Genomic DNA, 144,179 nt, shown 5'->3' with positions numbered 1-144,179 from the left:
GGTGGTACAGTGGATAGAGCACCAGGCTTAGAGTCAAGAAGACCTGAGTTCAAACCCAGCCTCAGATACTTACTAGCTACTAGATACACACTAGGTCACTAGTATGACCCTAAGCAAGTCACTTAACCCTGTTTGCCTCACCTGTAAAATGAGTTGAAAAAGGAAATGGCAAACCACTCCAGTGTCTTTGCCAAGAAAACCCCAAATGGGACCAAGAAGAGTCAGAAATGACTGAAAAACAATAACATCTATGTATATCTTCAAAATATTTATTAAATTCTTATTATGTGTCAAGCACTGCTACAGACTAGGGATACAAATATAAATGAAAATATGGGCCCTGCCCTTGAGGAGCTTACACTCTATTGCATGTGTATGTGTGTGTGTATTTTGGTATACATACATGAACATGCATGTATATCCTGAGTGCCTGAAGTATGGAGCCACTGTACCAAATCTCTTACCAGTCCACTCCAAAGCCACCATCCAGTCCGCGTTCTGGCTCTGTCCCCTTTCTCTGCACCCCAAGTCAGGGATTCCCTATAAGCCCTCCTCCAGAGGGCAGTGGAGCCTATGCCCAGGGGCTTGCTGATATAAAACCTGTAGTTTGCATTTTTCTAAGGCAGGGGAGGTACTTTGGTGTCCTGCTATTAGGAGCATGACCCAATGGCCTGGCCACCCAGAGATGACATAGAGCCTGCCTGATGGGACTTGTTCCGCTTTGGTCCCTGCTTCCCTGCTTAACAGTAAAACCATCCTCACCTGGCTCATCTCCAGCATGTCACAGTGGAGGCAAGTGTGCCTTCTGCTTGGGCCATTAAGAATCAGATGTGAGGTGTTCCAGAGAGCATCAGGCCCTCTGTGGGCCTGGAGTAGACGGGAGTGAGGCCAGAAGGATAGAGACGATATTTCTCTCTCACTTCACAGGCCTGACCCAGATAAAGGAAGTGTCCTCATGCTCTGGGCATCTTGGACACCAGATAGTTTGACTATTAAGCCTCTGTGTCTCAAGAGGAAGGAAGTGATGGGTAATGGGTCTGAATAGTCCTGGGGCTGCAGAGACAGAGAACTGAGTGAGAATGGGAGGCTGAGCAAGACAGCCGGACAAGCATCATTGAAGATTTGTATTTTTCCCTCTAGAAAACTGACCCTGCCCATCTCTCCTGCCTCATTTGTACACAGCACAGCCCAATGAGAGGTAGCATGGCGGAGAGCCTACTGGGCTGGCTCTAGCTGTGTGACCATTGGTAAGTTAGTTTATCCCTCAGTGTCCCAGGCAACTGCCAAGGCTAGAATTTCTATTCTAGTCCAGTTGCATATCTGCATTTCTGGTCACCATATTGATGAAATTTCAAGTCCGGACCAAGTGGGGAAAAAGAGAGAAATATCTTATTAATTATGATCAAACCTTAATTGCAATTGACTAGATCACTTAGGCTCTTTGGGACTCAAAACCTTGGTCAGAAGACCTGGGTTTTGTTGAGGGCCAGCACTGACAAGTCAGAGGATTCAGGCCATGCCAGGTTTTACCTGTTGCATGTCCTCTATCCGATGGCTGCCTAAGTCAGATACATGGGCTCTCCAACCCCCCCTGCTCTGTCTCTCTTGACAACAGAAGGACCTTGAAGATTACAGGAGATGAGGAAACTGTTCAGGGGGGACTCCCCCTGGTTACTGTTCCCACGAGAAAAATAACTGTTGATACTTTGCCTTTGCTACTCTGGGTTCTGTTCTCAAGAATGAAGTATAAAACCCTAACCATCAGATTAATAAACGGAGCTGGTTCTTTACTTACATCCCAATTGGCCCGCGTTATCTTTCTCTCTCTCATAGTAGACCAGAAAACAAACACTGCCGTGGACGCAGGTGTCTGCGGCAAGTGGCTCCCGACATGGAGCCCGGGAGCCTGAAAGAGTGGTTTCCCCTGGCGAGTAGCCCTGGAACAAGGTGGGCTGTCTGGCCATCAGCCCTAACAAGGAGTGCTCCACCTGTCCGAAACAAGATGGTAAATGGGTTGCCGAAAAGAAGACGACTACCCCCATTTGAAAGAATATGGCAAACAAGGTAAGGGCGATAATTTCTTCTTATGTAGTTTTAGTTCACCAGGTTTAGCAGGAAGGGACTGCCATTTTTCGGCATCTCCAACTTAAAGTAAAAATAAAACTGCACAGGCAGAGCAGTGTTCTACAAAATAGGTAAACAATAATAAGAACAAGAATAAATAAAATATAATCAGTTGAGATGGGGCAGAGTTCATCAGCAGAAAAAAGAGAGACAGAATATTATTTAAAAGTGTTAAAATCATAAACAAAAGACAGGGGATTGTTGATTACTTCTGGACAGTTGTTTGTCCCTGTAGAACTGCAGATTGTTTTGCCTGTCCAACAAAGTGTCAGCAGCTCTGAGGCAGCTTCCATTCTGTTACAAAGACTAGCTAAAGAGAATGCCAATACTGACTGTAAAAGGTGCTTAGCTGGAACAAGGGATGACATACCCACAGCAGAAATGAGAAAAAGATGTCAGAAGGTGGGAACAACAGCCTTCTTAGCAGAATCCTTTGCTGCGGCATTAACATCAACTCGAGGCAACAAAGATTGCTACTGTTATAATTTTGGAAAACAGGGTCACCTGAAAAAAGATTGTAAAGCCCCCATGTGTCATCCTCAATTACAGAAATCTCAGCCACTTTCACTGGTCTGTCCTAGATGTCGCAGGGGCAAACACTGGGCTAATGAGTATTACTCTACTATAGACAGAAATGGCAATCCACTTTCGGGAAATGCCTCCCGGAGTCTGCTCCAGCCCCAACAAACAATGGGAGCAGCAGTAGCCATAATTCCTCCAGTTCAAAGGCCAACCCAGCCACAATAAAAGAATTGTGTCACGTTACTAAAGGTAGTGCAGATCTTGATCTCCCTACTGCATGTTCCTACTCTATAACTACCTCCAGAAAGCTCAGTTGTTAAAACCTTAAGGAAATTTTTGCCTGGTCTCCCTAAAATCTGGAGAACCATGAAAAAACAAATTGTGTGATTTGTGCAGGGGATTTCTGACAAATCTCTCTGAGCTTTTGGACTCTCCCTGTCATTTTGTTTTGTGTTTTGTCTGTGTGGGGATGAATGATTGTCTGTGTATAATGTGTGTAATCTGAAACCTTTTGCAGCTAGCTAGCTTTATCTCCTTCTCCCTCCCTAATACCTATACCAGCCGCCTCCTCGGAGCGGTGGATGGGGGAGAGAAGGGGAGAAAAAATATTTTATTATTTAGGTTATATGATTGGTAAAAAGCAAGTTGAAAAGGATCCTTGAAGTGTCAGGTCAGAATTAGAAAGAAATAAGATATGTGCAATTTTAAAGGGACCTTAATTAAAGTCCATCAGAAGGAAGGCAAAAAAGTTTAAGCATGTAGGAGAGAGGAGTATGTGTAGAAAGCTTAAGGAAGGTATAATTTATTTGCACAATGTGATTAGAGGTTTTGATAGTAAAAAGATTTTGAAACTGTTGGAGAATTGTTAGGAAGAAATTCTCTTTCTTTTTGCATTCTAAGCTCTGGCCAAAGTTTTGAATGTAAAAGTGAAAGATTATGAAAGATAAGTTGTTGGAAAATATTCTCTTCCTTTCTCTCTCATTCCAACCCTGGCCAAGTTGGGGTGTGGGAGAGAGAATGAGAAAAAAGGAAAGGAGGGTGAATTTTTTTCCCCTCAGATCAAAAAGAAAAGTTTGTATGTATTAGAACACAACCAAAAAATAATTTAGTTCATTTGAATTAGTAATGTGTTTGTTTCAAGTTTTTAAAATATAGTATTGCTTCCAACTGGTAAACTTTTGTCTCAGTTATGTTAATCAAATTTTCAAAATTTGGGTGTTACTAAAATGTGAATTAAAAGAAACTAAAAGAAGGTGGAAGAATTGTGTAAAACCATTTAAATTATTTTATCAAGCCCTGTTAATCTTGTCTTATAATGTTTTATAACTGTCAATTAGAAAATCAGGTATTTCTATCTTTACCTGTAATTAAAGAATAGCTTATAGTTAAAACAATTTGACTATTACTCATAAAAATTACCAGATTGCTAATTAAATTATTTGAAGTTACTGTTTTAATGTTAAAACCTAGAATTTTTAATTACTTATGAGTGAAAAGGAGGGGTACAAGGCAATTCCCTTTACTTTGTAAACTTGCCAAGGCTCCTAGAAATCATCTGTGGGGGCAAAGTCATCTGCCCTGAGAAAAGAACTTGTTAGGATTATTTAGTTTCTAAACAATTAGCTTGCTGAGAAGTTGCAAGTTTATGAACAATAGATAGAAATGATTTCTAATAATTGGCTTTTACACCAGAACAAGTTTAAATTTGAGAAAAAATTGATGCTAAGTAAAATCTTTTATGTATGTGAGTCCTGGTAAATCTTTATTGCTTATTACAACTCTATGAGAATAAAATTAACTGTATCTGGCTTTAAGCTGTGATTAGTGAAAATTGCATTTGAGGTAAAAGACTCTTAGGACTATAACTAATTTTGTTTTGAGTTTGAATTTGGGTATAGTTGTCTCCATTAAATCAGTATTTGAAGTTTTCTCCATTATGTTCCTTTAAGATGGAATGTTTCTCACCATGTGTCGAAATTTTGTTCATAACACTATTAAACCTGTTAGAAATATTCCCAGATGAAAATAATTTACTATATGGATGATAAACTTTGCAGTTTTTTTACTACTAGTGAACTCTCCTTATTAATGCCTGAGCTTTAACAAGCCCTTTAGTTTCATAGATTTATAATTGCCCCTGAAAAGGTACAAAAGAAATCACCCTTTGCTTACTTTAGGCATATTGTTTCACAGTCTACAATTAGACCCCAAAATATTACAAATTAGTCAAGATTCCTTAAAAACTTTTAATAATTTTCAAAAGACCTTTTAAAGATATTAATTAGCTTTAGCCTGCCTAATAGATCACCACTAATCAATTATTTTAAGATGAATTTAAACTAGTAGAATAAAAGATAGTTGAAACCCAATTAATTCCCCTTAATTTGTGGGGCGCAATATTTTCCATCTAATAGGAGATATTATTTTCTCCCACCCACTGTTTATGCTTCTTCTATCCATAAAGCTGATAAAATACAATGGAAATCTGATAAACCTGTTTGGGTTCCTTAAAGTTCACCTGTTTTTATCATTAAAAAGAAGTCAGGAAAATTGATGATGCTTTATGACCTCCTAGCCTTTGATAGTTATGGATTTAAAGATTGCTTTTTTACTATTCCATTACAAGAAACTAAAAATGATACATTATATAGTGACATCTTTTGTAGCTGTTCCACTAAAAGTGAATTCATACATTTACTACCTCACCTTTAATTAGCTTTACAGGAATAGAGGTTTATTATCACCTCAGAGAAAGTTTAATAAAAATCTCCATTTTCCTACCTAGGTCATACTGTCACCGAAACAACAGTGAGGCCACAAAAAGTACACTTACACCTTAATTCTTAAAAAACATTTAATGATTTTCAAAAACTCTTAGGGGATATTAATTGGCTTTGACCAGCACTCCAAATTACTACAGAACAATGAGCTAATTTCTTTTTTACACTTAGAAGAGATCCTAATCTAAATTCTCCTAGGACGTTAACTCCTGAGGCAAAAAAGGAGTTTTAATTACTCGAACATAAAAAATTCCTAAAGCTCAACTCACCCGTATTTCTTTAAATGAAGAGGTACAAGGTGCTATTCTTAGTACTCCAGTGTCCCCTACAATCTTCAACTTACAGGAAATTTACTTTCTGTTATTTAACAGCCTTAGAATAAAAAAACAAACAGACACTCTTTGTTTCCTCTTCAGAGCACTGACAAATTCCTATTACTATTTTTTCTAACCATATTCATAATCACTTACCATCTCTTAAGATATTAACCTTTTTTACTAATTATTCATGGGTGTTTCCAAAAAGTTTTAGATCTAACCCCATTCCTTCAGCGCCCACTGTGTTCACTGACGTGTTAAGTACAGGTATGGCAGGATATTATGAGTCTATTAATATTGTTTCGGATAGCAAGTAATCTGTTTATGTCTCTCAAAATATATAGAGACTGCAAAGTTAAAAAATATTCCTAATACACAATTATATACTCTTTTTCAACAACTTCAAATCTCACTTCGTTCCTACTATTACCTTATCTATATTACCCCCATACGAGTACATTTTAATTTGTCCAGACTTCTTACTAAAGTAATGCCATTGTTGATTCTTAACTACAATTCTATCTAACACTTTTAACCCCTACCATACAACAAACTATTAATTCTCAATCCCACTTTCACCAAAATGCTAATACTTAACTTTTTATTAAGCTTTTATTGAGCCTTTTATTAACTATATTCTGCCAATACAACCACCTTAACTGTAGAGAAGAAAACACTTTTTGACTGTTTTTAAATAAATAAACTCCTACAGTATTAGAAACAAAGTATAAAGAATAATGATTTTTTTTTTTAAATCAACAGCCTGTTTCAAATGTATCAAGAGGCCTTTCTCCCAACATATTTGGCAACTGGATGTAACATATGCCTTATTTTGAAAAGCTTTCTTATATTCATGTTATAATTGATACTTTTCTTCTTTCATTTTTGCTACTTTACAAACAAGTGGAACAATTAAACATGTGATTGATCACATTTTACAAGCCTTCACAGTTATGAGTGTACTTAAACAAATTAAAACAGATAATGCTCCTGAGGAGCTTACATTAGCAAAACATTTTCTTCCTTTTCTGCTTTTTATAACATTTCTCTGATTACAAGCATTTTATGTAATTAATAACAAAGATATTAAACCTATTCTTCTTAAACAAAAAAGGGAGAATCTGGGCTATTACCCCTCATCAACAATTGGCTATTAATTTTTACAACTGGCTATTAATTTTTTTAATATATTAATAAAGATGGGTACACTCCAGGCAAGAAAAATAAACATCCAGAGGCCTGGATCTATTACCGGATCCTTTACTAATGAGGGGACGAGGGTATGCTTGTATTTTTTCATAAAACTTTAATAGACCTGTCTGGATACCGGAGAAAAGATGTCACAGCATACACCACAACTCAAAGCTCAAATGCAAAATATGAGGATTCGGGGAAAGCGCAGAAGGAGCCAATCTACAGTGACGAGTCGCTTTCCCACATGGGGTCAAGTGAAAGCTCCCTCTCATCAAGCGATAGAAGACTCCTGAACTTGGATTTTTAGCAATAGTAGCTTTTCTTTCTGCTCAAGTGTGTAATGTATAGAGCACTAAGAACTGGACTTATTTTCCTTTTACACCCTGATTGCAACCCCTCACATATATGGACAAATTGGGAACTATATATACTAATAACATCCTTATATTCGAAAGACACGAATATCCCTATCTCCAGGACAAAGCCAATGTTACAAGTACCCTCAGATCTCTAGCATCCAGGACACCTATATGTTTTTCAAAATTTAGCAACAATATTGAACCTTGTCTTTTTCTTGTTACATCACTTGTTAATAGCAGTTTGTCTAATGGATATGTAAATTTTATTCAATCTAATACTACTTTTGAATAGAATATTACTTGTGTCAATTATACTCTCAAATAATGTGTTGATAATAATGACTATATTGTACTTTTGGTAGAATAATCATCATTTGCTATTTTCCCTACTAACATCTCACATGATTAGTTCCAGAACTCTGGTGAACATGCTCCTAAAATTATTACTTCCTCCCTAAGTCAATCAAAACAATGTATTGGTCTCCTTATTACTGGTTTAATCATTGTTGCTTCTTCTTTTATTGTATCTACTACTGTTTCATCTATTGTGCTACAGTTTGAAATTTAAACTGCATAATTTGTAAATGACTTAGCAAAAAATATATGTTTAGTACTTAAAGCATAAGAAGCTATTGATATATTGTATAAAGTTAACTTATTAGAGCAATCAGTATTGTATTTAGGAGATGAGCTAGAAACTTTGAAAACAAGGTTGCTATTGCAATGTGATTATAGATATTCATATATTTATATTACCCCGCTACCCTATGATGCTTCAGATCCTAATATCTCAGGAGACAACATAAGTGCCTGCCTATTGGGGCATGGCATGATTCTAATGTGACCCTAAATATTAATAACTTTCATGATATTACTGCCAATTTTGAACTGCTCAGTATGCTAACAATTGGTCTGCAGTTTTATAACATCCAATTAAAATAGATGCTATGATGCAACAAGAATTGGATGTTTTGGAGCAGTCAGTGATAGCTTTAGGAAGACAGATAGAACAATTAATGCACTTCAATTTAAAATGTGATTATTGCTGTTCTTTTATTTATGTAACTCCATATGTATATTCAAATTTCACTAATGTTAATGTAACCATTGAACAAATATTTAAAAAGCTCCAGGGTGAATGCACTCTGAAAATATTACATGGAAAATTAGCCAATTATCCAAAATACAACATGAAATTGCTGATTCTTATATTGATGGTATTGACCCCTCAAGATATTGTAAACAAATTGCTAAATTGGATAGATTAACTTAATCCTTTTAATAATGTATTAGGTTTGCTATTGCATTTTCTACCTTGGCTATGTCTTGCATTAGTTTTGTGATTCCTCCTTCCCTATTTTTTAAAGATATGCTCACCACATCTTAGGTGAGAATCATGCATCCCTTCATCCTCTCAAATTAGCACAAAAAAGAAAGGAGGAGATTGTTGAGGGCCAGCACTAACAAGTCAGAGGATTCAGGCCAGGCCAGGTTTTACCTATTGACTGTCTTCTGTCCGATGGCTGCCTAAGTCAGATACATGGGTTAGCCAACTCCCCCCCCCCCCCCCCGCTCTGTCTCTCTTGAGAACAGAAGGACCTTGATGATTACAGGAGACGAGGAAACTGTTCAGGGGGTCCTCCCTCTAGTTACTGTTCCCATGAGAAGAATAATTGTTGATACTTTGCCTCTGCTACTCTGGGTTCTGTTCCCACGAATGAAGTATAAAAACCCTAACCCTCAGATTAATAAATGGAGCTGGTTCTTTACTTGCATCCCACTTGGCCTGCATGTCTTTCTCTCTCTTATATTCAACCAGAAAACAAACACTGCCATGGACGCAGGCGTCTGCGGCAGGGTTTGAATTCTGCTCCTCACTATCCATGGGACCTCATGGCCTTTTTGGGACTTTCTTTCCTCATCTATAAAATGAAGAGAACAGATTCCATGGCTTGCCCAGGGTCACACAGCTAGGAAGTGTCTGAGGCTGGATCTAACCTCAGGAAGATGAATCTTTCTGACTCCAGGCCAGCACTCTACCCCTCTGAAAGATAAGTCTAATTCTTTACCCCATGTGAAGGCAAGGGTCTGGACCCAATGGACCCAACCATGCTTACTATATCATCTTAGTAAATCCCTGTTTTTTACATAATTAAGTCCAGACAGCTAATTGATATCAAGTGATATCCTTGGTCCAGGGAACCCTGGTGGGGGCTTATGATTAATGGCCTCATAAAGATAACTGCAAGCCGTCAGTGTCACCCCCAGAACTCTGAGGGCAGAAGGGGCCAGCTGCCCTCTAGGGACCCAGGGAGCCCAGAACAGGAGCTACAATGGGGAGCGTCTTTCATCCAAGACAAACAGAGGATTTGATCCTGGAGGCCACAGAGAGCCACTGAAGTTCACTGAAGAGTGCAAGGACTCTGTCTTGGCAGTCAGAGATGAATTTTTGCCGGGAGATCACCCACATATGGAGGCGACCCTGGCCAGGGGATCCCTCGGCCTACCTGCCCATTGTAGCTGTCTGTGAACGAGAGGCCAGGACGTCTGGGTCCCAGTCCCAAGGTTGGCTACTTCCTAGCTGTGGGACCTTGGGTTCTCTTGGGGTGCTCCAGTTTTCCTACTCAATGAACTTAGAGAGCTGGGCCCTTCCTGCTGTCTCTCTGTGACTGCATGACCTCTGGCATTCTCAAGATCTATGGTTCCACACATCCCAGGAGGCCCACTAGGCAAATCCAGGGCCTGCTCTCCTTCCTGTCCACTCCCTCCCTGACACTTCCTGACCTGTCAGCTTATCGTTACTATAAGACTCTTCCAGGACCTCATGGAAATAACCACTGCCTCTTTCTGTGGCCTGGAATACTTAGAAAGCAGTGGCAAAGGGGTTTGGAAATTCCCCCTTCCTCCAGGTCCCTGAGATCTGCAGAAAGTGCCTACCATTTCCTTCTAGATAGGAACCAATGAGGAGCAAAGTTATTGCATTTTCTCCAAAACCATAAGTTGCTTCTTTTTTTAAAGCAGAAACTTCATTCATTCTCAGACTAAACTACCCCCGGCCCCCTACAGAGCAGAGCTGAGGTCATAGGATCACCAAGAAAGGCTGTCTAATCTCTTCACTTTACAGATGAAGAAACTAAGACTCATGGAGATCAATTGATTGCCCAGGTTCTCATAGGTAGTTGGGGGTTGGAGAGAGGAGAAGGTTAACTCAACTTTCAAAGACTGAGGTCTTGAAAATAGAAAAACGGAGAATTCTGAATCTTCCCAAATCATTAGTTATTAATAATCATTTCTGTCATATCACACTGCTTCTTGCAGAGCATGGGGTTTCTGCTGGACATGCAGCCCTGTTAGATCTGCTTCTCACTGGCCAGGGGGGTTCTGCCTTGCCCAGCCTTCAGTCTGCTAGGATGTGTTGGCTTAGAAGAAATCCTCCTAAGAACCAGCTGATAGCAGTCTGGTAACCTCAGCGGACAAAAGCCAGGCAGTGCCTTTTGCCTAAGACCAGATCTATCCCTTTTGACCCCTTTGTCTAGGCTGGAGATCAAAGCCTTTTGCTATAAATAACTATGCAGCTTATCATTAGCATTCAGCTGTAACTGAATTTGAACCTGGAGGAAAGGTAACTTAAAGAAGAAATTCAGTCATTGTTTCCCACACACCTTGCTTACCTTCCTGTCTTTATTAGCCATATCTGTCAAGCTCTACAGCTTATTTTGGCAAGTGATAAGTTTCCTTTCTCTATGTTTAATTACCTTTTCTTTGTTATTAATGTGGAAATATGGTGTTATAAATTTGCCCCTAAAACCACTTTCCAGTAACCATTAGATGTTGATCATTGATAATAATTATCTTTTAAATTTTTTTTATTTTTTAATTTCTTCTTTAACACAGTTATTGTTTAGTCTCCACGTAACCTAATACCACTTGTATCCTAAACTGACTTAATATTTTCTATTTTTTTTGTATTGTGATCTAAAAATATGTAAAATGTTTACCTTTCAAAATTTATCCAGGACCTCATTCTTTAGTCTCAGTTCAGCCTTGACACTAACTAGTAGAGTATTTTGCAAAAACAAAAAAGAACCCCCAACAACAACAACAACAATAACAACCACAACCACCACTTCCTCTCTCCTGGCTGTAATTTCCTCAGATATAAAACAAGGCAGTTGAACTCATATCAGGTAGGCAAACTACATGGAGGGCCAAAACCTGCTGCTGCTTGAAACTCCTTTCTTCAAAGTTATCCATAATATCTTGTCAAATCAATGGGTTTTTTTTCTCAAATATCCTCCTTCTTGACCTCTCTGCAGCCTTTGATACTGTCGGATCGCTCTTCTCTCTAGGTTTTCATGACATCCTTAGCTCTACTCCCACATATCTGACAGCTCCTCAGTCTCCTTTGCTGCATTTTTTTTTCATCTTTTCACACTCATTTTTAAATTCTGAACTCCAGATTTCCTCCCTACTTCAGTCCCTTCCCCACCCATTGAGAAGACAAACAAAACAATATTCCTTATACATACCATCCTTTGCTGATCTTCATCCAGGTTGGGTGGCCATCTGTGAGCATGTCCCAGGACTCTGTCCCCAGCCCTCTTCTCTTTTCTATAAACTTTTTCATTTAGTGATATCAGCTCCCATAGATTCAATTCTTATCTCCATGCCGATGCTTCTCTAATCTATTTATCCAGTCCTAACCTCTCTGCTGACCTCTGATCTCCCATCTCCACTTACCTACTGGCCAACTGAAATAGGGTACCCCATAGATATCTTAAACTTAGTATGTCTAAAACTACACTCATTATCTTTTCCCCCAAACCGAGACTAACTTAACTGCAAAGCTGAGTGGAACCCTAATGGGGGAAGGATCTCTCATTGAATAGGGGACTTTCAAGCATTTCAGATGAAAAGATCAGCCATGAGTAGGAACTTTGAAATACAAACACAAGGTAAGGGCAGCTAGGTGGTGCAGTGAATAGAGCACTGGCCCTGGAGTCAGGAGGACCTGAGTTCAAATCTGGCCTCAGACACATAACACTCATTAGCTGTGTGACTCTGGGCAAGTCACTTACCCCCAATTGCCTCACCAAAAACAAACAAATAAAAAAAAATAAACAAACACAAGAGTCCAGAGAAACTTGGAAAAGTAAATTTGTCTGAGCCATCAAAAAGAGGCTATGTGATTGTATAGGGCTAACGTCCTCATAGGAAGAGAAACAAGAGTCCATCTCAGAACCTTTCTGCATTCGAAGGTGACTGAGGGGATTAAGTAAAGAAGAAGTCTGAGGTGCTGGGTGCCAATCGGTTGTGCACTTGAATGGTCAGAGAAGGGAGTTTCAGAGGGATGCACGAGGGTAGAAAGGGCTCCCTTTGGCTGTTTTTCACAACTGGGGTGAGAGCGGGCTGGTCTCTGAAGTGGAGTTAAGGAGGGCTCACACACGTGTACACACACACACCACAGCTCAGGGCCCTCTTCTGTCTGGTACTTTAAGGGGAAGGGGGGGAGGGGAGGAATCGTTTCCTGAGTGGAAGGTGCTTCTAGAAGGCGTCCCCGCAGCCTCCTCCTCACGCAAGCCTGTCGCTTAGCTTCCTCCCTTCAATGTGGCCTGTTGCGCTTCCCCATTCGCGGGGTTTCCCTCCCTTTCCTCCCGTGCCCCCACTTCTACGCCGGGAGGGACCCACGCCCCGCCTTTTCCTCCACTTTCCCGCCTCCTCAACGGTCTGTCGGGCGCACATGCGCAGAACACGCGGTGGGGGCGGGGCGCGTAGCCCGAGGGGCCTCGTTCTCGGCTCGCCCCTCCCCTCCCCCCATCTCGGTCGGGTCCCCGCAGTGGGCAGCGCGGCTGGCTGCTGCTGGATCCTCGGGCTCCCCAACCGACTGAGGCTGCGGCTCTTGGGCGCCAGCTGCCGGCATGGGCGCCGCGACCCCCGGCGGCTCTCTCCTGCTGCTGTGCCTGGGGAGCCTCATGCCAGGGTGGGGCTGCCTGGCGCAGGACTTCGTCTTCAACCCCGACTCGAGCTTCAGCTCCTACGAAGTGGTCATCCCTAGGCAGCTGGTGAGCCGCGGGGGCGGCCCCGAGGTGGCCGGCCGAACGTCCTACGTCCTGCGCATCGAGGGCAAGAAGAACATCATCCACCTGCGGCCCAAGAAGCTCCTGCTGTCTCGACAGCTCCAGGTTTTCACCTTCGCGAAAGACGGGAGCCTAGTGCAGGACCAGCCTTACATCCCGACGAACTGCAACTTCAGGGGCTTCGTGGAGGGGTCCCCCGGGTCGGACGCGACGCTGAGCACATGCTTCGGGGCCTTCGAGGGATGCTGAAGATCGAGGACAGCATCTACCAGATCGAGCCCATCCAGCCTTCCTTCAGCTTTGAGCACGTTGTCTATCGCTTGAAGGACGATCTGATTCTCAACTTCACCTGTGGCCTAACTGATGAAGAAATAAACAGGCAGCTGAGCGAGCTACGGAGCGTGCCTGCCCCCAGAACTGATTCTTGGAGGAGCTCCTACATTCACCAGAAGTATTTGGAGGTGTTGATCGTAGTTGACCATACTCGGTATGTCTATGTGAGTTATAATTTAACAAGAGCCATCAGTGACGCTATTGTCATGGTAGGTATCATGGACTCATACTTTCAGGCTTTGAATGCCAAAATACACTTAGAAGCCGTTGAGGTCTGGACAGACAAGAGCAAAGTAGATGTTGACGTGGATCAGTTGCTACAAGTTCTTAGATCCTTTGCCAAGTACAGAAAAAATATTAGCTATCCAGAATTGAGAATAGATATGACACACTTATATGTGCATAGGATGTATCCTGGTGCATTGGGATGGGCCTACGTTGGAGGTGCCTGTACTAGGAATTTTGCAGTATCAACAAGCGTTTTGAAATATGAAGACTTGGTCACTCCTTCTGGATGGTCTGCTCATGAGTTGGGCCATGGTGTTGGCATAAACCATGATGCAGGCAACTGTGTTTGTCAAGGGAAAAGACAGTGTATCATGTTCACTGGTGGAAGGTATGGTTTCAGTAATTGCAGCTTTGTAGAATATTTCAACAATGTGAATATAGGAGGTGTGTGTCTAGATAACATTCCAGGACTTCCATATATATTGAAGAAATGTGGAAACAAAGTAGTAGAGACAGGAGAGGAGTGTGACTGCGGTACAGTAGAGCAATGTAAAAAGGATAAGTGTTGTCAGCCTGATTGTAAATTGAAACCTGGTGCACAGTGTGATACTGGTCTGTGCTGTACCGATTGTCATTTCAGTCCCTCTGGACATGTATGTAGAGACACAGAAAATGAATGTGACCTTGCAGAATTCTGCAATGGAACTTCGAATCTATGCCCAAAGGACTTTTATAAGCAAGATGGAACCCCATGCAGTAACGAAGCCCTCTGTTACCAGAAGAGATGTCGTGATCGCTCTTTGCAGTGCAAAGAAACTTTTGGATCTGGCGCCAGAGACGCTCCTCTTGTATGTTATGAAGAAGTGCACAGAAGAGCTGATCGATTTGGTAACTGTGGCTTGTCAGGCCGAACCTATGAAAAATGTTCAACGAGTAATGTGTTGTGTGGAAGATTGCAGTGTGTCAATGTGAGGAGCGTCCCTAAAATGCCTGATCACACAGCAGTCATTTTTACTCATGTGAAGGAGTATAATATTCGGTGCTGGGGGTTAGACTTTCATCCCTCAATGATAGCAATGGGGTTACGTGATGAAGGAGTGGTGAGAGATGGCACTGGGTGTGGTACGGACTTGATATGTATTAACCGCGCATGTCGCAATATTTCAGTCCTCCAGTATGACTGTAAACCAGACAAGTGCAACAAACGAGGTGTTTGCAACAATTTGAAAAATTGCCACTGTAACTATGGGTGGGCCCCTCCCTTCTGTGAGAGTCCTGGTTTTGGAGGAAGCATTGACAGTGGACCTGCAGGAGAAGTGGAAGAAGTTTCCAAGCCAGTTAAAGTTGTGCCTGCTATGTTTATTCGACTTGGTTTAGTAGTTACCTTATTGGTTCTGGTAATCTTGAAAGAAGTGATAGGAAGATTCTTTAAACAAAAGGCGAAAGTGATAGCTGATTTAGCAAAAAAACCTCTGCCAAAGAACCAAAGGAAGGGAAAAGTTCCCAGAGGAACAACCCCAATCTCCTAAATGAGATTATTCTTAAATTAGCTATTATAAAAAACACAAAAGCGACTTCTTCTGAGTATCTTCTATGGAGGCAAGGATGGCTCCTAACTATTAATTTTATGGCTTGTCATTAAACTTCTCTTTGCCATCTTGGGTTTTTCCTCAGGTTCTGGTTATCAAATAAAAACTGACTGCATATTTGAACCAACCAAGGTTATTAATTCTATTTTTGGAGCATTCAGTTTGTCCTAGAGTTTATATTGAAGATTTTGGGATTGAATTTGTTCTTGGGAAGCTTACCTAACCCTCTAAAACTGCTAGGTGAAAACCTCCTGGGCTTCAGCTTTAGGTTCTACTTTTCCAACCTGGGTCACATCACATCCCTCAAACCTGGCAGTTATGTTTGATTTTGTGAGAATCCTTTCTGTGACTACTCTGAACAAATAGAAGTTTTCACTGTTCTTTATTTTTAGCACTCGCTTCCTTGCCTACATGAAACAGAAACAGAAAAAAGATGATAGACCAACAGAGAGCCTCCCATGTTGCAGGCTTAAGTGCTGCTCTCAGAATCCTAACATGTAGGGAAAATAACAGAATATCCACATCAATTCATATAAGATGTTTTCATCTGTTTTATTTTTCATTTTGAAGTATTTTTGAGACCTCCACCCCACTTCCTGTAATCCCCCCGCCCCCGAATGACTGGTATGTGCCCAACTTAGCAGCTGGAAAAGATATAAAATACAAAGTGAACCCTGTCTGTAAGCATTTGGCTGTGATATCAGCACAACACTTGGTCTACCTGCAGACCTCCAAACTGCACCCATTTAGAAAGATGACCTTGCATGATAAAAGAATCCTGTCATGTTCTGATGTTAGGATGATGTTGTCACTTGACAACAGCAACAATTTTTATAGCATTTTAAGGTTTGCAAAGCCTTTTATGTGTATTATCTCATTTTAGCCTTTCAATAGCCCTGTGAGGAGGTGCTCTAGGGGGCCAGTCATAGTCAAGAGGTCCTGGGTCAGGTCCTATTTATCAGATATCAGATTAGCATGTGCAACTCACTTAACTTTCACAATGCCCCAGACAATGCCCTAAGACTCTATGTTATAGACACGTTGCTAGTATGCATTAGTGGAGAGTTTCCTATCCAGAGGAAATCACTGGTTTAGACCAAAAAGAAAAGATGAGGAAACCCTGCATTTAGATAATGGTACAGGCAAGGGTGGGTGGGTTGTTGGGTACAGAATTCTATTTTATTTTTTGTGAGGCAGTTGGGATTAAATGACTTGCCTGGAGTCACACAGCTAGCGAGTGTTATGTGTCTGAGGCTGGATTTGAACTCAGGTCCTCCTGACTTCAGGGCCACTGCTCTATCCTCTGTGCCACCTAGCTGCCCCTGGGTTCAGAATTTTAAAACAGGTGTTTCCAATATTATCCTGTATCACACAGGTTCCTAATTCATCAAGGACAAATCATATTTTAAAAATAAAACTCACATAGTGCTTTATAGTTAAACCTCTAAGAAAGTCTTACTCTGCTGCCACATTATAGCATAGAGGAAAATTCCAGTTTCTTGAAGGCTACCTCAAACAAGTTCTGCCATCTTCTACCCCCCCCCCACTAGAAAGTCTTTGTGTATAGTCACAAAATAGACTGTCTGCCATCCAAGGAACAGACTGGCTCAGGACAGTGAGGCCCATCACCAGAAGGTTGTTTCCTGGGTGAAGAAATCTCTGCCTATAAGTAGTTCATTACACATATGAAAATATGCAAAACCTCCTGGCCCTCTGTTGCTGCAACAGTGACAATGTGGGAGTAGCAGAAAAGAATCATACAATACTTAAACCATCTGCAAAAATTACCTGTTAATATTCAATTCAATTCAACAACTTTAGTTCAAAGACTAAATAAAAGCTAGTCCTTGCCCTCAAGGAACTCACATTCTACTTGGAGGATTACAAAATGTGAAGAGAGAAAATATATGTAATTTGAAGAGAAAGAGAACACTAAAACCCCAGGCCATCAGGACAAGCTTCTAGTAGCAGGTAAGCCTTAGAAGAAGGATTCTAAGAGGTGGAGATGAGAATAGGAGAGCATTCTAGAAATGGAGGGCAGTAGATAGTGAATCAGTTTGGGTGGAATTGTGAATGAAGGTGTAAGAAAGATTTTAGGGGGTCAGGCTTTCACAGCAGGATGAGAAATTCCAAGATCTTATGGATAGTCCCTCAACCAATCAGAAAGGGCTCCAAAAACAACTAGTTCTTTAGAAAGAGCCCTAGAGGCTAAACTAGTTGCAACCAGCCAGGTTCAAGGACGGGCTTCAACCTGGCAAAGGCTTTTCTCCACTGTGCTTGCTTAATAAGCTTATTAAATATGAACTGACACACCCCAAGGGCAGAGATAGCAGCCATTTGTGAACATGGGACCCGTGAAGTGGGCGGAGTTAATAGAACATGGACAAACATGCGATGGGCTGTCCAGGAAGGGTGTAACTCGGGATGAACTAGACCAATAGGAGCCCTGAGGGGTGGAGTATGGATCTTTCTAATGGTTTAAAAGTTGATTCTACCATTGAACCAGTGCCCACGTGCTACTAAAGTGCATTGTGCCCACATCTCTCTTGAGAAGTGTAAATAAATGATTCTTCACTCACTCCAAGCTTAGTTTCGTTTTTAACTAGAAGGCTTTCTTTCTATAAGGCCTTATTTCTAACAATTTGGGAGCTCATCTTGGGATCCAAAGAGCCCTGACCCTGACCCAAGTGAGTGAACTCAAAGAAGAGTGCTCCTGCCCTTAATTTGGCGGTCCCTGATTTATTCCTTGGGCTAAGTCAGTTGCATGTCACCTGGACCTTGAGGTTTCAGTTTTTAAGGCTGTAAACGATGAGTGAAAAATCAGGGGTGGGGGAAAATATCCTCGGTGGCCAGGGGACTATGAAAGTCGAGATATCTTGAGCAAGGTAAGGACCAGTCCCTGGAAGGAAAGGGACCCTTGGAGAAGAAAACCTAGTGATGGGAGGCCAGGGAATGCTAGCTAGCAAACTGAGGAGGACTACCCAAGAAAAACTTTTCCTACTGAAGGAGTCCTGGATTTGGATTTGGAGCGTGCTGCCCAAGATGGCTAGGGCCCAGAGAAAAAGGAAAAAAAAAGGCTGAGAAGAATTTCAATTCAGGTTTAATAGGATCCTAAGGCTAGGAGCTTGAGTTGTCTTTGTATCCCTCCCACCAATATATTTGGTATGGGGCAATTGTTTAGAGTTGAAAAAGAAAACAAGGGTTTTTCTGTCTTTTAATGTGATAAGATTTCAGTGATTTGTTTAAAATGCATAATAAAGTTGTGAAGGCTATTTGGGGAGAGAGAGAGAGACAGAGAGAGACAGAGAGAGAGAGAGAGAGAGAGAGAGAGAGAGAGAGAGAGCATGGGCGTGAGCATTCTTATCTCCCTTCAGATTTCAGAACTGCAAAGGAAAAGCTTAGTTTTGTTTTTAACTAGAGGGCTTTATTTCTCTAAGGCCTTATTTCTAACAAAGACAAAGTGCAATCTGGCTAGGAATTAGCACCAAAGTAAAGGGATTTTAAGGAGCTATAAAAGGAAAACTTGGCTCAGCCCAGAGATCACAAATTCTGAACCATAATAACTCACATTTATATAGGTTTCTTCATAAGAGTTGGATGAGGTAGGTCTACAGGATCTGAGGCTAAGAGCTTGGAGGGACCTTATAGCTAATCTGTCTAGTTCAACCTTTGTTTATTTAGATTTTTTAAAAATTACATTTTAATTTTTTTTCAGCCAATAAAAGTCTTCCTTCTCTCCCTGCCACTGCCTCCCTAGGTAGCTAGGGGCTGCCAAGGTTGCAGAGTGCTGTGTCTGCAGTAAGGAAGACCAGAGTTCAAATCTGACATTCACTAGTTGTGTGACCTTGGGCAAGTCACTTAATGTCTGTCTGCCTCAGTTTCCTCAGCTGTAGTCTTCAGTTTCTTTATATGTGAAGTGAAGACCTTTGAGGTGCCTTCTAGCTCTAGAGCTATAATCACTTAGTCTTTTTGTGCCTCAGTTTCCTCCTCTGTCAAATGAAGGAGTTGAGCTAGACAGCCCCTTAAGATCCCTTCCAGCTCTAAATCAATGATCCTGTTATATATTAAGAGCCTACTTTCTCTGAGGTACCACACTAGAGCTACAAAGACAAAAAAGGAAACAGTTTTGCCTTCAGGTAGTTTACTGTCTACTAAAGGAGACAACATGGCACAGTGAGTAGTGTCCTGGACTTTTGGAGTCAGGAAGACCTGGATTCAGATCCTATCCCAGATACTTCGTAAGCGGGGTAACCCTTAACCTTTTTGGGCCTCAGTTTCTCCATCCGTAAAATGGGAGGGTTGGACCTGGCCTCCCAAGTTGTTTCCAGCTCTACATCTTAGGTACCCAGGGACTCAATACAAACTAATTCTGGGTGTGATATTACAACTAGATGGACCAGGAAAAGCCTTCCCACAGGAAGTGGCTGCCAAGATGAATACTAGAGGTGGCTAAACCTCCAGCCTAATCCTGCTGGCTCCCCACTGCCACCCTGACCCTGAATTAGTGGTGCCCAAACAGGTGAGGTTTTACTCTCGGGTTGGTGGGTGAAAATCTATTTTCAGAGAGGCGCCACTCTAATGTTTTTGGATGTCTTCCCTCTCTCCTGAGTGGCCTCTGATCTCACCAGCGAACTAGGACACACACTTGACCCCATTTCTCCTGTGGGTCCTGCCAAAGTGGCAAGGAGATCCAGATGTTCCCTAACTAGGCTTCCAGAGCCACCCAGAGAACAGCTGGAAGCTCTGGCCTGGACCACTCCCTTGGCAGAGGCAGTCCTTGGTGGTGAGGCCCTGGGCTTCATGACACCCCCTCCCCGCCTTGGGCCTTCTTGCCCTCCTGCCATTTCTGAGCTGGCATAGTCATTATGTCAGTGCCTTCTGGCGTTTGCCTCTGCTCTGACTCATTTGACCAAAAGACAAGACTGGGGCTTTTGTAGGGCGCTTCCCCCCTTTCTTCCGTAGCTTTGGCACCAGCCCACACTGGCAGAATTCCCATCTTGGCAGGACTCGCCCCTGTGCCCATGCATGGACCAGAAAGATGGAGGTCCAGTGCTTCTGAAGCAAGAGCATCCTCTGGTGGCCATGTTGCACCCCGGCACTCATCCAGGAGCAGTGATGGGAGACCCAGGGTGGGGAATCCTCCTCCCAGCAAGCTGTGATCCTAGGATCCTTGATTTAAGGCTGGACGGGACATTAGATGTCATTGAGTCCAACCACCTGATTTTACAGATGAGGAAACTAAGGAAAAGTGACTTACCCAAGGTCACACAGCTAGTAAGTGGTGAAAACTAGATTTGAAAGGTCTTCCATGATCCTGACTTGAAATCCCAAATGCTTCCAACTATACTGAATTGCCCAGGTCCCTCTCCATTCTTCTCATATTTACCTCTATACAAGTATATTTTCACTTTGGAAGAAGTTAATATTGATTGCAGAGAAAGCAGTTGGTGGGGACCCTGCTCTTTAAGGACTACAGTTGTAAAGGGCCTTCACTGCCACATTGAGAAGTTTATTTTTTGCCTTAGAGGCAAAAGACAGACATAGAAGGGTTGGTTTTTTTTTAGTAGATCAATCAATAAACATTTATTAAGCACCTACCATGTGCCAGGCCCTGTGCTAAGTCCTCGGGGTACAAATATGAAAAAAGAAAGACAGTCCCTCACCTTCAAGGAACTTACAATTTAATGGGGGAAGATAAAACACAAAAGGAAACTGAAAAGGGAGGGATAGGGGATGTGTAAAATCAATCAGAGACCACTCTGAGGGAGGAATTGGAGGTCTGAGCTGAGCTCTCTCCTCAAATGGAGGTCTGGGATTCATGGCCCCACCCTCTAATGTGAGAGGCTTAGGGTAGTGATGAAGTGGAGTCCCAAGGCTGACGAGGGAAGATGTTATCCCAGGAAGAAATTTAAGAGACATGAGAGACTTTTACTTCAGAAAGATGTTTGGGTATCTGCCTTAAGGATGCTCTGGAAAGGGGAGAGAGGAAGCTGGGGAGCGATTATGAGGCTGTTTAAGAGATTCATTGATTGATTTCTTTATTTTAGGGTAGGGGACCCTCAGCATGTTGGTTCCTCAAACCAATAGACATTTCTCATTCTCTAGCTTCTCCTCTGAGCTCCATGGGAGCCACCATCACTGTCTCATTATTATTATTATTTTTTAATCCTGGAAAAAGTACTAGATGAAGAGGCAGAAGACCTGAGTTAAAGTCTTTGATCTGTCATTTACCATCCTTGGGACACTGGACAAAGCACTTTCCTTCTCTAATTTTCAATGTCCTCCTTTATAAAAATGAAAGGATTGGATTAATGGTCTCTAAGTTTCCCTTCGGCTCTCAATTCAACAATCCTAAACAGAGCTCTAACCAGGAACTTTAGTGGCACAGTGGATAGAGTGCCAGGTCTGAAGTTAGGAAGCTGAGTTTAAATCTGGCCTCAGCTACTTAGCTGTGTGACTGTAGGCAAGTCACGTTCTTCTGGTTTGCCTCAGTTTCCTCATCTGCAAAATGGGCACATTTAGAGACAGCTGTACTCCAGATGTTCATATGGACTATCTGTGCCCAGTGGAGCCTTCCCAGTTCATATTAGTCTGATCAGCCACTGCAGGACCCACTGGAGCTTGAGCCCAACATAGTGATGTCATTTTGGGCCTCTTCAAGAATGAAAGACAACCACCAACCTCCCGAGGTTGTTATGAAGATCAAATAAGATAATAACTGTTAAGTGCTTAGCACAATGTCTGGCTTATAGTAAGCACTATGTGAATGTTAGCAATAATTATTTTTACTAATGGTCAAGAGCAAACTTGAGTGGAGTAGGGGGCAACGGTTTTGGCTGTGACACTGGAGTGGTTTGCCACTGCCTTCTGTAGCTCATTCTACAGATAAGGAAACATGCTCTTTCTGCCATCAGGGATCCAGCTGAACTGGACTTTTTGCTATTTCTCCCCAGGTACAAAAACACAGATAAACTATGGAAGCATGAATAAGGAATTAAGGCATATATCTGCTAAAAAGAATGTCTGCTAAACAGAATCATCCAAAGAAAGCAGAATCTATTTAGATTGAAAACTTGCTGTTGAAATCAGTGACAATTCAGTTTAGCCTATTGTTCCTAAATTCTGTATGGGGAATGTCTATACTTCAAGAATCAGGAATCCTCCTGAAAAAACTGTTGTGCTCATTGACTGATAGGATCTGGTAATTCATTGTGTCTCTTCCAATTAAAAAGTCATCTAGAAAGGGACATTAACTTTCTTGGCTAGCTACATGGATCAGAATAACTTAACAAGCAACAATTATTGCTTACATGTCTGTCCTGTCTTCAGGGATTTAGAAGTGATAATAAAACATATTCAATTACATTACTCTTCATTGAAAATATTATTATGAATACTATTTTTAAAGAGAACAAAAAAGATATTTTTTCTGCTGTTAATAAATCAAATACAGATGGGAATGTGGCTTGTTATATCTTTATATCATCTTTTAAAAATCTCTTTATTATGTTTTAACATTGTTTTTGGCAATGTTTTCTAATGTAGCTAATACAATAACAAAGTGGTAGATGTATATGATTTATAAACAACCACACATACATTGGAGTTACATACTGAAAACATTTTTTGCTGAGAGAGGTGGACAATAAAAAATTTTGAATCTTGTTCTAGCCTGCTTCTCAGGGTTTGGATCTCTGCCTACCTTCTACTGCTAACTGTTCTCATCCCAAAATAATATTCTCCAAATACAGGGGACCAATTTATTTAAGTAAATTAATCCACCTTGGAGCTGGCTTAGCATTGAAGGCAAACCCTATGGATCAGCAAGGCCAATGCCAGGGAAACATGTCCTATAAGTCGGCTTTATGAAAATGTTTTTCTTGGCAATTCCCCCTTCCCATGAGGCCCAGAGCCCTGCCTTTCTCCCCAAACCCTTGCATTCACAAGATGGTGACATAAAGTAATATGAAGTACAACTCTGGATTTTTAGAGCTAGACTCCTGGAAAGCCCATCAGTGCAATGCAATCAGGTCTCCTGGGGCGGGAGCTATTCCACATATGGGAATTTTCTAGGTAAATGGAGTTTACTTTTTTAATTCTTGCAGATTTTTTAGCTTAACTGTTTTTGATGAAAATTTTCTAAAATGTATCACACATGTGCTTGGGTCTCTCTCTCTATTACCCCCACACATGTGTATGTATAGCTGTGTGCACATTTGATATACATATACATATGTATACTTGGATGTGCATAAATACATACAGACATGCATATATGTCCATATACCAAATTTGTGGTTTCATACAAGTAGGCAGTTCTTAGAAAACTTCCTCTATCGATATGGATTGGCACTTCCTCAGCAGAACAGCACCTGGCATCTAATACAACATGTGGTTACAAAATGGGCGGCTAGGTGGCGCTATAGTGCATAGAGCGCCATGCCTAGAATCAGAAAACTCATTTTCCTGTGTTCAAATCTGGCCTCGGACACTTACTAGATTAGTGACCCAGGGAAAGCCACTGAAACCTGTTTGCCTCAGTTTCCTCATCTGTAAAATGATCTGGAGAAGGCAATGCAAACCATTCCTTTTTTTAATGTTTTAACATTCTTTGCCAAGAAAACCTCAAATGGGGTCACAGAGGCGGATACAACTGAACACCACACAATTACAAAACACTTTCCTCACAGCAATCCAGAGATGCACAAAGCACAGTTTTATTAATCCCACTTTATAGTTGGGGAAACTGAGGGTGAAAAAGATGAAATGACTTGCTGATCTTACACATCTACCAAGTGTCCCAGGTAGAATTTGAATCTAGACCAATTCCAATACATCTTCCACAGTTCTATCCTACCTTGTCCATTTTTCATTTTCTATAGTCTTAGAAAACATACAAGCAAGATGGACTCAGGGTGCAAATGAGACAACTATTTTTTGGATATGGTCAAAGCAGGAATTTGTTACGAGAGTTTTGTTTTTGTTTTTCTTTTCTTCATAGAGAAGAGAGAAAATTGAGGTGTGGAAGGAAGAGAAAATAGATTTTTGTTCAATGAAAAAATTGAATATAATTTAATTAAAATGCTCTTGTTGGACTGAAGAAAGAAAATGTACAAGCAAGCCCATTAGAACTACATATAAAATAAGAACAAATAGGCTCTGAAGACCCAAAATGATCTCATGTGGAGAAAGCTCACGAGTTTTAGTGTTTGGCTTCTCAGTGGCCTAAATTCACTGCTTTTTCCTGTCAGCTAACTAGTTGGAGTTGCCAGATTAGTGATCTCTGGTTAAATGAATTGTGACTTATTGTATCATTTTCATAACATCTTTTTGGGGAGTGCTATAAAATTATTTGTCTCTTTTCTGATACTGTATGGAAAACGGGACCTAGACAGATGATGAGAGTTGTTTGAGGTTACAGGGCAATGGGCCAGAGAGCAGAACTGAAATTCTCAGGTTACATAGATTCTCTCCTACTGGGGTGGGCTGAGAACACAATCAGTGACCTTCTTTATCTGTAGCCTGTGTTCCTTTTCGGGGGAGCAGAAATGCTTCCTATTGAATTCCCTGACTCCAGTCTTTCCTCTCGAATCCATCCTTTACTCAGCTGTAAGGCACAGGCCTGACCATGTTACTCCTTTGCTCAAAAAACTTCACTGGCTCCCTACTGCCTCTAAGATCAGCTACAAACTCTTTTGCTTGGCATTTCAGCCCTCCCCAATCTGAGTGTAACCTACCTTGTCAGCCTGATTTCGTATTAATTTTCCTTCATGAATTCTATATGGCAGCCAAATTGTACCACAAAATATTCCTTCAATTTGGCATGTTATCTGCCATCCATATTTCATTCCTGAAATCCAGCCTCTTCTTTGATGTTGTTCAGTCTTGTTTGACTCTTCATTGACTCTATGTGGGGTTTGAACTCTGGTCTTCTTGACTCCAGCCTTAGACCTACATCCACTGCCCTAACTTAGCTGTCAGTCCCTGAATATTTTTTGCCCACTCCCTTCAATTTCTTGCAAGCAAAAAATGAGTGAGACAGATAGAAGGTTGATTACCAACTGTGTTGGGCTGGAAAGCCTAGTTGTTGGGAGGAGAACTTTAAAAATCATGCCAAAATCAATATGGATTCGGAAGGGAATTCCTCTAAGAGGACCTGGTACATATTAGGTACTTAAAAATTGTTTGTTGATTAATTTCTCTGGGCCTTAGTTTCTTCCTCCATAAAATTAGATTTGATAAGTCTTTTAGGTCCCTTTTAGGCAACGGTATGCTGGTAAATGTTTAACTACCAGTTCTCCTTAAAAAACATGCACAGGACACATTTTAAATTTTAATGTGTATTATTAACATTTTCTCCATCATTTTCTTAAGTCTACGCAATCAATAAAACAATAAATCAAGCCATGATTTGTAGCATTCACAGATTTCTGAGGTGTAAATGTTCACCCTGAAAATTTAACAATTGGCTCTCGACAGCTCAAGCTGGCACAGCCTTGCCTCCGTGTCTAATGTCCTAAGATTCTCTGGGCCTACATTTCTTTTCTTTCTTTCTTTTTGTTTTTTTTGCTAGGCAATGGGGTTAACTGACTTGTCCAGGGTCACACAGCTAGTAAGTGCTATTTGTCTGAGGCCTGATTTGAACTCAGGTCCTCCTGAATCCAGGGCTGGTGCTCTATCCACTGAGCCACCTAGCTGCACCCCCTTCCCCCATGTTTCTTCTGTAAAAGACGGAGGTACAACTTGACAGTCCCTGAGATCCCAGGCATCTCTCATGTTCTAAGATTCTCTGGTCCTCAGTTTCCTCCTCTGTAAAATGGAGACCATAACATTTATCTTCCATATTATTATGAGGTTTAAATTAGATAATAGATTTGAAAATTGCTTTTAAGGGTTGTACAAATGTAACATGTGTTTTATTATGTGATTAGAAAGCTGTTGCTTTTTAATTGAGTCTCTAGTGAGCTGGAGGATTCAGGATTAAGGGGATAATTGCAACTGGGTTGTGTAGTAGGTATGACCACCTGAAGATCTGAGTCTGGGGACTACCTTTTGTTCTTTTCTTTTCTTTTTTTTTTTTTAAGGCAATTGAATTGGGGTTAAGTTACTTGCCCTGGGTCACACAGCTAAGTGTCAAGTGTCTGGTCTCAGGCCGTATTTGAACTAGGGTCCTCCTGACTTCAGGGCTGGTGCTGTATTAACGCCACCTAGCTGCCCCTAGGGGACTACCTTTTGGAAAGGGGTACTTGCTGATTATACCACATAGGAGAGCATCCTTTGGGATCCCTCTGCTCTGACAGAAGGCATTTTGAGATCTGTATCTGGGAAGTGACTGCAGAACTGGGAACCCGGTTCCATCTTTAACTAGCTGAGTGCTTCCCTCTTCCTCAGTTTCCCCCTCTGTAGAATTAGGACTTGGGATTAGATGATCACTAAGGTCCTTTCCAGTTGAGTCTCTCACTAGTTTCTGTCTCTACTCTCTCTCAAAGTTCAGCTCATGTTTCCTATCTATAATCCCAATTACTCAATGATAAAGAGGTCCATTGTGAGGATCAAATGAGTTAACATATGTAAAGCACTTAGCAAACCTTAGAGCCTTATGTAAAAGCTAGCTATTATTATAATAGCTACATTTTATATGGCACTGTAAGGCCTGTGGAGTACTTTACACAGATACTATTATTATCCCCATTTTACAGATGGGGAAACCAAGGTTCAAAGAGGGATGAGATGACTTGGGCACAGCCACACAACCATTAAGGTCCAGGGCCAGGCTTCCAGCCCAGGTCCTCTGGGTCCTGACTCTGCCTCCCCAGGGCACTGGCCCTCGCGGCCTCCTGGCCCCGGGAGCTGTCCAAGGGACAATTTGTTTCCTGCAGGAGGGAGGTGTTAGCAACTAGCCATTTCCCGCCTGCTCCAGTTCTTTTCATTTCCCGCCATTGTCTCGGCTTCCTGCTGCCTGGGCTCCCCCTCCTCGTCCCGAAGCCTCCCAGGGAGCGGTGACTCATTTCCTTTGTCCCTAGTGACCTCATCCCGGCTCCTGCACGCTTCGGCCTCAGCCAGCCCCTTCCAGATGCCCAGCCAAGCCTGGGAGCCTAGTGCATTCTTCCTTCGCGGCCTGCAGGGGGCGCCAGAGGCACAGGCAGAGAACCTTGGCGCAGGGCGCAGTTCTTTGGCCTGGGTTTGGAGCCCAGCGCAAAGGGGAGATGGAATTCCCTAGGATGAGATTGGCCCTCTAGTCTAATCCCCTCGTTTTTACAGAGGAGGAAACTGAGGCCCAGACAAGGCAAGTGATTTGCCCCAGGTCACACAGAGAAGTGACAGTGTGGATTGGAACCCTGGTCCTATGGCTTCATTTCCAGCCCTCTGCCCTCCCCCTTCGCCCTGAATTTCCCCAGTGAAAAAGAAAGGTTAGAACCCAGGATCGCAGCTGGGTGCAGGCCGGACTCTGACACCTATTAACTGTGTGACCTTGGGAGAGTGGATCTCCCTCTCTGGGCCTCCATCCCATCACCTTCAAATGAAGGGTTCAGACAAGGTGATCTCCCACATTCTTGGTGAAATGAAACCAGCCCGACCTACTCTAAGGCAGAGGATCTGAACCTGGACCCCTTTGGCAGTGTCTGGTGAAGCTTATAGACCCCTTCTAACAACAGTGTTTTTGAAAGTGTAAAATAAAAGACAAATAAATCCAATCAGTTTGAAAAACTATTAGCAATACATATGTATGTGCATACACACACACACACACACACACACATATATTAATGGCCCCAAAGTTAAGAAACTCCGTTCTAAGGGGTGGATGACTTTGGGGAGAGAAGAGAAGAAAGAAAAAGAGAGGAGAGGGGAGGAAAGGAGAGGAGAGAAAGGGAGGGGAGGGGATGAGAAGGGAGGGAACGGAGGAAGAGAGATGGAGAAGAAGAGGGGAGGGGAGAGGAAGGGAGAAGAAAGGAGAGGGGAAGGGGAAAAGGAGGGAGAGATTGGTAAGTGGAGATGATGTAAATAACAGAACGTGTTAATAAAAATTAATTTAAAAAAAAATGGAAACAGGAGCCAAGAAAGAACTGAGTACTGTCCCAGGGCCCCTCCTCATTCCATCTCCCCCCAAGGGAAAAGGGAGAGGAAGAGGAAGAGGATGCAGGGGAAATAGCTCTAATATTTCTGCCTATTGCATAGCTTGTTTTTTCTGGGCTGATACAGGCTACAACAGGAGGCAGTGTGGGGCAGTAGATGCCCACTCTGGCTGATTATTGGCTGTGAGATCTTGGACAAGTCACTTGCTTTCTCTGGGCCCCAGTTTCCTCACCTATAAAATGAAGGAGTTGGAACAGATCACCTCTGAGATCCCTTCCAGCCTTAGGGCTTTGATCCTAGAGACTGTGGAGCAGAGAGTGCATTGAATCTAGAGTCAGAGGATATAGGTTCAAATACTCCCTGGAACATGTTACCTGGGTGACTTTGGCCCATTCATTTCACACTTCCTTCTGGGGAATGAGGGGTTGAACTCCACAATAGTGCTCCTCTATGTAGAGCTTTAAGGTTTGGAACGTCATTTATATACCTCAGCTCATTGGATTCTCACACCAAACTCATAGGTGGAGAGGTAGGTGTTATCTTTGCTTTGCAGAAGAAGAAACTGAGGCTTAGGAGGGTTAAGTGATGTACCCAGGGCCATACTGCTAGTAAGTGAATGGGGCAGGATTTGAACTCAGGTCTTCCTCAATAGTTATCAGTCAAAAAAGATTTATGAAGCACCCTACTATGTGCCAGGCACCAGGTTAAGGCCAGGGATTACAAAAAAAAAGCAAGACAGTTCCTGCCCTCAGGAAGCTCACAGTCTGATGGAGGAGTCAACAAAAAGGACTCCATCCAAACCAGCTTCCTCATCTTGGTGTCCTCATCTTGGGGTCCTACTGCCCTGCCATCCTGCCTTGATGACTTCTGAAGTCCCTCCAACTCTTCAGTTCTCTCCTGGGTCTTTGCCCTACCCATGGTTTGCTTATTCAGTCAATGTTCCTCCTGTCCAGTTCTCCCAAAAGTTCTCACACAGTGTGCAGCCCACGGTGTTCATTATTTGTCTCAGGAGTGGCACTGAGGGCAGTGGGAGTCCTTGAGGCAGAGACAGGACTGTATACGGGGGCAGTCCAGGAAGCACCCAGGAAGACTGCCAGGTGCACCATCTCCAGTGTGTGTCTCCCTCTTTTGCCCTTTTTTGAGCTTGTAAGCTGATGACTAGAACACTTGGATTCGGCTGTCTGGCTGCCTGGGGGGAGGGGAGGTGTCATCAGGTCCTGTGTCTCTGGGGGGTCACAGGACCGTAAATTTAGATCTGGGCAGCACTTTAGGGGGCTGTCCAGTCCAACTCCCCCATTTTACAGTTGAGGAAACTGAGGCTCAGCAAGGTGAAGGGAACTTATCCAGGGTCACACAGATAGTAAGAGTCAGAGGAGGAATTGGAACCCAGGTCTTTCTGCTTCCACGTTCAACACTAACAACTACTCCAAGCTGCCTCCATGTGGACATTTCCATGGGGGCAGGGGAGCAAGTGAGGTGCTCAAGAACTAGAATTTTCAGTCCAATTAATCAATAAGTGTTTATTCATCTGAGCTCTGGGGGTGGAGAATGTGGGCAAGTGAAGTATTAGGCTCTGTGTGTGTGTGTGTGTGTGTGTGTGTGTTGCTTCCAAACAGCACAAAGCAGTTGTCTGGGCCAGCAAGAATTGAGGTCAGGGCTCTACAATCCAGTGATTTGGACAGCGACCCCAGTGTGCCCGGAGCCAACCAGCCCTTAGGCTTCCACACCTGGCATCCAAGCTGAGCTTTCTTCAAGGTCACAAAAGCCCTGGGGCCCAGAGCCAAAGAACACACTCACCAACTTCCAGACCTGTCTCTCCATTCCCACCCCCGCTCCCCAGCCTGGTGAGGAAGGCTGTGCTCACAGCTTCCAACAGCCCAGAATTCTGGGTGGGGAGAGGGAAGCTTCATCAACCAAGTGTGCCCCTCTCCCCTCCTCCCCAGGCTTCCACCCAGGTTCAAGCGAAGCCAGGAGCGTTTGTCCAGCTGGGCTATTTCACAAGACACGGGAGGATGAGCTCACCTAAGAGACACAGAGCTACTTCTGGACAGAATAAGACTTTGTTTCATTTGAATTTTGGAAGAGGGTCAGGGAAATAGAAAAAAGGGCAGGAAGGGGTGAACTGGGGAAAGAGGTGGAGGACACACTCTGCTCTTGACACTAACTTTTTTTGGTCCAAGCCTGTGATTTCTTTGCTATAGGGAACTTCTGCTGAGAAAACTCCCTCTATTAATGCAAACCATCACATGTGGTTTTCTACAGCACAGTGCTGACTCATTCCCCTCCTCAGTAAACTCCAGTGGCTGTCTATCATTTCTCCCATCAAATCTAGACCCTTCTATTTGGCTTCTTCTAAAGCTCTTCTGGTCCTACTATCTCTATCGTTATGCCCCTTCACTCACACTTTCTTCATGCTAATTTAGCTCTCTGGCTGCTCCCCAGACACAACTAGAGCTTCCTACCTCCTTACTTGGCTGTAAGGTACAACTCAAGTCAAGGATTTTCGTGATTGTCTGCCCCAGCTGCTAGAGTCCTTCCTCCCCTCCCCATCCTACCTCACCCCTATCACCTTGTATTTATTTTGTACATACAGATTTATATGGTTGTCTCTCCCTAATAAACTATAAGCTCCTAGAGGTCCAGGACTGTTTTCACTTTTCTCTTTGGATCCCAAAGATAAGATACTAGGACACAGTAGGTGCTAAATGTATGCTAATTGATTGATTGATAGCTTCTTGGGACCCTGAGAAATTCAGTTCAGTAACTTGCCTGGGGTTATAGAGACAGTACATGTCAGAAGTAGGATTTGAACACAGATCTTTGTTGCTTGTGGGTCAGCTCACTCTCCACTGTACCATTTTAATACAGTATTTTTATCCCTATTTTACAGATGAGGAAATTGAGGCTTAGTTATTGCCCCACAGCTGGTGACTATCTGATCAGGGAATCCCCATTTCCTGATTCTAAGACCATAGTTGGTGGTACAAAGGATAGAGAGCCAGTCTGAATCAAGGAGAGCTGAATTCATAATGGGGTCTCAGACACCAGTTGTGTGCCCTTGGGGAAGTCATTTAATCCTGTTTGCCTCAGTTTCCTTGTCTGTCAAATGGGTTGGAGAAGGAAATGGCAAACCATTCAAGTATCTTTGCCAGGAAAACCCCAAATAAGGTCATGAAAAAAACCAACCACCTTTTTTCTTGCTGAATCAAAATGGTTCCCCTTGAGTCAATCCAATGAAAACCAAGGAGCAGAATTGTGTAGGGGAAAGTTAGTACTGGATCTGGGGTCAGGAGTCACCTGATTTTGCAAAGTGTTTTATGCACATCATGTCACCTGAGATACAGGTGTGTTATTATCCCCATTTTACAGATGAGGAAACTGAGGTTCAGAAAGGTAGTTGCCCTGGCATGTATCAAGTGGAATTGAATTCAAGTCTTCCTGATTCCAAACCTAGCCTTCTATTCCCTATATTACTCCATGCTACCTCTCATGCCAGATTATGACCCCAGGCCAATCACTGCAGCATTCTGGGCCTCAGTTTCCTCATCTGTAAAATGAGGGAGTGGAAAGAGGTTATGTCTAAGGTCTCTTCCAGCTCTGGATCCTATGCTCTTACAACTCTGGAAGTTACCATAACCACACTGTGGGGTCAGGGGTGTGGAAATTTATTGAGTCCTAGGAGGTCCTTGGAGATGGAATCTGAGCTATTAGGACTTTCCCCCAAGAGTGGAAGTAACCAATGTCTGACCCTCTGGACACTCCATATGGTTAGGTAAATCAGCTACCTTTTGGGGGCTCCATTGACTTATTTGTTAGATTAGATCAGGCACCTCCAAACAATAGACTGGAATCTCTGGGTAAGTCTCCGTGTCTGATCTTCAAACTGGCAGCTTCAGTCAAACCCCAACACTCCCACTATAAGGTTTGCCATGATTCCCAAGGAGAAGGGGCATCCAGTCAGCCATGGTGCCCCCTATGCTTCTGTCCCACACTCCTCTGCTGTCAGCACATCCCATTTCTTGCCTACATAACCTTTCACAGGAGAAGATTTCAATGATAGCTAGCATTTATACGATGTTTCAAGATTGGCAAAGCAGTATATACATGTTAAATCACTTGATTGTACATAAAATGGTCCATCTCTATTATATGGAGCTTGCTTCTCATTTCATGTATGTAAGAAATTCAACATGTAACATTCAAAGCTGTGCTGTTTATCTCCAAGTCCCTCTAGCCTTCTGCTCTCTTCTTAATTTTATTGTCCAGAGGGAGAGGAGGGAAATGATCTCTTTTAAATAATGGTGGATCTCCTACAATCACAGAATGTGGAAGCACCTCTGGTCAAACCCACAGCTGGAAAGGAATTCCTACAGAAATATGCCCAACAAATATTCATCCTGCTTCTGCTTGCAGACCACCACTGAGGTAGGACCCACCTCCAGCAGCGGCTTCCCACTCCCTCTCCCAGGATATCACATCTAAATTTGTCTCTTTCTAACTTTTACCCACCAGATACTCATTCTGCCTTCTGGGGCTAAACAGATAAGTCTACTTCAAATACCGGAAGAGACCCATCATGTTCCCCCCTTCATTCACCAGTCTTCTCCAAACTCAACATCCAGTTACTTCAGCTGATTGTCATATGACATAGACTTAAAGACCATCCCTATCCTGGTTACCCTTTTCTGGACATTCTCCATCTTATCATGACCTTGAGTAGCTCATGTAGAATACAAATTGGTGGTAAACTGCATTCCCGGGGAGCCCTGGGTGTGGATTTCTACCTGCAACCTCTCTACCATCAGATCTTCCTAGAAACTAACAGTGTGCAAATTGTCTCCCCCATCATTGTCCTGTAGCAAGCCTAAAGACCTATAATCAGCTACAACTAGTCTTTGCCCTCCATATCCACCTCGTGTCTCACAGGTCTTGTGTATGATGGGCTTGCCTCAGCCTTGAAAAAGTCTTTGCCAAGTCTCTGCCCACCACCAGTGATGATACATAGATAAGAAAAATGCAGACTGTCCTGTATTCTCCTAGCCATGCCAGTCTGCCTAGTACCTAATAGACAATAAGGGCTATGGGCATGACAAGAGTCCACAAAAGTCAGTGGGCAACGTGGAAGCCTTCCTCCATCCCCCTCCCATAGGCAGCCCCAGTTTTCATTCATGGGGCGCTATTCTTTGGGGAGAAAGGGTGTTTGGGTCTTTCGAGATTTGGGGGTGGCTTATTAAAGTAGTAATCAGTGACCATCTGGAAAAGGAAGGAGCAGTGAAAAAGCCAAGCAGGGCATCCCCTGGAGAGGGTCTTTGAGCCAGAGTCAATTGACTTTCTTGTTGTTTTTTTTTTGGCCGGGTTATTGAACTTGAAGAGCAGAAGAATGTGAGAATATATTGTTTCCCTAGCAAAGCACTTGATGAATTATCTCATTCTTATGGAAAAGATGGAGAGATGTGGGCTGGACAATAGTACAATTAGATGTATTTAACACTGGTTAAATGGGGATTGTCACAGAGTAACTGTAAATGGTTCAGTGCAGACACTGTGGGAAGTCAACAGGAGGCAGCTGGGTGGGGCAGAGTCTGGAGTCAGGAAGTCTGAAGTGCAAATTCCATCTCAGATGCTTACTATAGCTGTATGACCCTGTACAAGTCATTTAAGCTCTGATTGCCTTAGTTTCCTCCTATGTAAAATAGGGCTAAAAATAGCCTCTACCACGCAAGATGTTGTGAGGAACAAAAAACCTTTTGCAAATCTTACATTGATTCACCCACAAACACACACACACACACACATACACGTATGTACCCACATATACAAACAACATACATATACATATCCACACATATTTTATATATGTATGTATGTATTCTAGTCATTATTATCAGCACACACAAGGTATTATAGGAATCAGGGTCTGGTCCTCTGCTCTTCAACATTTTTAATCAGTGACTTAGATAAAGGCAGAGATGACAGGCTTATCAGATTTACAAATGGAAGAAACCCAGGGAAGATGATATTAGTAATGATAGCTAACATTTATATATCACCTACCATGTGCCAGGCATTGTGCTATGTGTTTTACAATTATTATCTCATTTGATCCTCATAATAACCCTTCAAGGTAAGTGCTATTTTTACCCCCATTTTACAGATGAGAGAACTGAGGCAGACAGAAGTTAAGGGAATTGTTCCAGGTTATACCAGTAATGCATGAGACATGGTCAAAGGATATGAACAGGCAGTTTTTCAATGAAGAAATCAAAACAATTTGTAGTCACATGAAAAAAATGCTCTAAATCACTATTAATTAGTGAAATGCAAATTAAGACAACCTTGAGATATCTTATACCTATCAGATTGGTGAAAATGGTGGAAGTGGAATGGGACAAAAGTTGGTGGGGATGTGGGAAAACTGGGACACTAATTCACTGTTGGTAGAATTGTGAACTGATCCAACTATTCTGGAGAGCAATCAGAAATAATGCCCAAAGACTTACAAAACTGTGTATACCCTTTGATCCAGCAGTACTACTATTAAGCCTGTTTCCCAAGGTGATCAGGGAAAAAGAAAAAAAAACTATATCATATATATATATAGATATACACACACACACACACACACACACACACACACATATATTTGTGTCTAATGGTAGCCATCTCTAGGATGAGGTTGGTAGGGGGAGGAGGGAGAAAAAACCAAAAAGTGCTCACAGAGAACAAAACAAAACTTAGTAGGAAGCACAGAAAAGAAAGGTAGCTTTGAAAATATTGTGAAGTATGTCTGACGTAGTTTTTCCCCAAAAGTAAACTGTGAAATGGAAATTCATGGCTTTATATTGAATCCTCTCTTTATGTTGTGTTGTGTACATGGAAATGTGATTGGGGTTTTTTGTATATTTTTTGTCCTTTCATATTTAAGTTCAAAATGAATACAAAAAAATCTCAATAACACAGTGGCTACTGTTCAGGGTCCAAAAACACCTTGATAGGCCAGAACTTTGGTTTAAATCTATTCGGGGGGATAAATGTAAAATTTCACACTGGTGTTCAAAAAATCAACTTCCCAAGTACAGGAAGAGGGAGATGTGGTTAGGAAGACAGCAGTTTGAAACAGATCTGAATGAAGGTTTTTGTGAATTTCATGTCAATATCAGTCTTTCCTGAATTCCAGTTTGTCAGCATCAACTGAGTAGTAGATATCTCCAATTCAACATCTCCTGGCCACCTTAAATTCAAGATATTCAGAAGAGAGCTCATCGTCTTCCTTCCAATCCCCCCCTCCCACCCCCAATCTCCCTTTTTACTAACTTCCTTTATACAAGATATTAGTTTCTGTGATCTTAAGCTGTTTGTCACAAAACTACTTGTTTTAACACCACTATTCTCCTCCAATGCTGAGTGTATGCAAATCACAGACCATTAAAATCCCTTCTCTGTGTCTAGGCAGAAGCTCTCCTCCATTCCTAGTATGTACTCCCTCCATCCCTCTATCTAGTGTAATCCCTAGCTTCCTTCACAGAGAAACCCAGGTGCCACTTCCTACAGGAAGTCTATCCTGATTTCTCCAGTTACTAATGCCTTCCTTCCTGGAGATTACCTTGAATAGACTTTATACTTATTCTGATTACTTTTTGATACTCATGTCATTTTTTCTCAATAGAATGCAGTTTGTGAGAACAGAAGCTGCTTTTTTTTCCTTTTTCTTTGACTCCAGACTTGTTTTCTTCTTCTTCTTCTTCTTCTTCTTCTTCTTCTTCTTCTTCTTCTTCTTCTTCTTCTTCTTCTTCTTCTTCTTCTTCTTCTTCTTCTTCCTCTTCTTCTTCTTCTTCTTCTCCTTCTCCTTCTTCTCCTTCTCCTTCTCCTTCTCCTTCTCCTTCTCCTTCTCCTTCTCCTTCTTTTCTTTCCTTTCCTTTTCTTTTTTTTGGTGAGTCAATAAGGATTAAGTGACTTGCCCAGGGTCACACAGCTAGTGTCAAGTGTCTGAGATAGGATTTGAACTCAGGCTCTCCTGTCTCCAGGGCACCAGTGCTCTATCCACTGAACCATCTAGCTGCTCCCTTTTCTTTTTCTTTGCATCCCTAGATTCTAGCACTATATCTGGTACATAGTAGGCGCCTAATAAGTACTTGTTCAATAAATGGATGAGTCACCAGTGAGGTATAGCAGCCAAAAAGCTACAGAGATTTTGGGGTACATTAAGAGGCACAGAGTCCAGGAATAAGAAGGCAGTGGTGTACTCTGCCCTCCTCAGACCATGCCGAGAGCAGGAGCTCTGTTCATCACAGTTTTGGAAGGACTGACAGCTGCAAGTCAGCCTGGACATCCATGGTGCAGTGGACAGACCTCCGGGCCTGGAGTCAGGAAGACCCCATTTCAAGTTCAGCCTTAAGCAATTACTAGCTGTGTGACTCTGGGCAAATCACTTGACTTCAGTCTACCTTGGTTTCTTCATCTGTAAAATGGGAATAGTAATAGCACCTACCTCCCAGGTTGGTTGTAAAGATTAAATGGAATATTGTAAAATATCTGTCACATACTAGGTGCTATACAAATGCTATTATTATTATTATTTTCCTAGATAGTCATTGACTTTGGGGGCTACTGATTTCTCAGAATTTGGGACCATACCCTAAAAGCAGTATCATCAGCATTATGATGATATAGGTAAGGGGGATGAGAAGGGACAGGGCAGAACAATGGGGTTGAGGAGGGGGGATGGGAATCAGAGAAGGCTTCCTGGAGGCCCAGAGAACCAAGGAAACATTTAAATACGGAAAACCAACAAGGGTATGGGGGAAGGGAGCAGGGCATGGCATCCAGGAAGCTGAGCCTTGAAGGAAAAGCAGGATTTTTCGAGGCAGGAAGTAAGAACAGAGTTCTGCACAGATGTGGGCTTAAAGACAGGAAATTAAGTTCAGACTTCAGAGAACAGTTAGTGGGTCAATTCAGCATAAGTTCTTTGAGGGCTGGGACCATCTTTTGCTTCCTTTTGTATTCCCAGCACTTACCACAGTGTCCAGTACATAGTAGGCACTTAATACATGTGAAAGAGAGAAGGTACTTCTCCCTCCCAGTACTTTCTGCCTCTCATGGGAAGCTCAGGATAGTTCCTGGACCAGACCCCTTCCCTATTGCTGGGGACAGAAGCTTTTTGCAGCCCGAGCAAGGGCCTTGTCTACAGACAGCTCCAGTTCTGGTGCCAACATTCCAGCCCCTCCTGCTGGGTTGTCTGCCCACGTCTCCAGCATCCAATTTTGCTGCTGCCCAAAGGGTAGATAGAGAAGCCAAGAAAACACAAGAAATGTCTGGTTTCCTAAAACGAACCATGGTCTGGGCTGTTTGGCCTCCTTTTTCTCCCGAAGAGACCTAGGGAGCCATGTGCCCAGTCATGCTGTGGGTCTCCAGATTCCGACGTTGCATCAACATTGTTTTCTTCTTCTCTTGGGGTTTCCGGTCAGTCGTCCACACGTGGGGAGCAGGAAGGTGTTTTTAAAATGCCAAGCTGATTTCTCTCTACCAACCTCATTTTAGCTCCACTCAAGAAGGGGGCAGGATCTCTCACAGCAAGCCAGACAAAAAAGCCCTGAGTTTGTCCTCCCAGCCTGGGCAAACATGGAGGGACTGACAAAAATCTCCATTGATAAGATGGTCACATGAGCCTCTCAGGCCCTCTGTGATGTCACAGGCACCCTGAAAGCCCAGCAGGAAACCTGAGCTCCTTTCCTGACACTGGGATCTCAGCAGGGCAGGTATTGGGGTTGCAAGGATGGGATGTCACACTCCCTCTCCCTCCTGACTCTCCAAGGGGAGCCAAGCTCATTCTGAGTCCTGGGCATTGGGTAAATCAAGGTACCTGAGGTCAGGGCCTCCCCAAATGAATACCAGAATAGTATTCCACTAGCACTGGGAATCCAGATGGCAGATAAGTGACTTGGCCAAGCTCACACATGTGGGTAGTAGTAGAAGTCAAAATTTGAATCTAGGTCCCAACCCATAACACTTTTATTCAGATGAAATGAGATTAAAATAAGTATCAAAGGTGACCTTAAAGGAGGAAAGAAATCATAAATGATGAAAAGGAAGGAGAGGCAGAGAGCCAGCATTGGCCTTGTCTCCCCCACTGCCCCTTGTGTGGATTGATCTAGCTGGAGAAATCACCTGCTCCTATGCCCCCTGCATCCAAGACTGCTGCAGCTGTCTAATCCCCAAACAATGTAAGTGTGTACATATGTGTGTGTGTGTGTGTGTGTGTGTGTGTGTGTGTGTGTGTGTGTGTGATTTAAAGCCCTCACCCCCTGGGCATTGTTTTACTTGTCTTCATATTGCCAGTCACTAGCATAGTCCTGTCAAATTGTTGTTGTTTGGTTATTTTTCAGCTGTATCCCTCTCTGTGACCCCATTTGGGGTTTTCTTGGCAAAGTTACTGGAGTGGTTTGCCATTTGCTTCTGCAGCTCATTTTACAGATGAGGAAACTGAGGCAAATTTACAATGACTTGCCCAGGGTCATACAGCTAGTGTGTCTTGGGTCAGATTCAAACTTGGGTCTTCCTGACTCCAGGGTCAGTGCTCTATCCACTGTGCCATGTAGCTTCCTGTCTGTCAAATAGTAGGCGGCTAATAAATGTTTGTTGATTGTTTTGCATTGGGGGTGGTAAAGGGCTTGGCTTCACAGCATCACAGATTGGAAAGGGCTGTCCTGTCCACTCTTTGACTTTACAAATGAGGAAACTCATGTGTGAGCTTGGCCAAGTCACTTATCTGCCATCTGGACTCCCAGTACTAGTGAAATACGATTCTGGTATTTGTTTGGGGAGGGCCAGAGAAGTAAAGGGATTTGCCCAAGGCCACAGAAGTGACAGAAGTGCGATTTGAATTGGAATTCTCTGGCTGCTATAACTCTTTCCACTGTACTACACTGTCCCTCATCAGGACAGACCTGGATTCAAATCCCACCTTTAGCTGTGAGCCTCAGTTTTCTCATCTGAAAAATAATAATAATAATAATAGCTTTCTTATTTTACAAGTCACAGAGTTGTTTAACATAGGCTCTTAGCTATACAGCTGAAAGGGACCTCCGAGGTCATCTAATTCAACCCTTTAATTTTAGAGATGGGGAAACTCAGGCCTGCACAGGATAAATTGCTGACTGACCCAAAGTCCCACAGTAGAAAGGGTCAGAGACAGGATTTGAACTCAGATCTTTGACTACAGAGCCAGGGCTCTTTCTGCTGTATCCCAGGAGAGTTTGTATGCAAGGAGCTTCACCAGCCTCAGGGAGCTATCATTATTAATAAGCTTCATCCCAATTTGCCCTAGCCGATAGGATGCCTGCCCTTGCCAGCATCTCTCTCCTGTGCTGGGCCCCCAGCCTGGACAATAGCCTACCTACCAGCTTATTTTATCTGGAGCCAAGGCCCAGGCTGCTGGGCTGAGTCTGGCTCTTTGGTTTGGACATCACAGGACTTTCCCATGGGAAAGAAATGTAATCTGCAACTTAGTTCCAGCAACCACTCCCTCCCCCACCGCTTTTCCCTCCTCATCCCTGCAGTCATGGCCAGAAGCAGCCCAGAGATCTTGGCTCCCTAGGCCCCAGAATCAGGGCCTGCAATTGCTACTTGGCAGCCCCTGACAGTGTGTGCTATGGGCCTTTTGGCCACCAAACCCTGGACTTTCTGGAACCTCCTCTTTCATGTCTGTGATCCATGGAGAGGGTGGTGATGAGGATATGATTCCCCAAGAGATGGGAAGGTCCTTCCACATCTAACTCAAATCTGTCCTGCTGCAAGGACTTGAGCCATCCATGGTGGGGTGATGGTCTCATCGATGGTTCATTAAACAGAGCAAGGAATACTTTTATTCCCAGAATCATAGATTTTACGGCAAAAAGGAAACATCTTAGTCCAGGCATCTCATTTTTAAGTATTTAGGTGGCAGAGTGGATAGAGTGTTGGACCTGCAGTCAGGAAGCCCAGAGTTCAAGGGCCTGGGCAAGTCCCTTAATCTCTCTCAGCCTCAGTTTCCTTATCTGTAAAATGGGAATAATAATAATAGCATCTACCTTCAAGGGCTGTTATGAGGACCAAACAGGATAATATATGTACACACTGTTGTAAACCTCGAGCTATCTATCTGTTATTATGTCTTAAGTATGAGAACCCCGGGAAAGAAATCCTACCAATGTAGTCCTGGCCCCTGCTCTGTAACCCATGGGTGTAGAACGTTTCCTGGGGCATTGAGAGATCACACAGCAAGGAAGATCATTCCTTCAATCAAGGAACAATATGGTTCAATCTACTCCGCTCCAAGGAGAATTTACTGAACACCCATTGAATGCTGGAGTTACAAAGACAAAAAGGAAATAATCCCTGTCCCTGAGGAGCGTAGATTCTTTTGAAGGACATAGTACATGCATAGATGAGCACATGAAGAATATACATAAAATTTAAAAAATTGTTTTTCAGTTGTATCTGACTCTTTGTGACCCATTTTAAGGTTTTCTTCTCAAAGTTACTGGAGTGGTTTGCCATTTCCTTTTCTTGCTTATTTGACAGATGAGGAAACTGAGGCAAAGAGGGTTAAGTGACTTGCCCAGGGTCACACAGCTAGTAAGTGCCTGAGGCTAGATTTGAACTCAGGTCCTCCTAACGCTAGGCTCAGCACTCTATCCCTTGTACCACCTAGCTCCCACCAAATAAAAGTACAAAGGAATTTTGGTGAGAAGACATTACTATCTGGGGAGAGGGGATCATGAAAGATTTCATGTAGAGATGGTGGTTGAAGGAGGTTTTGAAGAAAACCAGGGTTTCTAAGAGGAAGAAGGAGGAGAGAGTGCATTTCAGGCGTGAAAGATGGGGCAGTGCAAAGGCAGATGTTTGTGAGGACCAGCAAGGAAGCCAGAGTGCCTGCACCAGCAGAGCATGAAAAGTAATCTATAGCCCAGCTGGAGAAGTAGGTAAGTAGGTCAGAGATCAGGGAGTGAAGGCTGGAAATTCCATTCAAAGTAGTTTATATTTGATGAAAGGCCAAACAGAGGAGTTCTTATGGGGAAAACAATGATATTTGATCCTGGAAGTAATAGGAGGTATTGGAGTTTATTGACCAGAGGAGTAACACCGTGAAACCTGTGCTGTAGGAAAATCTCTTTGGTAACTTCATGGAGGGAAGACCAATTAGGAGGCTATTCTGATAACCCAGGTCAGAGGCAGGACATATCCCCAAGGCTAGACTTTTATCTGCTACTTCCCACTGCTATGTACCTTCTACACAGTGGGTCCTCTATACATGCTTATTGAAGTGGGTTGGATTGAACTATAGGATCTCAAAGTAGAAGGAAACCTCAGAGATAAGCCAGTCTAACCTATACATGAACCAGTAAACCTTCCTTCCCTCCTTTCTTTCTCTTCTTTCTTCTCTTCTTTTTCTTTCTTTCTTTCTTTCTTTCTCTTTCTTTCTTCTGTCTGTCTGCTTTCTTTCTTCTTTCTCTTTCTTTCTTTCTTTCTTTCTTTCTTTCTTTCTTTCTTTCTTTCTTTCTTTCTTTCTTTCTTTCTTTTTTCGCAATTGGGGTTAAGGGACTTGCCCAGGGTCACACAGCTAGTAAGTTTCAAGTGTCTGAGACCAGATTTGAACTCAGGTCCTCCTGACTCCCGACTCCAAGGCTGGTGCTCTATCCACTAGCAGTAATCCTTTCAACAACATAACCAGCAAGTGGCTATCTAGATTCTGCCTGAATACCTCCAGAGACGGAGAACTCACTACCTACTAAGGCAGTTTATCACCTTGCTAGGGAGCTCTAATTGTTAGTAATTATATTGAGCAGAAAGCTGCTTCTCTTGGTCTTCCTTTTACTAAGCAGAACAAGCAGAATCTCATCTCCCTAAGTGTTGGTTTCTCAGATTCTTTCCAAGAGGATAACGTACGACAATCAGTCACCCAGATGGAGAGTCTGGACAGAGGAGGTGGCATCTGGCCTGAAACAGAGCCTGGGGCTATTACAATGAACAATCCTGGGTATCACCAAGGGGTAACATGAGGGTCCCTGGCACTTGCAGATAAAATTGGTGCCAAGACCCAATTGATGCTAAGAGGAATGGGGGAGGGTAACGAAAACCAAATAATGGATTTCACAGTAGAATCAAAGAATCAGAACTTTGTTGTTTTTATTGTTTAATCCTTTTCAGTCATGTCTGACTCTTGGTGACCTCATTTGGGGTTTTCTTGGCAAAGATACTGAAGCGATTTGTCTTTTCCTTCTCCAGCTTATTTGACAAATGAGGAAACTGAGGCAAACAGGGTAAAGTGACTTGCCCAAGGTTATACAACTAAGAAGTGTCTGGGGCCAGATTTGAACTCAGGAAGATGAGTTTTCCTGACTCTACTTTCAGCACTTTATCCTCTGGATCACCTAGCTGTGCAGTAATCAGAACTTTAGAACAGGAAAAAACCTGGGAGATGAAGCACTGGGAGGGAGGCTGCACCTCTGGAGTTCTTTCTGACTCAAAACTACTCCAGAAATTTCCAAACTTTGTTTGACAAGATGTTAATAAGGAATAGATGAGAAAATGCCAATATTATTAAGAATTTCCCATCTCAGATGTTAAAAATGAGATTACACATTATCAAAACACTTGACATGTGAAAATGGGCTTACTTTGATTTCTTTTGCTCCCAAATTCCTCCAAGTCCCTGGGCCATTCCACCATCCCAAGCCCACTCCAATTTGTGGCTTCTAGCAGAATAATTCAAGCCTCAACATAGGCTATGACCAAATCCATTTGAGAAGAGCTAATCCAATCAAGGCCTTCATTTCACAGCTAAAAAAAAAAAACAACCCCAAACCAAAACAAAACAAAAAAAACCAGACTGATGTCCTGAGAAAGATGAAGTTGTTTCATAGGGTTAGAGAATTTATAAGAACTTAGAGATCATTTAATCTACCTCTTTCATCATTTTACACATGAGGTCCACAAGGGCACAATAACTTAGCCATCCATAGTCACTCAGCCTAGATTTGAACCCAGATCTCCTGTCTCAGGTCTAGTGAATTTGCTCCAGGTCCCTCAGCAAGGTAATGACAGAGAGTCTGCCCAGAGCTGGGCCCTTGGTACACCCCTCCAGAACTCTTCCGTGGCAAGGTGTCCTGCATATGCCTGCTACAATAGGTATGCCACCCTGGGGCTTAATACACGATGAGCACTCAATAAATATTGGATGAATGAATGAGTGAGTTCTAGCTAGGACACGTGGCAGTGCCTTAAGAGTAAATATGCTCTGATCTCGGGGAGAAGGGTGAGGGGTGGGGCACTGACCTGAGAGTACTTTTCTAAGGATGACCCCAGAATCTCACAGACATTGGCATCTCTGATCAAGGTGTCAGAGGTCCTGGAGAGGGGCTAGCCTAGACCTGCTTGAAGGGGACTCCCTCAATGCCTGGCATATGATCTAGATGGGAGTGAGCAACCCTTCTGGGGGAAGAATGCTTGGAGAGGTGAAGGAACCCTCTGAGGCCCAGAGAGACCAAATCAAAGGTCTTTGAATGGTCCCCAGTATGGGGTGGCTGCTTGGAACAACAGAAAGGGGGAGAGATTTGGAATCAGGACTCTGATTCTGCCACGTTATTTCACTGCTCTGTTTAGTGGACAGAATGCTGTACAGTCAAGAAGACCTGAGTTCTAATCTTACCTTGGATACTTACTCGCTGTGTGACAAGAGAAACCCCTTTGTGCCTCAGTGTCCTCCTCTGTAAAATGAAGGGCTTGAACTCCAGGTCTAAATCTGTTATCCTGTGATGACCAGATCCATGCTTCACAAGCAAGAAAACCAAAGAATGGAAAGAATCATAGGATTGACGGTTGCAAGGGATCTTCCAAATGTTTAAATTTCATCCTCCCATTTTACAGATAAGGAAACTGAGGTCTGTTGAGGTGAAATGACTTGACCAGGGGTGGGGACTTGACCATAATCACGTGGGTAGAAAGTAGTGAAGCTCCAGTTCTGGCGCTCTTTCCAATCTAATACACAGCTGTTAGCGTCCTTCCTATTCTCCCCTGCACCCCTCTGATGAAGTGTATGCCCAGGGAATATACTCTAAGTCAGACAATAGTAAAACAGCAAGAGTGCATTTCAGATGCTAAGCAAGGGAGCCAGGTGCTGCTGGGAGGAAGGACTAATACACCCACTGCCTTGCCCAGCGCCCGACCGTCCAGAGGCATTGACTGAATGCCTGTTGACCACTTGATTCCCTGGCATGGCCAGAGAAGGGGAGGGTTTCTGGTCTGGGTGAGAGGAACCCAAAGCCTTCCAGTCCCATGACCTTGGCCCTCCCTGCCTAAAAGCACATTTAAAGTAATAATAGAAGATGGATGAGGGGGAGTTTTTCAATTTCATTTTCTTTCCATCCAAGTGGAAACTCTTCTGAAGAGAAACAAAGAAGGGGGTGGAGACAGAAGGCAGAGGAAAGGAATAGAGGGAGGGAAGGGGGAAAGGGTCTGGGGAGAGAGAAGGCATTGCCTGAGAAGGTGGGAGGGATGTGGCTCTGGTTCAGGCAGGGATTGTCTCTAAAAAGAAATTCTGCTTTGACCCTGGATTCCTGCCGGCACCCATCTCCCCAGCTTGGGGCACTCTCTGCTTTGCAGGAGAACAGGCAAGGGACAAGCAACCTGAAGCCAGGGCAGGGCATCTCTGCTCCCTACCACCAGCCAATGAGAATGGCACCGGGCCTGGGGAGGATCAGCCGTGGTGATAACTCAGAATGACACTCCAGTCAAATCCACTCCCTCATTCAATGCTCACAATAATAATCCTGTGAGCAACAGGTGTGAGGTCAGGACCCGGATTCAAATTCCACCACTGCCACTCATCATTCTCGCTAGGCCTCAGTTTTTGTACCTGTAAAATGGGTTTTGACCTCTTTATAAGCTCTAAAGATGTGATGTGATATAGTAGCTAGGGCAGTTATTATTATTATTATTATTAGTAGTAGTAGTAGTAGTAGTAGTAGTAGTATTAGTATTATTATTGTATTCAATGGTTAAAAGATAATTTAATATTGGGGGCAGCTAGGTGGATACAGCACCAGCCCTGGAGTCAAGAGAACCTGAGTTCAAATCCAGTGTCAGAAATGTACTAGGTGTACAACCCTAGAAAAGTCACTTAATCCCAATTGCCTTTAAAAAAATAATCTAGTATAATACACGATTTACAATATTTTGAAAACCATACAGAGTGTACAAGTAATGTATTATTAGAGATGGCTAATGGACTCTTAGAAATGTGGGCAATTATTATTAACACTGTGTTACTGAAAAGACAGCTGAGGGTCAGGGGATGGTCACTTGCCCAAGGCCATACAGCTAATAAATAACAGAGCCAGGATTCAAACCCAGGTCTTCTGACTCCAAGCCTGTTGTTCCTTCCCTTGTGGGATCATGGGAAGCTGCCAGGAATTGTGGAGGTCATTGAATCTACACTCCCTCATTTTGTTTTTGTTCAGTTGTGTCTGACTCCACATGACCCCATTTGGGGTTTATCTTGGCAAAGATACTGGAGTGGCTTGCCATTTCCTTCTCCAGCTTATTTGACAGATGAGGAGGCAAACAGAGTTAAATGACTTGCCCAGGGTCATACAGTGCAAATCCTGAGGCAGGATTTGAACTCAGGTCTTCCTGACTCCAAGTTTAGCACTCTACTCACAATGCCACCCAGCTGCCTCCACACTTGGGGTGGTAGAGGGGCTGTGATCTTTCCCTTGGTTCATTCATGAAAAACCATCTCTGAAGACCTCCCTTATTGTCCAGCAGCTCAAGTGGTGATGAGCCAACTTGTTGTAGATGTTACCCAACACTCCTCCTGCTGTCTACCAACTGATCAATCAGTCACCTAATCCCTTCTATGGCTCAGGACCATTTTTGTGGTGAGTTCCAGGGCAAGGGCAAAGTCGAGGCTGCTTCCTCATGACTCAGAATGCTGGCTGCCAGTGATGGCCCTGGCACCTACCTACGCAATGGCCCAACCTCCCCTCCTTCCCTCTCCTTCACCATACAGACAGTTGGCATCTCTCCTACCATGAAAGCTCCACAAGATCATGTGATAGGATAATCAGTTTAGAAGGGACCTCAGGGCCTGCAGAGTGCATCCTTACATTTTACAGATGAGAAAACTGAGGCTTGAAGCCTAAGCTAAGGTAGAGCTGGAGGAAATTTCAGAGGCCGTCTAGTCTCACACTGTCATTTTACAGATGAGGAAACTGAGGCCCAGGGAGGGGAAAAGCCTTGCCCAAAGTCACCCAGCTAGTGCCAGAGCTGGGATTCAAATCTGTCTTAGAACTGGACCGCAAAGGACCTGAGCTTGTGAGGAAACTCCCTTTGCCAGTGCAGATCAGCCCTTGCTCTCAAATGTTGTGTCTCATCCAGCCAGTGTGTATCAGAGACATCTTGAACCAAGGCTTTCCATATTGTGAGGCCAGTGGTCTATCCACACACCTACATTGCCTCCCTCACACTTACAGAATGATTGAAGGCTTAGGAAACATCTTACATACATTCTCTCACTGGATTCTCACAATACTTTTTCTGGCAAGTGAAAAAGGTTTATTATCCTGATTTTGCTGATGAGGCAACTGAGGCCTGGAAGAGGTAAGTGACTTACCCATAGCCACAGAGCTAGTGAGTGTCAGAGATGGAATTCCAACCCAGGTTTCTCCTGACCCACATTCAACCCTCTTACCACTAAAACCATGCTATCCTCCCCATTAATTCATCTGATGATTTCAGGATTCTTGGAGGCCCCCAGAGACAAGTTGAGTATGTAATGGGAAGAAGGAATTCTTAGGACATGCTTTTGGAAAACCCTGTTCTTAGAAAGCCTCCAGAGATGTGTGTACATGGACTATTTTGTTCCCTCCCTTTGAATCCTGGTAATAAACACCCAGTGATAGGCGGTTAAAATGATGAGTAAACAGTGGTCAGCCCTGTGTGTTGCACAAACATAACTCTGAAGCACTCCCCTAAGTTCTCAATGGCCCAGACACCTCTCTAAGATTCCAAGTTGGAGAGCAGGTGCCCATCTGCCTTGGTAGAGCAGGTGTCCTCATAGGATAAGGAATAGTTGGATAAAGGGCCAACCATAGAGCCCAGAGGACAGGACGTACCTGGGTATGTCCATTGCATATGTAATTAATGTCACATATTAATTGGTGTGCCCATGAGGCAAGTTACTGACACTCTAAGCTACAGAGGGGCTGTTGGTCTGAATCGATGAAGGGAGTTTCCACACAGGGACATCCCCATACCAAAGAACTCATTAGTGTAGATTTTTTTTTTTGGTGAGGCAATTGGGGTTAAGTGACTAGCGCAGAGTCACGCAGCTGGTGAGTGTTAGATGTCTGAGCCTGGATTTGAACTCAGGTCCTCCTGAGTCCAAGGCCAATGCTCTATCCACTGTGCCACCTAGCTGTCCCCTGTTGGTCTAACCTTTTAAAAAAATGTGTGGTACAAAAACAAGAAGAATGGTCCCCTCCCACAAAGCTTGTATTCTACTGGGAAGAAGAAGATATGAAGCAATTTGGTACAGTGGATAGAGTGCTGGGCAGTGAGGAAGACTCATCTTCCTGAGTTCAAATCTGTCTTCAGACACTTACTAGCTGTGTGACCCTGGGTAAGTCACTTAACCCTCTTTGCCTCAGTTTCCTCGCCTGTCAAATGAGCTGGAGAAGGAAATGGCAAAGCACTCCAGTATCACTGCTAAGAAAACCCCAAATTGGGTCATGAAGAGTTGGGGCTAATTTTGAAAAGGATGATCAGTGAGGTGATGGCACCAGAGAATATGTCATCTGAGAAGAAATTAAAGGACTCAGTGATGTTTTGCCCGGAGGTGAAAAGAAGACCCTGGGGAGGTGAGCCGTGGGCAAGTTTTTATTAAGTGTCTACTATGTGCCAGGCCGTGAGGATACAAGTATAAAGAATAAAACAAAGAAAATGAAACAAACAAAACAAAACAAAAAAAAGAATAAAACAACCCTGGCTTGCAAAGAGTTTGCAATCTAATGGTAAAGAAAACAAGTCCATATAAACACACATGCAGCCTAAACAGAGGCTGTTCCTACACAAAGCAGTTAAATACAAGGTAGTTTGAGACTGAGGGGCCAGAGGGCAGAGGGCAGGACTCTGAAGGGAGGAGGATGAATAAGGAGGATGGCTGAGGGCCATAACTGGTCCTCATCCTGGTCCAGGCCAGAAACAGGTCCAGCACCCTAGAAGGAACAGGAAAATCAGGGTGTTGGTTGATTCTTAGGAGAGGTCATTCATTATAATGATAATAATGCTGCTTAATGGCATGTACAGCTGTATACAAGTAATACAGCTGTATCATTATTATTATTAGCACTAAGAAGAATAATGTTGCCTAAGTGTAACAAATGCCCTAATTTTGCTGCTCCCTATGGATAATATGTATACAACTATATATGTGTTGCGTTTTACATGATTGAACATGTATAGCCTATATAAAATTGCTTGCTGTCTTAGGGAGGGGGGAAGGGAGGGAAGGAGGGAGAAAAAAAACTTGGAACTCAAAATCTTATAAAAAAATAAATGTTGAGGGGCAGCTAGGTGGTGCAGTGGATAGAGTACCTGTCCTGGAGTCTAGAGGACCTGAGTTCAAATCTGGCCTCAGACATATAAATACTACTCACTAGCTGTGTGACTTTGGGGCAAGTCACTTAACCCCAATTGCCTCACCAAAAAAAAAAAGTTGAAAATTGTCTTTACTTTCAATTGGAAAAATGAAATATGATTTACATTTTTAAAAATTACGTACATATTGTATGTATATGTAGGGGGCACTAGGTGGTACAGCAGATAGAGCACCAGGCTTGGAGTCAAGAAGACCTGAGTTCAAATGCAGCCTCAGATACTTGTTAGCTGTGTGACCCTGTGCAAGTCACTTAACCCTGTTTGCCTCACCTGTAAAATGAGTTGAAAAAGGAAATGGCAAACCACTCCAGTGTCTTTGCCAAGAAAACCTCAAATGGGATCAAGAAGAGTCAGACATTACTGAAAAACCGTAACATGTATATAGATCTTCAAAATATTTATTAAATGCTTATTATGTGTCAAGCACTGCTATAGACTGGGGATACAAATATAGATGAAAATATGGGCCCTGCCCTCGAGGAGCTTACACTCTATTGCATGTATATGTGTATGTGTATTTTGGTATACATACATGAACGTGCATGAACATGCATGTATATCTTGAGTGCCTGACGTTTGGAGCCACTGTGCCAAATCTCTTACCAGTCCACTCCAAAGCCACCATCCAGTCCGCGTTCTGGCTCTGTCCCCTTTCTCTGCACCCCAGGTCAGGGATTCCCTATAAGCCCTCCTCCAGAGGGCAGTGGAGTCTATGCCCAGGGGCTTGCTGATATAAAACCTGTAGTTTGCATTTTTCTAAGGCAGGGGAGGTACCTTGGTGTCCTGCTATTAGGAGCATGACCCAATGGCCTGGCCACCCAGAGATGACATAGAGCCTGCCTGATGGGACTTGTTCCGCTTTGGTCCCTGCTTCCCTGCTTAAGTAAAACCATCCTCACCTGGCTCATCTCCAGCATGTCACAGTGGAGGCAAGTGTGCCTTCTGCTTGGGCCATTAAGAATCAGATGTGAGGTGTTCCAGAGAGCATCAGGCCCTCTGTGGGCCTGGAGTAGACAGGAGTGAGGCCAGAAGGATAGAGACGATATTTCTCTCTCACTTCACAGGCCTGACCCAGATAAAGGAAGTGTCCTCATGCTCTGGGCATCTTGGACACCAGATAGTTTGACTATTAAGCCTCTGTGTCTCAAGAGGAAGGAAGTGATGGGTAATGGGTCTGAATAGTCCTGGGGCTGCAGAGACAGAGAACTGAGTGAGAATGGGAGGCTGAGCAAGACAGCCGGACAAGCATCATTGAAGATTTGTATTTTTCCCTCTAGAAAACTGACCCTGCCCATCTCTCCTGCCCCATTTGTACACAGCACAGCCCAATGAGAGGCAGCATGGCGGAGAGCCTACTGGGCTGGCTCTAGCTGTGTGACCATTGGTAAGTTAGTTTATCCCTCAGTGTCCCAGGCAACTGCCAAGGCTAGAGTTTCTATTCTAGTCCAGTTGCATGTCTGCATTTGTGATCACCACACTGATGAAACCTCAAGTCCGGACCAAGTGGGGAAAAAGAGAGAAATATCTTATTAATTATGATCAAACCTTAGTTACAATTGACAAGATCACTTAGGCTCTTTGGGACTCAAAACCTAGGTCAGAAGACCTGGGTTTGGATTCTGCTCCTTACTATCCATGGGACCTCATGGCCTTTTTGGGACTTACTTTCCTCATCTATAAAATGAAGAGAACAGATTCCATGACTACAGACCACTACAGATGATAGGGAATAAGAACACAGACTAAATGGTTTATATGGCGGTGGGGATTAGAGGGGAGAACTAGGAAACCCAAACTTTGTCTACTGTCTTCCCCCCTTCCAGTTCACCTAGTTCTTTGAGCATCACTTCCTATGACCCTATCATCCTAGGACCATCTGAAAAATTTGGTGTTGTTCAGTCGTGTCCAACTCTCCGTGACCCCATTTGGGATTTTTTTTGGGGGGAAGGGAAAGATACTGGAGTGGTTTGTCATTTCCTTCTCCAGTTTATTTGACAGATGAGAAAACTGAGGCAAATAGGATTAAGTGGCTTGCCCAGGGTCACACAGCTAAGAAGTATCTGAGGCTAGATCTAACCTCAGGAAGATGAATCTTTCTGACTCCAGGCCAGCACTCTACCCCTCTGAAAGATAAGTCTAATTCTTTACCCCATGTGAAGGCAAGGGTCTGGACCCAATGGACCCAACCATGCTTACTATATCATCTTAGTAAATCCCTGTTTTTTACATAATTAAGTCCAGACAGCTAATTGATATCAAGTGATATCCTTGGTCCAGGGAACCCTGGTGGGGGCTTACGATTAATGGCCTCATAAAGATAACTGCAAGCCGTCAGTGTCACCCCCAGAACTCTGAGGGCAGAAGGGGCCAGCTGCCCTCTAGGGACCCAGGGAGCCCAGAACAGGAGCTACAATGGGGAGCGTCTTTCATCCAAGACAAACAGAGGATTTGATCCTGGAGGCCATAGAGAGCCACTGAAGTTCACTGAAGAGTGCAAGGACTCTGTCTTGGCAGTCAGAGATGAATTTTTGCCGGGAGATCACCCACATATGGAGGCGACCCTGGCCAGGGGATCCCTCGGCCTACCTGCCCATTGTAGCTGTCTGTGAACGAGAGGCCAGGATGTCTGGGTCCCAGTCCCAAGGTTGGCTACTTCCTAGCTGTGGGACCTTGGGTTCTCTTGGGGTGCTCCAGTTTTCCTACTCAATGAACTTAGAGAGCTGGGCCCTTCCTGCTGTCTCTCTGTGACTGCATGACCTCTGGCATTCTCAAGATCTATGGTTCCACACATCCCAGGAGGCCCACTAGGCAAATCCAGGGCCTGCTCTCCTTCCTGTCCACTCCCTCCCTGACACTTCCTGACCTGTCAGCTTATCGTTACTATAAGACTCTTCCAGGACCTCATGGAAATAACCACTGCCTCTTTCTGTGGCCTGGAATACTTAGAAAGCAGTGGCAAAGGGGTTTGGAAATTCCCCCTTCCTCCAGGTCCCTGAGATCTGCAGAAAGTGCCTACCATTTCCTCCTAGATAGGAACCAATGAGGAGCAAAGTTATTGTATTTTCTCCAAACCACAGCTTGCTTTTTTTTTTTTTAAAGCAGGAACTTCATTCTCAGACTAAACTATCTACGGTCCCCCAGAGAGCGGGGCTGAAGTCGTAGAATCACAGAGAAAGGCCATCTAATCTCTTCACTTTACAGATGAGGAAATTGAAACTCATGGAGATCAATTGATTGCCCAGGGTCCCATAGGTAGTAAGTGGAAGAGTCAGGATTTGAACCCACATCATGTTTTTCTAAACTTAGCCAGATCTTCCGCTGTATGCAGCTTCTTTTGCAGAGAGGGTTATTCTCTGCAAAATAGGCAGAGTCCTACATCGGTGCACTGCAAGTTCAATACCCCCGGAGGCAGGACTCTGATGCTTCCCTCAGACCACAGGATTATGGATTTCAAACCGGATGGTGCCTCAGGAAACATCTAGTTGAATTCTTTCCCTTTTTTTTCATATAAGGAAACTGAGGCCCAAGGAGTTTAAGGGGTTGTATGAGATCACAAAAGTAGTGGTCAAAGGTGGGATTGGAATACAGGTCTGCTCACTCCTGTGCTCTTGACAGTATGCTCCATTGCCACTTCTCTGATGGCTTCTCTGATTAAGCAGCCCTTCCCCAATCCTGATCAGCTTCAGCAAGTTTGGGAACTTTCTTTACTTGAGACTCGAGTTTGCACTAGACTGTATTCTGTTCCTTTTCTTTTTCGAGTCAACAAATCAAAATTTATTGAGTGCCTCCTATTGCCTGGCACTAATTATTTAGGAAAGGCAAAGAATACATCCATTGTTATGCATTTTACCAAACTCATACTAGCATTGTTTACTATTATTTCAGAATGAGTGTCTTAACAATTCACAAAATAAAAAGATAACATCAGTTTTTCTTTTTCTTCTTTTTTTGTTTAAATATTCTATTTCCTTTAGAATCTCACAATGGTAGAGCTGGGAGAGACAACTTTGAGCTCCTCTAGCCAAAGCCCACATTTGACAGAGTTGGAAAATGAGGCCCGCAGAAGAGAAGTAATTTAGCAAAGGGCAGCGACATGGCACAGTGGATAGAGCACTGGGCCTGGAGTCAGGAAGACTCATTTTCCCAAATTCAAATCCGGCCTTTAAAACTTACTAGCTGTGTGACCCTGGACAGGTCACTGCACCCTCTTTGCCTTAGTTTCCTCATCTGTCAAATGAGCTGGAGAAAGAAATGGCAAACCACTCCAGAATCTTTGCCAAGAAAACCCCAAACAGGGTCACAAAGAGTCAGATGTGACTGAAGAACAGCTGAATAGCAACAACTTAGCTAAGGTCACGCAGCCTGATAGTGGCACATGGGCTCCAGACCCCTAGATGGGGTCTAATGGAAAGATCACTGGACCTGGAGTTGGATAAACCCCAGGTTCCCAATGCTCCCTTTGACTTTTATGTGTGACCTTGGGTGAGTCATTCTTTTGGCCTCAGTTTCCTCATCTGTAAAGTGGAGATAACAGCATCCAGAACTATTCACCTCACTGGGATCCTGAAGGCTCAGACGACATCATGTGCAGTTCTCTGCTGTTGAAATGGAGTCATTGCTATTTCTTTCATCTCCTGTTCTTCCCAACCCCCCATACAGATCTTCTCCTCTGATAAGCTCCTTGAGGCCAGGGATTACTTTGTTTTTGTCTCTGTACCCTCCTGCTCCCCAGCCCCAGCCCTCCCATCCACCCTCGGACCTAGCACAGGGCATGGCAAATAGCAGGCAAGTCAAAGCCAGCTCTGTGGAGCAGTTTCATTTTTATAATTCATAACCATAGAAAGCTAGCATTACCTTCCGGGCCTCAGAGATGTTAAACTACTTGTCCAAGGCACACAACTAGTTAGCATGAATCCTTGTACCTTCAGTGCCTAGTATGGAGAGCAGCACATAGTGGGTGGGTTCTTATAAAAACACCCCTATAAGAGACTGTTGATTGATTGATTGATCTCTGCCTACAGGCACAACACAGTGGGCTCACTGGATGAGGCTGATTGGAGAAGTACAGGAAGTCAGCTTCCTCACTGCCCCCCTCCCGTGGAAGCCCCTTCACCAGAGTTCCATTACACACTTCTAAACATTGAGGAAGATCTCAAGGCCTTGGCTTTTGCTTTGATAGACCTGGGCTGTATCTCCTGACAATTTTTAGAGCAGCTCAGACAGGAAGTTGCTGAGAAATCTTAGTATGATAAATTCCCCTCCTCTAAGAGGAAGGTTCTTATGAACTTTCTGCCTGACCCCCCAAGAGGAAACCTTGGCCTTGACTGTGAGCTAGAGACACCAGCCCCTGGAGTTCATGGAATCGGAGTGATGGTCCCTCCTTGGGCCGGGGTAGGGTATGTGGGGTCAGAGAATAGGAGACAGTGAATTCACAATGTGATTCCCCTTCCCATTCAGTTCTATGGGGGTGGGGGGCTTAGGGTTTACACCCACACCCCCAGGGGATGCCCTGCCCTGGGGACAATGAGAAGACAGACCATCTGTGATTACTTTGAAGTCTTTCTCTTGGTTCCATCATTTGCATAATGGTTGAGCTGGGAAGGCCCCTGCCCTGGAGAGTTCTGCATTTCCTCACCCCACCAGCATCTTTTGACCCAGTAATGGAACTTTCGAAGAGAGAACATCTGTGGGGAAGGGGGAAGGCTTGGGGTTAGGGGCTCTCCCACTACTCAACTGGGCATGTACCCAAGAGGGAAGGGCAAGTGGGTAGTGGGGAAATGGCAGAGTCTTCGCTTTGGGGGAGGGAGGGATGGGGGGAGGGGAGAGGAGCAGTAACCAACATGTGGCTGTCCTGACATCACCTCATCAATGCCACACCCATTTCTATAAAACTTCTATTAGCTGGCATGCATAGGGTAGTGAAATTCACATCTATTCTATCCAAAGTCTAGAGGGGCTCAGAAGGGACTTTGGAGTTCATCCCCACCACTCCCTTCATCCTACAGAAGAGGAAATTTCAGGTCCGGGAGGTGGTGAGTCTTGCTTGACAGCACACAGGTTTTAAGCGTCTTGAGTTGGGATTTGAACCCTGGACCTAGAAGACTCGGACGAAGCCTGTAGTACTTGTTATTTGTCCTTCGATCTCTAAAAGGATCATGACATCAGGAAGATGACTGCCATGACTTGCAAGTGAGTTGGATTTAAGTGAGGGAGGGCTGGGCAAGGTCGCCACCCTCACTTTCTCCACCAGAGCCATCTGGGTCCAGTGGCCAGATATAGATCAGGAGGCCTGGAGATGGCCACCACCTTCAGTAGTAGGTCTGGGTCAGAGGACCTGGCCAAGTATTACTATTTACTACCTTGGCCAAGTCACTTCATGTCTCTGGGCCTCAATTAACCAATAAACATTTCTTTAAGAGCACACTACATGCTAGACACAGTGCTAAACACTGGAGATATCAAAAGAGGCAAAAGACAGTGCCTGCCCTCAGGGGGCTGACTTCTAATGGGAGAGACAATTCATAAACAAATAGATACAAAGCAAGTCCCAAGTTTCCTCTTCTGTAAGATGAGGGTGTTGGGCTCATCTCTAATATCCCTTCCGTCTCTAAAACCCTATGACCTTGGACAAATCATGATCCTTCATGCCTGGCCTATTTTCTCCCCTAACATTTAAGAGCATTGGGTTCAATGACCTCCTTCTAGCTCTAGCATTCTATGATTCTATGACTAGATAATGTGTCTAATGCTTGGTGATTTCATCAGCTCCAGTGGATTCAAATATCCTCTGTCTATGCAGAGAACTGCCAGATCTATATACCAGCTTAACTGCCTGTTGCACATCTTCACCCAGATGTTCCTTCTGCAATCAGCCCTTAGCACATAGTAGGAGCTCCTACTATGCCTGACATGTAGTAGGAACTTCCTAAATGCTGACTGATTACACCTCAAAATTAACATGTCTACAATAGAACCTGTCCACCTAAACCTACCCTTTCTCTCTATCTTTTCAAGGAGACTACCATGTTTCCAGTTGCTTAGCTTTAAAATTTCTGTCATCCCTACTCCCATATCCTATAACTGGTTGCCAACTCTTTCCAATCTTATCCCCACCTCTCTGGCACTGAGCCCCTTTCCTCCACCCACATAGCCGCTGCCTCCTCCTCATGTCTCACCTGCTCTGTCAGAAGAGCCTCTCAGTCGGTTTCCCAGCTTCCCAGCTCTTCCCTCTCCATCGTCCTCAAGGCTGCCAAAATAATCTTGCTGAGGCACAGGCCTGGACATATCACTCTCCTCCTCAGACATTTTCAGGGCCTTACTATTGCCTTTGGTATCAAAGAAGGGCTCCCCAGCCTGGCATTGCAGTCTGCCTCCCATCGTGGGGGAGGAGGATGAACATGAGACTGCAAGCACCCTTATCTACTTGGACTTGTTTCACATGACTCTGCTTTCATGCTAAATCATTCTAGCCAACTTGACCCCTGGCTGTTCCCAGAACTTGGCATTTCATCTCTGGTCTCATACTTTGGCAGGCCATTCTTCATGCTTAGAGCCCTATTCCAGCCCTCTATCAATGTATCTCAAAGAAGCAAGATATCACCGTCATTAACAAGCATTTATTAATTACCTACTGTTGACAGGCACTGTGCGAAATTCTGGGGATACAAAACAAGGCAAAAATATTGTCCCTGCCCTCGAGGAGTTTGCCATCTAACCGTGGAGATATCATACAGACAACTATGGTATGTGGAGTAAATTGGAGATGATCTCAGAGGGAAGGCCCTGTTGGTAGGGGAATGGGGATAGGAAATGGGGAAGGGTTTTGCAGGATAGAAGAAAGACTCCTGAAGAAGGAGGGGGTGGTAGGATCTTTGGTGAGCCTTGGAAGAAGCTGGAAGGCAGAGGTGAGGAGGGGGAGTAATCCAGGCATAGGGGATAGGCAGCCAGTGAAAAGTCAGGTAGCGTGATTTTCAATGAACAGGCAGTAAAGCTGGGAATAAAGCCAAGAAAAGAGGCCAAGAAAGGTAGGAAGGAAGCAGATAGTGGAGGGCTTTAAAGGTAAAATGAGGCTAACATTTTGATTAAAAATTCAACTGAATTATTTTTAAAAATAAAATAAATTATAAATTAAATTAATTAACAATTGTAAAAGAATAATAACCTAGTATGTGAAGTATTGAACAAAATCAACCCATTAGCTAACACTTCTTAAGTACCTCCTCGGTACCAGGTACTGTCTTAGACACTGGGGATACCAAGACAGACTCTGCCTTCATGGAGCTTCTGTTCCATAGGAAAGACAGCACATACATATACACATTCATATACAAAATCAATACAAGACACTTTATGGGGGCAGCACGCCAGGCAGCCAAGGTCTTTCTTGTTGATTTTCCCCAATTATTTATCTGGTCTGCATCTTGTTTATGCTGAGTTATTTGCCTGTTGTCCCCTCCCATTAGGCTGGAAGCTCCCTGAGGACAAAAACTGTTTTTGGTTTTCTTTGTACCCTCAGCACAGAGTAGTTGTCCCTCAATAAGTGAACACTGACTGACTAGCTGACTAGAGGACAGGCTTCATGTAGGAAGGAGACATTTGAGCTGAATTTGAGAGAAATTAGGGCTTCTGAGAGTTGGGGATATGGAGGAAGAGCAATCCAGGAATGAGGTACAGCTTGAGAAAAGGAGTAGAGGTAGGAAATGGAATATTATATATGAAGGAAGAGCAATAACGCTAAGTTTGGTTGAATTGCAGATTGGGCGAAAGGGAGCCATGAGCAATAAGGATGGAAAGGGAGGTGGGGTCTAAGACCTTGATAGGGTCTAATGGAAAGTTTGCTGAGCTTGAAGGTGGATAAGCCCCAGGTCCCAATCCTCTCTCTGACTTTTACCTTGTGACCTTGGGTGAGTCATTCTCTTAGCCTCAGTTTCCTTATCTGTAAAGTGGAGATAATGGCATCCAGAAGTATTCCAGCTAAATTCGAAATAGGAGTTTATGTTTGATCCTAGCAGTAACAGGAAACCACTGGAGAGCTTTGGTGGAGGGCCAGGGGTTGGGGGGATTGGGAGGCAAGGAGGGAAGGAATCAGTGCTTTAGAAATATCACTTTAGCACTTGTGTGTCAGATCTATTAGATTCCACAGAGAAGAGGCAGGGAGACCAATGTGGAGGCTTTTGTAATAGTCCAGGCAAGAGGTGATGAGATAGTGGACCAAGATGGTGGCCGTATGTATGAAAAGGAGATAGACAGGACAGATGTTGGGGAGGCAGAATTAACAAGACTGGAAACAAGAACCCTGAGTGAATATCCATGCCCTCATTTGCTGTACCTCCTTGTATAGATTCTATGCTTTGGGTTTTGTGGGGGGTTTTTTTGTTTTGTTTTGTTCTGCTAGGCAATGGGGTTAAGTGACTTGCCCAGGGTCACATAGCCAGTAAGTGTCAAGAGGTTGGATTTGAACTCAGGTCCTCCTGATTCCACGGTCAGTGCTCTATCCACTGTACCACCTAGCTGCCCTGATAGCATGCTTTGGAGCAGGGGTTCTTAACCTTGGACATGCTGTTAAAACCTATAGACTAACTTCTCAAAAGCAAGTTCTGTTGGTTTTTTTTAATTCCTAATCGAAAGAAATGCTAATAATAGCTAGCATTTATGTAATGCTAAAGGTTTGCAAAGCACTTTGTTTATTTTCTCATTTGATTTTTACAATGACCTTGGGAGGTAAATGTTATTATCATCCCCATTTTACAGATGAGGAAATTGAAACAGACCGACTAGTCTGACTCGGAGGCTGACATGGTTAGACTTGTACTTTAAGAAGATCTCTTTGCTTAAGGAAGGTCACTTTGATAGCTGAGTGGAAAATGGACGAGTATGAAGAGACACAAGTTAGGGAGAACATGTTGTTGTTGTTGTCGTTCAGTTGTTTCAGTTGAGTCTGACTCTCTGTGACCCCATTTGGGGTGTTCTTGGCAGAGATACTACAACGGTTTGCCATTTCCTTCTTCAACTCATTTGACAGATGAGGAAACTGAGGTCAACAGGGTGAAGTGACTTGCTCAGGGTCACACAGCTAGTAAGCATCTGAGGCCAGATTTGAACTCAGGAAGACTCATCTTCCTGAATCCAGGCTGAGGGCACTCTATCCACTTCAACACGTAGTTGCCCTAGGGAGACCAACCAGAATGCTATTGCATTAGTCCAGATGTTGAAGGCCTGGCCCAAGATGGTATCCATGTCAGAGGAGAGAAGGTGGACTATATGAGAGATGTTTCAAAGATAGAATCGACAAGACATGGTGACTAATTGGATATGGGGTAAGGGGCGTGTGGATGAGAGCAAGGAGTTGAAGATGATACCTAGGTTGTGAGCCTGGGTGACTGGAGGATGGTGGTGTCCTCAATAGCCATGGGGAAGTTAGTAAGAGGGGAAGAGAAAAGGGATGGAAAAGACGAGTTCTAGTTTGGACATGTTTAGTTCAAGATGTCCAATAGGCTGTTGAAGATGCACTAATGAAGGTCAGGAGAGAGGGTAGGGCTGGATAGATTTAAGAGTCATCTGCATAGAGATGATAATTGAATCCATCTTGATGATAAGATCCCCAAATAAAATAGTACAGGAGGAGATGAGAATGAGTCCCAGGCAGAACCCTGGGGGACACCTCCATGTAACAAACATGACCAGGATGAAGATCCAGCAAAGGAAATTGACAAGAAGTCAGAAGAGGAGAACCAGGAGAGAAGAGTTTCACAAAAACATATAGAGAGAAGAGAGTATTGAGGAGAAGAGAGTGATTGACAATAGTCAAACAGAGGAATCAAGAAAGATGAGGATCAAGAAAAAGTAATTGGATTTGGTAATTGAGATCATCAGTAACTTTGGAGAGAGCCATTTTGGTGGAATGATGATGTTGGAAGCTAGACAGGGAAGAAAGAGGAAAGGAAGTATAGACACCAATCTGAGAAGGCCTTCACAAGAAGGAAGGAGATAGGAGGGAGAAATATGTGATGACGGCTAGTGAGGATAGATGGGTCAAGGGAGGGCTTTTTAAAAATGGAGGACAGACTCAAACAGGTTTGAATGCAGCAGGGAAAAAGCCAGTAGACAGGGAGAGATTAAAGAGTTATGAGAAGGGATGATCGAGGGGACAATCTGCTGGAGAAGAGAGAATGGAATAGGATCACTTGTGCATCTAGAGGGGTTGCCTTAGCAAGGAGAAGAGCCACCCCTTCACGTGATACAGAGGTGAAGGAGGAGATAGTGGGAGAAGGCATCTGGATGGATAATGTGAGATGAGGAGGAGGAGGAGGGGAGAAGAGAGAGATCTCAATGAACAGCCTCAGATTTTTCAGTAAATAGGTTCTTAGCTAAAAGGGTTAGAAGTGGGGAGATCCATGGAATATTTGAGGAGGGATGAAAAGGTTTGGAAGAACTATGGTGGTGAGCTGGATAGTGAACTGATTACAGGGGTACGGAAGGATTGCCTTGCTGCAGTGAGGGCCCACTTGAGATTATTTAACATAAATTTGTGTGGAGTCTGTAAGTTTCCCTTTCCCTTTCTTCCACTTCTTCCTCAACCAATTACAATACTCAGAGATGCCAAAGCATGACTCTGGAAGTGAAAGTAACAGATGACACCTTTATTCCTCTACAGGCAGAGTCCAAGAATCCCAAGCAAGCAAGAAAAATTAGCGAGCTCAGATGATAATGGCAGATGCCTGTTTCAACATTGGGCAACATCTGTAATTTTGAGGTCTCTCTAGTCAGCAGTGAGAAAGTCCTGCTAGCACTGAGAGTATTACTCATGTTTGCATGGAGAAATAATAATGTAGAGAAGACCAGAACCTGTTAGCTTCACATTGGCATCTTGCTCCCTCTCCTCAGCTGGACTGTGGTGCCCGAATCACCATCCTTATGACTTAGCTTTTGGTTCTTTAAGGAACTCCACTGAAGGGAGCCAAATGGGCTTTGTCTTTCTTTCTTGTAGGTCTAGGTGCTAGGGCTTATTGCCTAACACATTTTATCTGACTCTATCTGGGTACTTGACAAGCAATTAGTTGGTTTAATTTGCTAATCTTCCCAGCTCCTGGGCAGTAATAACAGATTGTACTCTGCAAACAACTTTATTGAGATTATGATCTCCAATTCTAGCAGATCCTAGAATCATGGAAACATTGAATCTCAGAGTGGGTGGATGGGACACTTCCATGTTCCCCTATCACCCTTCCCACATCAATGGAAAATGGAGTGTGAATGCCTTGTGTCTGGAAAAATAACGGAACCTGGTTTTCTGTGTAACCTTAGGCAAGAAATTTGACTAATCTCCACCTCCTCAACTCCTCCCCTTCTTTCCAGAGAAAAATAATAATCCCTGCCCTCTCCCCACCAAGTTGGACTCTTGTGTGTAAGGCCATACAGAGTCAGGAAGGTACTTTAGAGTTCACATAGACCAACCCACTCATATAGAGGAGAAAGCTGCCACCTACAAAGAAGTGACTTGACCCAATGTTACACAATGGGCTAGTGGCAAAGTAGGATTATAACTCATGGTGGTATAGTGAAAGACAATATTGGACTGGGAGTCATGATTTGGCTTTGGCCAGGTCACTTTTTCTCTCCAGGTCTTAGTTTTCCCTTCTAGAAAATGAGGGACTAGAATCAGGGGTTATTAACTTCTTTTGTGTCATGGACTCCTTTGTCAATCTGTTGAAACCTAATTCTTCCTCAGAAGAATGTTTTTAACTGACTAAAATAAAATACATAGGAAAAAAGAAGGGAGAGAATTTATTTTGAAGTACAGTTATCAACTATTAAAATATACAGTTATCAAAATATTAAAATGTTATAAAATAGTAAAAGTTAGTTATCAAAATATTCAAATATCATCAAATAGTAAGATATGTAGTTATCAAAACATAAAATAACATGATCAAATACTAAAATATATAATTATCAAAATATTAAAATACTATTATCAAAATACTTTTAAAAATAAAGTTGGTGAACCTCAGAATAAGAGTCCCTGGACTAGAAGGCCTCCAGAACTCTTCCATGCTGCGATGCACTGGGTTCATGGAAGACTAAATTTAGAAGTAAAAGAGAGCACAAAGGTCATCGACTCCAACCCTCCTCATTTCATCAACAAGGAATCTGAGGCCCAGAGAGTGGTCCTTCTCCAGGTCACACAGGTAGTAAGTATTTTTTTTCTTTCGACTAGGCAATGGAGTTAAGTGACTTGCCCAGGGTCATATAGCTAGTAAGGTAGTAAGTATTAGAGGTAAGGTTTGAAACCAATTCCTCTGACTCCAAATGTGGGGAAGCAACCTGGTACTTAGCTACATTTGGAGTCAGAAGACTCAGTTTCCAATCCTGGTTTTTCCACATATTAGCTTTGTGACCTTGGGAGAGAAATTTCCTCTCTCTGCCTCAGTTTCCTCATGTGTAAGATGAAGGGGGTGGACTTGTTGCTGGTCATCATTTTTGATGATCATAAGGGTGATGTCCCGACATGCTCATGAATTCGATTTAAGTAAGGCAGAGCTTCGAAAAGCATCAGCCTTGCTCTCTCCTCCAGAACATTGACTGGCCAGTGGTAAGACAAATGTCAAAATGACTGGCGATGGCCTGGGATGCAGTGGATGACCTTGGCCTTTCTAAATTAAGGGATGTACAAGACACTGTCTAAGGCCCCTTCCAGTTGTAAATCTAGAATCCAGTCCTTCTTCTGTTGTCCCTCAAGAGTCATTCAGTACCCAGGACAGGACAGTGTTCCAGGCCCCACCTTGGTCTTCTCACTTGATGGAGAAAGCCAGAATGGTCTTCTTCTAACTTAGTGGGGAAAGCCTCTGCTACTGAGAAACCCCCCCTGTTTTCCCCTACCAGATATTTATCAGCAGCCTGAACCGGACGTGGGCTGCTAGCTGACTGAGTGAGTCAGAGAAGGATTATCAGGGTGGTGGGGGCCCACTTGGCCAACTTTAGAACCAGTACAAGTCCTGAGCCAGCTAAGTTTAGAACAAGCCTTAGTGCTTTGGCACGCTGTGTTCTTTTTTTTCCCAGCTGGTAAAATGGGGGCCCCCTGAGTCCTTCTTTTTTATTGTGGTTTCCTCCTTAAAGACCAGCCCCAAAGGCTTAATTACCAACCAGAATCTTTCTTTTGCTAACACAGTCTGCTCTGTAATTAAGAAAAATAACACCACCAACCAAATCAATTTAACGCTGAAAAACGTGCTGAATAAACTTGACGTAGGGATGTTTTAAAGAACCTCGAAAGTTTTCAGAAACTCAAGAACTCTTCCTTAGGGAAAGGCTTAGGTGACTGACCTCAGGTATTTGACTGGATGTTGTGTGGAAGATGTAGCCCACTCAGTCCATTTGACCTCAGAGGCTAGAACTGGGAACGACTGGGGAAGGTGCTAAGAGTCATATTGAGGCTTTAAATCAAGAAAAAGCCTTCCTAAGAACTGGAGGTCTCCAAAAGACTTTTAGGTTGCTGTAGGAGGGAGGGAGCTTCTCTCTGGAGGTGTTTGAACAGAAGCTAGATGACCACTTACTTGTTGAGCTTCTGGTAGAGGGAATAATTTTTCCAGGCACAAGTTAGACTGAAGCGCCTTCTAACTCTGGAATTGCGGTCGTGTGATTATAATTCTCATTCTGACCCAGCTCTGCTGAATTCCTTAATGTTCCTTCTGCAGAGGAGAATAGATAAGAAGACATGATCGGATAAGCTCTCAGCACGGAGCTTGCATACGGCTCTAGCCCAGAGTGCATTTTGCGCGTCCTGAACCCCTCTGGCACAGTCTGATGAAATCTATGGGCCCCTTCTCAGAATGTTTTTAAATGCATAAAATAAGATACATAGTGTTATGAAGGAAACCAAGGGTTAATGAAAATAAAGGTGATTCTCTTTCCCTCCCCCCCAAACGACATCAAGTTCCTATACCTCCTAAAAATCTCTCCATGGACCCCAGGTTAAGAATTCCTGCTTTAGATACTTTGAAACAGAGAATTCTTTGTCATACAGCATATGTATTATCTCTTGGTGGATTATTATCTGTCTTTGCAGCAAATTATAATTTCAGGGTGGTTCCCTTCCCCCACCATAATTTAGTGCTTGCTTACAGAACTAGAACTTTTACAGGACTGTTAGCCTGATGCAAACATAACTAGGAAGGTAAATCTGGTGCCTCAGAGTCATGTGATCGGCTTCGAAGCCAAATGGAACTGCCTTCTGGATAAGATGTGCCATTACAGTCCCTCCCTCTCCCATCCCCAAGGGTGGGTCGCGTAGTGATGACTGTGTTTTATGCCGGAAGCCTGTGCTCCACATTGGGCTCCACTGTCTGAGATTGGGGATGTCTACCTGATTAATGTCTGCCCTATTTAATAAATACACACACTTTGGGTACCTGGACTGGCATCTTCACAGTCTCCCTGGAGAGTTTGTTTATTTCATTGAAGGCTTCTGTGATTGTTGGGGACTGACCCTTAGCTGATCAAAACCTCATTTGTTGAATCCGATAGCTTGATAAATCATCATTGTGTTTGCTTCTTGGTTCCTAAGGCTAATTGTTGGGAGGTGTTTAAATATACTTTGGGATTTCTTTGGCACAGTTTTTAATTTGCTAAGTTTCTAATAGGGACAGCTAAATGAATGAACCAATGAATGAATGAGCTGAGAGCAGATAGACATAATAACTGACATCTACATAGCCTTTAGGAGCTGCAAAACACTTTACATATGTTATCTCATGAGAACCTCCTAACACTGTGAGACAGGTACAGTAGGTGTTATCTCTTTCACGCTAATGAAGAAAGGGAGGCTCAGGAGGCTTACCCAGGGCTGTGTAGTAAGTATGAAAGACAGGAATCGAACCCATGTCTTCCCAGATTCCAGTGCTTTTCCCGCTAGAGTATGTTGCCTCCAGGCTGTGGCATGGAAGGCTCCATATACTCAGTTATTGATTGTTAATATATATTAGCCAGCTGAAGATGCACATTAGCCAGTTGAAAATGCACATTGGCCAATTGAAGATGTATATTGGCCAGCAGAAGATGCACACTGGCCAGCAGAAGATGCACATTGGCCAGCTGAAGATTCACACTGGCTAGTTGAATATACATATTGGCCAGCTAAATATACACACACATTGGCCAGCTGAAGATGCACATTGGCCAACTGAAGATACACATTGAGTACCTGAAGATGCACATTAGCCAGCTAAAGGAGAATGCAGTAGCCTCAAGAGTCAGGTGATTTCCCTGGATTTTGAAGAGTAAAAGGCAAGAGGTTCCAAATTCAAGCAAAAGGAGTGTGTGTGTATCGAGAAGGAAGAAAGAAAGGAGTCAGTGGAAGGAGGCACAAGGAAATTCAGCTGACAAAAGCTGGGAGGTCAAAGTAACCTACACTCAAAACTGTCTCAATTTCCTGCTCTAGTCATTCTAACTTCCTGACTTTTATGTCTCTGCCATTTGTCTCAACTGAATTCTGTGGCAAAAGAGATCAGCTAGTTACTGCTCTTTAATGAACGGCCAAAACACATTTAGGAGGCAGTGCAGAACAGTGGAAAGAGCCCTGGCTTGGTGGTCAGAAGACCAGGGTTCAAATATCTCCTAACACTGCCTGGATGACCTTAGACAAGTCACTTAAAACTCCCTGGCCTCAGTTTCCTCATCTGTAAAATGAGAGGGTTGGACCAGATGGCTTCTGAGGTCCCTCCTGGCTCTAAAGCTTTAATCCTATCATTCACTTCATTTTCTTGGGCCTCAGTTTCCTTATCTGTAAAATGAGAAAGTTGAACCAGATGGCCTCTCAGGTTCCTTCCAACTTTAGATCTATCACCTTAAGAACATTTGAGGTATAGAGCAAGTTCTCCATGGACTGTGTCTCTGGGGATTGTACAGTCTGACCAGAGGGATGAGAAAAAAGTAAAACCAGCAGAAACCACAGATGGGGCAACTCACCTCCAACTGTTCGTGTCTCACTACTGGCAGACACAGTGGATTAGCAGAGGCACCCGTAGTCTTGGGATAGTGTGTGTGCCTAGGAAAAGTCTTCAAGCTGTAGAACCCACGGCAGGCAAATTCCATGCCCCGGCTGGGATAGCCCTGATTTGGAGTCAGAAGAACCAGATTTGACTAACTCTGCTACTCACTATTTGTGCGACCTTGGGCAGGTCTCTTAACTTCCCTAGATCTCGGTTGGACTAGATGATTTTTAGTGGGCTTTTCTACCTCTAATCATTTCTGAGCCAAGGAATCAGTGCCCAAGGGAGAGGGTGAGTTGGCGTGAATGCCCCAGAAACAGAAGGTGTCACAGTGTATTGGGGTTTGAAATGGAAGTATTGCAGTTTGGACTGGAATAGAAAGAATGTAGAAGGGAGTATTATGGAATTGGGGCAGTGCAGTGGTTAGAGCCTAAAGTCAGGAAGGCTCATTTTCTTGAGTTCAGATCTGACCTCAGACACTTAGTACATCTTCCTGGTCCAAGATTATATATTGGAGAATGCCTTGAACCAATGCAGGATGGCTCCCAGGAAGAGGAGAGGCTGGATCTGAAATTTACGGGAGGCATGTAGCAAACTTCTGACAGGAAGAGCCGAATTTAAATGCTGCTTCAGACTCCTACTAGCTGTGTGGCCCCTGGTCAGTAGCCTCACCTCTCTGGACTTAATCTTTCAAATTCAGATAAGAAGAATACCTACCTCACCAAGGTTTTTGTGAGGATCAGATGAGGTAATGCATATGAGGCATTTGGCATACCTTATTTTTTATTTTATTTTTTTTTCTTGTTACATGTTAAAAACAATTTTTAAAATTCACTTTTTAAAAATTTTGAATTCCAAATTCTCTCCCTCTGTGTCTCCCCTCCCCCATCCCTGAGATAGCAAGCAATTTTATATAGGTTATACATGTGCAGTCATGCAAAACATATTTCCATATTAGTCATTTTGCAAAAGAAAACACAAACCAAAAAAAAAAAAAAGAAAGAAAGAAAAAGAAAAACATGAAAAAAATGGAAGTAAAAAATTGTATGCTTTGATCTGTTTTGAGATTCCGTCAATTCTTTCTCTGGAGGTGGTTAGCATTTTTCATCATAAGCCTTTTGGAACTTTGTACACTTTAAAGCACTATATATATATATTCTTAACAGTAGCAGTAGTAGTGGACGGCTAGGTGGTGCAATGAATAGAGTGTCAGACCTGGAGTTAGGAAGACTCATCTTCATGAGTTCAAATCCAGCTTCAGCTACTTACTAGCTGACCTTAAGGCAAGTCATTTAGCTCTGCTTCAGTTTCCTCATCTGTAAAATGACCTGGAGAAGGAAAGGGCATACCACTCGTATTTTTGCCAAGAAAACCCCCAGAAGGGGTCATGAAAAATCAGATACCACTGAAACAACTCAACAGCTACAGTAGTGGACAGAATTGGCCCCAGAGCCAGGAAGACCTGGGTTCAAGTCATGCCTGGCTAGGTGACCCTGGGCATATTACTTAACCTTCAAAGTGCCCTAGCCCAGTGGTGTCAAATTCAAATAGAAATGGATTTCTGTTTGCTGCATGCTAACTTAGAAAACCAAAAATTAACATTATCTATGTTTTATTATATTTTTGCCTATGAGTTTTACATTTCTGTCCTAGACAACGCTCTAACACTATAACTTTTAGGGAGGTTACTGAGCTGCCTTATTGGAGGACATTTCTTTACCACCAGTGAACTCCCAGGCCCAGCCCCAGCCCTAGCTCTGTAATTCTGATTCCTAGGCCTGCGGATCACTGACCACCAGAAATGCTCTGGCCATTGTGTGGAACTTGGAATTTCACATTCCTGGCAATCCTGAGGATGGTTTAGGTTGAGAGGCTGCTAAGGAGAAGTGGAATGGCTGTGGCTGATGCCCAGAGGCATGGAGGAAACAAGTACTCTGACAGATTTGGCCAGAATGAGGTGGTCTCCCCAGGCAGGTTCCATTGAAAGCAATGAGTTTGGACACCAGCTGCTGAGAAAATCAGGTGCTCACTAATTGAATATTAGACTACAGTGTTTTAGGACCAGCCATGGCATAGATAGATAGATGAATGGATGGATAGATAGAGACAGATGGATGGATAGATAGAAAGATTGGATGGATAGATGGATAGATAAATAGATAGAGATAGACAGATAGATGAGTAGATATGGATGGGTGGATGGATAGATAGATAAAGCATTAAATAAGCACCTACTATGTGTCAGGTACTGTGTTAAGCACTGAAGATTCAAATACAAGCAAGCAAGGTAGTCTTGCTTATATTCTAGTGATGGAAAGTAGCACATAGAGAGAGGCCCTGGAAGGGGGTAGGGGAGTGGTATGGAATTCGAAATCATGGTTGCATTGGAGGGCTGGGCAAAGAAAAGGGCCAAACCTCACTTATCAGAGCTGAGGGACCCAGACACGGGTTTGGGGAGATAGGATGAGGAGAATGAGTGGTGTGGTGTAGAAAGGAGTTGGGGAAGTCCTGAGGAAGTCTGGGTGCCAAAGAATGATCAGACTGGAATAAACTTAACAGATTCTCCAACCTGGCCATCTCATTTTAGAGAAGAGGAAAGGGAAATCACCCCAAGTGGTGATGGTCATATAACTAACTAATGGCTGAATCTCAGATTTGAACCTGGATCTCATAGTACAGTAGAAAGAGCCCTGGCATCAGAGGACCTGAGTTCAAGTCTCAACTTGGTTGCTAAATTTACTACCCATGTGACATTGGGCAAGTCACTTAACCTACATGGGTCTCAGTTTCCTCATCTGCCAAATGAGGGGCTTAGATTAGATGGCCTGGAAGGTCCTTTCTAAGGTCTAACTCTATGACCTTAGGATCATGTTCATTTTCCCCAGTGTCTTACACATACGTGAGTATACAAAAGATCTATGATTTTTGTCAGCTTAGGGAATTCTCAGTTGGGAAACACCCTCCACCAAGGCAGATCGTGACCCATTTCTGACTTAGAACATGAATTGCTTCTAAGTCACAGAGAAGTGAAGTCACTTACCTAGGGTCACACAGCCAGAAAGCATTAAAAGTAAGATTTCAGTCCGGATCTTCCTGGCTCCAAATTCAGCAATCTAATCACTACTAGGCCAAGCAATCTTGTACACAGTAGGTGCTTGATTTTTTTTCCCCAGGCAATTGGGGTTAAATGACTTGCCCAGGGTCACGCAGCTAGTGTCAAGTGTCTGGTGTGAGGCAGGATTTGAACTCAGGTCCTTCTGACTACAGGGCCAGTGCTTTATCCACTGACCCACCTAGCTGCCCTGGTGCTTGATTTTTTTAAAATGGAATTTAATCAAATTTACCACCCTCCCCATCCCCCTTTCAAGTAGACACCATGGGGGGAGCTGGCCTCGGAGTCAGGAAACCTTGTAGTCAAGCCTTACTTCTGATACATGTCAGCCGTGTGACTCTGGACCAGCTCCTTCATGTCTGGACCAAGGACAGCTTTCTGAGATGCTCAATTGCACAGTTTGTTACCATCTGCGTTAGTAGAGGGAATTCAGTGCCTGGGAGCCCTCTTCTAATAATGAAATGACAAGTCTGATTTTTAAAAAAGCAGCACCATTTTAAGGTTTCCAAAGCACCTTTTGTGCAATATCTCATTTAACCTCACAACATCCTTGTGAGACAGGCCCTACATATATAACCCCCATTTTATGGATGAGAAAGTTGAGGCTCGGATAGCCTGTGATCATAGGCTCTTAAATCCAGAGCTGCTTGTTGGCAGACTGGAAGAGACCTTGAAACCACCCGGTCCAGCCTCCCTCACTGTTGGTTGGTTGACTGTTGTCCCTTGTTCTTGAAGAGGACCAAAATGCCATCACTATGTTGAAATCAAAGTACAGTGAGTTGACTGTGGCTGATCAGACCAATGTGAGCTTGGAAGACCCTTCCACAGATCAGGCACAAATTGAGATCCCAGCCAGAAGGCAAATAACAGTGAGAAATCAAACCCAAGTCTTCCTATCCTTAGGTCCAGCACTCTATTCACTACTGCCAGATACCCTTTGCCTGGTCCTAGCTCCCCCCTCCACCCCTTCCAACTCTATTGTTTCTTTTTTCCCACTTCCCAGGCTGGGAAGACTTGCTATCATTCCCTCTTTGGCCTAGAGACTTCCTTTTCAATTTCTTTTGCTTTTTCATTCAACAAAAACCAATCTGGCTTGACTTTCCCATGTTCTTGTTACTGTCTAAATTGTTCTCCTGGAACAATTTCTACTATGACATCAATGCTGTAAAAACAAACTTTGAAAAAACTCTGATCAGTACCATGACCAACCGTAAAGGCAGAGGCCGGAGAATGAAGCCTGTTACTCACCTCCTGCCAGAGAGGGGCTGGACCCAGGGTGCAGAAGGAGATGTGCCTTTGGGGGCATGACCTACGTGGGACTGAATTTTGTTTGACTGTGTTTATTTGTTACCAGGGTTGTTGTTATTGTTGTTTTCTTTTTCCCAGTGGAGGAGGGAGGAAAAAAAAATAAATGCTTGATAATTTAAAAAATAATTTAAGAAATAATAAATCGTTCACTTGACTCTGCTCCTTTTCTCTCCATCTATTCTTATAAGTCATGGAAATGTTCTCATTTCACAACAGCTCCCAGTCAGCAGAGTGATTTAGGACGGAGACTTTCTGTTTCCCGCTTAGCTCTCCTGCAGATGGAAGACATCGAGGCCCAGAGAGGTTAAATCTTTTGTTTCAAAGTCACCCAGGAGGCTGGAGGGTGGTTGGGAACAATGCTCCCAGATCGGGCCTTGTTTATCCTTCTGTCCCTTAATTCGCTTACTCCCTGCTCCTTAAAAGCTGCAGCCCTGTTTGGTTTGGGGAGCCAGAGGGTTTGCGGCTTTGTACAGGCACTCCTTCTCAGGTGTTTTCTTGCATGGGAAAACTGTGTTACCTGTTTGGAGAAAGTCTTTCCTTTCCTTTCCCATAATGAGGGGAATGAATGTTTTGGAGGGTTGGGTCCACTTAGCAAGGCAGTGATGGATTTGGAATTCCCACTCTGGGATGGAGCCCATGATATCTAGGGGACCCCAGAGCCCTGATCTAGTGTCATCCCTTTGTACAATGCTGATGTCTTTACATCATCTAAATCCACTAAACCCGCTCCCTCCCCACCCCCCACCTCCTCCACTTTCCACCTCTTGCCCTGAGGATGGTAATCAGACTAACACAACGTCAGTTGTAGTCCTATGGCTCCTCTCATTATCCCTGGGTGTCTTGGCTGGGTCCTCATTCATGCAGATCTTCATGAGTTTACACACATATGGGGAGATACCTGGAGGAATGTTGGGTCAAAGGCCTTCCAGGGCAACCTGCAACCAGCAAGAATCCCCAGGTTCAGGACCTCTTTCTGTCCACAAATCTGCTTCTGCTTCAATTAATTTAGGGTTAGGGTTAGGGTTAAGGTTATACCCAGACTCTGTGTGTGTGTGTGTGTGTGTGTGTGTGTGTGTGTGTGTGTGTGTGTGTGTATCTATCTCTATTAGAATGTAAGCTTCTTGAATTCAGGGACTATCTTTTCTATCTATAATACCTAATACCTAATAGCTAGTACCATTGGCAAACAATAGGTGCTTAATCCTTTTCCATTCATTTATTCATTCAAGTGTGCACCAGGTACTTTGATAGGCAGCTGGAGATAGAAAGACAAAAAAGAAAGCCTGCCTTCAAGGAGCTTCCATTCTATTGGAAATAGCAAGAGATGTATAGCTTAAACAGAACCCTCCTCACTATTCCTGGGATTGTTTGGTTGGGTGCAACAAACTCTGGCCAGAGCATGAGTCCTGGTGGAGGTCACTTCTGCTCTCAACTTGGCCTGTACATTGCTCAGCCCAGCCATGATGCTGGAATAGAGCTTGATCCCCCAAACCATGTATTATCCAGGCACATTAATCAAGGCAGCTGTCCTCGGCCCAGAGTCTGGGCCTTGAATAAAAGGATTTGTTCTGTAAAGTTTGGGATTCAGTTAAAGAGTTGCACTTGAGGACCTAGAGAGCCACATGGGGCCTTGAGGCTGAAGGTTCCCCACCCCTGGCCCAGACCCAGATCTCCATAGCTACTTGTTGACCAGGCCAGAAAAAGTAGCCTTATAGGACAGCCTGGGAAAGATTGAGAAAAGGAGTTCTTAACCTTTCTTGTTCCTTGAAGCCCTGGCAGTCTGATAAAACCTTTGGACCCTTTCTCAGAATAAAGTTTTTAGATGCATAAAATAAAATGGAGTGAATTACAAAGGAAATCAATTTTACCAAAATAGTTATCAAATCATTTTTTAAAAATAGTTCATGGCTCCCAGGCGAAGAGCTTGATATTGAAGAATGGGTTTGCTGAGCCCTTCACTTTCCCTTCCAGAGTTCTAGAACTATTCATTAAAAAGAAAAGCCAGGGGGGGGACATTAGGTGGCCCAGTGGATAGAGCACTGGCCCTGAAGTCAGGAGGACCTGAGTTCAAATTCAGCCTCAGACCAAACACTTGACACTTACTAGCTGTGTGACCCTGGGCAAGTCACTTAGCTCCAGTTGCCTAAAAAAAAAAAGAAAAAGAAAAGTTAGGTGTGAAGGCCAAGAAAAAACTATGGGACCCTGGCTGCTGTTCCATCCAGGACAAGCATTCCCTACCTTTGATATGCAGTCTGTTAGACCAGTTGGCAGGGATGGTTATTACCAAAAAAAAAACCTTACATGACAACTTTATTATATTTTAAAAAGGAATAGCAAGTTGTACATAGATTTGCAGTTTCATGTACGATCATCTTTTTTTAATTATACTGTGCTATGGAATTGCTTGTTTTATTTCATAAATTAAAAATAAAATAAATTTTAAAAAACTATACTTCTGTAGGGCTTCTTCTGATCCATATCTGAAGGAGTGATAATGGAAAACAGTCTTTCAGACCCAGTACAGCCTGAGGGCAGGAAGACACTCATGGACTTGGAGTCCTAAGACCTGTGTTCAAATTCCTGCTCTGACATTTATTACCTGTGTGACCTTGGGAAAGTCACAACCCCTCAGGGTCTCAGTTCCTTACCGGTCTAGTAGCTAAGGAGCTTTCCAGCTTCATACTGATGATTCCATGGCCCTGGGATGCTTGGGTTGCGCAATGAACCAGGCCTTTTTTCTGAGGTTGATAACTTGAAGAGTTTCTAGACCTGGGGGAGGTAAGAGGTAGGGGGGAATGGGGAGTCTTTTGCCTTTCTTTGTCTGTCCAGCTCTTAGCACAGTGCCTGGCACATAGAAGGTACTTAATAAATGTTTACTTACTGGCTTGCTATTTCAAGGATAGCGTCATCTGCTTCTGGGATCCTGCCAAATGCATCCAATTGTTTCAAGCTGTCCTTGGGTGTCTTCTTCCATAGCACCAGTTATTTACTGAACCAGAGAAGCACCTGGAAGACACAAAGTTATAGAAGGAAGTGGGGTAAGCTGGAAAAATGTTTCAATTTCAAGATAGAGCCCAGGTTTGAATTCTCCCTTTGCTACGTACTGCTTTGTGTGACCTTCAGTCAGTCACTTCAACTCTTTAGGTCTTAGCGTCTCATCCGCAAAATGTGACGATAGGATTAGATGGCCTTCAAGGTCCCTTCTAGTTCTAAATCTATGATGCAGTGTGGTAGAGTGGATAGGCACTGGGCTTGGACTCAGGAAGACCGGGGTTCCAATGCTGCGTTAGACATTTCCTGGCTATGTGATGCTGTGCAAATCACTTACCCATTCTGTGCCTCGGTCTCCTTATCTGTAAAATGAGGGGATTGGGCTCATAGAAGCATAGATTTAGAACTGGAAGGCCCCTTAGAAATCACGGAGGTCACCCTCTCATTTTACAGGTGAGTCCATGGTCACACAGTTTGTAAGCATCTGAGGTCGATGATCTTTAAGGGTGCCTCCCCCCAGCTCTCAATCTATAATCCCACGAGCCCCCAAGACACAAAGTAAATGGTCCAATGGTCTGTAAGGATGCAAGGCAAGGGGGGCCCTCAACTCCACAAGACACCATGGCTGTTTTTCAGTTAGTGAGGATATCTTGACATCTGAAGTGTCTTCACCCTGAAGGTGCCTCCCTGGGGGAGTGGGAGTTCAGCCCTACCCTAAGGCTTTCCAGGAAACCTTTCCAAGGTTCAGGGTGCCTCTGGGAACCTGAAAAACTAGTTCTCAGCCCCTTTCTTGATGTATCCTTATCTGCTGCAATAGCTTATGAGAAGAAACTGATGTGTCCAATGATGCTGGGAGTGAAGGAGGGGCTCAGGGAGGGGTGTGGTGCGTTCCTTTTAGATCATACCATCTTTCTTCACACTCCCACCATGGGTGTGCTTCTTTCCAAAGAGAATAGATGCAAGAAAAGCACTTAGCCATCTGGGAGGAGCTGCTGGAAGCCAATGCCATACTTGCACATGGAGACAGTATCCCTAGCGGGACCAGCCCTCCAGTACCATCCACGTGAGCCGGAAGAAACCAGAGCACCCCTTGCCACCTTTTTTAGCCAGTCATTTCTTGAAATTCCCCCGACTTCCCTGGTACACATTAAAGCTTCCCTTGTAACAAAGAGAAACAGTTAAGCAGGGAGAAGTGATACAGTAATAATATGCCCAGCATTTAGCTCCAGGGTCCCACATGCTCTGCACAGAAATGATGGAACTTTATTGGTTTGTCAATCACTCAGTTCCCTCTTCAGCTATTGCTCCTCCCATTTACGTTGCTATGGCCAATATATGATATGATTCTGTTTAATTCCCTATCACTTCATACAAGGCTTCCTGTATTTTAAGAACAAGAGAGAAACAGAGAGAGAGAGAGAGAGAGAGAGAGAGAGAGAGAGAGAGAGAGAGAGAAAGGGAAAGGGTTTTGTTGATTATCTAGACTTAAGAAAGTGATGGAAAAAATGTTAATAATGCAGATTAAACTTAAAAATGTGTATTATGTACTCCCCCCTTCCCAGAGCTGGTTGTTAAACATTTACCAGTACACTCCTGACTTTTTTGAGTGACCAGAACAATACGTAGAGTGGAGTGAGTGCCGTTGTGCCCCCAGTGAGACCATGAGTATGAAAGCATAGGTCTGACTATATTCCTAAAACCTCCCTGCCAGCCAGACTTTCCTAGAAATTCATGTAGTCTATCTGTCTGGTACTCTTACTGGCTAAGATTAATCTCTAAGGAAGGAAGGAAGAAGATAGGAAGGAAGGAAGAAGATAGAAGGGAAGGAAGGAAGGAAGCAAAAAGAAAGGAGAACAAAAAGAGGTATTGAGGATGGAAAAAAAGAAAGGAAGAAGGAAGGAACAAAAGTAGGAAAGAAGGGAAGAAAGAGAAGGAAGGAAGGAAAGAAAAAGAGAAAGAAAGAAGAAAGAAAGCACCTGCAGACTTCTTAGGAGCTCATTCAGCCAGATCCATTAGGCCTTACTCTACTGGAGGTTCACCTTTGTTCTCACCTACATTCCAGGATGTTGCAACATGCTGATGTGCTGTTGGGAAAACCCAAATTTGGTTATTTGAGCAGGCATTCCAATATGCCCTTTTAAAAATCATTAACTTTGCAAGGTAGTAGGAGCTAATTCTCTTCTTTTAAAAAATTCATATTTTTTTCCATAGCAATTTTATAGAGCTAGAAAAAATAATAACAAGATTCATCTGGAAGAACAAAAGGTCCAGAATATCAAGGGAATTCATGAAAAGAGATGCAAGGGAAGATGGCCTAGTCATACCGGATCTTCAATTGTATTATAAAGCAGCAATCATCGAAACTACTTGGTATTGGCTAAGAAATAGAGTGGTGGATCCGTGGAATAGGTTAGGTACACAAGATACAGTACGATTATGTAATCAATGTAATCATTGACTATAATAATCTACTGTTTGGTAAACCCAAAGACCCCAGCTTCTGGGATAAGAACTCACTCTTTAACAAAAACTTCTGGGAAAACCGGAAAACAGCATGGCAGAAACTAGGCACAGACCAACATCTTATACCATATACCGAAATAAAGTCAAAATGGGTACCCAAGTTAGATATAAAGGCTGATAATTATATGCAAACTGGGAGAGCAAGGAAGTTTATCTGTTAGATTTATGGAGAACAGAAGAATTTATGACCAAATAAGAGATAGAGAACATTATGAAATACAAAATGGATAATTCTGATTACATTCAATTGAGAAGTTTTTACACAAACTAAGTCAATGCAACCAAGATTAGGAGGGAAGCAGGAAGCTGGGAAAGAATTTTTACAACCAGTGTCTCTGATAAAGGTCTCATTTCTCAAATATATAGAGAACTAAGTTAAATTTATAAGAATACAAGTCATTCTTCAATTGATAAATGGTCAAAGGATATGAACAGGCAGTTTTAAGATAAAGAAATTAAAGCTATTTATAATCATATGAAAAATGCTCTGAATCACTATTGATTAGAGAAATGCAAATCAAAACAACTCTGAGGTACCATATCACACCTATCAGATTGGTTAACATGACAAAATGGGAAAATGATAAATGTTGGAGAAGATGTGGGAAAATTGGAACACTAATGCATTGTTGGTGGAGTTTTGAACTGATCCAACCATTCTAGAAAGCAATCTGGAACTAAGCCCAAATGACTATGAAAATGTGCATATCCCAAAGAGATAAAAAAATGGAAAAAGGACTCACATGTACAAAAATATTTATAGCAGCTCTTTTTGTGGTATCAAAGAATTAGAAATTGAGGGGATGCCCATCAACTGGGAAATGGCTGAACAAGTTGTGGTATATGAATGTAGCGGAATACTTTTATGCTGTAAGAAATGATGAGCAGGCAGACTTCAGAAAAACCTGGAAGGACTTACATGAGCTGAGGCTGAGTGAAATGAGCAGAACCAGAAGAACATTGTACATAGTAACAGCCACACTGTGCATATGACTGACTTTGATAAACTTGGCTCTTCTCAGCAATGCAAGGATCTAAGACAACTCCAAATGACTCATGGTAGAAAATGCTATCCACATCCAAAGGAAGAACTATGGAGTCTGAATGCAGATCAAAGCATACTATTTGTTCTTTTTTAAAATTTTTTCTTCTGTTTTGTTTGGTTTCTTCTTTCTTGTGGTTCATCCTATTGGTTCTAATTCTTCCTTACAACAAGACTAATGTGGAAATGTTTAATAGGAATATATATGCAGAGCCTGTATCAGATTGTATGCTGTCTTGGGGAAGAAGGAAGGGAGGGAGAGGGATAAAATTTAAAACTCAAAAGCTTATAGAAGCAAATGTTGAAAACTAAAAATAAGTTAGTTAATTAAAAGAAAAAGAAAAAAAGTCACATTTTATTTTTTCAATTTGGAATATTTTTCAATTTTTTCAACAAAAACCTATTTTGTTTTTCTATCACCTCCCCTCATCCTACTAGAAAGAAAAAAAAAAGAAAAGAAAAACAGAACCCTTGTAACAAGCATAATCCAGCAAACCTATTCCCACATTGATCATATCCAAGTAATATATATGTCTCAATCTGCACCCTGGGTCCAGCCACTCTGTCAGGAGATAGACAGCAATAGGGTTCATCCTCAGTCCTCTGGAATCATGGTTGGTCATTGTACTGATCAGAGTTCTTAAGTCTTTTAGAATTGTTTGTCTCTGTGATGTTATTGTATAAATGGTTTCCCTGGTTCTGCTCATTTCACACTACATCAGTTCATACAAGACTTTCCAAGTTTCTCTGAAACTGTCTCTGATTCTTTCTTTAAGCCCAATAATATTCCATTACATTCATATATCATAATTTGTTTAGTCATTCCCCGCTTAGTTTCTTATTCTCTGCCACCACAAAAGAAAAGAGAAACTGCAAATATTTTTGTACACATGGGTCCTTTTCCTCTTTCCTTGATCTCTTCAAAGGCATAAACCTATTAGTGGTATTGCTGGGTCAAAGGCTATGAACGGTTTAGTTAATTTTTGGGCATAGTTCCAAAATGCTTTCCAGAATGGCTAGACCAATTCACAGCTTCACCAGTAGTGGATTTATGTGCCTGTTTTTCCCACTGTGAGGGCTATTTCTCCAGCAGTATTCCCAGTATTCTCCAGCTATATTCAGGGTCAATTATCCATCCCTCAAGCAAGCATGAAGCCCTCATCCAAGTAAGTCTCAGGTGGACCTGCAATTTCATTGGCATAGGGAATTCCTGATGAAGGAATTTGTGCTTATACATCCCTCCACTTGAGGTCCAATGAGTGGTATTCTGTCATTGCCTTGGTATTCTAGTGTTGGGCCCCAGAGGTCTTTTTAAGACTTTATGGAATGTTTACTTTTGTTTTGGTTTTTTGGCTAGGCAATGGGGTTGAGTGACTTGCCCAGGGTCACGTAGCTCGTTAGTATCAAGTGTCTGAGGTCAGATTTGAACTCAGGTTCTCCTGATTCCAGAGCCAGTGCTCTATCCACTGTGCCACCTAGCTGCCCCTGAACCTTTACTTTTGGAAACCATAATACTATGTCAACTGGTGAGCTAGTCAGATGAAGTACATATTGCAAAAAGCTATGCAAAGAGTGTCTTACCCACTGGGTCAACCACCAGCATTGTTACAATTGTCAACTCTGCCCAACCTTATGTAGTAGAAACATTAGATTTCATCACTGATACGCCTCCAATGCAGGATGCCATTTTGGTCATGGTAGACTCCTTGACCAAGATGGCTTACCTTTTCCCCAGATTCTTCCACTTTAGCAGAGTCTAGCTACCTGTTCTTCTCATATCACTTCCAGTAGGGGCCCCTAGTTCATCTCATATTTCTGGGGTGCCTTATTCATAGCTTTTTATATAAAGGCACATCTGTCCATAGCATATCACCCCTAGTCCAACGAGCAGAGTACATGAATGTTTTAAACCATAGCTCACTTCCTCTGGTACTACATGTACTCTCGCTGTCAGGATGACTAGGCTTCCAGAAGGCTCACTATGAAAAAGTTATCATAACTTGGCCTGCTCATTTATCCAGAGCATGCCTTTCTCTATAAGCAATGGCTTCTACTTAAATTTTTTCCCTGTTCTCCCTCCATGTACCATGGCATGTTCTCACATACCCTGTGTCATGTACCTTGTTTTCACTCCACGTCCTAGTAGTCGATGAGTCCCTGAGGAAACTGGAGGTTAACCAGGCTGACTTGAAGTGTGCCCTTTGAGCAGGGGTGTGCTGGAGTCAATTGTGAGAGCTGATCGTCAGATTTTCAGTGTAAGTATTTTTATCTTGGAAATTAGCATATGCTACAAAATAGAGCTTGATTTATTGTTTTATTGATTGTCAAGACTTAAGAAAGTGATGGAGAAAATAATGCAGATTAAACTTAAAAGTCTATCCTGTGTACTCCGCTCTCACTTCCCATTCTGAGAGCTGGTTGTTACACATTTACCAGTATACTCCTGCCTTTGAGTGATGGAAACAGATTATAAAAAGTAGAGTACCATCGTGTCCCCAGTGAGTCCAAGAATACAAAAGCATGGGTCTGACCATATTCCTAAAAGCTCCATGCCAGCCAAACTTTCTAGAAACTCAGGGGGTCTGTCTGCCTGGTACCCGTTCTGGCTGAGATTACTTTCTTCCCATGGAACTCACTCTGCGTTCTAGTGATCAGTACCACACGTGGCTTACCTCGATCTTTAACTGAATTCTTGGAGTTCCTGACCACCACTAATGATGGTGGGTGGGGCAGGGGGATAGATATATTGTTTAGGCTGTCCACAATTCACTGAGGTGAGACTTTCTTCAATACCTGGTAGACTGAAAGAGTGTTGGGCCTGATGAGAGGACACAGAAGCTGGCATGTCCAGGAATTGGTAGAAGCTTTCTAGCACCGCTGCTCCATCAGCCCTCTCTCCCAGCTTCCCTATGGAGGCATTATGGAGGAAAGGGAAGGCTTGGTGAACTGCTGCTCAGGGAGGGGCCACGACGCTCCCTGACTGGGTCCAGTTAGGATTTTGGCACCTACTGGGCTCTGAAATGAAACCAAACCCAACCAAACCCTAAGCTTCAGAAAAGCAGGTTAAGTTGGATAAAACAACACCCTCCCTATTCTTTGCCTGCCTAATCTCCAGCACGTTCCCACAGCTCAGAATTTTTTGATCGACAGCTGGTTTATCTTCTTCTCTTTGGGCATCTCCCTCCAGATGCTCCAGTGACTGACCTGACCTGACCTGGCTTTATAAATGATGCCTGCTCTTCTGCTGAACTGGCCCCACCCATGTTAAGGATTACTCTTCCTCTTTCATTCCCTGACCATTATTAGCACAGTCCTTGTTCTGGGGAGGGCCTAAGGGCTATCTACCAGCTATCTTTTGCCATCCTGCACTCCAGACTATAAGAAGTCATATCTAGGATTTATTTAAAAATGAAAACATAATATACGAATTCAGAAATATTATTCCAGTTTAAAGTGGGGTTTTTTTTGTCCTAATCTATAATTTCATTGGTATAGGGAGCTCCTGGTAAGGAGACCACATTTACTAATGCAAATCACCTACTGTTCTATAACTGAGAGAGTTTACTAGGCATGAGAAGTTTGTGATCTGAACAAGGGTCACCCTGAATGTATGTATCAGATGTGGGACCTGAACCCATGTCTTTCTGACTCCAACACTAACTCTTCATCCATAACCCTACATGATCTCAGATAACGCTTCACTATTGCAGACTTAATACCTTCCAAACCAAACTTAGAGTCCCTCCCATGCCCCTTTCATCCAATAGCTCTCTTGTATAATTTCCCTAGCTCTCCTCTGACTTGAAACCTTGGAGTCATCTTTGGCCCATCAGATTCTTTCACCAACATTGGCCCAAACATTAAGTATTCTCCTCTAGTAACCTCTTTCTTCTTAAGGTTAGTAATTTTTTAGAAAATAGATTTCATTTTCAGTTTATCAAGCATTTCTTTTTTTCTCCCTCTTGCCCTCTCTCCACCCCTGAAAAGATAAGAGAAACAAATAATAAACATGCGTGGTCAAGCAAAACAAATTTCCACCTTGGCCATATCCAAAAATACATGTCTCATTTTGCAAATTTCGTCCATCACTTGTCTGGTAGGAAATGGGTATCAGTCCTCTGGAATCATTGTCAATCATTTCACTGATCAAAGTTTGTAAAATCTTTCAAAGTTGTTTGTCTTTACAATGTTATCGTTATTTCATAAATCATTCTGGTTCTGCTCACTTCATTTTGCATCAGTTCATACAAGTCTTCCCAGGTTTTCCTAAAACCATCCCCACCATCATTTCTTACTGTACGATACTGTTCCATCCCATGCCAAACCATGCCATAACTTATTCAGTCATTGCCCCAATTGACAGACACTCCCCTCAGCTTCTCATTCTTTGCCACCATACACAAAAGAAGCTAGTCTCAATTTTTTTGTACATATGGGCCCAGTTCCTCTTTCCTCAATATCTTTGGGACATAGTCCTATTTTCTGGGTCAAGGAACTCTATCCACTGTGCCACCTGGCTACCCCCCCCATCTAATCAGAGTTGGATTTTGATGGGAAGGGCCGGCTAACCATCTGTAGCCAGTGACTCCTTCAGCTTACAGTGTGCCAAACCTTAATTCAGGTACAAAGTCACTGCTCAGAGCTTTTAATAATAATAATAATAGCTAACATTTATAGAGTACCTACTGTGTGCCAGGCACTGTGCTAAGTGCTTTGCAGTTATTACCTCATATGATACTCATGACAACCCTGGGAGATAGTGACTGTTATTATTCCCATTTTCCAGATGAGGACACTGAGGCAATTAGGGTAAGTGACTTGCCTATAGTTGCACAGTAAGTGTCTGAAGTTGGATTTGAACTCAGGCCTTCCTGACTCAAGAGCCAGTGCTCTATCCTCCGTGCCAACTGGCTTCACTTTAAAAAAAAATAAAGGAATATTGCCCCCTAGATAATCTGGTCTAGCGCCAAATGCCCCTGGCCATCAGGAAGCTTTTTTTTCAGGTAAACTGAATTTCTGGGCCACATTTTAGGAATGACACTGATGAGCTAGAAATTGTCCAATCCATCAATGGATGGACAAGCATTTACTAAGTGCCTACTATGCGCAGCACAGGGTAATTGAGAAGATGAAGGACCTTCAGTTCATGAAATCTGAAGATCAGTTGAAGGAACTGGGGATGTTCCTTTCGGAAAAGAGAAGGCTCAGACTCCATAATATCTGTCTTCCTTTAAGTGTCGAAAGGACTGTCTCATAGAAGAGGTGTTTGACGGACTGTTTGATTCCTGAAGGTAGAACAGGGGCCAGCCAGTCAAAGTTACAAAGAGGTTGATTTAGGCTTGATGCCAGGAAAACCTTCCTAATAATTAGAGTTGCTCCCAAAGCGATAACTCAGATGTTATGTGCTAAGAGCTGGGGATGCAAAAAGAAGCTAAAGATAGTCCCTGCCCTCAAGGAACTTACATTCTAATAGGGGAAGACAATCCTGGAAAGCAGAGTTTGGGGAGGCAGTGCCACAGGTAAGGAGGAAGAGGTGGAGTCAAGATAGTCAAGGCAGGAGTGAGATGAAACATGGCTAGGGGCCTTCTCAAAACGGCGGCCCTAGAGTGGGAGTCACCAGTGAGGAAAGAAGGGCCCCAGGGTGGCAAGGCGGATGTGGAGGAAGAGGAGTCTAGAGAGAGTGGAGGAAAGAGGCGGTGGGTTCCCCATCATCGGAGGTCCTTGAGCTGAGGCTGGATGGCTGCTGGTCTGATGGCTTGTGATGGGCATTCCTTCCTGTTAATGAGGTCTCTTCTAACTCCTCACTCTGAATTCTCTCCCTGTTGCTTTAAGCCTCCATTCTGAGCTCTTTCCCAGCTACAGCTTGTGATGCTTGTACCCTCAAAATATTAAAAGAAGCAGAGAGAGGCCTCCAGCTTGTAGAGGGGACCTCTGAGGAGGTCTCCTGGAATGGCAAGAGGTGGGAAGACACGGAGGGGCCACAATCTTCTGATGGAATTATGGGAAATAACAAAGACAGCTGAAGAGCAGGGGGTCACGATTCTCTCCAGAATAGAAATGCTCAACCTGCTCAGAGCATCAGTGTATCTTCATTCATTGGAGAATTATTTTTGAAGACGACATTGTGCCCAGTACAGTGCTGGTGGTGGAAGAGGGAAGGAGAAATGAGAAAGGGATCCAAAAATGAAGGAAAGACTGGGTCTTCTCCCTCAGGCAGCTCAGAGTCTAGGAGGAAGAGATAAGACACAATTAACCCAGCAGCGAGGTGGCTCAGTGGATAGAGCACTGGCCCTGAAGTCAGGAGGACCTGAGTTCAAATCCAGCCTCAGACGAAACATTTGACACTTACTAGATGTATGGCCCTGGGCAAGTTACTTAACTGCAATTGCCACCACAAAAAACCCCCAAAACAAAAACACAATTTACCCATTAGAAAAAAAAAACAAAAAACCAGCTACCATACTACAAATTAGAATGAGAACAGTGTGGTTACTAACCATTCCCCTGTTCACAAAATTCCATCCTCCATGCCTTTGCACAGACTGTACCCCATGGCTGGAATCCTCTCCTTTCTGAAATCTTCTCCTGGAATCTCTTAGTTCCCTTCAAGGCCTAGCTAAAGTGCTACCCCCCTTTTTTTTTTTTTTGGCAATTGGGGTTAAGTGAGTTGCCCAGGGTCACACAGCTAGTAAGTGTCAAGTGTTTGGTCTGAGGCTGGATTTGAACTCAGGTTGTCCTGACTTCAGGGCCAGTGCTCTATTCACTGAGCCACCTAGCTGCCCCTAGTGCTACCCCCTTTCAAGAGGCCTAAGCTGATCCCTCTGGATGTCAGTGTTCTATCCTGATTAGACTTACACTGTCTCATATTTATTTTGGATTTAATATGCATTTGGTCGTCTGTGTCCAGCTTGTTTCACCCCAGTAGAAGCTGGAAGGGTGGCTCAGTGGTTAGGGTGCTTGGCCTAGAGCTAGGAAGACCTGAGTTTAAATCTAGCCTCAGACACTTACTAGCTGTATGCCCTGGGCAAGTCATTGAACCTGTATCTGCCTTAGTTTCCCCAACTATAAAATGGGGATAATAATAGCGCCTGCCTCAAGGAATTGTTGTGAAGATCGAGTGAGATAATATTTGTAAAGTGCCGAGCACATAATAAGCGCTTAAAGGCTTGTTTCTTCCTTCCCAATAGAATATAAACATTCTGAGGGCAGGTGCCATTTAATTTTTTGTCTAGTATACAGTAGGTACTTAATAAATGCTTGGCACGTAGTAGGCACCTAATAAGTGCTTATTTAATTGCAAACATCAAGCTAGAGCCTAGAGGATCCTACAAAAGGCCTAGAACTGTGCCATAGTCAAATAGGCCTCAATAAATGTGTTTTGGATGGATAATTAAACTAATGCAGACTAAGTATTGACAGGGAGCATCAGCTTTTTAAAAGAATTACTTTAAGCCTCAAGCACAGATGTTGAAACACACATCCCTCTTCTGGTAGCTGTGGCGGGGAGCAATGGGGGTGGAATATTCCATACTCCAGATGGAAATGTCATCTTACTGGTTCTTTTTCATTTAACTGTTTCTCTGTGTCATAAGGGAGAGTTCAGTGGTGGTGGCAGTGGTGGGGGAAGGATTTTGGGAAATGCTCATAGTGTAAGAAACAAGAGGCATTAATAAAACTGTAAAAAAGAAAGTACATAAATTAAAGAGTGGATGGCTGACCAAAAGGAATTAATGTCTAATGGTGGAATTTCACTGGAGCTATTTCGATACAGAATTGTGACCTTCCCAGTGTTCTTCATGCTATAACCCCTAAGGTGGCTGGCCTCACCTGGGCCAGCAGGGTCACAGAAAGAGCACATTCCACAGGACCAGGTGCATTCACCTCTGCTTCTGGCTCAGGACCGCAGACACTGATTCTCAGCAAACCTGCCTCCTGGGGACTTATACCCATCACCTCAAAATTTGCCTTCTGGAGCAAAGCAGAGCAAGACTCAATTGTGTTCTGTATTGTTGTTCTGTTGTTTCAGTCATGTTCACCTCATCCGTTTGGGGTATTCTTTGCAAAGATACTGGAGCACTTAGCCATTTCCTTTTCCAGTCCATTTGACAGATGAGGAAACTGAGGCAAACAGAGTTAAGTGACTTGTCCAGGGTCACACAGTAAGTGTCTGAGGCTGGATTTGAACTCATGAAGATGAGTCTTTCAGACTCCAGGGCTGGCCCTCTATCCATTGTGCCACCTAGCTGTCCTAAGGTGGAGTTACAGGAAAAATAGAATTTTAAGAAAGACCCTGGTCTAAAGCAATTTTGGAAGCCATTAACTGAATCCATGCCCCCACTTCCATGTTTATAACAGACAACAGTTAAGCTCTCTTGGCAAGAACACTGGAAGGAAACATGAGGGGTGGGGAGGCTGGATTTGTGCCCCCCACTGCCTCCTTATCTCCTTCTTCTCCAGGATCGAGACTACAGTAAGGAGTGAAGGGAAAGGAGAGAGGGTGGGGGCAGGGAAGGAGAGGGCTGGGTCTTGCCTGATCCCCCCCCCTTCCCTACCTCCCCCAGTATTGTTCCTTCTCTCTTTCTGACAGCTACTCCTTATCCCTTCACAGCTCCTCCTGCAGCTCAGTTATGACAACATTGAAACAGGATGATTAAGGGAAATTACTTTAATTTGATCTGTTTAATGGTGAGAGAACAGAAGCGTGTTTGAAGACACTGGCTCTGGGATTTGAGGAATCCAGAGTGTGGGTTAGGTGTTTCCTAGAAAAGAACCCTATTCTTGGGCTCCTGTTCTCTGCCTCCCTCCCACACAGCCTTCCTGTGCAAAGTGCAGTTACCACACACACACACACACACACACACACACACACACACACGTTCACTGATACATATGGGCACGCACATGTACACATATGTGTATGTACACAAACATGTACACGCAAACAGCCACATGCACATACACTGAGGAAGAGGGAGGGGATGAGAAGAACACAGGTCTTGAGCTCAAAGAGACCTCAGGGCTGCCTAACTGACTCTATAAATGACAAATGAGGGCCCTGCCAGGCCCAGAGAGCCGGTGACTTGCCTGTGGTCACCCAGGTAGGAAACCCCAGAGCCAGCATTTGAGCCCTGGTCTTCTAATTCCAGAGCCAACACTGCTATGATCTCATTTAATCCTTCCAACCACCTTCTAAGGTGAATGATTATTAACCAATCAATCAATCAGCATTTATTAAGCACTTACTGTATGTGTCTGGCACTGTGCTATAAACACTGGCTTGTTATCAGATGAGGAGATGGACCTCAGAGAGGTGGTCTTGCTAAGTTTTCTTTTTTCTTTTTGATCATCAAGCATTTTGCCCTCCTCTTCCCCCATCTAATTAAAAAAGAAAAAGAAAACCCTTGTAACAAAACTTCTCACATTGGCTGTATCCAACATGTGGCTAAGTTCCAAGCAGAGCAGACCCCTCTTTTGAGTCAATGAGGGGCACTTTGGAGGAGTAGCTGGACCCTGTCTCTGGGAGGCAAGGAGTTTCATACACCTACACCAGCCCTTTCTGTACCCTCCCAAGAAGGGAATGAGGCTCCCCTTCTTTCTTTCATACTCCCTTCAGGACCCTTTTCAAAGTGGGTGCTTACTGTTTATCTCCATCTGATTTCACCAGTGAGGCAATTAGCACAGTGCCCAGCACATAGTAGGTGCTTAATAAATGTTTGTTGAAATAAGAGAAAAAACATTTATTAAGAGCTTACTGTATGCAAAGCATCATGCTTTGGAGTCAAGAGGGCTTGGGTTTGAGTTCAAGTTTTGACACTTAACACCTGTCTGACCTTGAGTAAAGTTATTGTCATTTTGTCCCTTTGGGCCTCAGTTTCCTCTACTATAAAAATGAGGGTGCTGAGTGGATGACTTCTGAGTCTTTTCTAGCTCAGAAGTTATAATCTGATGTGGTGTGGTGACCAGGCTCCCTATCAGAGGGATCAAACTTGTCATATAACAGGTTCAATGTCTGGGTAGACAGTCAGCAGCTTCCTAGGACTGCCTTTATCCCCTATTACTTGTGGCTTCTCTCTCCTTCCACAGCAAACTCCTTTTCCTCTTCAGATCTAGTCATTCTCATTCATTTAAACCTCAGGTTGTAATCCAAAGCAAAACAGTTAATGCATGGTACTATCGACATTAGCCATGATGTTAGTAGCAGAAACGGCCTCAAACATCCCACCCCTCAGGGTGATGCTTCACTCTCCACTCACTGCGTTACTGGGATAGACCCCATTTGTAGGATGAGAAATCAAGACTTTGTCTTGCTTGATATAAACCTCTTACTGCAGGAGAAAGGGATCATACCTGTCACCCAACACTTTCTAGGACCACTAGTTTGGGTGTAATAGTCTTCGCTAAAGAACTAAATGATGCCTGGAACTCACCATCTTCAGTGGAATGATGGGATGGGATCTTGAAAATTCTCTTGCTGGCCTTGGCTCAAATGGCTCTCCCTGGTCTCACGCTGCTATAGTCAAAAAAACAACTTCATTATTCACAAGTTGAAGCTGGGAGGGATTTAAGTATCTCCTTGACGGTTCATTTCCCTTCCTCTGGATTCTCCTTAACCCACCCTTCCCACTTAATAGTCAACAAACATTCTTTTAATATTCATCTACTATGTGTGAGGTGCTGGGCTAGATAACCAGCATCTATTACAAAGACCAATACGTATATAGTCCCTGCCCTCCAGAAGCTTACATTCTATAAGGAAAAGCAATATATACATACACAAATAGATACTAAATAAATATAATTCATTTGCAGGGAGTTATTAGCAGCTGTGGGAACCAGAAGGCCTCATAGAAAAGATGGTGCTTGGGATGAGCTGTGAAGGAAATGAAGGATTCTAAGAAGGAAGGAGAAAAGAGAAAGGGATTAAAAAATGGAAGAGAAACTCGTGAAGATAGTCACTTCTGGGCATGGGAGACAGCCTGGGAAAAGGAAAACAAAGAAAGGATGACATCATGTTTGAGGAACAGGAAGGCAGCCAATTTGGCTGGACCATAGAGTGAGTTAGGAAAGAAATCATCTGTAAATCGGGCAATGTAGGCCATAGTCAGTAGTGAAGAGTTTTAAACGCCAAGTAGAAGATTTCATATTTGTTCCTAGTGGTGATAGGGAGCCAAAGCAGTTTGTTAAGCAGGGGGGTGACTACACTTTGGGAAAACCACTTTGGTAAATATGTGGGAGGTAAGTTGGGATGGAGAGGCTTGAGGAAGAGACCTCATGTCAGTAGCCCAGGTGAAAGGGGATGAGGACTTGAGTTAAGGCTGTGTGAGTGTAGACGTGTTGTGAAAGCAGAAACACCAACTGATTGGATATGTGCGGTGTGTGATGACCCTGAGGTTGTGAACCTGGATGACTCTGAGGACTGTGATGCCTTTGCTAGAAAAAGAGAAGTTTAGAAAACAGTAGGTTTGGGGGAAATGGTTGGAGAGGCAGGAGCAGTGAACCAGGAAAGGAATATGTGTCATTGTACTTTGTCCTTCTTTCTCAAGAGGACTGTGACATCAGGGAGGTGATGACATGACTTGCATTGAATTTGAGTGAGGGAGGTCAACAGCCTCACTTTCTCCTCCAGAGCCATCTGGATCTAGTGGCCAGACATAGATCAGGAAGACTGGAGATGGCCCTGGATGCAGTGAGAGACCTTGGCCTTCAGTGAGGCAAAGCCCATTCAATGAATAGGCCTACTGAAGAAGTGAGTCAGGAGATGGCCCCTTTAATGAAAAAAATCAAACTGGGAAGGGAAGACCCTCAGGGTTGCTGGCCAGAAGAGAAACAATTCCTATTTACATTCACTCTGAGCCAGGAGGGCCCCAAAAGTAACCATTAAGTGGTGCTTAGACAGGGATCTAATGAGATCCAGAGGGAACTGGGTTCAAGGCATGGTCTTTGAGAAAGAAATCCAGCCAGTAAACCCCAAGATAACTAGGTACATTTCAGCCATCAAAATTTACTTTAGAAAGGAATATAGAATAAGAGGGGAGGGGAGTCAACAGAATTCAGAGCTGCAGAAGTCAAGAGAGATGAGGATGACAAAAGGGCCACTGGTGACTTTTGAGGGAGCAGTTTCAGTAGAACCGAGGAGGTGGAATCCAGATAGAAAGACATGAAGAGTCAGTGGGTGGGGAGGAAGTGGAGGCATAGACAACTTTCCCAAGAAATTCAGTAGTGCAGGGATGAAGAGAGATGGAACAACACTTGTGTGAGACAGAAAGGGACAAGAAATGTGTTTTTTTTAAGGAATGGAGACACCTGACCAGTTTCATAAGAGGACAAGCCACTTGTGGGGGAAAGGCTGAAAAAGCAGGAGAGAGAAGGGGCCACTGCTGGGAAATGGTCTGGGAGGAGGCCGGGGCACAGGTGTGAGGAGTCGGGATCATCGGATCAGAGATCTAGGGCTGGAAGTCACATCAGAGGCTAATCCTCTAGTCCAATCCTCTGGTTTTATAGTTGATGAGACTAATGTCCAGTGAGGTTGAAATGACTTGCCAGAGGTCACCCAAGATGACAAGTAGCAGAGATGGGTTTCAAACCTAGGTCCTTTCCAGTAAAACCACTGCCCCACTAGGGACACCTCTTTTTCTTTTGCTTACGTGGAAAGGATGACTGAGTGGGTGACGATGAATTCAGCATGGTCTGATGAGTAGAGGAGGAGAGATGAGGGAACTTCCTATTGGACAGCCTTAATCTTTTCATGGAAAGGGAAGACATCCATAGCGTCCAATGAAAAGAGGACCTAGGACCTAGGTTAAAATCTCATCTCTGATTCTTATTATCTGCATGACTTTAGTCAAGTCACTCATTGAGTCTCAGTTTCCTCATCTGTAAAATTAAAGAGTTAGACTAATGATCTCTTCCAACTCTGATCTATGATTTTTTGAACTTTCTCTAAATATAGGAGAGAAAAAAAAGCAATGTAAGGGATGGATGTAAGAAAAAATTCTCTTAGAGCTGAGAAAACGTAGAGGGGGTGGTCAGTTACCCAAACTGGAGCTTACAAACAAAAAGAGCTCTGTCTAGAGTCAGAGGTCTTGGGTTCAAATCCCGACATTGATTTATGAGAGGAGTAGATGAGATGAGAGGAGACAGTGTCTAGGATCCCTTCCAGGCTATGGTTGCAGGATGCTGAGATCTTTCTGCACTTCAGTATTCATGACGGTCAGCCCTCTTACAACCTCATCACACGATTCATCAAAATCTACCCAACTTCAATTTACCTTCTCCAACCCCCTTCAGCCAGACATAAATGAAATCCCATAATGGACATCATTGTCCCTTAGAAATGCACCAATAGCTGTAGAATTCCCGTGTCTGATCACTAGCTTCTTCCACCTCTCCCTCTCAATCTCCCACACTAGCCTTTCACTTCTCACAGTCCTGGTCCTTTGCTCAACCCCTATTCTCCCAATCTATCTCCCTCACTCTGGCTTCTCTTGCCTCCTAACCTAGGCTTGACCCCATAGTCTGCTGATTTAACATGTTACTGGCTACCTCACTGGAATCCTCAGCCTCCCTAACCTTCTGTTGTTCCCAATCTACCTTGGACAGCCCCCACTAACCACTTTCTCCACTCCTATTCCAAGAATAGAGTGTTCCTGGATAAAAATCCAAAGATCAGTCTGATTTCTCTCCCTACCAATTCAAGGTACCTAACCTCAGCTGGGTCCTTGCAGCTGCAATCATGCGACCTTAGATTTAGAAGTGGAAGGGACCTCAGAGGCCATCTAATGCAAACTCTGCATCTTACAAATGAGGAAACCAAGGCACAGAGAGGTGGGTTAACTTGCCCAGGGTCGCACAGGTAGTAAGTATCAGAAGTGAGATTTGAATCCATATCCTTTTACTTAAGAGCCAGTCTCTTTCTGAAGCTCTCAAGCAAGATGGCAAGTTATATAGTAGAGAGTAAGACCAGAAAATGACCTGGAGGTCAGTGGGAAATAGGAAAAAGAATAAGAGAAAGTGATCAATGGAATAAAGAACTATCAAAGTGGGGAAGGTCACCCAGGGGTAGTGGTGGAAGAAATGGCCCTGAGGAAAAAGGATCATGAGGTAAGCAATTATTCAAGGTCCACTCCTCCTCCTCTTCCTCCTCCTAGAGCCAGGGGCGCATGGGAAAAGGGACAGTCTCCAGAGGAAAATGTCATGGCATATGGAGTCCTCAGGGGAAAGAGCCAAGTTTCCACTAAAACAAGGAGGTGATAGGAATGTTGGTTGGAAAATCTGAGGCTTTAGAAGAATTTGCTGAGAATAGAGCAAGGGTTGCAGAGGTCCCAGCAGAACGGGTGAACTGTGTTAGAATGGGCCTGGAGAAAACCAGGGATGGTTTGGGTAGGAATAAAGGTTACAGATGAGGGACAGTGCACCCAGCTTGTACCTAGATTAGTGAGACTGGATGACTACTAGGTCAGGTGCCTGTGCAATGGGATTGGTGTGTCATGCTCCATCAATGGAGAAACTTGCACAGTGAATCTGCCTCTGAGAAGGAAGCAGCAACATTTTTGGAAGAGAAGACATTCATTTGGGCTGTGTGTGGGGAAGGATGTCAACGGGGGTAGAGCCAAAAGCACAGTCCGAGGAGGATCAAGCATCATGTGGCCAAAATGGCGGCCCTGGAAGAAACTCACCAGTGGGAGAAGGAAGTCTGTATGTTTCAAGGTGACCCCTGGGACTGAGGGATTTTCCAGGGTGAGGAGACAGTTGGATCATGGTGGCAAAACCTAGAGTCAGAAGCACAGTCAGGAGGGGAATGAAGTCACTGACCCTTGAGCCTTAGTTTCTGTCTCCGTAAAAGTGTTGTAGATTTGATGACCTCTGAGGTCCTTTCCAGCCCTGTCTCTGATCCTATAAGTCAATCAGTGTTCCTGGGCCTCAGTTTCCTCTTCTGTAAAATGAGGGGGGGGGATATAATGGCCTCTGAGGTCCTTTCCAGCCCTGTCTCTGATCCTATAAGTCAATCAGCATTCCTGGGCCTCAGTTTCCTCCTCTCTAAAGTGGAGGGGGTGGATTTGATAGGGCTCCTTCTAGCCCTACATCTCTGATCCCTTGTTCTTGGGCAAAGAACCACTCCCTGGGCCCCTCAAATCATCCTGTGGGGGAGCAGCCTCCTCTGCCCGTTGGTAGGGCTGGCACTGCCAGGATGTTAAACATCTTTATTAAAATGCCTTTTACAATGCGCAGACCATCTGGGCATGCTGACTGTGCAGTAAATCTCAGCTCAAGGGCGACGGAATAACAGATTCACAAAATAAATCTGGAGAGTTATCCCAGCTTGCTTGGATGGATGCTGATGTTTGAAATTCGGCTGTTCCTATCTCATCAATCCCTAATCAGAGGATCACGGACCTAGAGCTGGCATCGTCTGGGCCAATGCCCTTATTTACAGAGAAGAAATGGATGCCCTTCGAGGTAGAGTCACCTGCTCAAGGTCACAGTTCCTATTGTGAGGGACTCCTAAGCAGTATGCTGGCAAAGGACCTCAAGGGAGGGTGACTATATTAATTTCAAGCTTCTTTAGAAAGGGCATAGGTATATGACAAAAGTATAAGACAAGACCTATCTTATCAAGTCACCAGCAGCCCTATAAGAAAAGTGAAAGTGGCTTCGGTATGGTGAGAAAAGCTGGGGACTTGAGAATCAGGAAAGCCTGGGTTCTCCTCCTCACTCTCATCACTGACTTGCCATGTGACCTTGAGAAAGTCAAAAACTTATTTTGTTAAAATTTTCCCAATTACATTTTAATCTGGTTAAGGCTGCACTCAGCAGTGTTGGGAACTGTATGTGTGATAACTCTGCCCTATAGAATCTGGGAGTCGAGTGCCCCCATTGAGATGGGAGATAAAGTCTTCAAATTCTCTCAATGGCTCAAGGGTAACTCCTCTAGACAACATCTGAGCACATATGAAACACTTAATAAATGCTCTATCTTTCTATCTATACAAGCAAAAAGAAAAGAGAAAGAAAGAGACAGACAGAGACGAGGGAAGGAGGGAGAGAGAGAGGGAGGAGAAGGAGGAGGAGGAAGAGGAGAAGAAGAAGAAGAAGAAGAAGAAGAAGAAGAAGAAGAAGAAGAAGAAGAAGAAGAAGAAGAAGAAGAAGAAGAAGAAGAAGAAGAGAGATAGAGACAGAGACTGTCCCTACCTTCAAGGAACTTACATTCAAACGACACATAAAAGGGAATTGGGAAAGTAGGGTTGATATGGGGGGAGGTAAAGGTGGCAGAGTCAGGAGAAGAGCAAGTATAAAGTGAGTGTGGGTGGTCTGAGTGCTTCCTGAAATGGTGGTCCTGGGCAAGAACTCATCATCTGGAATATGGGGCAGCAGAGTTGGAGGCATCTTGATGGTGAGGAGGTGGACAAGTTTGGGGAGTTAGGACCAGAGCCAGGTGGTAAATAGAGGAATCTTAGTGGTGATCTAATCCAATCCCCTTATTTTGTGAATGAGGAAACCAAGGCACCTGTGAGACTGTGACTCGCTCAAAGTCACCGAGCAAACAGCAGAGTTGGGAATTCCAGCCCACAGCCTAGTAGTCTTTGTATTATGTTTCTCTGTTTTCCTGGTATTTCAGTTGAGGCCAGAAGGATGGGTAGAAAGATACAAAAAGCAGACATGGGAACCTGGGGAAAGAGGGGGACTATTCCAGGTGCAATAGTAAAAAGTGGCATTTCTATACCCTCTTCTAAGCATTTCATATACTTGTTTCATTTCAGTCTCACACCAGCTGGACCTATATAGAACCCCTGATGAGGTAAGGAAACTTAGAGGTCATTTTACAGGTGAGGAAACTGAGGTATAGAGGGGAAAAGGGACTTTTCTGAAGTAGAAAGGGATTGCTCCATCTGGCAGAGTGTGGAGGTTGTGGACCAGGAGAACTCTGGGCTCAAATCTTGTCCCTGATACTTTCTAGGTGTGTGACTGCACAAGGCACATTCTGAGCCTCACTTTTCCTCATTTATAAAATGGGCATCGATAGTACAGTGCCTTCCTTGTGGTTATTGTCAGGTTGAAATATGACTACAAGAGCTGACATTTATATTGCACTTTGTGGTTGTAAATCAATGATGCAGATTTGCTCCGTGGAAGAGATTGCTTCCAGGAGAGTAGTAATGACAGGTAATGGAAGTGTGTTAGAGAGACTTTTGGAGCCTCCATAGACATTCTGTGAGTGGTTCCGGTCTGTTTGCTGCATCCTTAGGAGAACCTTCTTTGCTTGGTTTTGTAGATGGTGCCTTCAAAAGGCTCTAATAGGCTTTAGCTATGCTCTTCTCCACTCTCTCTTGGTGTGGTTCCATTGATGTGAGACACAATGCCCCCAGACCTCAGGCCTTCTTCCCTCTGAGGACATGTGGTCTTGTGAAATGGGCCTGAGTCCTTTGCCTCTGCATTTGTTCTTTTCCATTTTTAGGTAACGACATTGGAGGCTACAACTTTGTGAGTTTTTGAAGGCCAGGAGATCGAGGCCCCGGGCATCCAGGTTTGGCAGCCATCCCAGCATCACTGCAATGAGGAGAAAGGAATGACCTTTGGGAATAATCTTTGGGACCCAACCCAGCAGAAGCTGAGACAAAGACTCATTTAGCAGCCATGCAGCTCTTGGGCTTAAACTTGGTAGGACCACTTCTTTGAAGGAACTGAGCTGAGTCTGAGTGGACTCACCCCAGAGACCAAGATGGGGATAAGGGGAAAGTGTGTCCTCAAGGCACGGGGGGGGGGGGGGGGGGAACTGTCTGTACTTTTGTCCTTTCTGTATCTTTGAATAAATATTATTTTATATAAGCTAATTGATGTTAAGTGGCTAAATGGAACTGGGGCCGATGGTCCCTGGAGATTTACAATGGGGGGAACACAATTGCTGGGTGCTGGAGCCAAAGACATTAAGGGAATACCTCCAACTGTCTCAGGTTACTCCTAAAACCTTGAGGAAAACATGCAGCAACTTCACTGTGGGAAACTGAGGACAGGGTATACTCACTATATCCCCTTAATAAAAACATTTGTACTGTAAAACTTGAACTCAGTCAGAAGGCTGAATCCAAGGACCTAGAAGGCCACATATGGCCTTGAGGCCGAAGGATCCCCACCCTAGCACTAGATTATCTCTTTAGGTCCTCACTTGACTCTGGGCCTTGATTTCCTCATCTTTAAAATGAAGAAACTATCTTCTTAGCAAGGATCTAAGATAACCCAAAAGACTCGTGGTGGAAAATGCTATCCACGACCAGAAAAAGAACCACGGAGTCTGAATGAAGATTGAAGCATACTATTTGCTCTCTCTTTCTTTTTTTCATTCCTTCTTTCTCATGGTTCCTCCCATTGGTTCTAATTCTTCTTTAAAAATGACTAATGTGAAAATATGTTTAATATGAAAGTATATGTAGAGCTTATATCAGATTGTACACTGTCTTGGGGTGGTGGCAGGGGAAGGAGGGGGAGAAAATTTGGAACTCAAATCTTATGGAAGTGAATGCTGAAAACAAAATAAATTAATTAATATTTTAAAAAATAAAATGAGGAGGCTAGACTAGATGGTGTCTGAGGTCTAGCTCTACCTATGATCTATGAACTACTCAGTAAGAGAGATGCTATTATTATTCTTGTTTTATAGATGGGGTAGCTGAGCCTTAGAAAGGTAATAGTGACTTTTCCAGGGCTATGTGGGTTATAAATGTTAGTAGTAGGGCTTGAACTCAGGTCTTCCTAAATACAAGTCCAGCCCTACTATGCCGCCATGCTGCATCTCAAGACAGAGCACCATAGGCAAGTGTAAAGAGCTTTCCAAACTTTATAGTGTTGTAGAAATGTCAGCCAGGGGTGCAGCAGTTAAAGTGAGGAGCCTGGAGTTCAAATCTGGCCTTGGACACTTACTGGCTATGTGATCCTGGGCAAGTCAATTCACCCTGTTTGCCTCAGTTTCCTCATCTGTAAAATGAGCTGGAGAAGGAAATGACAAACTACCCCAATATCTCTGCCAAGAAAACTCCAAATGGGGTCATGAAAAGTCAGACACAATTGAAAAACTGAGCAACAAACACGCAACCACACGTACAGAAAGCGTGGCTTCTCCGCCAAAAGATTTCTCCTTTGTTTAGCATGTAGGAAGTGGATGATTTAATTCCCCAGAATCAAGGTCAGAAAGACTCAAGAAACAACCTCCCTAATAGCAGAAAAGATAATGAATCTCCCCCAGCCCTGGAAACTCATTTGAAAAAGAAATCTTTCTCTTTCCCTGACAATTCTCCATTAGAAATTCAGGCTTTGGTTTTGTTATCAATAGATGGGTTTCATGCATTGAGTTATCCCTTCTGGAAACTAAAGCCCTGTACAGTCTGAACAAAGGGTTTTTTGTGAGCATGGAGCCAAGAGTTCTTCTCCCTGGGTCGCTGGGGCTCCTTACCCAGAGAGGAAAGACACTAGAAGAAATAGCTCCGTCTCCCTTGGGGAATATTGGAAGAAGTAAAGCATAGCTCTGTTTTTTTTCAGTCTGTGGGGCCCTGTAGACCATGTTCCCACTTGACTACTCCCTGCGACATGGTAATCAAGGTTGGGCTCCACCTTTCTGAGATGAGACCCAGTTTTTCAAGTGTGAGAAGTCTCTTCTCCAAACTGAGAGCCACTCAACCAGAAGGAGGCCAGAACTGCAGAGTGAATTCATCCAGAGACAGCCCAGGCCTTAGTGTTTAAGTCGATGGGGGTGACTTCTAGGTACTTCCTGTATGATCTAAGAAAAGTAGAAATCCGGGAAACAAATGCCTTGGCCTTGTGGCTCCCCTTCCACCCTGGGCCATTTTGGGGCCCAGCAGAATTCTGTGGTCATGGGTGAAAACCTCAACCTTTCACTACCACTAGCTGCTGTTTGCAGCTGTTCACACAGCAGGCTGCTTCAGTCTTTGGATGAGAGCAGGCTGTGACAATCTCTGGGCTATCCCAAGCCTCTTTATGTCTGGTACCTTCCCAGGCAGAACAATGAGCAGAGGTTTTCTAGACTGGGCAAGCTTCGTTTTGCCATCGACTGAGAGAGCAGACTAGACAAGCAGACTTTTCCACAGGCAGTATATGGGAGGTACCTACAGCATATTTCAATTCAATAATATTTATTAAAGTTCCAAGCAGGTCCAAAGCTAGGCATTGGGGATAGAAAGACCAGCTCTTCTCGACGTCTACAATCCAAATAGTTTGGCATGTTTCCTGAATGAATAAATGTATGCAAAATGAGAAGCAGTGTTATTTTTGCGAGGGCACTTTCAGTAACAAGGCTGTATATAGAACACGGAGTGTTTCTCCTACCCCTAATATCACCATATGTCGATGGAAGCCCTACAATAAGGGAGTTCAGATTGTGGGGGAGTGGAAAGGAGGTGAAAATGTGGAGTTAGGAAGGGCTGGCTCAACTCTCCCCTGACAGCACAGAGGCCATTTGACTCTGGGTAAGTGGCTTAACTTTTCACTGACCCACCTAACTGTCCAAGGGTATAAATTGCTGAGCGTGTGTGAGATCTATTGGCAGAGGGACGTTCCTCCCTGGGAATTCCCAATACCAAGGAAATCATGGTTCTGGTAAAAAAAAAAGGCCAGGAGTCAGGAAGACTTAAATCCCACCTGGGTTGCCTAATAGCTGTGTGAGCCTGTGTGGGCAGGTGACAATCTCTTTGGGTCTGTTTCTTCAAGTTTAACTTAATGACATTTAAAGTTCCCTGTCCAGCTCTAAATGCATGCTTCTGTAGGATCAAAGATCAGGCTCTGGGATTTGGGTCTCTGAGTAAGTAATTTAACTCCTCTATGGATGGGTTTCCTTATCTTTAGAAGGAGAAGGTTTGGTTCCTTGGCCTCTGAGGTGCCTTCTAACTCTGGGAAGCTCTCTCCCAGCAATGATTCAGTGACCTCTGAGGTTGCTGTTAGCTCTGGACCCCAAGTTTCCTACCTACTGAGGCAGATTGTACATGTCTAAGTCCTTGGAGGGCAGGGACCTTTGTCTTTATCATCTTTCCATGCCCCTCCCCCCCAGCTCTGCTGCTAGCAAAGTGCCCAGCACAGGGGAGGTGTTTGGAGGTGGTTGGATTGAAATGAAAAATGGGAATGAGAAATGTATTTTGGCTTAGCATTCCAGGGAAGAGGGTTTCTAGGAGAAAGGTGGGAGAGATGATCTGAGTCTTGGAGTGCGAGAGCTGGGAATGAGAAATTGGTGAAGGGGGAGAGAAAGGGAAGGAGGTAATTAAGTCTTCTTCAGTTGGTTGGTGGGACATTCCTCCCACTCAGGGTCTGACATTTTTCATAATTGAGTGAACCTGGGGAAATTATAAGGGAGGGGCAGTTGTAGTAACACCTCAAATGCAGAGCTCTTTGATAGAGTCAAGCCTTCTATATAATCAGAGGCTTCGGAAGAGAGGAGGAGGGAAGGGAATAAGCATTTACATAGCGCCTACTATGTCCCGTCTTGGGCTGGCACAAATATTATCTCATTTGACCCTCACAACGGTCCTGGGAGGTCGGTGCTATTATTGTCCCCATTTCACAGATGACAAAACTGAGGCAAACAGACCTTAAAGAACTTGAGCTAGCAGGTTTCTGATGCCAGACGTGAACTGGGGTTTTCCTGACTCCATGCTCACCACTCTGTCCACGGAAGAATCTACCTGCCTTAAAGAGCTAAAAGAGACTTTAGTGGTCATCCAATCTAACATTACAGTTGACAAGCCTGAGGTTCAGGGAGCCTACGCTACTGCCCCAAGGTCACAGGCAGGCTAGAAACCCGGGTCTTCTGTCGCCAAAGCCTCTGAGCATAGACTCGGAATTGAATGGGAGTTAAGGGGTCACCTGGTCCTTTTTTTTTTTTTAATAGAGAAGACGCTGAGGTCCGGAGACGGTAAGTGACTTGACCAAGGCCACCTCGTTCGTAAGCGGGCTGGCAGGGCCTCCGCGTTGTTGATTATCTCCCATTGATCGTGTCTATTTTTACATCGTAGTTTGCCCGTTCTCCCCAGTGTTAGACTGTGAGCTTCTCGAGGGCAGGGGCTGGCTCTTGCATTTTTTTGCACGCTCAGAGCTCAGAGCAGCGCCCGGCACATAAATAATAAATGCTTATTGACTGACATCCGGCGATCCTGGTTGCCGGAGCCCAGCTTCTAATGCCCGGACCCCAGCCCAGAAACGGTAAGCCTTGCACCCCCTTCTCTTCTGCCCGCCTCTCTCCTGGAGCTTCCCGCAGCCCGGCTCAGGGGGCGGAGCCTGGGAAGAGCAGTCCCCGCCCGCGTGGAAGGAAGGGGGAGAGGGTGGGGCTCCCGGAGGGGGCCGCGCGCCACGCTGGGCCGCGCCCCGCAGAGGTGTGAGACGGCCGCTGCGGGGGGCCGCCGGGGCTCTGGGCGCGCGCAGCTGGGGCTGTGGAGGGAGCCGTCGGGCTGCTCGCGGATGGTTCGAGCAGCAGGTGCGCGGGAAGGACTACAACTCCCGGCGTCCCCCGCGGGCTCCCGCTGGGCCTCGGCGGCCACTCGAGAGAGCCTGCGAGCCGAGCCCGAAAGCAGCCGTCGGAGGCGCGGCGGCTCGGAGCGCTCGCTTCGCATTGGGCTGTTGGGCTGCGGAGCCGCGGCGAGCAGCAGCAGCAGCAGCAGCAGCCGGAGGTGGAGGAGGAGGAGGAGCAGCGGCAGCGGCAGCACGAGCAGCAGCAGACGACGGCTGCAGGGAGCCCCAGCGGCGGCCGCGCGCTCTGGCCGTCTGTGGCACCCCGCCAGCCCGAGTGTCCGGGCTCTGGCTCTGGCTCGGGGCTCCTCCCCGCCTCGCTCGCGCGCTCCAACCCCCTGAGTCCCGATGCCGAGGCATGGATAGAGCGGCTCTCCGAGCAGCGGCAGCGATGGGGGAGAAGAAGGAGAGAGGAGGGGGTGCGGCAGCTGCGGCAGATGCGGGCTCAGCTGGAACTGGGGCCGGGACCGGGGCCGCGGCCGGCCGGGCTCTGCAGCAGTGCGGCCAGCTCCAGAAGCTCATCGACATCTCCATCAGTAGCCTGCGGGGGCTGCGCACCAAGTGTGCCGTGTCCAACGACCTTACCCAGCAGGAGATCAGGACCCTGGAGGTACGGGGCTGGGCAAGGTCAGGGCACAGGGGCAGGGGAGGTGGGGGGGTCTCTCTACCCGGCCCCTTCCCCCATCTACTCTCCGGCAAGCCGGGTCAGGGGCGGGAGAGAGGCGGGCTCTGGACCCAGTGCCAACTACCCCACCCCCTCCACCACCACCCCTTCTACGCCATCCCCCGAACTTTGCAGCGTTAAGTTGCACCCCTTTCCTGGGTGCTGCTGCAAACCGAGCGAGCAAGGATTTATGAAACGCCTACTGTGTGCCAGGCTCTGGGGATGCAAAAGCAAAAATGAAACCCCTGGGGTTGGGGGTGGGGGGAGGCCCTCGGGGGGAAGTTCTGGAGTCCAGGCTCTCTCTTTCTCTGTCTCTCGACATCGGCTTAGGTCTGTGCGCCCCCGGATCCTTCTTTACATGCCCTGATTGGCAGCTGCTTGTCTGCGGGCTAAGGGGAACCGTTCTTTCTCCTCAGAGTACGGACAGCCCAAGTGGGGAGGGGTGTTGCTGGAGTTTCGGATGAGGAGGTGTAGGAGAGAGGAGACAGCCCTCTAATTGCAGGAGAAATTTATCCTTCTAGAGAGGCAAGAGGTCCTTCCCCTTTTCAGGGAGTTTGGGGGAAGAGGTCGGATGACAAGTTTTGACGTCCAGCACCCCCGATGTCTCTCCTACACAGACTCCCGGCCCCCCACTCCCACTCTGTTCCCATTTTTTAGGCCCGTGAGGTTCTTAGGCATGTTTCTCCTTTTGTCACTGGGCTCCAACTATTCCCTGTGCATTTGAGGACACTCCCATGCCCTGCCTGCCAATGTGAGCTAAATGAAGTCTCGTTTTCAAAAAAGTCTCCCTTCCACCTTGGCCTCTTCTTCGTCTCAGTTCTTTCTTGATGTGTGCCCGGTACATCGATGGACCCTGCAGCATCGCTCTGCCAGCTGCTTTGCTATGTATCAGGCTTAAAAAAAATATATATATATTTTTTCCTGCTGAATCGGCGTTTCTCTCCTTCAGTCATTTGTTGCCTCGCCATCGGGTTACCATGGTATTAAGCTAATCAAAACAATTATCCACCTTCTGTTCCCCTGACTTCCTCCAAAAAATGGACTTTGGCTTATAACAGATTATACTCAGGAATATAGCATTTTTGTTGGAAATAGTCGCCATTAGAGAAGTACTGATGGTTGGGGGATGGGGGAAAGAGCTGCTGGTTTTTTTTTTAAATGACATCTCCTTCCAAACTCTCAAAGGGAAGTGAAGGCTTAATTGGGGTTGGAAGAACAATGTAAGAAGGTAGTTAGGTTCAGAGGGTCCATCCCTTCCCTTCACTTCCCCCTCTTCTTCTCCCCTCCCCCACTGCCGGGGTTCATACACAATGGGGGTGAAGATCAGTTCCTCCTTTCCAAACAGTGCTTTTGTCCAGAGACTTTTAAAGGCTGTGTATGTCCAGTGACTTTCTAAGGTTTAAGCTGTGTGGTCCTTATTAGGGAATGGCCTCTGGGTTTAGGCATGGGTCATTTGTCCGAGGTAGGGCTCAGAATACCTCAATTGGCAGGAGGCTTTCCCCCCCACTTTCCTCAGCCACCCAAAAACACCACACCAAAATTGTGGTTCCTGTTGTTACTTAATTATTGGTCAGTTGGTAGAGAACCAGCCGAAGGTGTTTGTAGGTGTTTTTAAGAGGATGGGTCTTTGCTTCCTCCATATGAAACAGCCACTGAAAAATCCACATTCTCATCCCAGTGACCCAGGGGTACAGGCTTCTCTCCTCAGAAATCTATTTCGGTAAAGGTCACTGGGTGGACTGGCGCCTCCCATTAAGACTTTTGTTATTTTTTTCTCCCTATAATAGCTCCCCCCTCCTTTTTTTTGATATGATAATTGTTTTCGAGTGCTCTTTGTGGGGGAGAGAATCTGATTTCTTGAAAGAGATGCTTGACTGTGATGGCCCGATGCAGTTCAGTGACAAGAGGAGCAATGTTGTATTGGTCAATTGCAGCATGAGGGCAGGTCCCTGTGGTTGCTCTGTTTGATTTCTGTATTGTCAGGCAGAAAGAAAGGGCTTTCTGGCCCGTCCTTAGGCTGGACTCGGGCTGCTCTTGAGTGCTGCTTAGATCAGAGGCTGTTTAAGGGACTGAGTGGCTGAACAGTCCTCGGGAGGTGGCACCGACCCATTAGCATGCCAGGAAATTCTGAGGGCTGGAGATAGGGGCCAGAGAGGCTCTCTGTCTCTGAAGCAGTGTGTTGGAAAAAATCCACATTCTCATCCAAGTGACCAAGGGATGCAGGCTTCTCTCTGCTTACCCCGGAAATCTGTTTCTGTAAAGGTCACAGTTTGGAGCCTAAGTCAGGGGACCTTGGTTCAAATTCACTCCCGGATGCCTAGGACCGTAAATTTCAGGCTGGAACGGGCCACAGAAGGCGTATAGTTCTTCCCCTCATCCGCTCCCCTATTTTGTAGATGAGGGATTTGAGCCCCATAGAGAGCAATGACTTGTCCAAGGTCACACAGGGAAGTAAATGAAAGAAGAGGGTTCTCTGATTCCAAATCTCCTATATCATGCTTCCTCCTCTGTTTGTTTGTGGAAAGGCCAGTGCAAAGGTGCAGAGATGAAGAGTCGTTTGTGAGGGATGGCAAGAAGGCCATTTTGGCTGGGCAAGTTGCTTTATCTGTAAAAAAGGGAGAATGACTCCTTTATTTAACAAATAGCCTCCATTATTCCCATGTTACTTAAGTTATTGTGAGTACTTTGTCAACCTACAGGGTCTATAGAAATGAAAGGTTACAGTTTTCCCCCCCTTTTTTTGCCCTTGGGTGGGTCATCCACTGCCTCAAACCATCCGGCTGTTTGGTCAGTGCCCCAGATTGTCTGGTGACCTCCCCTCTGTGCTCTTGGGTATTTCATTTGGATAGGGATTTGTCCCAAACAGCTAGAAACACCCCAGGGATTGCAGAGGATTTGCAATGGAAATGAGGGGGAAATACTCAGTTCTTTGTCCTCTCTCTAACCAAGATGGATCCAGATTCCTTCCCATGACCCTAAAAGAAGAGACTGTGGTTATTTTTCAGGTCAGAAAGAAGACGATGCAAGTGTCCCCTTACACCAGATACTGTGACTCTTACAAGAGGGCCTTTTGGTGAAGATTGGGAGTGAGGAGGAAGAGGTGCCCCTTTGGGAGCAAGCCTTGGCTTTCCATAGCACTCATAAATAGCATATAATATACTTTCCACAGTATGAAGAAGCCGCTTTTTAAAATCTGTCTGTCTGTCTGTCTAATCTGTCCACTCTCTCTGTCTTCCACCGTCTCTCTGTCTTTCTCTCAGAGAGGCAGGAGCAGCGCAGTGACTTCAGAAATGGCCCAGCTGGGTTTTTTTTTTTCCGCATCTGGAGAATCCTCCAGAATACCAGGCAACTGTCTTCTAGATAAACTTGCAAACATTGGGGCTGGGGTTCTTCAAGCCAAGTCTAGTCAAAGGGCTTATCTCCTGTAATAAAAGTGAAAGGAAGAGTCCTTAAAATATTTATATTGGTGTGGGGGAGGAGAGGAGAAGGGAGATTGGAAAAGATGCTCCTGAGGTGCCTTTCGGCTTTGATATACTGGGTGAAGGTCTTGGGGTCTAGGGGTCAGGAAGACCTAAAAATTCAGATCCTGCTCCAGAAGTATATGAACTGTGTGACCCTGGGCAAGTCACATAACTTGTGTAACTTCTCTGACATCAGTTTCCCCATCTGTAAAGTGGAGATAATAACACCTATTTAACAGAGATGTTTTTAGGAACAAATGAGAAAGTATATGTAAAGTGCTTTGCACATTTTAATGCTACTATATAAATGTTAGCTATTACATTGATCACTGATTCATATGCACATATAAGTGTATCTCTAAATCTGTCAATCATTCTGTCTGTTGTTGGGAGTGTGGTAAAGGAGTTAGAGGGTCAGCTGTGGAATCTGGAAGCCCTGGGGGCCAAGTCTTACCTCTCTGTCTCCCTCTCTCTCCCTCCCTTCTCTCTCTCTCTCTCCCTCCCTTCTCTCTCTCTTTCTCCTCCCTCCCTCTCTCTGTCTCTGTCATACATACACTGCACCCCCCCACATACACATACACTCCCCCGCCCCACACGTTCCTCCTGCTCCAGCTAATAATTCTGTAAGATGCTAAACTGTAGATAGAGCAAGCTCCCAGCTACATTGATTGAGGAAGTTTCCTTACCTGGAGTTCCCTATTCTGATGAAAACACAGTTCTGGTAAATGTAGATGCGTATATAGACACCCAATGCAAGGCTGTATGATGTGATATGATACAGTAGAGCACCGGGCCTGGAATCAGGAAGAATGGGTGCTAAAATCTTTCCTCACACACGTCCTAGCTGTGTGGTCCTGAGCAAGTCACTTAACTTAGCAAGCTGTCTCCAAGGCAAGCAGAAGCTTGCTTATCTATCTATCTATCATCTATATATCGATATATATCTGTAATTACACACATATACATATACATACATGTATATATGTATATATATGCATATACACACAAAACATATATAAATTATATATAACAATATATATTTATAGATATAAAGCACACCTATGTCTATGCATACACATGTAAAGAGTCTTTTGCAAAGCTTCAAGTCAGTTATTTTCAAGAATAATACTAGCAGCTTTCATTTGCATCTAAAGTCCTTCCCCAAAGTACTTCTCTCCCCTGATCCCCTGGGCAGCCCCCTGAGGTAGGTAACACCTCTATAATCATCCACTTTTACTTAAAAAGCCTTTAAGGGCTGCTGATTTTATCAGTGCAGGTGTTCTTCGGCCCACGGACATAGATCCTCTGTTGCTACTTCACTTGGCTAGACATCATGAGATTCTGTGATTGAGAAAGTCCCTAGCTAGAGGCCAGCCTCCTGGCGAGAAACCTGGCCCCAGATGACTTTCTAGAATGTCCATGAAATCTTTAGTAAAGCTATTTTGTATATACATGAAAGGTGCTGTTATTATTCTCCTAATAGTAATAAGAGAGCCAGCATAGAGTAGGAGATAGAGAGCTGGGCTCAGATCTAGCCTCTGACTCATACTGACTGTGTGACCTTGAGAAGTCACTTATAATTCCATGTCCCAGGCAACTTTCTAAGAGTTTCTGAGAGCAAGTGCCCATCAGTAGTGGTAGAAGGGAGTTTCTATACCAGTGAAATCACCAGTTTAGTCCCAATTGACAATGATAGTAATAATTAGTAACTGGCAACTATATGGAGTGACTTGACTATGGGATTCTCATTCTGTCTTTCGCCTCTTTTTGTACGTCCAATGCCTGGCACATAGTAGGCACTTCATAAATATTTATTGGATTGAATTATTGAATCTCATCTGTACTATCAACATACTGTTTGCTTTTTACCCTGTCTGGGTCTCAGTTTTTTCTTCTGGAAGATGAAAGGGTCGCAGTGTATAAAATCACCTGTCATCCCTTTCAGGTCAAAGATTCTAAGAAAAAAATGGAAAAAAGCTCATGGAAATTATTGAATTAGTGCAGTGACTATGAGAGCAATCCTAACTCAGAGGTAGTGTGGTGCACTGGACAGGGAGGTAGAGGAACAGAGGACAGGGCAAGTCACCCTGTGACACCTGCCTGTGCCTCAGTTTCCTTTTCTGTAAAATGGGCGGGGGTTGGACAAGATGGCCTCTGAGGTCCCTTAAATATTATAGATGAAATCTGATGTCATCTTCCTCCCTATTTCACATTCCCTGGCTAGATGCAGCCCATCGTGGGTCTTGTTCCAGGGTAATATCGATCCAATCCTTTGTTCCAGCTTAGAGAGTGCTTTCCTTTATGGTATCAATTCAGCAACCATTCATTAAAACACCTGCTGTGTGCCAGGTAGTGTGCTAGGCTCTGGGGATGCAGAGGAAACATGGGTAACAATAAAGGCTGACATTCCTGTAGCTGCTTTAATATTGGTAAAGCACTTCATGCACATCGTTTTGTTTGAGCTACAAAAACCCAGCCAGATTGGTGCTGCTGTTATCTCCATTTTACATGTGAGGAAAGTGGGGCCCAGAACGGTTTGGGGATTTGCCCAGGGTAGCACAGCTAGTAGATGTCTGAGTCCGAGCCCTATACTAATTCACTGCCATGTGGGTGAGAAGGTTGATCTTGTAGGAGAGTTGAGAAAATTCCCCTCCCCCAATTCTTTGTAGTGATAGGGGAGTAAGGGTGTAGGTCAAGGGTTCTCTACGTGTGTGTGTGTGTGTGTGTGTGTGTGTGTGCTGTAGACCTTTGGCAGGGTTTTGGACCCGAGTCTTCCTGTTTCAAGTTCAGCATTCATTTGACTGTATCATCATCTTGATACTTAGGGAGGGTGAATTTGGAATGTGCTGACTGCTGGTCAAGGTTGACCTCATCTCTCTTTCCCTAAATAACTGGTTTTCTCAGCTCAAGGAGGAACTACTTCAGAGGGTGTCATACTTGGAACAGTTTCTCCAGATCTGATTATAGCCACCACTCAACAAAAATACCTTATGACCCAAGAGCCAGTGCACATAAAAATCACATTGCTCTTATCTCTTGGCAGCCCAGAAGAACAAGTGCTATTCTCCCCATTTCACAGAGGAGGCTGCCTGAGTCCTAGAGGGTTTATGGGATTTTGACTTCCCTACCTCCTTCTTGCTTTCTGCATTTGGCCTCCAGTTTGTCTGATCGTGTCTGACTGTCAGAAGTGTGCCCAGCTGGGGCATTCTTCTTCCTGGCCAAAAAACTTGCCACGTAGTTCCGAGGTGTGGAGAAACTTGTAGGAACAGACCTAGTCAACGTAATGCCAAATGGTGGCCATTGGCTCATTTCAGTACTTGAGATCTACAGTTTACTTATTTATTTCTTTTGATCTTTCCAGAGGGAGGGAGAAAGCTTTGGCACTAGAATCTACCTGTAGAATTAGCGATTGGAGCAATCTGGACCTGGACGTGGGATGTTCTGATCTGGGACCATTTCCAGGCCCTGACAACTGCAGAGGGCACCCGGGGTTTTTGTAGTTTTCCTAGCATTTAGAGGAGGAAGCTGAGGAAAAGAGAATTGATTTGCCCAAGCTGCTACAGGTAGAGTCAGGATTTGAATCTAGATCAATCTGACATTTATTAATCACCTACTGTGTGCTAAGTGCTGAGAACACAAAGACAAACAAAACAAGAAATTTCCATGGTGCTAGAGAAGTATGTACATGTGTGAGTAGTATAAACCTGAATCTGTGATTTCACTAATCTAGATATAGGGAACTCCCTGGTGACTAAAGTCCCCCTGCCAGTGCAGATTGGCACCTCCCTGCCATGTATGGTTGTGAGTAGGGGTTCTTAACGTGGAGTCTGTGAACTTGGTTTTTTTAAGAAATATTTTGATAATTGTATTTCAGTATAATTGGCTTCCTTTGTAATTTTATGTATATATTTAAAATAAAATATATTAATATAAATTGATTGCAATGTTGATACTAATGACTATTACTATTAAATATATTAATAATATTAATAAAATATAACGTATTTATTTAAAAGTAAGAGTCTGTAGGCTTCACTAGATTGCTAGAGGAGTAAAAAAAAAAGGTTACAAACCTCTGACTTAGTGTCCTAGAACACCGGGAGGTTAAGGAACTTGCCAGGGTCACACAGCCAGTATGTGTCAGAGGCTGGACCTGAATTCAAGCCTTCTTGGGTCTGAGGACAGGATGATATCCACTCTGCCAGGCTAATTTTTGAATATGTAAGTAAATGCTCATTCTTTTTTTGGGAGGTGGGGACACATTATTGGGAGGGGACAGGGGGTATGGATCAGCAAAGGCTCTGTGTAAGAAATGAATGTCCAAAGACCTCTGGATTCCAGGGCCAGCAGTCCTACATACGTACCAGAGCCATACTCTAGGTTCAGGTCACTCTGCTGCTATCTTGCCTTCCAGCTGGGCAAATTGCTTTCTGTCCCTGTTACCAAGAAACAGTTACTATTATAGTTACTGGTGCCAGTCCTCACCTGATAATGAGAGAGGGAAGGAGAGACAGAGAGAGACAGAGACAGAGAGAGAGAGAAGAGAAGAGAAGAGAAGAGAAGAGAAGAGAAGAGAAGAGAAGAGAGGGAGAGAAGGGAAGAGAGGGAGAGGGAGAGAAGAGAAGAAAGAGAAAGAGAGAGATAGAGAGATAGAGATTGATTTGAGGAGACAGAATCCGGGGTAATTCATGTTATGTGAATTTGTTCAAGGGCCTTCCAACCTCCTGAACATTTTGATAAAGGGGAAACTGGACACAAACAGCCCTCTGAGGCCTGAAAAGGTAGACCTGTGGCCTAGGATGTACGGGAGAGTGATAGTTCTTTTTCATCTTGCTGATGGTCAAGGGGTGTAATGGCTGACGCACAGTCAGTCAATACGTAAACCATTTTTAATCCCCAGTAGATAGCCTCGCTCTTGGAGTCAGGGAAGACCTGGGTTCTGGTTGCACCTCTTAGCTAGATAATAATCAGTTATCCTCTTTGGGTTTCAGTTTCCCCTTGTGTAAAATGCCAGGGTTGGACCCAATGACTTTTGCAGCTCTAATCCATAGTCCTCTGTGCCTGGTACTGTGCTAAGTGCTCCTTTCCTTCAGGGAGCTTACATTCTACATTATGTTCACAAATAAAAGCAAGATCTATACAAGGTAATTTGGGGAGAGGTGCCCTTGGGGGAATCAGGAAACGCTTTGGTGGGGTTTGAGGCAAGAGGTGAAGGAGAGTGTCTAGAAGGTGGGATGTCAGAGCTTCCTCTGGGGCTGCCCTGCCTAGCTGTAGTGAGGTACTTAACAAGTAGGATAGCATGAGCCCCACCGTGGCGTTATCAAGAACAGTTGAGTCACGGAGGCCAAGGTATGTGTCTGGAGATGTCCAAGGGATTAGAGTTTAGGAGAGAGACTAGGGCCACTATATGTGGAAATCGCCCATGGAGTCATCTCCAAGGAGGCGATAGTTAAATTCATGGGAATTCATGAGATTGCTAAGCGAGAATACATTCGGGGTGTCCCCCAAATCTTAGTGTTGTTTGACCCTGTTAAAGCTATTTTTATTATTTTTATCTTAGAGATTATTTTTTAAGTTATTAAAGCTTAAAACCACACAAAGGCTTTTGGGACACCCTGAATGGAGAACGGCTGACCCAAGTCAGAGCTCTGGGGAATCAGGGTGAATAATCATACTTGGTAGACTGAGAAAGAGCGGTCAGACTGTGAGGAGGAAAATCAGGGTGGATCAGCATGTCCGAAACCCAGGGAGGAGAGAGTATCTACAAGGAAGAGAGTTGGCAGCAGGGACAAATGGGGAGGAGGGGTTAAAAAAAAGACCACTGGATCTTGCAGGGGAGAGATTATTGGTGACTTTAGGGAGAGCAGTTTCAATGGAAGGATGGGAGCCAGATTGCAAAGGATTGAGAAGTGAGTGGGAGGTGAGAAAGTAGGAGAGGCAACGAGCCAGGAGGGATGGCTTTCTTTCTTGATATCTTTGAAGAGGCAGCCTGCGGTGCTGGAGTGGAAAGAACTTTGGATCTGGGTTCAAATTCTGACTGTGCTACCTTTAATAATATAAATCACTGCTTCCCTGGACCTCAACCTCTTCGTTTGTAAAATGAAAGGAGGAGCAGCTAGGTGGTACAGTAGATAGTGCACTGGCCCTAGAGTCAGGAGGATCTGAGTTCAAATTCAGCCTAGGACTCTTACGAGCTGTGTGACCCTGGGCAAGTCACTTAACTCTGATTGCCCCCCCCCAAAAGCCCTAAAAAGAAAGGATTGGGTTCCCCGTGATCTCTGAGGTCATGTCAAGCTCTAAGGCTTATGATACCTGTGAGAGCCCCGGCTGGCAGAGCTATCTCCTCCTTTACAGGAGTCAATGCCCATCTCATCTGAGCTTCTCCTGCCTTGTCCTGACCACCTCCTACAAGCAGCAGCCCATGTTCTTTATTTTTCTGTTGTCAAATTTTTAACCCCTCGCACTTTTGAGACACCCTGAATATATTCTAACTTGGCGATGTCATCGAATCCCATGAATTTAACCATCATCTCCCTGGAGATGACTCCATAGTCTATCTCCCTAAACATATATACCCCAACTCATTCACGTGCCATGTTCTCCTGGAGGCCACTAGCTCCTGGGCGGGTCTCTCTCTGTCAAAGTAGCTGACTTTCCCAAATCTCCAGGCCTGGGTCTCTGTAGATGGATTCACCACTAGATATAATTCTGACCTGTGCGAGGCTTATGGTCTCTGATTAAAAGCCTGGCACAGCCAAGGGCTTCCTCCTTCCAGCTGATTTCCCTGCCTTTTTTTTTTTTTGGGACAAACCCACATATCCTTACATCTCTCCTAAAAGCCACCAAGATAAGGCTATTTATTCATAGCTGCTACAGCCTTTGTGTTTTATTTTCTTAGAGTCATCTAGAAGGGACAAACTGGAAACTTCATGGATTGTAGACTGCTGGGGGGTGGGGTGGGTGGGGCGGGGTGGGGAGCCCTATCCTGGCCTGTGCTGGGGCTCCGGGCCCCCACTTAGGCAGTACAATGAACAAGACCCAAGGAATTCATTGCTCCATTGTGGGAGGAGCCTGGGATAGTTGTGGATTGGAGTGGGTGGTTTCAGATGGCAGACAGCCTGGTTTTATTTATTCTAGAATTCTGTGACTCTAGGCTTGTTGTTCTCTCCCCCTACATTGTTGTATTCAGAGGAATCAGTGTCCCAGAATATTAGGCTGGTTAGAGACGGCAGCATTTGCAGACTAGTACAGTGGGAAAGAGCTTTGGGGTTGGAGGAAGAAAGCCCAAATCCTGCCCTTCCCATTTATATCTGTATGACCTTGGGCAAGTCACTTAAGCACAGGAGCCTCAGTTTCTTTATCTGTAAAATAAGAGGGTTGGACTGAAGGGCCTCTGAGGTCGCTTATCTCTGCCAAGAAAACCCCAAATGGGGTCACCAAGAGTTTGAGGCAACTGAAAAAACAAAAAAAGACAGAAGAGAAAGCATTTACTTTGTGCCTGACCCTGTGCTAAGCCCTAGGGATACACATAAGAAAAAGAAAATAGTTCCTGCCCTCATGGAGTGTACAATCTAACATGGGAATAATAGTTTCATTGTTTCGTATTTGTTAAAAAAAAAAAAAACCTCTCCTGGTTTGAGTCACCAAAGGGCCCTGGACCACTTTTTCCCTAAGAGGAACAGTTTTTATCCATCTTACTGAGATGAGCCCTGTAAAAGAAGGCTCTGGAGCCTCACTTCCTGAGGGTTTGGGCTGTTAGGAGAAATGAGATTTTTTTAATGACATTTTTTCAACTAATAAAAATCGAGTTTTTATTTCTCTCACCCCTCACCCCCCCAATTGGGACAAAAAAGAAATAAGAAAAGCAAAACCCTTGTTAACAAATAGGCATAGTCAGGCATCACAAATTCCTGCATTTGTCATGTCCAAAAATTCTATGTCTCCTCTTGCATCTTGAGTCCATCCCTTTCTGGTCAGGAGGTGGGGAGCAAGAGAAGAAATTCGGTTTTTAAATAGCAGTAGTATCCCATGCCTCAGGCTCTGTAGTTGTTGTTGTTTTTTTTAAAACTAAATACCAATGTTTTCCCAGTGTATCAGGGTAGGCATTCTGGAATCTCATATCTGGAATTCCACTTGTGTCTGTCAAATCTCTCTTTGTCCAGTCCCTGAATGGAAGATAAGACTTTTAGAGTGGAAGTAGCCACTTTGTATGGAAGCTGCCTTGGCCAGGAAGGGCTTCTTAGCTCACTCTTCTCCCCTCTTCTATCTCCTGTCACTCCTTCATCCCTCTCATGTGATGAGGTGGCCTTACTCCTTACCCTGTACCTGCCTTTATCAGAGAAACTTTCCGTAACCGCCCCTCCCAGTTTCCTGTTTTCCTTCTAATTTTGGCTGCATTAGTTTTGTTTGTGCAAAGGCTTTATAATTTCATGTAATCGAAATGGTCCATTTTACTCCATATGATCCTCACTATGTCTTGTTTTGGCATAAACTCTTCCCTTACTCATAGATCTGACAGGTACATTTTTTCCATGCTTCCCTAATTTACTTAGGATATCACCCTTTTGACCTTGTCTTGGTATCTGGTGTGAAATATTGGTTTATGCCAAGTTTCTTCCAAACCACTTTCCAATTTTCCCAGCAAAATTTTTTTTTGGTTAGGTAATTGGGATTAAGTGACTTGCCCAGGGTCACACAGCTAAGAAGTGTCAAATGTCTGAGGCCAGATTTGAATTCATGTCCTCCTGATTCTAGGGCCGGTGCTCTATCCACTGTACCACCTACCTGCCCCTCAGCAGTTTTTGTCAGTTGGTGAATTCTTACCTCCAAAGCTTGGGTCTTTGGGTTTGTCAAACACTAGATTATTGTGGATCTTTTACTACTTTGTATTGTGTATGTAGTCTATCCCACCGATTCACTACTCTAATTCATACCAGTACCAGATCATTTTGATGATTATTGCTTTGTAATATAGTTTGAAATCTGGTATTGCTAGTCCCTGTACATTTTCTACTGCCTACAACCATGCCCGTGTCTCCTCCATCCTGAAAAAAACCTCATTTGATCCATCCGTCCTTACTATCGCCCTGTATCTCTTCTGCCCCTTGTAGCTCAATGCCCAGAAAAGGCCACCTACAGTAGATGCCTGTACTCTTTCTTTCTTTTTCTTTCTTTCTTTCTTTCTTTCTTTCTTTCTTTCTTTCTTTCTTTCTTTCTTTCTTTCTTTCTTTCTTTCTTTCTTTCTTTCTTTCTTTCTTTCTTTCTTTCTTTTTCTTTCTTTCTCTTTCTTTCTTTCTTTCTTTCTTTCTTTCTTTCTTTCTTTCTTTCTTTCTTTCTTTCTCTCTTTCTCTTTCTTTCTCTCTTTCTCTCTCTCTGTCTCTCTCTCTCTCTCTCTCTCTCTCTCTCTCTCTCTCTCTCTCTCTCTCTCTCTCCCCCTCCCTCCCTCCTTCCTTCCTTCCTTCCTTCCTTCCTTCCTTCCTTCCTTCCTTCCTGCCTGCCTGCCTGCCTGCCTCTATTCTCTTGTCTATCTCACTGTCTTCTTCACCCTTTACGATCCAGCTTCCAACCTTATCATTCCACCAAAACTATTCTCTCCAGAGTTTCCAATGGTCTTTGAGCTCCCGAAGCCAGTGGCCTTTTCTAAGTCCTCATTCTCTTTGACCTGTCTGCATCCCTTGGACACTATGGATTCCCTGTTTTCTTTATCCTCTCTCCTCTCTAGGTTTTCAGGACACCCTTCTCTCCCTCCTGGTTCTTCTACTCTCTGACCACTCGTCCTCAGTCTCCTTTGCTGGATCCTCTTCCAGATCATGCCTTCTAACCATGGATGTGCCTCAGATTTCTGCCCTGGGTCCATTTCTCCCCTACACAACTTCATTTGGTGATCTCATCAGCTTCCATGGATTTAATTACCATCTCTATGCTGATGATTCTTAGATCTACCTTTCCTGCCCCAGCCTTTCTTCTGACCTCCAATCTCACATCTCCAGCTGCCTTTCAAACATTTCCAACTGAAGGTCCAGTAGATATTTTAAATTCATTGTGCTCAAACAGAACTCATCTTTTGCCATTAACCTCTCCTCTTCCTACCTTCCCTATTACTGTACAGGGCAGGACCATGCTCCCAGTCCCTTAGGCTCATGACCTAGGAGCTACCCTGGATTCCTCACTCCCTCCCCTTCCCCCCACCTCATGCAATCTGTTCCCCAGGCCTGTCTTTACCTTTCCAACATCTCTCAAATGCACCCCCTTCTCTCCTCTGACACTGTTACCCTCCCCCCCCCCGTGTGGTGCGGGCCCTCATTGCCTCACCCCTGGATTATTGCAGTAGCTGCTGGTGGGTCTGCTTGCCAAGTTTCTTCCCACTCCAGTCCATCCTTCATTCAGCCACTCAAGTGATTTCCCTAAATCTCAGATCTCACCATGTCACTCCAGTGGTTCCCTGTTATAGCCTCCAGGAGCAGATACAAAATGCTCTGCTTGCATTCAATGCCCTTTATAACCCAGCTGTGTCCTACCCTTCCAGTCTTCTTATGTCTTATTCCCCTGTCCCCCACTGCATCCTGGGTGGTCTCCCGTCGTCCTGATCTACATCTGGCCACTGACCCAGATGGCTTGCACAGCCCTGCCTCACTTAAATCCAATTCACTTGCATGTCATGGCATCACCTCCCTGACATCGCAGTCTTCTTCGAGAACAAAGGACAAGTTTACAAGTGTGGCCTTACTCCCCATCAGTCCAGTGACGCTGGCCTCTTGGCTGTTCCATGAACAAGACATATGGAACACTCTCCCTCTTCCTCTTCAACCACTGACCTCCCTGGCTTCCTTCCAACTAAAATCCCATCTTCAACAGGAAGCTTTCCCTAATCCCTCTTAATTCCAGTGTTTCCCCTCTGTTAATTTTTTCCTATTTATCTTGTTTATGACTTTACTTTGTATATATTGGGGCAGCTAGGTGGTGCAGTAGATAGAGCACCGCCCTGGAGTCAGGAAGACCTGTCTTCCAGAGTTCGAATCTAGTGTCAGATACCTACTAGTTGTGTGACCCTAGGCAAGTCCCTTCACTCTGCCTTAGTTTCCTCATCTGTCAAAAGAGCTGGAGAAGGAAATGGCAAACTACTCCAGTATCTCTGCCAAGAAAACTCCAAATGGGGTCACGAAGGGTCAGACGTGACTGAGAGCGACTGAACAATAAAAACAATAACATATATTTATTTGCATATTTTCTCCCTCTTTAGATTCTAAACTCCTTGAGGGCAGGGAGAGTTTTTCACCTTGTTTTTTGTACCCCCAGCACTTAGCACAGTGTCTGGCACATAGCAGGCCCTTAATAAATGTTTATTAAATTGAATCAAACTAGGCCGACCTCTAGATTTGTACTTTGAGGACGCAGGTTTGAATCTGGGTTCTAAGCTTGGGCCTCTCCCTTCCCTTCCCTGGGACTCTTTAAAATGAGGGTGTTGGTCTAAGGCCTACACATCTTAGAGTAGGGGTGGGACCTAATACCCAAAGATGGGAATCTGTTTTTGTCTCAAAAATCGTCAGGGCCCAGCGTTCCGCCACTCTTTCTCTGAGGGGCCCTAGCATTTCCTAAGTGAAATCATGTGTTTAGGCTCGGGTATTTGCCTTTGTCGGAGAGGTGGGATGAGGCAGTGGGTGAAGGGTTGGGTTGTGTATCAGGTCATTTGGGTCATAGGCTTGGGTCGGCATTGGGCAAGACGTTTCATTTCCTTGTAACTTCTCTTTCATCACCACTCATAAAGGTATTGACTGTCAACTCACTCAGTGTCTGGCTCTGGGTTAGGTCCTCTTAAGGAAAATGAGTCAAGATAATAGAGAGAAGAGGTAACAACACCCCATGGTCAAGAGTATTGGGTACAGAGTCAGTAGACTTGTGTGACCTTGGGCCAGTCACTGCCCATCTCTCGACTCGGGGTCAGTCACTATGAAGCACCTACTACGTGCCAGTCATTGGGGTGTCCTTGCAGTCCTGATGTTCTGTGATTGAATGATACGATTCTAGGCTCAGGAGGCATGGGCTTTTACATTGCTCTCTTTTGTTTTTACATTGCCTGCCCAGAAAGCCGTTAATAAAATAAATAATGACAAATAAGAAGGAGAAAAACAATTCAGCCAAACTAACCGACCTGTTGGAAAGGCCAAGCTTTCTATGCAGCATTCCACACCTGTATTTTCCAGCCTCTGCCGAGAATTGGGGAGAAGTGTCAGGAAGCTTTTAAGAGGAGGAAAGATGAGTTTGATTGAACTTGTGCTGTGCCAACATCAGAGAAGCACAGAGGGCTTCGAACAGGGTGGGGAACCTTTGGCCTCGAGGCCACATGTGGCTTTTAGGTCCTCAAGTGTGGCCATTGGACTGAATCCAAACTTCACAGAACAAATCTCCTTAATAGAAGGATTTCTTCTGTAAAACCTGGACTCAGTCAAAAAAACTGCACCCAAGGACCTAGAAGGCCATAGGTTCCCAGCCCCTGGCTTAAAATGTTCCTGGGGTTCCCTTTTGGGCCCTATCTATGGATATATGTGTGGGTGTATACTTTGATGGATCTATGAGTTTATCATAGAATCCAAGATTAAGAAGCGGAAGGAACCTCAGAATGAATGAATGAATGAAAAAGCATTTATTAAATATTTACTATGTACCAAGATCTATGCTATCCACTGGTATCTAGAAAATAAAATAGGGAAAGGGTGATTTCTCTTGGGAAGCTCACACTCTAATTTGGGGACACAACAGATTAAATAGAGTTCAGCATGGGGTAAGAGGAAAGACCTTGAACTTCTGAGGGTTCAGAGGTGGGGCAGGTGGCAAGGCCTAGAGGCATCCTTAGCTTATATAAGTAGGTCAGACCACAGCATCGGAGAACTATAAGATGTTGGGGCCCTATAGTAAGCCCTGGGAGGACCTCCATTTTGTTGACTTCCATCTCATCTAAACCCATTGGGCAGTCAGGTAGCCCAGGATGATGGTGGTGGGGGTAAGGACAAGGTGGGTCTTTCTACAACTCATCCATTGGGGGATGGGAGGGCCATATCCCATTCAACCACATTTTACAGATGAGGAAGCTAAAGCCCGGGGAGGTTAAAGCGATTCACCTGTTGTCACTCAGGGAGTAAGCATCAGAAGTGAGATTTTAACCCATTTGCTCTGATTCCAGTTCTTTTGACTTCCTCTGTACCATGATGCCTCCCTAAAGTCTCCTCATGTGTAAAAAAAGAAAAAATGAAGAGTTCTCTAAAAGGCTTCCAATGTTAAAACTGCACTGGGGTGCAGCTTTTACGCACCCATGTACACGTGCGTATGAATAGACATGTATCAAAAACATGTGTATGAATAGACATACAGATAACGTTTCTATTCATATACCTATAATGCCTGTGCACATGTATACACACCTATATGTGTATACCTATTCCTCTAGCTCTCTGTCTCATTTCTGTTCTGCATTTTGCCCCATGGGTTGAGTCCACTGGAATCCATTGTCTTGACTCTCCTAAATTCCCTGGGCACGTTCTTTGGTGAAAAGATGCATCGTCACTCACTCCCCAGCACCACTGAGTTTCATCTGCATGGTAAAGTCTCCCCCAGATTGTTGATCTAAGTGTTCCCCTGATGCCTCTGCCTCCGTGGGTGGTGCTGTTTCTTCACTGGATGAGTTACCTCTGGAAATAAAGGAGGTGAAGTAATCTTGTTTTTTGGAGGCATTCTCCCTCTCTTGCTTCTTTCCTTCCACCCTCAGAAACACAGCAACTGTGAATTAGGTCTCTGTCTTAGCTGCTAATGTTGGCATAATGCAGCCTGAGGAAGAGACAGATGGATTAAGGAGCATCCTTTTTTTTGGGAGGCATGGAATTTGTTGGGGCTTTGCCAGGCAGGGGTCTTCTGGATCCTCTGGCCAAGGGACACTGGGAGGTGGGAGGCTGTCTGGTCTGGGATGACCATAAAGGTGGCATGTGAAACTTTCAAGTCCTAGTTTAGTCTGTTTGGCTCCAAGAGTCCTGGTAATTCTGGGCACCTACGGTTTGATGTTTGTGCACAAATCCTTCTTGATAAGAAACAATAAAATAATAATTACTAATAAAAAGGGATCTCTCCACGTGGTCCCATTTCCTGTCCCTTCTGTGAGCCTTGGTACCATTGAGTAATACTTTAGTTTTTCTAAATTAAATCTTTTAATTTTTAAAATTGATTTAGTTTTTGAAACATATAACGTGGATTCAGGACAGAAATGAACAATAAAGCTTGTGAAAGGTATTGCTCATCCACATTCCCAGGGTTCCCAGCTTCAACCCCCTTTGCTCCTGGAGGAATATGAGACCTGACTCCAATGGGGAAGGCTTGGCCCAAGCTGCCCGGCAGCCAGAGTTGGGGGGTTGAGAAGCTCAGTGCCCACAGCCCTGGCATCTCTACTGGGATCTCTAGCTGGCTTGCTCAGCCCCACAGCAACCCAGATGCCTTTCCTCTCTGCTCTGCAGGAAACTTAAAACCTACAGCCCTGTCAAAATCTAGTTGAGATGGGGGCTAAGAAGCCACATATTATTCACATTAACTATGTTTTATTGCATTTTTCATTGATTTTGTGGAGTATTTCCTAATTCCATTTTAGTTTGGTTTGGGCTGCATTGGGCAGCGTGGTGGGCAGCCTGCTTGACTCCCCGTCCCCTCTTAAAACCACAGCTGCAAAGCCCTATCCCCTCCTCCCCTACTTCTGAGCTCCCTTCTTAGCTGTCCTCCTTCACAGAGTCTCCAAAACCAGCTGCCTAGGACGTTAATTTATGGGACTAGAAATACTAGCAGGAACTCAGAGGTTTAGAGGTCCTCGAGTCTGACTCCCCTCATTTTGCTGTTTTTCTTGAGGAGGACTGGTAACATCATGGGGTGATGTCTGTGTCTTGACCTTGGAGTGATTGGATTGAAGTGAGGCAGAGCCGCATAAAGTCCTCAGCCTCACTCTCTCCTCCAGAAGTCCAGTGGCAAGACAAAGGTCAGGATGAATGGTGATGGCCCAGGATGCAGCCTGGCTGGTCTCAGTTTGTCTGAGGCCACACCCATTCAATGACTAAGGCCTAGGTCAGGGATGGGGATCCTGCAGTCTCGAGGCCACAGATGGCCTTCTAGGTCCTTAAGTGTGGCCGTTTGACTGAATCCAAACTTCACAGAAGAAATCCTTTTATTAAGGGGCCCTAGGTAAAAGTTGAGACAAAGGATGCCCCCTCGTTTTACAGATGAGGCAGATAAACCCAGAGTTAAGTGACTTGACCAAGGTCACACAGTAGGGGATAGGTGGGGTCTGAACCCAGGTCTGATGATTCTACTAGGGCAGCTAGGTGGTCAAATGGATAGAGTGCTGGGCCTGGAGTCAGGAAGACCTGAGTTCAAATTTGGCCTCAGACACTTACTAGTGTGTGACTCTGGGCAAGTCACTGAACCTTGTTTGCCTCAGTTTCCTCATCTGTCAAATGAGCTGGAGAAAGAAGTGGCAAACCATGCCAGTGTCTTGGCCAAGAAAACCCCAAGTGGGGTCCTGAAGAGTCGGATATGACTGCTAACCCATGACGGTAACTGCTCTTACAATAGCAATGTGTTGCCCCAGCCCCCTTTGTTGTTATTAGCCCCCATCTGTTTCAGACTTATAGGCTGCATTGTGAAGTTAAGTAGGACTATAGCCTGGTAGAAATGATCAAATGAGATGATGCTTGTGCCTGGCACATTGTAAGCTCTATATACATGTCAGCTATTATTTATTCTTATGAATAATAATAACAGCAACAATAATAATAATACGACCAGAACTGGGGCTTGAATCCAGGTTGTCAGACTTCAAATTTTAAACCTTTTCCATTACAGCCCATTGCCTTTCCATTTTTAAAATTTTCTTTTTAGAAATTGGTCTCTTTTGTGTTCACTTCAGCTGCATTTCCTGAAGTGTCCTTCCCCCTCCCCCTCCCCCTCTCCCCTCCCCCTCTCCCTCTCCCTCTCCCTCTCCCTGCCCTGATTGGATAGTAGACCCTTCTGATTAAGCTGTAGGCTGTCTGTCTTCCAGGGAGAATGAAATGAGGAAGGAATTATAAACCACTGAGCTCATAAGAAAGAAATGATAAACTCCTGAGGTTGGGGTGCAGAGGGGAGGGCAGGAGAGGGTCCTCTGTGGCCAGCTGATGGGAGCAGAGAAAGAGGCTTTAGAATTAATTTAGTTTACAAATCAAAAAACTGAGACCCAATGAGAGGAAAAGTGATTTGGCCACAGTTTCTAAGAGAGTAAGGATCAGAGCTGGGATTTGAACCTAGGCAGTTCTAGTCTATTGATTCAGTCAGCATTTATTAAGCACCTGCTGTATGTTAGACACTATGCTGGGTTCTGGAGATAAACAATAGTGAAGCAGCCCCCTGCCCTTAGGGCACTAGTCAACTTTCTATTGGTGGGCACAGATAAGTGAGTACAACATAAATGTAAAGTTATTTGGGAGGAGGGGGAGAGGAGCGGTAACTGTTGAGGGGAAGGGGTGATTGGGAAGGACTGTAGGAAGCACCCACATGTTGCTCCTTTGAAGGGAAGCTGGGAGAAAAGCATTCCAAGCATGAAGATCCGGAGCGAAGGTTTGGAGGTGGGAAACCCAGTATCACTTTTGAGGGCCATTTTGGATGGAACTTAAAGTTGTCAACAAGCTTTTATGAAGCCCTGATGGAAATGAGAAATGAGTTGGGAAAGACAGGATGGAGCCAGGTTGTGTCGTTTCTTCTCTTTAGGCCTTAGTTTCTCAGTCTGTAAAATGGATATGATTATAACCCTAGGGGTCACTAAGTTAGGCTCATGATATGATGAGACAGATTTAAAGTGAGCTAAGTTTAAACGTAGAGGAGAGTGGGCCCTCAGGTGTTGCAGTGAAAGTTGTGTGGTTATATATCGGTGGTCAGTATCCCTTTGAAAAAGCTAATTAATGTTAATTGGTTAAATGGAGGTGTTGTCTAGTTTCTGCCTGTTAACTGTGTGTGGGGAACATACCAGAATGGGGGTGTGAGTCAGTAGCATTTGATTTAGCCACAGGGGCTCCCTCAGTCTTAGGCTGGGAGAGGGAGTCCAGGCTCCAACATTATGGTGATTCCCGTCTACCTTCCACTTTGGAGGAGTGCCAGGTAACTGTTATTATTTATGGCCTGTGTCATTGGACTGTGTGTAGGGGGCTGCTCATCCCCAGAGCAGAGGCAAAAATAGCTGCAAAACATTTTCTATACAAGTTTTTACTAAACTCAGGAACTTAAAAATCCTGACTTTCTCTGCTCCCCCTCTGACCCTGCCCTCTGAACCTTGGGGAGCTGACCCAGTGGGTGGCCTGGGGGAGGGAGAGCTTAACTCTTCATTCTCCACTGTGGGAGACCCTGTTGGGAAACCCTGATCTTTTCTAAATCCTGAAGGATCACTCTGGTGGGGAAATCTCCCTGGGGGGAGGGGGTAAGGTAGGGAGGGGAGGGGAGAGGAGGGAAGGTCTGCAGACCGGGAATTCCTTTTAAAAAGAAAAAGGAAATGCATATTCTGTATGTAAAGGAAAGGAAGCAGCTTCCTGTTTCTGGTGGTGGCCTTTGGAAGAGAGGAGGAGGAGGGTTCTTTTGTGAGCCACTGATTTCCAGGGGCAGGTCAGAGGGCCAGGCCAGTGGAGATCTGGGTCAGCTGGCCCTACCTCTGTCCTGCTTCTGGCTGGTCTTCTAGCTGAAAACAGAGCTAGGATTCCTTTTCTTTTGCATTTCCATGAGATAAAACAAATGGGCTGGCAGATGGGGGATGGGAGGGGAATATATACTATATACTATATATTATACAATACATATATGTACAACACATGTATATACCCACACACATGCAATATACACATGAACATATAAGCACACACAAACATGTGTACGTACATAAAGACACATATTTTTGGGGAAATGTATAACAGCCAAACCCGAACCTTCCTCCTGTTGATGTGATCATCTGCCTCTTAATTGGAAGATGTCTTGGCAAAGAATATTTGCTCAACTGTTGGCTTTCTGGCCGTCCTCTCCCCAGGCAGGGTAAGCACCACCAAGGACTAGGGGTGATGAATGAGATGCCTGCACAATAAAGATGTCTTCAAAGGGCATTTTCTTCTTGGTTTTATGAAGGGGTTACATTTTGGGGCTTGGGTGTTGCATTCATAGGACCAGAGGTCAAGAGTTGGAAGAGACCTTGGAAGCCATCCAGACTGACATCCGTAGGGCCCGCAGAAGTTAGGTGACATGCCCAAAGTTGCCCAGGTAGTGAATGGCCAGCCGGGCACCCTGGTTCTCTGACTCCAGTGTTCCTTCTGTCTTTGCCTTGTGGGTCTTCCATGTTGGAGGATTCTCCTGCAGTCTTCTGGGTCTTCAGATTCCCCTTCCTCTCTGCCTCAGGGCAGAGACTGCAGGGAGCCAAACCTGCCTCTGTTTTATCTTTTACCTCTTCCCCCCATTCCTGGAATAAGGCTCAGGATGTCAGAGCTGGAGGGGATCTCAAAGCTCCTCATAAGCCAACCCCTTCATTGTTTCCAAGGAGGAAACAGCCTCACTGGGGAAGGGCCCTCAGTGACACAGTGAATTGGTGGTAGTGCCGACACTGACCTGAATGAACAGATGAACAGAAAGCACAGGGCCAGGCACATAATAGGTACTCTATAAATATTAACTATTTTAAATTATTATTGTTATTTCCTTTCTACATGTTAAGACTGGATTCAGTTAATTAGGCATTTATTAAGCACCTTTGGTGTATTAGTCAGACTGGTAGCTCTGGATAGATTGTTAGTCTTGGAGTGAGAAAGACCCGAGTTTGAATCCTAACTCAGACACTTGGTAGATAGCTGTGTGCCACCTCCATCAGCCTCAGTTTACTCATACATAATATAATGGTAATAATAGCACTAACCTCCCAGGGTTGTTGTGAGAGTCAAATGAGCTGACACAGACAAAGTACCTTGCCAGCCTTCAAGTGCTATACAAACACTAGCTGTTATCCCATGTGATCCTCCTGTGGCATGAACCTGAGACCCCTCACCATTTCTAGTTTACCTCTCCACCTTCTCAATGTCCTTCCTAAAATGTGCTGGCCAGAGTTAACTAACACAGTTTTCCAGATGTGTTCTGGCTGTGGCAAAGGAGAATGGAGTCATGACCTCTGCTAAACACTGCTTCTCCGCCCAGCCCCAAGATCTTCTTCACTTTGTTGTCTGCCATTGTTGACTCAGTCTGAGCTTGTGGTTTTCTTGGACCCTCAGATCTTTTCCAGAGGCAGCCTTATACTTGTGAACTTGATTTTCTGGAATCAAGTGTGAGAAGACATTAATACAGTTATCATCTGTCTGTTAAATTTCATTTTCTTTGATGCAGTTTAATGTTCTCATGTTGGTTTTCGGTAACCTCCCAGTCTTTTTCTAAGCTCTTCCCAAACTGTCCCTTTAAGATTTCATTCTAGAAGCTTTCCCCAGATTCTGTGCCAGCCTCACTGGGCTTATGGTTTGAAGTGTTCACCTTCTTCCCTTTTTTAAAGAAGGCCCCGCCTCAAGGCCTGTGACATGTCTCTGGTTTGCCATGATTCCTGAAAGAGGAGAGGTCCTTGAGAACTCCAGTAGTGAAACATGGTGGATTGAGGAGAGACTCTTGGGAGAGGGTGCTGAGAATGACCTTAGAGGGAAGGGGTGCTGGAGGCTTCAGCCAGGCAGAGAGAGGTCAGTCAGAATAGGCATATTGATGTCACCCCTTGGTTTATCTAGACACCTCCTTTGGGGAAGTGAGCCCGAGATGGTGTCTGGGGAAAACTACCCTCTTTCCGCCGCATCTCCCCTTCCTTACTCTGAACTCTTTCTCCCCAACTTTAATCTTATGGGGGGCACGGGGGAGGGGAGATTATGATTGAGTAGCTCTACCCTTAAGGGAGAAGTTGTTGTTAAAGAAAAACAATATTTGGGGGATTAGGGAAGGGTTCAAACCCTGAACTTACTCTTGGTGTAAAGAAGGAAGGAAACAAGCATTTATTAAGCACCTACTGTGTGCTGGGCACTGTGCTAGGCACTTGACAAATGTTATCTCATTTAATCCTTTTAGCCGCTTTGGGAGGTAGTTGTGATTATCCCCTCCTCTCTCTCCACTTCCCCACTTAGCTGATTCTAAGGCAAGTGTAGTGTGGTGGGTACAGTGTTGGTGTGGAAGTCTGGAAGACCTCAAAATCGAATCCTCCCTCAGTCACTAGCTGTGTGACTCTGAGCAGGTCATTTGACCTGTGTGAGCCTCAGTTTCCTCATCTGTAAAATGAAGAGGCTACTAAGGTCCCTTTCAGCTCTAAATCTATAATCCTATCAGAGAGAGAGAGAGAGAGAGAGAGAGAGAGAGAGAGAGAGAGAGAGAGAGAGAAGAGAGAGAGAGAGTCAGTCCTTTCCACAGAAACATCTGCTGCTTTTTGGACAACGAGGTGTTATATTGGTATCAGCTTGGAAAGGCCTGAGGAATTCTGTGCACTGTAGCTCTCGGTCTAGTGTCAGAAAATAACACCCATTTACATTTATTGTATCATAGATTTTGAGTTGGAAGGGGTGTTGGAGGTCATGTAGTTCAACCCTCTTATTTGTACCAATTGGGGAAACTGAGGCCCAGGGGAAGTGGAAGCACTTGCCTGAAGTCACCCAGCCAGTGGCAGAGGTGAGATCTGAACCCAGGTCCTCAGACTTCAGCTTTAGTGCTGTTCCTACTTTACCATGTTGATTTGAAGGCTCACTGGCCACCATTTTCATGTTTTTCAAGATGGCGCCATTAAGGTATTCCTTGATGTCCTTTAGCCATGTGCCAAATCTGATCAAAATCTGTCATCTTCTGAAGTTATCGAGGAGTAAATGGACAGATCGGAGCCCGTGTGTGCAGGGCACTTTATGGTTTCGCATATTCTTATTGGGCCTTGGTTCTTTGCCAAGTTATTATGAGGTGGAGACGGCCAGTGTTATCCCCATTTTACTGATGAGGAAACAGAGGCTCAGAGGGGTGAGTTAACTTGATAAGTAAAAAGAGGACAAAGGTAAAATAAATCCGTAGCCATCTGGGTAGAGGAGTGTATGCTAACATTTGGGGTAGTAGGAGCTGGCCTTTGGGTGGAGCCTTGAATGCTGTCCAAGAGGTAGAGGCTGTATGGAGTAAACAGCAGAACCCCAGGTTGAATGTCTTGGGATTGGAGTGAGTTGAAACACAGGTTCATTCCTGTTAGGTCAGTAAGCATGTTATGATTTGCAAAATTAGTCAATAAACATTTATTAAGCACCAACTGCGTGCCAGGCACTGTGCCAAGCACTTGGGATACAAATTAAAAAGTAGAGAAACGCCGTGGTGGTACAGCCAGGTGAGAAATGAGGACATCTTCTGAGCGGAGCCCCTTCCTTAGGTGGAGGTTTTGGAGTTCAGGGCTCCGCCCTCAGTCAGAGGGGTCAGAGGTGCATGAGGAGGTTCTGTGGTTGTTCAGTCGTTTTCGGTTGTGTGCCTGTTTGGGTTTTTTTTGACAGAGATACTAGAGTGGTTTGCCATTTCCTTCTCCAGCTCATTTTACATATGAGGAAACTGAGGCAAACAGAGTGAAGTGACTTGCCTAGCGTCACAAAGCTAATAAATGTCTGAGGCTGCATTTGAACTCAGGTCTTCCTGACTCTATCCATGGGCCACATAGCTGCCCCTGAGATAGTGAGGATACCAGGGCTGATAGAATCTCACAGGATTGTGTTGTTTAGTTGTTTTTAATTTGTGAACGCGTGGTTTGCCATTTCCTTCTCCAGCTTATTTGACAGATGAGGAAACTGAGGCAAGCAGGGTTAAGTGACTTGCCCAGGGTCACCCAAGTAGTAAGCGTCTGACGCTGGATTGGACTCAGGAAGAGGAGTCTTCCTGATGCTGTACCCTTTGTCACCTAGCTGTCCTCAGGATGATGAGATTATCCCAATAGGGAGCTTCCTGGAGTCTAGTCAGCTGACAATAGCACTGAGCTATCATATCCACCTGTGAGAACACTCCCCCGAGTGACAGGAGGGCTCTGGACCCCTTCTGCACATCTGCAGGCACAGTGTATAAGCATACACCTACCCACTCCCAGCCCCAGCGACTAAAGAGTGCCCCTTAGAATCAGCCTCAGTCTGGAATCCTTTCTGTGGCCACCATGGCAGATCTGCCAGCCAGCCCTCTTACAGATGCTGGATTCCCGGCCACGTTGGCTTCCTCCTTTCCTATTTCATTCCTGGCTTCCTGAGCTTACGCTTATTTCTCACCTATGGGATGTTGGTTTCTTACCTAACTGGTTCCTTCTGGCCTGTTGATGGTCAGGCCATTGTCCTGTGCTCAGAAACTTGTCCAACCACTTCCTGGGCCTAGCTGGCTCCTAGCTGACTAGTCCTGTCTCACTGCCTAGGCAGCGTGACCCAATACTAGAAGGTTGTCCAAGGATAGTCACTTGTCTGTCCACCTATGGGTAACATTGTGTAAATCCTGTTTTGTTAACTCATTGACCTTGTTACATGGGAAAGTAGTTCAGCTGAGGCTTTAAAGTAACATTCTTCTAAAAAGAAAATAAAACAAAACAAACCAGAGTTTTTTTTTTAATAAATTTTTTATTAACATCATTTTATTTTTATATCACCTGTTTCCTAGTGCATCTCTTCACCCTCCCTTTCCTAGACAGCCATTTCATATAACAAAGAATAAAAAATTTGGGAAGAAACCAGCTCAGCCCCATTTGTCAACATATCAAAACATTCTGACGTTATGTGCAGTGATCCACACCCTTAGCCCCCCACCTCTGTAAAGGAGAGGCAGGGGGAGATGTCTACTCATATCTAGTGCTTTTTTAGAGTGCCCTGCCTCCACTGCTATTGGAAAGGATACTTTATTTCTCTTAGGATCTAGACCAGGGTTGAGGAACCTCTTAAGTCCTCCAGTGCAGCCCTTTGACTGAATCCAAACTTCACAGAACAAATCCCTCGAGGCTGCAGGTTTCCCCCCCCTGAATTCTAGACCATTAGTGGAAAGAGTACATTTTGCTGGTCAGACTTAAGTTCATTCTGGGCTGTATTTCCCCCATCCCTCTGTAAAGTCAGGCATTCATAGCATAGCACAGTGGGCTCAGATCCTACTGTACTGATATGTATTATCTGTGTGACCTTGGTCAATTCATTTCCTCTCTCTAGGTTTCATTTTCCCCCTCCCCTGTAAAATTTGAGGATTGGACCGGATTTCTAGGTCCCTTCCAGCTCTAATTCTGAGTCTGACTACAATAATTAATACATTTAAATAGGATTTTAGCATTTGTAAAGTGTTTTTTTTTTTTTATCACAGTAGCCCTATAAGTGCAAGTATCATTCCCCACTTTACAGATGGGGAAGTTGAGTCTTGAAGAGGCTAAATGCTTTTCTCCCTGGGTGTACAACTTATGAGAGTTTGAGCCAGGCCTCTGACTCCCAGCCCAGGCCTATTTCCATGACACCACATGCCCTTTAAAGTTTTTATCTCATGCTTCTCGTTGCAATATCTATACAGTGGAGCTGGGAATGCTCCAAGGTCCCCTGGGCCTAGGGGATTCGATTACATTTGCCCCTTCCACAGGAGTGAGGAGGCAAGTTTGCTCGGATGAAAACGGAATAATGGGGCCCAGGGCTTATGCTTCTGAAATGCTGTATTAACAAGAAAGTGGTTTGATTGCAGGCAGACCTTGTAGTCAGGGTCAGAGAAAAGTCCAGCTTCTGGGACCCAGAACTAACTTTTTTGGGATCTTTGATGGTAGCAAGCAGTCTCCCAAATCGAGTTAGGGTTTGTAGGCAATAGCCTCATGGTTTAAGTTAGGTGGAAGACAGTTTAAAGGCCTCCCCCCTCACTCATCTTCTGGATCAGGCTTTATCCATCTACCTCTAGACATAGAAGACAGGCCTGCTGGCTGGCTGACTGACTGATAAAGGGACTGACTCAAGAAGGGGGGGGTATTTGCATTGCACACAGTTACAGCAGCCTCGTAGGGATGGTCAACTGTGAAAGACTTGGCTACTCTGAACAAGAGAGTGAGCCAGGACAAGTCTAAAGGACCCATGATGAAAAATGCCATCCACCTTCAGAGAGAGAGCAGATGAGCTCTGAGTGGAGATTGAAGCAGACCTTCTTAACTTACTTTATTTTATTTATCTTATTTTATTTTGTGTATGTGTTTTCTTTTGTAGCATGGCTAATATGGAAATATGTTTTGCATGATGTTATGCATATAATCAATATCAAATTGCTTGCCTTCTCAATGAGGGGGTAGGGGCAGAAGGATGGGAGAGAATTTGGAACTCAAAATTTAAAAAATGTTAAATTTTATTTGCATATAATTAAAAATATTTAACAAAATAAATAAAAATAATTTTTTAAAAAGGGAGTTATTTGGCATGTATAGGCCCAGCTGTAACATAAAGGACTAGACCCTCAGCACGTCACTAAATGTCTTTGGGCCTCAGTTTCCTCATCTGTAAAATGAGGGAATTGGTCTAGAAGGCTTCTGAGGCCCGTTCCAGCTTTAAACCTGTGATTCTATGATAGTATATTAGTGGGCTGACCCTTAGAAACTAAAGTAGGCTGGGGTGGCTGATTACTAAGAGTGAGGAGTGTGTGTGTGTGTGTGTTTCTGTGCCTCCAGCCATAATGCTTTCTTCTTATTCTGTTGCGTGCCCCCTCCCCCCTTCCACCAGACACCCTCCTCCCCCAGCAATTTGGATTTCTCTGTGTCATTTACCACATTCTGTTTCCCATCTAATTATGTGGCCACAAGTCTTTTCCCCCCACACTGTATTAGATTATAAACTCTCTTGAGGGTAGGGATTGCGATGCTCTGTTGGACTGAGTTACTGGTGCCTGGCCTTCCAGAATCTGGAGACCCCATAGTGATGTTGCAGCCCAGCCACGCTTGCTTTTGGAGGATGACCCCAAGGCTCGGAAAAGGGAGAGTTGTCCTGAGGTCACAGAACCAGCCAGCTTCTTGCCCAAGCCTCCCCAGTCCAAGCTCAGTGCTCTCTCCCACAGACTGTTTGCCCAAGAACTTGGTCACAGGGTATCTCGGGGCGCCTCTGGCACTTCAAGACCGCAGAATTCTGAGCAGGAGTCTTTATTCGGTTCCTTGGGGCTGCGGTGGTTTTGATATCACAAGAACTTTCGTTTCTGTTTTGAGAAGGCTTCTTGACTTAGTGGGGAAGTTTGGTGCTGGGTGCTGACTCTGCGGGCTTCAGAATGGTGAGGCAGGTGTGTATTTTTAGATGTTCACGGCCAACGTTGGAACCAGAAAGTGGGGGTGGCAGCATGATGACACACGCTAACGGTACCGTTCGCGGTCGCCTTGACTCGGGCTTGCTCGGCTCCCCACACCCCATCTGGGGGGAGGAGGATGAGAGAATCTCGACCTGATGGGAGGGTGGATGGGATGAACTTTCATCCCTGAGCTTAAGTGAGGTGACGCGTTTTTGTCATTTGGAAGAATCCATGAGTTCATGGAAACTTGTTATTTTAAGGAGGCAAAACTTTCTTGGGGGGAGGGGAAGGGGGTCAGGCTGTGGCAAAACAGTAGGTTGTAGGATGAGGTGAACCTTGTAGATGAGGCTGGGTTCCCCTGGTAGACTCTTAAGCTAGCTCACTTGCTCTCTCAGAGTCCAAGAAAGGAACCCACCGCTCAGAGGAGGGTGTTACACAAATGAAGGTGGGGAGAGAGGGCTAATCCTTGCCGAGTGGCCTAATAAACCCCAATTTCAGGGGTGAAGGCCTCACCCTTTCTTTCCAGGGGAAGGGCAGCCTCTTCTGAGAGGAAGGAGCAGGCTCTGACGACAGGGTCAGCCTCAGACGAAGCAGATCTGGTCTTTCCCTCAGGCAGCTCGAAGCACGCTTCCTCTCTGGCCCTGTCTGGGGTGAGCTGCTTCCTGGTCTGGTGGAGACCCCAGTGTGGATGGTGTTTGTTTTCTTTACACTTTTAAGGTGTTAAAAAGAAAAGAAAAGAAAAACCACTGTGTCGTATAGGATGCTGGCTGTCTCAGTGACACGTGTGCCTGTCTGTGAGTGGCGGCATTGATGCTGCCTGAGCCTGAGTTTGCCTGTGACTGGCCATTTCACCTTGGGGCTTGTGGGTTAGCAGTTGGGGGCTCTGGGGTCATCCTTCTACCCTTCTCATTTGACAGAGAAGTCTACCTAAAGATTTAGAGCTGGAAAATGGGCCTCAGTTTCCTCTTCTGTAGAATGAGAGAGATGAACTAGGTAACCTCCGAGGTCACTGGGAGCATTGTAGTCTGGTGGAAAAAACTTTAGATTTTGTGTCAGAGGTCCTGGGTTCAAATCTTGGCTTACCATGTAAGCAACCTGGGACAAATCACTTCATCTCTGAGGGGCCTCAGTTTCCTACTCTGTAGAATAAGGGAGTTGGACCAGATGACCCTGAAGTCCCTCCTAGCTCTACATCTAGGTTCCCATGGACCCTTCCAGCTGTCAATCTCCGACTCTGATTCACTGGGCAGAGAGCCTCTTTGTCTGGGTGGCCTATCTAGTGAAGAATCATCTCCATGGGCATGTCTTCTTCTTGGTGATAAAGATACACTGCTACCCATTTCTGGTTGGTCTCCTGTGGGCATCTCTAGCGGTGCCTACTTCTGCAGTAACTGTGCAGATGCACACAATACGGGTGTCCACATAGCCTCCTTCCCAAGGTTCTCTTGGGTGCCACGAATGCGTGAAGAAATCTCTAAAGATGGAGGCCCAGCCCCTTGTATTTTGCCCCTGTCTGGGGGGTTAGAAAAGCCTGATCCCCTGGAAGAGGAGTTGGTAGGCTGAGAGCCCCAGCTGGAGAGGGTCCTCCTACTCAACCCTCTGTGTGACCTTAAGCGAGTAATTTCTCTTCTCTGGGAGAGCAATGTGGTTTTGATGGTTTGAGGGCTGGGTGATTTAAGTTCTCACCTTGCTTCTGACATTTACTAGCTACGTGACTTATTCTTTGCTTTTTTTCCCTCTTTCCTCATGGGCATGTAGCTGTAATTTTCCTGAGTCTCAGTTTTTCCATCTGTATATTGGGGGTAACAGTACACGTAGCAAGAGGCAGTGTGGTGTAGTGGAGAAAGGAGAGTCATCCCTGGTTTCAGATGCTGCCTCTGACATCCTTTTTTAGCCGGGTGACCCTGGCCACGTCACTCAGGGTCCCCACAGAACTCTCTAAGAACAAAAATCAGTCGGTCAACAGGGATTTATTAAGTGCTTACTGTATGCCAGTCACCGTGGAGGCAAAGACAAAAAGCTGTCCCTGCCCTCCCAGAGCTCACATTCTAATGGAGAGACGCGTAAATAAGAAGGTATGGACAAGGCATGTATGGAGTACGTGGAGGGGGTTTTATGAGAGGGGACTAGGACAAGGTCTCCTGCTGAAGGTGGGCTTTGAGGTCTGCGTTGGAAGAGGGTATTTAATTTGGGAAGCTGGCTTCATTGGGGAACTCTGACATCCAGCTCAAAAGTCCATCAACAACGTAGTTACTAAACACCTACTGTGTGCTGGGCCTTGTGCTTCAGTGCTGGGAATGCGAAGAAAAACAAAGTGCCTTAAGAATGATTTTCAAATTTGTTTTCCCTTCAGTAAGATGATAGAGGTGGGTTCAGGGGGTCTGTGAAGGACTCTTTGAAATTGGCCGTTATTACCTCTAGGAGATGGGCTCTAATCAGTGTGGGTGCTCTCTTCGCTGAGCTGGGTGTGGGATGCTCCATTGTCCTTCTGAGCTGTTGGGGCGGTAGCATCTCATTCTGTGCCCTGCCCTACCCCTGTGCCCCCAACAGACACACACACACACACACACACACACACACACACACATACACACACACACACACACGGCATTGCCTCTTAGTGCCCAATGGACATGAACTAGAAATGTCCTTTTAAAATATGGGTTTTATTGCCATAGTTTTTAAGAACCTAGGGTCACCCCATGCCATTCTGTGGATAGAATAGAGTTTGTCTCCCTTCCTCCCTCCCTCCCTCCCTCCCTTCTTTCCTTCCTTCCTTCCTCCCTTCCTTTCTCCCTTTCTCTTTTTCCCTTCCTTTCTTCCTTTCTCTCTTTTTAATTTTTCTTTCCTTCTTTCCTTTCTTCCTTTTCTTCCATTCCCTTCCCTTCTTTCCTCCCTTCCTTTCTTCCTTCCTTTCTTTTTTCTTTCTATTTCTCTTTCCTTTCTCTCTTTTGCACGCTCTCTCTCTCTCCCCCTTCCTTCTCCCTTTCCCCCTTCCCTCTCTTTCCTTTCCTCTCTTCCCTCCTCCATTGCCCCTCCCCCTTGAGCTCTGCACTATCTATGGTTGGTCTCCCTGCTGTTTGGCACAGATTGCCTTTGACAGGCTCTGTTTGAGGGCTGGGCCAGTTGTGCCCTCTTTGGGCAGCTGGGAGGCCTCCTGGTTCCTGGGGGCTCACTAAATTGATGCTGGGCTCAGTGGGGACATCCAATTGGCTTTAGCCCTGTAACACCTCAGAATTCCTGAGCTCAAATGATCCTCCAGCCTCAGCCTCCCCAGTGGCAAAGACTCTAGACCTGTCCCCCCATCTGCAGCCAGAATCAAGTTTCTGTGAAAACCTCTCCCTCCCACTGAAACTGCTCTCTGGTATTTGTAAACCCAGCCCTTAACACAATGCCTGGCACATGGAAAGAAATGCTTGTTGATTCATTCAGAACCAGGAAAGTCTTAGGACTGAGCTTGGGGGGGAAGGGGTGGGGTGGAGTGGATGTAAAAGAAAGGAACTGTCTTCTCCAGCGCTGTAGGATTGGGCAGTGTGAATGGACATCCAAAGACTGGACTTGCTTTGGGGTCTTTCCGCTCATTGCGTTACTCTGTGCCCCGCCCATTTCTTCCTCATGCTCGCTATGTACCCTTGGTTGGGGGCCCGGTGCTCTTGATTATGACAGGCCACTGGATGGTCAGGTTATTGAGTTAATTCACCAGAATTTACACGATCCTAGAATATCTCTGGAGCTGGAAGAGTACTCTGAGGCTATTGAGTCCAACCCTTTCATTTTACAAATAAGGACACTGAGTCACAGGGAGTTGAAGAAGTTTATCCAGTCTTAATCAGTAAAGTGTTGGAGGTGAGATTTGAATCCTTGACCTCAGATTCTTGAGCTGTCGGCCTTCCAGAAGGATAACGAGCTGGCCCTAAAATTGAATCAGGAGGAAGACTTTGTCACCATCGTTGCCGAGTGTGGTAGCACACGCCAATCGTCCCTTCCTACTGGGGACGCTGAGGCTGGTGGACGGTCCCAGCTCGGGAATTCAAAAGCCGATGAGGTGTATGCCCAAGTCCAGCATGAGTATGATGAGTCCTTGGGAGCAGGGGGTGGGACATCGGGGTGCCCAAGGAGGGTAGAACCAGTCCAGGCTGCAGACAGGAGGTCAAAACTTCTGTGCTGGTTAGCAGTGGGATTATTAGCCTGTGAGCAGCTGCTGTCCGTGTAGCCTGGATGAGACAGGGAGACCGAGTCACCAAGAAACCAAAAAGCAGATGCAAGATTCTTCTGATAAATCTCTTTAGCTGGGATCCATGGATTGTTACCGTCTGAGAAGAATCCAAGCTGCAGGTGACCCAAAGGGCAGTGCAGTGAGAGCATTAGTAGGCTATAGCGTATTGCCAAAGACCGTCCTGGGAAGATGATAATGTGGTTTGCTTTTGCTCTTCCTAGTGGTACTGGCAGCTTCTGCTCTAGCAAACAACTCAGGCATCCAGTCAGCATCTGCTTGAAGGGTAGTGGGCAGGAATGGACATAGAAGGTGCTGGTATCCCAGTCCCTTTTAAGAGAAGATGATCAGAACATAGATCTCACCTCCTAGCGACAGCAGTTTCTTTCATCTCTGACTCCCCCACCCACACTTTGTTTAGTCTCCTAAAACTCATGACAGTAATTGGTCAAGTCTGAGGAAGTCTCAGTGGTCTGCAGGCCTGCTGGCTGAGTCTCAGGGAGCTCTTTATCTCTGCTCCCCACATTTGCTGCAGCTGCCTTTAGGCACAGGCTCCCCCCACTGTTTTGGGGCTCCCAGCTTGCTGCCTTGCTATTCAGGCCCTTGTGACTACTCCTCCTTCAGCCCCACATGCCACCTGCTGCAGCCTGCTTGTGGCTTCTCTCATCACCTCCATTTCTTGGAAGTCTACTCGTGTTTCTACTCCTTTCACATTTTTGTTTTTTCTTCTTCCTGGTTACTCCTACTTGGTACCCATCTGCCACCACCTTTGGCCCTCAGCATCCTGGGAACTGGTGGCTTTTCTTATTGGCCCTCTGTTTGCTTTGCATGAGGTGTTCTTGTCAGCTTCCACAGTGTATTATTGCACATCTTTTATAGAGGTCTTGTGTAGGAAGTGGTGGCTGGGCTGCATTTTGAAGGAAGAGAAGGATGCTGTGATTCTGGGGGGATGGAGGGGGTGCATCTCAAGCAGGGGGATGGGCAGTGCCAGTGCCAGAGAGAGGAGATGGGGTGCCATGTACAAGGAAAAGCATGAAGGCCAGGATGTCTGGACTGTAGGTCATGGGAAGGGGTTCTATATAACGAGGCTTTGGGAGGGGACTTCTCTGCTGATACTTTCTCCCAGGGAAGGGGTCCCGCTACCTCCTCTGAGAATTTACAATCCCTTTGATTGAGATGGTAGAAGGAGTATATTCTTGGATAGAAGAGAGTTTTAATAGGATCATTGGATTGCAGGTTAAGAGCTGGGAGGGACCTCAGAGGCCATCCAACAGATTTATTTTAGATGATATTATTTCTGTATGATATTTCTATTAGATTATTTTACATATGGAGAAACTGAGGCCCAGGAACATTGAGGATCTTGCCCAAAGTGATGTAGCTAGTATGTATCAGAGGCAGGATTTGAATCCTTTGACACCCGAGTCTCTGCGCTTTCCATCAGGCCGCGCCATCTCCCTAGGAATGCACTTTTCTTGGTGTGGAGGCTCCTTCCACTGATACAGATGGTTGTGTAGACCATGCTGTTGGATGGTCATTGAGTAGTGTGGAGCAGTTCATCACAGTTTAGTAGACCATCACCGAGTGGGCACAGATTGGGCAAAGAGGCCGATAAAGTCCCTTTGATGATTCTGTGAAAGAATCAGGCTCCTAGGACTGCACATTTGGGCTTGGAAAGGGACCCAAGAGGCTGTATAACTTAATCCCTTTACTTTATAGCTGAGGACACTGAGATTGAGAGAGGTTAAGTGATGTGCCCAGGGAGGTAGGATTTGAATTCACATCTTCTAGACCCCCAGCTTATCCTTTGGGATTCAGGGTAGCCTCTGTGCCTCCTGGGGGAGGACAGAAGACACATTGGCTATACTTTCCTGCTTCCACCCATCCCCTCTTCTTTCTTGAAGGAGGGATGAGGGTTCTGAGCTGGAATGGTTCTGATGACTTACGAGGTGGGTGTTAGCCTGTGCCTGCAGTCACAGTGAGAGCGGCAGAAGGAGGAGGGGAGTGGGCGTGTGAGGCGGGGGTGGGGTGGGGGAGCAGAGATGGGTTTTCTCTAATCCAGGCTTGCAGTTCAGAAACTCTTTTGCAAATATCCTTTCAATAGAGAGCCCTGAATCCTCCCCTGGCAGGCAGCTCTGCTGTAAAATCTGCTGCAGTCTCCTGGCAGGCACGGAACCCAAGCAGCAGAAGCCAGTGCTCGGTGGGGAGGGCTGACATCATGGGTTTGACCCCAGGGGGACCTCCCCCTGCCTGTGCTGCAGGCTGGGGACAAGACAGGCATAGCAGGCCCTGCCTAGAGGGGGCGGCTGGTAGAAAATGGATGCTAATCTGGGGCTTGGGGATCAAAAAAAATATTTTTAAAGATAAATAGTCATTGTCAAGTAAGTCCAGGAAAAAAGGAACGTGTCAAAATGCATCTGGAAGTGAAGGATGGGAACAGAATCTAAAGAACTGGAAAATGGTGGTTATGGCCAGGTCAGTTCCAGTTCCAGTGCTAAAGGATCAGGGCCCACCATCTTGCTTTTTAAAAAAACCTTTCTTTTTGTGAGGCTCTCTCTGGGCTTGGTCTCCCTCTCTACCTGACTGTCCCTCTGTCTCTAGTTACCTGTCTCTCTCCGACTTGGTCTCTGTCTCTCTGTCTCTTCCTGACTGTCCCTCTGTATCTGTCTCTGCTTGCCTCTCTCCCTCTGTCTCTCTCTGTCTCTCTCTGTCTTTTCTGTCTCTCTCTCTTCCTGACTGTCCCTCTGTATCTGTCTCTGCTTGCCTCTCTCCCTCTGTCTCTGTCTCTCTCTGTCTCCCTCTGTCTCTGTCTCTCTCTGTCTCTCTGTCTCTCTCTCTCTCTGACTGTCCCTCTGTCTCTGCCTGCCTGCCCCTCCATCTGACTGTCTTTCCCTCTCTCTCTGTTGGACTCTCCCTGACTGTCTCTGCCCACTTGTCTCTCTGCCGGGGCAATACTGGGGTGTGGATCTTCATGTGGCCTAGTTCATTGAATGTGCCTGCTCTTTGTTCTTTCTGATGGGAGCTTGACACAAAGCTGTGGCCTAAGCTGCTTTCCTTCTGCTGCTCAAGCTCCTTTTTTTTCCTTCTGCTGGAATTCCTACCTCTTGACCTCTCGTTTGTTGGGCCCGTCTGGTTTTCCTACGTCAGCAGCGTTGGACAGGAGCCCCAGCCCAAGTTGCTTTAGACCTAGTTTTGTTTAAAACCCAAGGAGGTTTCTCCCTTAACTAGACGTCTCAGTCCTAGGCTTTAAGCTATGCCGCTTCAGCCCATTTGGAAGTCAATGTTTTCTGCTGACTCTCGATCATCTTGTGTTGAAATGGGAGGTCTGAAGACCTGGATTCTAGAGACCTTGGATGAGTCACTTAGCACCTTAGTTTTCTTATGTCTAAGATGAGAGTTGTGTCCTAAGTGGTCTCTGAGAGCCCTTCCAGGTCTGCAAACTTAAGGCCTGAGGCCCCAGTTAAAACATGCAAAAACCTCTTCCCAACTTCTGGCTATACAAAAACAGGTGGCAGGGTAGGATGTGGTCTGGTGGTTTGTTGACCCCTGATCTAGGGCGTTTGCTACTTTGGGTTCCTTTAGCATGGAAGGATAGATGTGGACAATTTAAGCACATTGAGACTTCGTCAACTGATCAAAAAAGATCTGGGGGGTTTAGTGGTCCACAAGCTAAATTTGAATTAACCAAATGATAGGGCAACCAGAAATGCCTCTATGTGGCTGAGCTGGATTAAGAGAGTGTCTGGAAAGAGGGACACAATGGTTTTGCTATAGCGCCCCGGGTCAAACCCCCTCTGGACTATTGTGTTTCATTCTAGGTGCCATGTTTTGGGAACAAGCTGGAACATATATCCACAAGAGGGCAACCAGGATAGTGAGAGGATTGGAGAAGCCTGGATCAAAGGATCCTCCACCTAGAACTGAAAGGAATCTCTCTGTCTGTTTAGTCTACCCCACCCCACCCCCTCATTTTATAGATGAGGAAATTTGGGTCAGGAAGATGAAATAACTTGCTCAACAAGACTTGGGAGGCAGAATTTGAACCCAGATTCTTGGATTCCAGAACCAGTATTCTTTCTGTTGTCCCACATTACCTCATTATTCAAGAATCAGTTGAAACACTCAAGGATATTTAATCTGGATTAGAAAAGATTTAGGGAGGATCTGAAAATTATCATTAGGGTTAAGAACACCTGCAGGGGAGAAGAGGGATTAGGTTTATTCTGCTTGGGCCCAGAAGGAAGAACTAGGAGCAGTGAGTGAAGGTGGCAGATTTAGGCTTAACATCATAGCAAATCCACAAGCATTTATTAAGTTCCAGCTGTGTTCTAGGAATGGGGCCAAGCCCTGAGAAAACAGAAAAAGGAAAAATATAGTCTCTGCCCCCAAGGACTTGGCATCTAATGGTGGAGACCACCTATAAATAACTAGATTTAGGCTTAGCATCATAGTTAGCAGATCAACAAGCATTTATTAAGCACCAGCTGTGTTCTAGGAATAGGCCCAAGCTCTGAGGAAGCACAGAAAGGAAAAATATGGTCTCTGCCCCCAAGGAGCTTAGGGCTTAATGGTGGAGACCACATGTAAATGACTAGATTTAGGCTTAACATCATAGTTAGCCAATCCACAAGCATTTATTAAGCATCAGCTGTGTTCTAGGAACAGGCCCAAGCTCTGGGGCTTCACAGAAAGGAAAAATAAGGTTACTGTCCCTAAGGAGCTTAGGGCCTAATGGTGGAGACCACATGTAAATACCTAGATATATACAAGACATTCTCAGGGTAGACAGTAATCTCCAAGGGGAAGGCCTCAGATATCTATTCTATACAAATGCACAAGGAAAAACCTTCTAATAATTGGAACTATCCCCAAATGGAGACAGCTGCCTTGGGAAGGAGTGGGCTCCCTTTCTCTTGAAGTCTTCAAGCAGAGGCCAAAAGAGCCAGCTACTTGGAGTAGAGATACTGTTTGTGACATGGGGATAGACCAGATGACCTCTGGGGTCCCTTCCAATTCAGGGGCTGTGAATCTGTGACCATCATTTCAATCATTCACAATTTGCCATTTAACACATATGAATTCATCCACACGTATTTATGTTGTGTGATAGTAGGGATCTCAGGATAGCTAGGTGATACAGTGGATAGAGCACTGGGTCTGGAATCAGGAAGATCTGAGTTCAAATTTGGTCTCAAACGTTTATTAGTTGTGTGACCCTGGGCAAGTCACTGAACCTGTATTTGCTTCAGTCCTCATCCATAAAATGGGGACACAGCGGAGAAGGAAATGGCAAACCACTCCAGTATCTTTGCCAAGAAAACACCATAGACAAGTCCACGGTGTCATGAAGAATTGGACACAACTGAATAACAACAGGGATTTTGGTGCCTGGTCTAAGGAGGCAGGACTATTGATCCATGAAAGTGAGACAACAGGGTTGTCTTTTTTCCAATAATGGGTTTGGGGTCCATGAAGCTGCTGCTCTGACCTGGTCCCTTAAGTGACTGGTTGGCAGCAGCAGGGTTATTACTTAGGGATGCAGGATGGGGTCTCCTCCTTTCCAGTTTAACTGGACCATGTGGCGACTATGACTTCAGCTCCATCCCCATCCTCCAAACCAGAGCACTTTTTGTTTCATTCGGACCCCAAACCAACCTGGATACCAGGTAGTTTCTTCATCTATAAAATGGGTATAATAATAGCACTTGCTATTTGAGAATCAAATGAGGTAATAATATAACACTTTGTTAATGCTGTGTAATTACTATTAAAATGTTTTTTTGTAAATTGTAAATACTAATAGGATTGTAGATTTAGATCTTTGAGGTTCCTGAATCCAACCTCCTTTATTTTACAGATGAAGAGAGTGAAGTTAAGTGACCTACTCAGGGTCACATAGATAGAAAAGCATCAGACTCCCAAGTTCAGTATTCTATCTATTGCCTCTCCTTAAATGGATTGATTATCTCATTGATTTGGGAGGTCTCGATGAAGAATGCACTGCATCCATCCATACCTGCCCATCTTTGCACTGCTCTGCATCATGTCCTCCCAAAAGCTTACCCTAGCTTGTCTATCCAATGGGCCATCTCTGGATCTCAGTAAGACACCAGTAGAACCATTGTGGCCCCCCATCCGCTCTCCCTCTATCTTACCATGTGACTCGTCCATCGGCTCTCCCTCCCTTTTGCCGTAGGAATGGTCCATCCTCTCTTCTTGTCCAACAGGAAGGTATCTTTGATGACACCGTTGACCCCTGCTCTTCCCTGGAAGCCTTTGTTGGCTGGCTTTTGCACCCTGCTCACCCCCACCATGTGCCTCACCATTGTCGTCCTCAGTACAATACTGATTCTGCCTCGTAACAACCCTGGCTCAATGTTAGCATTTGTCAGTAAGAAAGCATGGTCACTTCCTAAAAGCCTGCTCTCTTCTTCAGCTCTGAGCCCAGCTCCTCAGCCCTTTGCACTGTCTGTCCCACATCCTCATACTATTAGATAAATTCTTTGGTGGGGTTCTTAATCTGGGGGTCTCCCCTGCCCCCTAAGGGGTCTGTGGGTGGATTTCAAGCAATCTGTAGACCTGAGTAGGAAAAAAATGACATCTTTACTTTCATTAGCCTTTGGCTTCCTTGGTGATTATCTGTATTTTATTTCATGCCTTGAAAAACTTGATTCTGAAAAGGGGTACAAGGGGGTCTGGGACACACATAGAAGGTCAAGAATCCTTGCTCTCTTAGACTGTCCATCTAATTGTATATTAGCATCTGGGCAGTAGACATTCCTCATCTGTGAGATCTAATGTGGATGGTCAGCCAGGCCAAACTCCTTTGAGTGATTCCTGGTCCCTTCTAGGAGACTGTAAAGAAAGCAGAGATGTCAAACTCGGTGGCTGCAGTGCTGCCAGGACACCCAATTAAAATGTGATTAGGAAACATTTCACAGAATAAGTAAAAATCCAGTATGAGACAGTTGATGTGAATTTGTGGTTTTCTAAGTCATTATGTGACCACCAGGATCCATTTCTAGTTGAGTTTGATGCTGGTGCTGGAAAGCGCTTTACAGACAGAAAATTTGTTTCTTCTGATTTTTGAAGGGAATGACCTAAAAATGCTATGTTTTTTTCTGGCACTCTAAAATTTATAAATCTCTTAGCCATGACTGTTTGTTGCCATTTTATGGATGAGGAAATTGAGTCTTGGGGAGCTCCTAGGGTCATAGGAGCCTCAATGAAGGGACTTACCCATTGTGCCACACAGCTGGTAGGATTTGAAACCCTGACTTCAAATCTGATGCTCTTTCTACGTAGTGACTTGCCTACAGTCATGTTGCCAGAAAATGGCTGAGCCTGGACTTGAACCCAACACTCTGTCTCCATGTCCCTGGCTCTTTTTATCTATTTATCTTCATTTATCTATTTACCTATTTATTCATTCATTCATCCACTTATTTATCAATTTATCTATTTATCTGTTTATTTATTTATTTATTCATTCATTTATTTATTTATTTATTTATTTGTTCATTTATCTATTTATTTATTCATTCATTCATTCATTTATTTATCTATCTATCTATGTATTCATTCATTCATTCATTCATTTATTGGTTAGGCAGTGGGGTTAAGTGACTTGCCCAGGGTCACACAGCTAGTAAGTGTTATGTGTCTGAGGCCAGATTTGAACTCAGGTCCTCCTGAATCCAGGGCTGGTGCTCTATCCATTGCGCCACCTAGCTGCCCCTTATTCATTCATTTATTTATTTATCCATTCTCAATTTATTTATTTGTTTACTTATTCATCCATTTATTTATTTATCTATTTATTTACTCATTTACTCATTCATTCATTCATTCACTTATTTATTTGGTCTTTTTTTTTTTAAACCAAATCACGCTGTCTAATGCTCCAGAATAAGGTACAATACAAAGGACCTTTGGAAAACCCAGAACAGCTTAACTCTTAAACTTAAGAAGGTTCAGAGTTGGCTGAAAGAATCTTGTTTGAACAGAAACTTGGAAAGAATGGTCATTCTGGTAGTTTTCTATTCTGTAGATTTCACCTCTGCAGTTTCAGGAGATAAGAGGGTTAGAGGGAAGCAAAGCCCTGGACAATATGGCCTTGGCTCCCACATTCCATCCTGGGATTGTGCAAGAAATCAGCCTTGTGTAGAAGGCCGACAAAGGCATTGCTGAAATGTTTCCGAATTGTCGATGCAGAAAAACGAAGTGCTGTGCTCACTTTGGGGGGGTGCTAACTGAGGAGTTCCTGGGTGGCTCTTTCAGGTACACAAAAGAGGCAGGCATCCCCAGGCTAATGGGCATTATGTCGTCAGCAAGTGGAGATGTATTTAAAGAATCTTAGCAGCTCGTTGCCTCAGCAGCAAACTTGCAAGACACACACAGAGAGATATTTTAAGGATCAGCGTGGTTAAAAAAAGTGTGTGTGTGTGTGTGTGTGTGTGTGTGTGTGTGTGTGTGTGTGTGTGTGTGTTGGAGGGATTAAATTTTCATGCAACTTAAAAAAAAGCCAATTGATAAGTCTCTTTCTCTCTCTCCCCCTCTCTCCTTTCCTCTCTCTCCCTGTCTCTCCCTCCCTCTCTCTTTCACTCTTTCTCTGTCTCTGTTTTACACACTCTCTTTCTGTCTCTCTCTCTCCCCCTTTCTCTCTCTCTTCCTCCTTCTCTCTCTGTCTCTCTCTTCCTCTCTCCCTATCTGTCTTTTTTTCTATCTCTCCCTCCCTCTCTCTCTTTCACTCATTATCTCTCTGTCTCTGTTTTACTCTCTCTCTCTCTCTCTCTCTCTCTCTCTCTCTCTTTCTCTCTCTCTCTCTCCCTCCCTTTCTCCTTTCCCCTTTTCTCTCTCCCTCCCCCTCTCCCTGTCTCTCTTTCTCTGTCTTTCCCTCCCTCCCTCTCTCTGTCTCTGTTTTACTTTCTTTTTCTCTCTCTCTCCCTCCTTTTCTCCCTTCCCTTTTCTTTCTCTCCCTCCCCCTCTTTGTTTCTCCCTCTCCCCTCTCCCTGTCTCTCTCCTCTCCCTCTCCATCCCTCCCTTTCTCCATGTCTCTTTCTCTGTCTTTTTCTCTCTCATTCTATTTCTCTCTGTCTCTGTCTGTCTGTCTGTCAGTCTGTCTGTCTCTCTCTCTCCCCCTTTCTCCCTTCCCCTTTCTCTCTCTCTCCCTCCCCCTCTTTGCCTTTCTCTTTCTCCCTCTCTCTCCCTGTATCTCTCTCTCCAATGACAACAGGAGTGAGACTGAGCCAAGAAATCTGAGAACAAACGGAGATAAAATGTGAACTTGACAGGTCTCTCTCCTCAGCTGCTTAGGACTGAAATAATGCCCTCTTTAAACTAACCCATGCAAAACCAGGAAAAGGGACTATTATATCTAATTCAATTTCTTCAGCTCAAATGAGAGAGCAATAAACATATAAAAAGAAGGGCTATTAAAAAAAGCATCTCTTTTCTAGGATGCTTACATATGCTTTTGCTCAGCCTGGCGGAGCAGTCTGCTTTAGACAAAACCACCCTTGAGCAGAAGCCGTTGAAATGGTTAAAATTGAAATTGTGGAGGTCAGCAGGCCATGGGGAAGAATGCGGGAGACTCCTGGGGCCAAAAAAGCTGGTTTCCAGTCCTTGGACTGTGGGAGCCAGGAGTTTGGCTCCCTTCAGTAGGGCACCTGCTTTTCTGTCCCTGAGACAAGCTGAGGCCAGCTCCTGGACAGAGGAGGACTTGCGTCCCCTGGGCAGGATTTAAGACCACAGATGTGTCTTTCACATCTCCCTGCTCTGTGGCTTCTGCATTCCTTTCTTCCTCTTTACCCTCTCTCTCTCCTCTTGCCCCTTCCCAGCTTTTGCCCCGAGGGAAAACCACTGAAACCCAAACTAGGTCTGGGGAAAGGGGCTGGGGGTGCTGGAAAGCAGTCTTGCCGAAGCATCTAGGCCCTGATCTCTTCCTTAGAATCGTGTCCCCCATCTCTCCTTGGTTAATGCTTTCCATACAAGGAGCTTTAAGCCCCCGACTTAACTAGTCTACACCCAAAGACCTCTTTTTAAAAATATGAATAAAACCCAGAGGGTAGCATTTTTCTCTGGGTAGTTAAAAGAGAACTAAGTCATAGATCACAGGATTAACGTTCTGGAGCTAGATGAGGAAACTGAGGCCAGGGAAAGTGAAATGTCTCAGATGAATTCATTTGGGGTGGGGGAGGCCTTTGGAAGCTAGGAGGCATCTGCCCAGATATAAGGGCAGCATGATATGGTAGAAGAATGCCAGATTTGGAGTTGGAAGACCTGGCTGCAAATCTCAGCTCTGCTGTGTGACTTTTGAAATTATGTTCCTACCGAGTACTCCCAGATCTTCATCTGAAAAATGAAAAGGTTGGCCTGGATGGTCTCTAAGGCCTCAATCCTTTGGCTTCAGTTTGGATGGGCTCAAATATGCCCGTGAATTTATCCATTCATTCAGCAGATAGTTGCTGAGGGCCTACCATGTGCTCAGCTAAAATTGTGCAGCCCTGAAGGCCTCCTGGAGGTAGGAAACCCAATTCTAGTCTTCTAGAACTTCTCCTAGCTCTAGCTAGACACCAACACAGTATTGTGGCCCAAGCAATTGGTGGTGATTTGGGTGCCGTGTCCTCCATTGAAACCTTCCCTGATTCTCTCCCCTCTCTTCCCCCCCCCTTCTCCAAACTGGGAGTCATCTCTCTTTTCCTTCATATAGTTGGTACTCAACATTGGTTGATTTGACTGTGTCGAGGTGAACGTGCTGAGTTTCTCCATTTGTAAAATGAGGGGGT

At 44.5% G+C, this 144,179-nt stretch overlaps 2 protein-coding genes and 2 long non-coding RNA genes across 4 annotated transcripts in view; 3 read left to right on the top strand and 1 right to left on the bottom strand.

The window, feature by feature from the left end:
- Positions 1-13,078: 13,078 nt before the first annotated feature.
- LOC144457489 (disintegrin and metalloproteinase domain-containing protein 30-like) lies at positions 13,079-15,903 on the top strand. The gene is given in 2 exon segments (XM_078154808.1): positions 13,079-13,599; positions 13,602-15,903. Coding segments are annotated over 2 exon segments (2,247 nt in total). The 5' UTR covers positions 13,079-13,214; the 3' UTR covers positions 15,464-15,903.
- A 32,597-nt stretch (positions 15,904-48,500) lies between these two features.
- LOC144457488 (uncharacterized) lies at positions 48,501-56,664 on the bottom strand. Its single transcript, XR_013486824.1, has 2 exons — positions 56,470-56,664; positions 48,501-48,852 (listed from the first exon to the last, which is right to left on the bottom strand). It is a non-coding gene; the product is annotated as an uncharacterized LOC144457488 (long non-coding RNA).
- On the top strand, positions 55,203-95,002 carry LOC144457487 (uncharacterized). The gene is made up of 3 exons (XR_013486823.1): positions 55,203-55,483; positions 56,935-57,036; positions 94,708-95,002. It is a non-coding gene; the product is annotated as an uncharacterized LOC144457487 (long non-coding RNA).
- A 5,016-nt stretch (positions 95,003-100,018) lies between these two features.
- KSR1 (kinase suppressor of ras 1) overlaps positions 100,019-144,179 on the top strand; it is a 218,096-nt gene continuing 173,935 nt past the window's right edge. The window contains 1 exon segment of the mRNA XM_020963178.2: positions 100,019-100,362. Within this exon segment, the coding sequence (XP_020818837.2) occupies positions 100,111-100,362 (252 nt within the window). The 5' untranslated portion in view covers positions 100,019-100,110.

The sequence above is a fragment of the Phascolarctos cinereus genome, unplaced genomic scaffold (assembly GCF_003287225.1).
Source record: "Phascolarctos cinereus isolate Bilbo 61053 unplaced genomic scaffold, phaCin_HiC Scaffold_5;HRSCAF=322, whole genome shotgun sequence".
In the NCBI taxonomy this organism is placed as follows: domain Eukaryota; kingdom Metazoa; phylum Chordata; class Mammalia; order Diprotodontia; family Phascolarctidae; genus Phascolarctos; species Phascolarctos cinereus.
Note: the sequence above shows the minus strand (reverse complement) of the source record. Positions and strands in the feature narration are given on the sequence as shown.